Consider the following 124,700-nt stretch of genomic DNA (forward strand, 5'->3'; position numbering starts at 1 on the left):
CTAGCCGATCTAGAGAGAGGCGCTGGAGCAGTGGGAAGTCTCACCGCCGCCACCATCAACCCTGGTTCGTCGTCGTCGGCGCCGTCCACGACAACGCCACCACGACCGTGCAGCTGCTGCATCGCTCGCCGCTGCCCTAGAGCAGATCTTCATCAGCGAACCTGTGATGGCTGCCTCAAGCTCCTCCGGTGGTGATGGTCTCTCTCTCCCTCTCTCTGTACTCTAATATACTCTCTGTGTTCTAGATCTAGGAACTCTTTTGCACTTGTGAAAAGGAAAGATGGAAGATACCCCTCTTGATTCGTGTCTAGTCGATCCTAGAACACTAACTGATATTAACAATACCTTATGCAGACTTTGATATAATAAACCATAGATTTGCGTTTGATGTACCTGTAAGCTAGGCATGACTGCTTTGTGATGTGGAGGCAAAGGCTTCGTCTTCCATAACGGTGATGAACTTAGCATGCTGTGGTGCCTGGGAGGGTAAGTTAAGCAGATCCAAGATTAATAACGTGGCCTCCATTTTTTTTGAACCGGAACGTGGCCTCCATTTGGGGTGGAAATCACATTTTGAGTGGGGTATATTACGGGGCATGCTTATGTGAATGAAAGTATGCTACCAATCGGAAAGAACCGCACCTCTTTTGCTGCAGATCTAAGCAGGCTCGCCCCTTCTTCTGCTCTCTGATTGCTGCTGCTTTTTGGCAAGAAACGAAGAGGAGAGCTGTGATAAACCAGCAATATTTGGGGTCCATACTTTTAGTACTCAGAAACAGGAAGGCCTATGCAAAAACTGCAGAGCATAAATGGGGCTGGACAATGATTTGCTAAAAACAAATCTAAAAAACGTAGGCGGTCTAGAACTGCATAGGTCCCTAAGCAAGCAATGAAGCAAGTCTGAATAAATGTCATTGCGAGGGAATACCTTATTGTGTTCTTCCCTGTAAGGAATCAAACATTCGAACATCAAAGAATGGTGCCCTTCAATCTCCTGGTTCAGCAAGAGGGAGAACAAATGACAGATCTAAACAAACGGATAAGCGGCGCAAAGAAACAAAGGAAAATTGTATGTGTAGCAACTTAACAAAAGCAACCGTATCCAACAAAGAAGGAAAACTAATTCGGAAACGGAGAAAGGTCGTAGATCCGACGCCTCGTTCGTGGAAGAGGCAGGCTTCATTTCCACAAGGAAATGTTGCAAACAAGCGAATGCAACAATTGGAGTACGAAACTGGAAACCTTACATCGGCGATGACAGCATGGATGAGGGGCTAAGGATTTGGCAACAGCTTACCAGGAGGAGGACGACCACAGCTGCTCCATCGAGGACGACGACGGCCACATCTTCGCCGCGTCGGGCCTGGCGAGAGGCAGGGCAGCGAGGGAGGCAAGCGGGGGCAGGGCCGGCGCGCACGCAAGGAAGGCGGTGGGGCGGCGAGGCTCAACCACGGCTCGAACGGCTGTGTCACCAGTAGTTTGCAGGTTGACAAAACCCGGCCGCCTCCCACTCGTCGCGCGGCACAGGGGGGAGAGAGAGCGGGCAGGAGCCCGGCCGCCGCCCATTCGTCGCGCGGCACAGGGGGGAGATATATATATATATATATGGCGGCGCCCAGAGGAAGACGGCGGCACGCAGGGGCGGCGACAGTCCGTTGCGGGAAGCTGAGGCCGAGGGCTTGCGCATCCGGGCTGCTGCAGCAGCTCGTCGTGCCCGCCGCTCGATCCCCCGGCGAGGAAGGAGCGGGGACCCCGTGGATCTGGCCGTCGCCGCCATGGCCCCGCGCGGGCCTTCGCCTTCCGCTGCCGCCATGGCCCTATGCCCCGCCGTCGAGGGAGTGGGAGGGAGGACGATGGGGAGCAGGGGAGGAGAAGGAGAGGGAGAGGGAGGGAGGGGGCGGAGGGCCGGCGGCACCTGGATTCGCTCGCCTCCGCACCGCCGCGGTTGTTGTGCTCTGCCGCCGCCGCACTGCCGCACACGCGCCGAGATGGAGGGAGGAGGATGGGGAGTTCCGTCGCCGCCGCACTGCCTCCGCCTCCACCGCGGCCCGGACGCCGCGCGAGGCGCCTCCGCCCTGCCGCCGCCGCGCGGATCTCGCGAGGACGAATAGCCCGACGAGAACCATCTAGAAAAAAAAAACCGCGCGGATCTGGCGTTCACAGGTCATCGCGCGCGCAGAGGACGGTGTGAACACGAGAAAAAAAAAGCAGTTGAGTTGAGCAGCTCCTGCGCCGGTGTGAACGGCTCGACGAGGAAGACGGCGCTGTAATTGCCACGGTGAGAACCGATCTTCACCCTCGGTTAGAAATCAGAGGGACGGTAGAATTTTTGCTGACGTGGCCACGGCGCTCGCCACGGAGTCCCGCACGAATCATATATAGAAATGAGAAGGACAGGCGAAACGGGGAGCTCGGGACGTTTGGACCGGATCGATGTGAACCTCGTCGAGCTGCTGCCACAGGGAACACGGAGGCGCCGGCCTGCTCGCATCACAAACTGGCGGGACGTGCGACGGCCGGAAAGGCGACGACCTCGTCTTCCTCGGAACACGCGTACGGCGTACCGATGAAACCGTGTCCTCCCCCGCTTCATCGCGTGGAAAGAGATTGGAGAAAAAACGCGCAGATCACACGCACCGTCGCCGCTGTGTGCTGATGCGCTGTGCTGGTCGGCTGGACGACGGACGGAGGAGTGGTAGGAGCTCCGAAGCAGGCAGGCAGGCGCAGGCATGCCCACTCCGCCGTGTGATCGCTGCGAATCTTGGCACAAGTACAATGCGTTTGAAAACGTTTCTGCGAACCAAATCTTTGCATATATAGCAGATAAAACAAGTACTACCAGAGCAAATATAATCTAACTCACAATACGAAAAACAAAGAGCAGGGGGGGTTGATTCTTTAAAATCTGGTGATCCAAATTGAACTTTGCACAATTTACGTGAAAAAGTTGGTTTGCATGATATGTTCCCGCATATATTACCGCAAATATAAACAGATATATAGTCATATATGTACATCTCGTTGCCTGTTTTGGTCACAGAATGTGTGCCGAAACACAGAATAATTTATTTGGCTAGAGGAGCGCCTGTGCTTACTGAGACATGAAAGCAAGTAGAGGACGCCGCGTCGGTCTTTTTTTTAGTTAAAAGAAGTAAAGAACTCGTAACGGCGTCCGGTCTGAACCTACTTCCCGTCGGAGACCGGGGATTGACGACCCATCAATCATCCCACGCAGTTCAAACAAACGTACTAGGGATATTGATATTGATAGAAATCACAGGAGACCAAACGTTCACTCTAGTGGACGTCCAGAGGGGAGGATTTGAACGTTAGGGGGTGTTTAGTTTTAAAAAAATTTATACAGTACCCGTCACATCGAATCTTCGGACACATGCATGAAATATTAAATGTAGTTGAAAAAAATAATTAATTACACAGTCTAACTGATTAGCACGAGATGAATCTTTTAAGCCTAATTAGTTCATGATTGGACATTATTTGTCAAATAACAACGAAATGTGCTACAGTACTAAAACCCAAACTTTTTCACCAACTAAACACACAATTAGTTGAAATTTTGCCTGCATTTGATTTCCACGCAGCTGATTAGACCGAGAATATATATAGTGGCTGAATGGGAACACGAGGGGAGGCATGGAACTGACTGCTCTGCCATGGGGACTGTTTGTCTAATAAACTGGTTTTGTATATGCTGTCCCAAATGTTGGAAGGTAGTGGTCACCATCAGGGTTTGTGGTTGCAGTGTGTGCCTGTTTGATTTTCAAATTCTGTTTTGGCCCTCATGTGTATAGGACTTCTAGAATGAGGAGCACGTACTGTGAGTTGACCTTCAACTGCTACGCTTCTAGAGAAAGAATGCATGCGTGCATGAGGATGTATTTTCTTTGAGCAAGGTGCTGCGTGTGTGTGCTTGTTAGATCTCCAAGTTTTGGCGCCTGTATGACTTCTAGAATGAGGAGAAGGTACTGTTAGTCCCCAACTGACAGCTGACATGCTTCTAGAAAAAAAAAATGCTGCCATGAAGTTATACTTTCAAAAATACCATCCCAAAGAAAATTGTTATCGAGCTAGCAAATGCATTCGTGGGAAGCAGGAATTCGGAGTAATTTCATTGCAGAACTTTGAACTTATAGCTTTGAATATCATGGTTACTTTTACTACAATTTTTTAACTTATAGCCCTGGATAACATGCTTACAATTAGCAGATAATCACATAGTAGTTCAGTGCTGTAAAGCAAAAGCAATAGGGCCTCTTCGAGATTTTAATACAGCTGCTAACTTTGAATGAAGCAGTGCTGGAAGGATTTCAGTGGTGGCTTTTGTCTGAGTTGCTTTCAGGCACTCCACATGGACAGGAAAAGATCAAAAGAGAACTCTAGTTTGGAGGTATCTTTCTGCCAGTTTTAGGAGAACCTGTGATTTGACCTGTTACTACTTGCTAGTATGAGTTTCTAGACCAGCTCACTAGGTTTGAGCAATTCTTGGCTAGTGACTGGACATGTAGTGATGTGAGCTACGTCCTTTGAACAGCTCTTCCAGAGAAGTTCACCACAAGTTACTGGCTACAGTACAATTGATCGACGGTTACACGTAACTGAGATATAATAATCTCTGGTCGCAATTTCTCAGGGAGAACTTAATACGTCAGGAAGGCCTGAGATCATGACATGCTTTGCAGTTCAACCGTAAGCCAAGTTTTTTTCAAACTGAAAGAGTGTTACAATTGAAATGCCGCCAGTACCGGATCCGGTTTGGCAGACTTATTTGATGATCCGCAACGAAAATTGCCGTACCGTGCACAAGATTGCTGAAAGGGTGCCATTTGCTGAGAAGGTAAGTGGGACTTTGAATCATTCAAGTTCCTTCCAACTTTCAGCAAAGAATGGTCCGTCTTCTAGTATTTGGTAGAACGGTTTTGCTGTAATCAACCTGTCATTATTTACGAATTTGAAATACTTTGTGAAAAATTACGATCAGGTACTAACCGAGACCGACCGCTTACGTGGAGGAATGAAGCTACTGTTCTGGATTGACTGTGAACTAACTCTAAAGTCTGAACTAGGAAAGCAAGACCCATGGATGAGCTCCATCCACACAAGATCATACACATGTTTTTTCTTCCAACAATTAAATCCCACAAAGAATTCTAAAAAAAACTTAAATGAATGTTTTCAATTTTGTCCCGGTGTCCCAACCAAACAGGGCCTGAAATGTTAGACCTGCCGGACCTGCCAAAAAGGAAAAAAAGACCGTGACGGCTGGCACCTAACTAAAGCCAGCGCGCGTTAAGGCATTATTATTACCGACCGTTTCTTCCCTCCCCCGCGGTTTATACGCATTCAAACATGCGTTCAACGTCAACGTTCCAATTCAAACCCTTTACCCGTCCGTTGCCTTCCCTCCCTATTTGAACCCGCCTCCCTCCTCCACCCAGTCATCGCATTGAACGCTTCACACCTCACCCACCAGGAGAACAACCCAGCACGCCTCTCCGAGAACTCATCGTCCACCTCCTGACCTTCTAGCTGATTCCGCTGGTTCCGATGGCGCTGCTGGCGCGGAGGGCACGGAGGGCGGTCGCCAAGGCGGTGCCGCTCGGCGGCGACGGCGTGGAGCTGGCGATCCCGGCGCACTTCCGGTGCCCGATCTCGCTGGACCTGATGCGGGACCCCGTCACGGCGCCGACGGGGATCACGTACGACCGGGAGAGCATCGAGGCGTGGCTGGACACGGGCCGCGCCACCTGCCCCGTCACCCACGCGCCGCTCCGCCACGAGGACCTCGTCCCCAACCACGCCATCCGACGGGTCATCCAGGACTGGTGCGTCGCCAACCGCTCCCGCGGCGTCGAGCGGATCCCCACGCCCAAGATCCCCGTCACGCCAGTCCAGGCGTCCGAGCTCCTCTTCGACCTCGCCGGGGCCGCGCGACGCCGCGACGCCGCCGCGCGGTGCGTTGAGGTGGTCGCCAAGATAAAGGCCCTCGCGAGGGACAGCGAGCGGAACAGGCGCTGCTTCGCGTCCATCGGCACGGGCCGCGCGCTCGCCGCCGCGTTCCAGACGCTCGCTGCCGCTGACGCTGCGCCGGCGGGGCGCGTTCTCGAGGACATCCTGGCGGCATTGGTCTGCATGTTGCCGTTGGACGAGGAGGCCACTGGGACATTGGGCTCGCCGAGCTCGCTGGGGTGTTTGGTCGCCATTGCAGAGAACGGGAGCTTGGCGGGAAGGATGAACGCCGTGCTCGCGATCAAGGAGATCGTCTCGTGCGACGGAGCGTTTGTGGATTTGAGCGGGAAGGTGGACGCAATCGTAGACTCGCTGGTCAAGATCATCAAGGCTCCCATCTGCCCGCTGGCTACCAAGGCCGCCATGGTCGCCACCTACCACCTGGCGCGGTCCGATGAGCGCGTTGCGGCGCGCCTCGCCACCGCCGGGTTCGTCCCGTTGCTCATCGAGGCCCTCGTCGAAGCCGACAAGAGCATGTCCGAGAAGGGGCTGGCGGTTGTCGACGCGGTGCTCGCGTCGGAGGAAGGCCGCGCGAGCGCGCGCGCGCACGCGCTCACCATGCCCGTGCTGGTCAAGAAGATGTTCCGCGTGTCCGACCTGGCCACCGAGCTAGCCGTGTCGGCGATGTGGCGGCTTGGCAAGGCGCCCTGCGCCGGCGAAGAGGACGAGGCGGTGGTGCGGTGCCTGGTCGACGCGCTGCGGGTTGGCGCCTTCCAGAAGCTGCTCCTGCTCTTGCAGGTCGGCTGCAGGGACGCAACCAAGGAGAAAGCCACCGAGCTGCTCAAGATGCTCAACAAGCACAAGGGCGTAGGCGAATGCGTCGACGCTGGGGATTTCCGAGGACTCAATAAGCTGTCGGCTTAAATCAAAGGGAACTGTGATGTAAAAAGGGATACTGTACAATAGAGAGATGTAACCTGTAAGTAGATAGGGATAGTTGCAATTTTGTTGGACGTGTTTCAATGATATTTCGTTAGCTTAGGTTCAAACTGAAAACAGAGATCATTTGCCCCCTTTTGTGAAAATTTGTGTGTAAATTTCTTGCTTAACATAGTTCAAGGGAGCAATACCATGCTCTCTCTCTGAAGAACTTTTCGAATAACCAAATCTAAGGGTTTATCGACTGATCTACTGAACTGATTTCCATCTACTTTATAGACTTCTTATTAGTACATCGTGCTTGAAGTAACACCATACTAACAGTCAGTAATTGGCACTAAAATAGATTAATTATCATGACCAGATATGGCTAAATTTGAGAGAAGTCCGTTTGACCTCCATGAAATAGTCAACGAGTTTATAACATCCCCCTGAACTCAAATACCAAAAATGTTGCATCCTTCATATCTTCATACCGGGCAAAACACCCCCATGACACCGGTTTAGGACGGTTTTGACTTTGGTCGCCGTCCACGTCAGTCTGCCTCGGAACATCATCTCCTTCCCCTACCTCGACCGCGCCCGCCAGCCTCCCCAACCGGTCCCACCCGCTGTTGTTGCTGCTGCTGCGTCGCGGCCGCCATGGGTGCTAGGGCCCGCGCTGCTCCTCGAGGACCTCCTAGCTGACACCGTGGTGCTCGCGGCCAGTCGCTGTGGCCTCCAGCTCCGAAGCCATCTTCTCCGGCCTGTCCTCCCTCTCCAACTCCGCCGCATCCACCCGCGTTGAGGCGGCGAGTGCAGACACCGTTCCCAAGCCCCTCCCCCTGCCTCCCAGGGCGGCCACCGCCACCACCTCCGCCTCCAACCCATTCCCGTCCCCCTGCCGACCTCCTGCAGTGCGTGCAGGAGCTGTGCGCCCTTGCGCCGTCCGCGCACGCTGCACTTGCCCTACCTCGCCGCCACCATCGCCTTCACTACCTCTAGGGGCTACTGTCGCCCCGTCCTCCTCCTCGCGGCAGGCGGAGGCATGGGTGGCAGCAGAGGTGGGCATGGAGCAAGCCCCGGCGATGCCGATTTCCACCGCCTAGAACTGCTCCACCATCATGGTCGCCTTCCTCGCCCTCGAACTTGTGGGATTTTGGCCGTAGCTTCTCGTAGCCAGCGTCGTCGCGCCGCCCCTGTTCTGCAGCGCCATGGTGCCGTGGCGGCGACAGCCGCGTTCAACCAAAACGACATGGAACGCATGGCGATGGCGCGAACATGGGCACGAGGAGGTGGAGACGATGCTCACCGAGGTCCCATTTGGAGCCTAGAAGGAACTTCAGTGGTCGGCAATGGTGGTGACTGGATCTGAACAGGGGAGGTGAGAAGGGAGGAAGGGAGGGAGGGGAGAGGAGCTCAGCTTGGTAGTGTGGACGGGAGGAGAAGGGTGGCCAGCAGCGGGCACGACAGCAGGGGGGAGGAGAGAGAGGGAGAGGAGAAAGGATGAGGTTCACCGCCACATGTTCAATGAGGTGGCTCCGACATGTGGGCTCGATTGACACATCAGCAAAATCACCTGCGAAACAACTTTGACCTGGTCCAAGGGGGTAATTTGGCCGGTATCGAAAATTTCGGTACGTAAGATTTCTAGTATTTGAGTTCAGTGGGTGTTTTAAACTCGACGACTATTTCAGGGGGCCAAATGGACTTTTCTCGGCTAAATTTTTGTGTCACACCTTGTTATTGTTTGGTTGATCACAATGTCCTGTAACCTGGACCTAAGTGGGACATAGTGAACAATGCTATTTACTTTTTCACACTTCTCATCAATGAACCTGGTTGGAGATTCATTCTTCTCCATCTGTCACCGGCGAGATTTACGTTAACAGATCAAGATTTCAGGCATGATTTACTAGACCTAAACAAAACCTTGGTGAAGCTACAATTTGAAACGGAAAGAGTAGCTTAACGTTTTGATTTTTTTTACTAGCGCTGTGAATTTGCTAGGACAATTTTCTTTCCTTCGGACTTCGCACCACCACCTGTAGATTTGTCAAAACCCGGCTCGCTCAATGCATGTGTTCTGTTACCTCGACATTCGTTTTCTTGTAAAACCTCTAGTCGTGCCTTGGAAGTTGGAATGTTCCACGGCACGAACAGTCCTCGCCTTTGAAAACCCGAGTTCAAGCTTGGACGGAGCAGTAGAACATGACTACCAGGTCGACCCTACACCGACCGAGCTTGACCGTGAGCAGTCTATTTGCCTGCCGGCCCCGTCCAGATGTCTGACCTCCTGCTCTCTGCCCGGTCGCGTATCCGGCTGCTTATTGTGCTCGCGAAGTCGACAGTCGTAGCAGGAGGTACAGTGTGAGTGTGTTTAGTTGGTGAAAAAGTTTGGATTTTTGTACCGTAGCACATTTCATTGTTACTTTACAAATAATATCTAATTATAAACTAATTAGACTTAAAAGATTCAGCTCGTGCTAATCAATTAGACTGTGTAATTAGTTATTTTTCGACTACATTTAATGCTCTATGTATGTGTCCGAAGATTCGATGTGACGGATACTGCAAAATTTTTTGGGAACTAAATAGGGCCATAGTTTGATGGTTTCCTAGTTTGGGCACGCAGTCTTTGCAACTTATTAATTGGTTCGCCCGTCGCGTCTACCGCTACAGTCAAATCATCATACATAGTGGAACAATTTTTTATTACTAAATATTTTTTATTATTTCTGAAATAATTTAAAAAATTAAATAAAAATATCATTCCAGCAAAAAAATTGACTAAATTATATATATGAACTGATTTGTTGGACTGATTTTAGACAAAAACACGAAATTCTGGAAGCTGGCTGCGTCCACCTCGGCTCGCGCTGCCTCGCTTACCTGACCAGTCAACCCTTCAGTTTGCGCGCGCGGAAGGGCCTTTGGGCCGGTAGTTCGGGGTGTTCGATGGAGTGGGCCGTTGAGAAGTGGACCGACAAGGCCCAACTCCGGAAAACATCGCACCGAGGCCCGCCTCCCCACAGATTTAGAGTTCTATGGACCAAGCCCGCAGCAAGGCTATCGTTTACAGCACGGCATAGCCCACAGAGAATCAAAAAAGGAAAAAAAGGGAAAAGAAAAGGGGACCCTCTCCCGTCACGAACGGCCAAGCCAACCCCAAGCCCCAACTCCCCACGCGACGACCCATCAAAAAAAAAAAAAAAAAAAACTCCCCACGCGACGCCACCATCTCATCGACTCCTCCCCCCTCTCCTTATCCTTCCCTTCGCATAAACCCCCCCCCCGGCGCCGTCCTCGCCCTCGCCGCGACCCCGCCTCCGCCGCTAGGTTTCAACTGCCCGCCTCCCGGCATCCGCGTCTCCCGGTATGCGTCTCCGCCGCGCGCGCCCTCCGCTCCGTCCTGGCGGAATTAGTTTGCGTTTCTGATTTCGTTTAGGGCGCGTCCTTGTCGCAGGGGAAAGGAAGGGGGGAGGGAGAGGATGGCGGCGCCGATACCGCGCGAGTGGACCGGGCTGCAGCAGTTCCCTGCGGCCACCCAGACCAAGCTGCACGAGCTTCTCGGCAAGCTCAAGGAGGAGGTACTCCACCACACGTCTATGCAACGTTTCTGTGCGTGAATCAGTTACTATCTCCTGCCTCAAATAGATGTCATACGGGGATTTGTGCAGTGGGAGATCTAATCATCAGTGCACATGGAATTACTTTTGTTTATCGTCATCATAAATAGTGCAATGTCGTTATAATTTGTTTAATGGTTAAATTGATGAGGTTATCATTGTCCTAAATGACAAGTGAATTGGACCGGAGGTAGTAGTTTAGCCAATGATGGTTGTGTTTTCTTGTTGGTTATGTGCTGTTACGAATGGTGATGTTCTGCTTGTGATTGTGATGTGAAGAATGTGAGCACATTAACAATTCTGGTGATGGGGAAAGGTGGAGTGGGCAAGTCATCCACTGTTAACTCCATCGTTGGGGAGAGGGTCGCCACTGTCAGCGCTTTCCAGGTTTTCCTTCTCCCTGTTCTAGTTTCTGGTTGGGACTCTTGCTGGAGTAGCTTATATGTGGCTGTGTTGTTGGGTGCTGTGATGTGCAGTCTGAGGGTCTGAGGCCGACGATGTGCTCCCGCACAAGGGTGGGGTTCACCTTGAACATTATCGACACTCCTGGGCTCATTGAAGGTGGATACATCAATGAGCAGGCTGTCGAGATCATAAAGAGGTATGCATGTTATGCTATACGGCTATACCCTTGCTTGGCTGCAAGTGAAGTGATTAGATACAGATTGTATAGCATGTAACATAGGGTTTTATATCTCACCGTGGCCTGACAAAGGGTTGCCATTTTGAACTTAGTTTAAGGATTGTTTCTAAGAAGGGCGGGCCTGGTGCAGCGGTAGAGCCTACCGTCTGTAACCGGAAGGTCCCGGGTTCGAGCCTCAGCCTCTGCACATTTGTGTGGGTAAGGCTTGGGGCTTAAAGACAACCCTTCCCCAGACCCCGCACAGTGCGGGAAGCCTACGGCACTGGGTACGCCCTTTTTTTAAGGATTGTTTCTTAGTATCTGGTTGCTTTTGGTTGGATGCTTTTACATAGTGGAATGAGCAAGGTCTTTTGGTGAAACATTTTAAAATCATTGTTTCGACATGAAATGCTACATGGCTGATCGTTATTATTATTCTCTTGTGAAATATGTGCTGAAACATCCGCCTGGGAGATGCATATCCTTATTATTATTCTGTACAGCCATAACCACAATCTGGTTTACAATTGATGTGCCTGTCTCTAGTGAAGCACTCCATAACCTTGACTGAATTTTATAAGTTGAACAAACCTTCTTGCAACTTGAAGATCTTATCTTATGCAATGCAAAGACGCAGAGCAGAGAATTCAATAAAATGTGCAGATATTTGGGTTAGGGTGCAGCTCTAACAGTGTTCACTTCTCTTTCTCTTATAAATTTGCAATAAAATCAGAAAAAACAAAAAAAAATAAATGACCAAGCATCACAAGTGTGTAATTTAGCAAGTCATTACTTTCACAAGCAAACAAAAAAATGATGCCTATATATATTTTTTCTGACAGTAAATGTTCTGTTAGAGTTGTGTTCTGGCCTGAGGGTAGTTCATTGAATTGACTTTGTGAAATCTTCCTGGTTCGGTGGTCTCAGTAACATGTGACCCTTGGATCCACATGTGAGTGAGACATTGACTAGCAAGTGCTAATGAGTGAAGTAGCAACTTCTGAAGTCCCTTTTAAATTAAAATGCATGCATCTTAATGTTATTAATGCTATCACAGGTTTCTTCTGGGCAAGACTATTGATGTTCTCCTGTATGTGGATCGCTTGGATGCGTACCGAATGGATACACTGGATGAACAGGTTATAAAAGCCATCACCAATTCATTTGGAAAGGACATCTGGCGAAGGGCACTGGTTGTGTTGACCCATGCTCAGCTCTCACCGCCTGATGGAATCGACTATAATGAGTTCTTTACAAAAAGATCAGAGGCACTTCTGCGATACATCCGTTCAGGCGTAGGAATCAACAAACGAGAATATGGGGTAATGCATGTTTTCACTTGTAATATGATCAGTTCCATCATGCTCTGTGGAATGCATATGCATCTACTAGGAGGTGCAAATTGTGTTTAGTTTCCTCAGCCTACACTAGTCATTTCTGCCATTCTTTTAGTTGGATATACTCCCGTGGAATTTCCTTTGACTTCTGATCTTTCACTTCCCTAATATGAGTGCTAGAAACAACACTAGCTCCTTTGAAGGCTACATGCAGATATATCTATCAGTTTATGTCATTAGCTTTGCATGTTCATCATTTACATTCAGGTTAACTTGCTAGTTAGTCTCCATGTGTAACTGAACCTGGTGTATTCTCAGAGTTTTGGGCATTATACTGTGCTGACAGCAGTCTAGAGATGTTTAGTTTGCAAATATTATTTGTGGTTATGGCCTTAAGATTCTGCTGGCAGCTGTGTTTATAGCCATTTAGCATGTATACAGAATGAAGTTGAATTTTGCATTTCAATCATCAGCAGCTCAGCAGAATGTGCATGCTGTATAATTTGTGTTTTGCTGTTCGGCTCTTATCCATGTACATTCAAACAATATTTGGCGAGCCTTCAATAATTTCTCAGTTAGCCATGCTCCGCCATGGCTCCATGTGCTTAATCCCTAACTCCTTACTGTTGGCTTTGTCATAATTAGGGAGGACTGTAGCTAAGTTTCTGTATCAGTACTAGTTACCTTTGTCCTACCCTCTGATTTAATGTATATCACAGGTCTCTGTAAACTTATGAAATCATTAAAAATCTTTTTTGCATGTGAGAATTAGTTATAATGGAAGCTCTACATTTTCCTTATTTTAGGATTTCCGCTTGCCAATAGCATTGGTGGAGAACAGTGGAAGGTGCAAGACTAATGAGCATGGGGAGAAGGTTTGTCTGTTTCATGCTGTATTTGACCTAATATTTATTTGTGCTCGCATCTTGATGGTTGATAGATGATGCTCCTGAGGGTTGGCAGATTCTTCCGGATGGTACTCCATGGGTTCCAAACCTGATGAAAGAAATTACTGCTGTCATCTCAAATGGGAGCTTGCCCATTCATGTCGACCAGAAGTTAATCGATGGTCCAAACCCCAACAATCGCTGGAAGATGTTCATACCACTTATCCTGGTTGTGGAGGTTAGTACATAATGCTCCTTTCATTCACACCCTCAAACAGAATTCTTCACTCATACCTTTCATACTCTTTCAGTACTTCTTGGTGGTCAAAGGAATCCGGAGGGCAATACATGCTGATATTGCAAATGGGAATGTGGATGACTGGGAGCAGCGCTACCAGGACTTGGTTGGAAGCAGGGACCCTATAGAGCAGAAAGGTTCCCGAAACCGCAAGGCTTAGGTTGATTTACTGGAGCGGATCTCATTCCAATGGTGACCCTACCGTTCGTTTTCCTAATTCTGTGTTGGGGGCTTTATAGAGTTCGCTGGGACAACTTGAACAAATCTGCTCGTGTTGTAGTTGACAAGAGTGTGCACTTCATTTTATGATGCTTGCCCTCAGCGCAATTTTGAAACGAAATCCCAGCTTTTTTATTGTTTTTATATTTATAAAATGGCATGAAAGCATGCTCTAGATTCTGGAGTGACTTTGAACAGACCCCTTGATGATTTGATGCGAAGTAGAGAATTATGTTTCGGTTCAAAATTTGAAACAAAGCGACATTTTGCATTTAGTTTGTGTTGGTTGCCCGAGCTTTTACGAAACATTGAACTAGTACCCAGAAAGTTTCTTCGTATTATTTTGTTACGGATGCATAGGATGCAAGCATTCGAACTAGCAGTGACGTGTGTTCTCAGCGAGAGACTTCTCCTGTGGCATAGCTAGCTTTTATCGAAGCCAGAAGCCCAGGTGTGCCGGAAAAAAAAAACTGAAACCTTGCTCCTCTGGCAGAAAAGGGTTCATTCTGGACCAGAAAGCATGGTGTGCCGGAAGGATGTCCTCATTAAGGTAATTTTACAGGCCATTCCAGCATATGCAATGTCCTTATTTTGATTTGACGAAAACTCTGATGACATCGGTACATTGATCTGCCGGTTCTGGTGGTCCCACCAAGAAAATGAAAACAAGATGCACTATTGCACTGGCTTTCTTGGGAGCGTTTATGCAGTAGGAAGAAGAAAGGAGGACTGGGCTACAGATATTTGCACCTCTTCAATCTGGCCATGCTAGCATGGCAAGGTTGGCGCCTGATTGAGCCTGATTCCCTATGCGTCCAGGTGCTACGGGCTAAGTATTTCCCGGATGGAGATCCTTTGAGGGCCAATGAAAAACCTGGTATTTCATATTCACGGAGAAGTATCCTGCGTGGCTTCAAGGCTATGAAGGAAGGACTGATCTGGCGTGTTGGCGACGGGACTCGAATTAACATATGGAGTGATCCATGGTTTCCTAATGGAGTTTCAAGAAAACCGAACACACCAAGAGTGTGCGGGTGCTCCTGAACAAAGTGGCTGACCTGATTGATCCCGCTGGGCAATAGGATGTTGAGCTAGTGCGCAGTGTCTTTTGGGAGGAAGATGTGAAACACATTCTGTCGATTCCTCTGAAGCATGGCTTTGAGGATACTATTGCATGGCATTTTGACCCAGGGATCTGTTTTTCGTTAAATCAGCTTACCATAGACTGGAAGATAAGCGTGAGCAGGAGAAAATGCGACAATCTGGTGCATCGAGCTTGGGAGGAGATGGTGGGGAAAACAATCTATGGGGGCAGCTTTGGAAATTAGATTGCGTGCCGAAGGTGAAACAGTTTTTTAAGCGATTTGCACACACTAGTGGATATGTACGTGCCACAGCCATGTGTTTAAAGTCAAATGGTTTAAAAGTAATTGGATTGCATCGAACTACTACTAAAAAATATCATTTGTTGCGTGATGGAACAACACAACAAAGAGAAACAGAAGAGTTTTATGACTTACAGCTTACCAAAGTCCCATCAACCTCCTCCATCTTCTCTTTGCCATATAGACACTCCACCAAAGCGAGAGCTCAATTGTTGTTTCTGGACCCCGGCTGGTCACGGCATTCCGATTCACCACCACCCTTAAGTTCATAGGCATCACATCTGCAATGAACTTCTCCACGAATGATGGATAACAGCTTGGGCACATATAATTACACATCTAATTTCACCAAAAAAATTATACCCTAGGGATTGGTGCTAAAACTCTTGCCGATATGTGCTCTAAAAATTCATCGCCTGACGCATGCAAGAAAACTAAAAAACAAACATTCTTAAATAAAGCCCCTAGACGATCGATGTTGATTGATGTCCTACGCCATGGAGAAAATAAATACATTGATACAACATGCAACTTGGGGGTCAGGATCTGATGGGAAACACATGTGGATCCTGACAGTGCCCTGATTTAATGAAGTGCCCTGATTTAATGAAACGAAGAACAAAGATGGAGATTGGCGATCTCGACGGCAATTAGTAAAACAAAAAACAAACATCGCTAGACAAATCCCTGGACACAATGAAGAAAACATGCACCATGGCCAAGGTGCAACGGGGGAGGGGTGGCATCCTCACCGCTGATTTAATGAATCCAAGATCAAAGATGAAGGTCGGCACTTGCCTGGGGTAGTCGGCCATTGCGACGACAGCATGTTGTAGTAGGCACTCGCGAAGGTGGCCCGGCGATAGTGTGACGGCTGCCCGCGAGCCAATCTTGGTCGAGCGTGGGAGCGGCGCACCTAACAGAGCACAAAAGCCCTAGATCAACCAGCGCACAACACAAAAAGAAGATAACACAAAAGAGGGTTAATCAGCTCACAACAATAAAGAAATAAAAGAAGAGATTTTAGGATGTCTTACAAAAAATTATGGTTGCCTCATCTCTATACAATGGAAAGTAACAAGTGGGTACAAAGGTGGGTAGGTAAAAGTGTTTGGGGTAAAAATTATTAGGATTTTGGTGGAAACATTTTCCTTCTATCAATTTCGTGGGTCTACACCATCTTTCGTCAAACATTTGGGCTGACAAGTGGGACCTCCGTGAGGGGTACGGTGGGCCTAATCTTGGTGAGAAAGGGTTTCAATTGTTTCAACTTTTATAGTATAGAATAGCACGTTCCCACGCACTACTGCAGAGGAGCCTCATCCCGTTTAGAATGGAGCTGCAAACTGAGGGATAGCTAACGCTCAATGGTGTGGCGGTTGTTGGTTGTGCTCACCGGCCAGGGTTCGAACCATGGTATTTGCACCAAAAAAAGCCCCACCCTGTGCTCGCTGGCTTGGGCTGCTGCATCGCTGGCCTAGGTTACAGTGCGCTGCGCCGGCCTGTGTTATGGTGGTCGTCGGTCCAAGTTCAGTTTGGACCTTGTAGACATGGGCCAAGATTCGGGAGGCCGGCCTGTGGTCGTCGGTCCAAGTTCAGTTTGGCCCTTGTAGACATGGGCCAAGATTCGGGAGGTTTCTCGACCGGGGTTATACAGTCCCTTTTCAATGCAATGTTGTAGGGGGCGGTAGGTTTCTCGACCAATGTTGTAGGGGGCAGTTCTTCCCTTGTGTGTTATGGTGGTCGTCGGTCCAAGTTCAGTTTGGCCCTTGTGGATATGAGCCAGGCTGCGCCGGCCTGTGTGTTATGGTGGCCGCCGGTCCAAGTTTAGTTTGGCCCTCATAGACATGGGCTAAGGTTCGGGAGGTTTCTCGACCGGGGTTATACAGTCCCTTTTCAATGCAATGTTGTAGGGGGCGGTTCTTCCCCTGTGTGTTATAAGTTCAGTTTGGCCCTTGTAGACATGGGCCAAGGTTCGGGAGGTTTCTCGACCGGGGTTATACAGTCCCTTTTCAATGCAATGTTGTAAGGGGCGGTTCTTCCCCTGTGTGTTATAAGTTCAGTTTGGCCCTTGTAGACATGGGCCAAGGTTCGGGAGGTTTCTCGACCGGGGTTATACAGTCCCTTCTCAATGCAATGTTGTAGGGGGCAGTTCTTCCCCTGTGTGTTATGGTGGTCGTTGGTCCAAGTTCAGTTTGGCCCTTGTGGATATAAGCCAGGGTTCGGGAGGTTTCTCGACCAAAGTCATATAGTCCCTTTTTAATGCAATGTTGTAGGGGGCAGTTCTTCCCCCATGGTTTGGGAGGTTTCTCGACCAAAGTCATATAGTCCCTTTTTAATGCAATGTTGTAGGGGGCAGTTTTTCCCCATCGATTGAGTTCTTTTTGTTTAGAATGGAGCTGAGCCGCTGATTGTACCTCGGAAGCAGCTCCTCTACGATACTTCAGAGGGACTCTCCCCACCATTCGAGTCCACAAATTAGCAGGCGAGTCCCCTACAAAGGAGACTTATCCCCCTGGCACGGCTGCCACCTCTCAGTCCGGCTGATCTCCCTCTCGAGGTTATTTAACTATTTACCATCCTTACATATGGCACCTGCTCGTTTGCCATTCTTATTTTGGCTTCTACATTTTTTCCACCCCTCTACATGTGAATCTTTTTTTTTTTGTTATTTTTGCTTATGTGGCCCCCAATCCAGCGGAAGAAGCACCAGCAAAAGAGCACCAGAATGTTGTCTAGTGACAGTGTCACTCTGGTCAGAGGACGGTTCAAAAAGAGCACTAGCAGAAGTAGCAACAAGATGTCCAGTGGCACCAGCGTAAGGAGCATCATGATGCTATCCAGTGGCACCAGTAGAAGGAGCACCAGGATGTTGTCCGGTGACTCTATCACCCTGCTCATGTGACAGTTCATATTGCTTAGAGGGTAATGCAGGGAGAGACAGATGTGCAAAGATTCCACGGCTGGCGGCTGCACCTGGTCTGGTACGTAGAATGTATGGGAATACCCTACGAAGAGGAAATCTATGGCAGCAACTGTTGTACGACTGAGGGGAAATACACTTCTGATACGTCCATGCTTGATTCAAGGAGAATCAAATAACTAGATGTGTTATTTGATTCTCCTTGATGTGAGACAGCCATTGACACCTGTGTTGGCAAAACCTTCAAGCATAAGTTACTATCCGACTAGCAAGGTTTAATATACAAATGCACTTGTTGGTCCAGTACTGCCCATACATGTTCTACTTGCAATGGAAGAGATACACAAGGGTGTAGAAAGCTTTTCTGAAGGAGCAACTTTAGAAACTGACTCTGTAAGCGATCAATGTAGTGAAGTTCTTGGAGCCTTTGATCCTGTGATATCAATTGTTGACACGCACAACTGTGATGTTTCAGAAGGGTTGAATCACGAGAAACCCTATTTTGGTTATTAGCCTCATACTAAACATAGGTTCACCCTAGAAGGAAATGTTGGAAAGGAGAAAGAAGATCGTAAGCTAGACAATCCGTTGCAGACATCTGCAACACCATATTAGGATAAAATATTTACAACATTTGTCTACGGAAAAGCCAAAGTTCCTGATTCTGGATCTGAACAAGCCGCAACTTCTTTGTTTGATTTTGGCCTAGTGAGGATGGACTTTGATACCCGATGCATGGAAACTCAGCCTGATGAAGAAAAAGTGTACAAATGCTTGAGAAAACAATTTGTAACATGGCAAAATAGTTTCAAGCCATACCAATATTTTTTTAGCTCATAAAATACAAAGGCTAAGCCAATAGGCCCTTCCGTGCTTCATGCAGTTTTAGCAGGGCTTGTAGATTTACACATATAGTTGACCTTTTCTTTTGGAGGAAAAGAGCAAACTAAGAATTAAATGCTTAGGTGTGCTGCTAGATGTACCATGCATAAACTTCGTTTGAATAGGAGAAATGTTGTCTTCAATTTGTGTTGTGCTGTGGTGCTTCTGATATAAACTTATAATACTATATATACAAGCACGTATAGCAGTTGTCATTGATTTGCAATTGTCTTGTCATGTCCCCGTGCATATCAGCATATGCTTATACGTTGTTGTAACAGTGCCACAATTATCAGCACACGTGCAAGTTTCCTAGAAACTTTGGTAGGAAGTTTTGAACCATTTCACAGGCACACCATGCTTTCTTTTTGTTAGGAAAGTTCGCTCATTCTTTTATTCTCCAAACTCTGGATCAGCCAGGTCACGGTCCAACAAAGTACTTACAAAACTTGGGAGGGGATCAAACCAAATGATTGGTTGATTTAGGTCCCGAAGTAAACCAGGATGAGCTAAGCCATGAGCACACCTATTACAAGAACATGAAACATGAACAATACTTTCAGGGGTGAAATGCAGCGAAAAACAACTCTCGTATCTCCTTCAAATGATTCCACCTGGGCTAAGATCAAGTTTGTTGGACTTGATTGTCAAAACCAACAGCGACGAGTCAAGTAGGTCTCGACAATGATCCTAGAGATCCCCGCATCCATAGCAGCGTACAAAGGCGCCAAGCCTGCTTATAGAAGCGTGTCCAATTTCACTTGTGCACCGGGAAACAAAAGCCACACCGGCTGAATGCCATGCCACCATATGTCCAAACCTTCGTCAGGTCATGTCCTCTTCTCTTCTCACTTGGAACTTTTTGCACGCTGCTATGCAGGCAACCATCAGAGCCACTTAACTTTTTGGGTTCAAATTTGAGAGTGTTGCTAGACACTGTCAGCTCGTCAATCTAGCTAGCACCATTGTTCTTTGAGATTGTGCGTTCGTCGCAAGCATGCATCATGAAATAGCATCTAGGCTCCTAATTCGATTTTGGCCATTAATAACAACACAATCAATGAATATTAACAAAGTTGATCTTTCCTGCTTGTGAGTCCAGCCCATTTTCATTCATAAATAGAGTGACAACATTTCTTAGCCAGTCATCATTAATGCATCAACAACCAATCAGCATTCTAAAGCGCTAACAAAGAGATATTACAAAAGTCATCATTAATGCATCAGAATGACAACCAATCAGCATGACAACCAATCACATTTTATGGACATAGAGGCCTCAGACTGAGATGGTACATTATATGCATCCACTTCATGTTAAAGTCCTAGAGAATACAATAAGGAGTAGGACTATATATATGTTTACATTGTAAGAACATATTAGAGTTTGAGCCAAATCATTGACCGTCCTTGCCCATTATATAAGATGTAGGCAAGATTCTTGTCCCAACTAATTAAGTGATCAAAGTCAATGGTAAAGTCAAAGTTGTTCAGCGCCTGCAACATTATCAGATAGACCTTGCAAAATCGAGATTGATGGCTGCAACTATTGCACAATCGAGGGGGAGTACACTTCTTCCATGTTTGATTGGATCGACATGAGACAAGAAGGGGCACGGCCAAGTATGCTGGGCATTACTTCAACATCCTAATCCGAAAGGGGATGATCGATTGAAAGCTCGTATAAGTCTGATCCGAAATATTGGCACTTCTATAGTATTGCTTCCTCAATCGTTACTCTGTCTCAACTCCCTTCTCGATGAAGGGAAACTGTAGATAAATCTTTGCCCTTAACTTCTGAGAAGCGGTACCAAAGTAGTGTGTACCATTTTATCTACGGACCATATACCACACTATTCTAAGAAGATCTTCACCTAGACACCAAGACCGAAGACCATGGGACTCAACTCTTATTCAAGATAACTTAGTACAGCACAAGACTCATGTTCTTATTCAACATAACTTAGTACAACACAAGACTCATGTACTTTTTATGTGGCTACCCCAACATGACACTACTACACTACAAGGCAAGCTTGTCATCTTCCACTTGAGACCACTTATGCCATGATATATCAAGAGAGGAGGGGAGCACCCCTATTTGTAGGACTTCATAGCTCATATGGTTTTGCCATCTGTCCATTTTCTACATACTTTCTACAAAATATCTAACTATATTTTTCTCAAAAAATATTTAACTCTAGAATTTTTCTCGTACTTATCTAACAATATAAATATATAGTTCTAGAGTATTCCACATTTCACCATAAAGTATGCCAACCATGGTTCATACATACTCTCCAATCTTCTAGAATCTTCCCACAAGTATACATTGTTGTTTTCAATAGAAACTATCTCCAATTCCCATCCACATCGCATAGAAGCTATCCCCAACTCCCTCCCCGTCTTGCTTGGACTGCAAGAAAGGGTTGAATATCACTTCCTCCAGCTCATTAGGTCATCCACGGACAACTCCCTCTTCAACAGGGTCAGAGTTATCAGACAACTCTTCATGCAGTAGACCAAGTGTGGTGAAGGCCCCTCGCTTGGTTAAGGTCTTGCTCCGCCGTCCGATGGCGGGAGGTGTAGGCGCCGCCGTTGGTTTGGAGTAAGACCAGCTGCGGCCTCCAGAGATACAGTTGGCATTGGGTATACTACATTTAAATCAGACTACCCTCAATAGCAAATAAAAAACACTTAAAATACCATAAATCCTCGAATTACCATTAGAACCAAAGAACACGACTTTATATGAATTGACCATGAAGGTGGCAACATCTACCCTTTCTATGCATTACAGCTAGAAATAACCAAACAAATATGTTGCTCGTGCTATCAGTTATGTGCATGAGCTCAGAAACAAATATGCAGCCGTTGACAATGTGCCTCCAGAAAATTTTCTTTGGCCTTATAAAAAAAAGTAGATGAAAAAATTACAATCTATTATTCATTGGATGCTATCTGCATCCTAAGATCCTGGTTCAACAGCCATCATCTTCTGAGTATAAATATATTGCTCTCATACTTATTCAGTTAAAATGTTGGTTGTCGTCTGTGAAAGACACCATCACTATTCTTGATTCCTAGAAAATTGCGCAGGAACATATTCATGCTCATGGTCATGCATATTTACATATTTGGCCATTATTCTCATCATCTACTGAAATTAGGTTCAACCATATCCTAGTTTACAGTGGCTTAGGTTAGATATAGGTAGAGTTCATATTGTCCAGAATTCTACAGCAACTGCACACATAATGTCATGATCCAATATATTCCATGGCCTTATACAGGAGAATAGGTAAAAATCTTATAGGTACAACCAATTGTGTTTTATGGTGGCGAAAATCCTGAGTTACCTTCCCACTTAACTTAGATCTATCACTAACAAGCGGATTGCTCTTGCTCCAAGATAAGCAGTTGGCAGAAATGCAAACCATCTACAAGATATTCTAAAGAATAATATCCACGGAGTCGTGAAATGCTGCAGACGTTACAGACATGTTTGCGCAATCTTGAGCGGGAGCTGATTCCCTATTTGATTGCTTCCGCTTTTGTTTCTTCAATTCTCGTTCATCCTATGTTACCAAAAAAAAAGGAAAAGAAAAAAAAACTAAGAAAAATGCAAGGTAGGGTACTATAATAAAAGAAAGACAAAAAGAACAAAACCTTCACTGTGACAGACCTGTATAGCTGGATCACTGAGAAGTGAGAACAATATCACGTGAATTTGATGAAGGAGCTGATGTTGGTGCTGCAATAACTTTGCCATGTACAGGTACAGATGCAGGAGCACCCCAGTAATCCACTCCCATATTCATAGTTGCTGGACCACCCATCGGAGGGGGGACAGGCCAAAATGGCATCATGGGGTTAAGCACAACTGGACCATAAGATGGTTGTGTGGGTTCAACTGCAGAGCTTTGAGTACCTTTACTCCTAGAATCTGGCAAGAAAGAAGTATTTAGACTAATCATTTCCTAACAGAAGAAGTAACCTAACAAATGTATGTTTTGCGCTGATAAAAACACAAAGTTTGCTTCTCAGTACATATTCCCCCAATGGGGATAAAAGTAGTTGGTTACAAGTTATATAGAGCTTCAAGTCTTACCAATTACCATTACCATGCCCACGCTCAGAATTATCCTTTACCCTTGAATCCTGCAGGCAAAATATTATTTTTCTTTTGTGCCAGTAAGCATTGATAGTATTGAGAATGGTTATATCCAGCATATAAAGCAATAAAAATGCAGAGGGTAGGATGGCAGGCTAACCATGTGTTTTAAAAGTGTGGCAAACATATACATCTAATATATAAGTCCGTACAGTAACCAACGAGAAGATAGATTAAGCAGAAAACTAGGTTTGCAAATATTTTTAGTATCTCATGAAAGTTATGAATTGTAAAAGAATGGGTCCATGCTTTACATTAATTGAGATGAAATGCAACTCAAGGATGGTCAGTAAATTTGTTGAGCACTGGGCAATAAAGAAACTTATACAAGGCTACAGTTTAATTTTTTTAGAACTTATTTCCAAAAAAAGGAACTCAGTACTCATTTCGTGGCATCCGCTTATACCATGTACACAGATAGAACCCGTGCAAAACTGTACCAAATTGCGCCTCTCAGGCACTTGATCTGCATACGGCAGGTGCCATCCAGAGGATTTGAAATTAGAACACTCTAATTAATACAAACTAGGCCTTCGATAATGAGAAGAATGGAAGATACACTGTTTTGGAATTTGTAAAGCATTTTGAGATCAAATGTGAAGAAGTTATATAGTGCAATGGCATACACTTTTTGAATTTGTACTGCTTGCTTCAGAAGAACTCCCACTTCCACTCTCACTGCATATCAGATCGATAGTGGGTTCGGTAATTTAACTGTTGGTATCACACAAAGAAAAATAAGTAAAGAGATTACTTTTGTGAAGAACCTTCATTGGAGGAAGAAGCTGAAGGTTTTGCGGGTGATATATTATTTTTGGCTGCAACTACATACAGACTACCTAAACTTCCTCTGGATCTCTTCAAGGGATCCTTCCGCTTATTTTTGCTTGATTTATCCGTCTCTGTACCGCCAGCACCAGATGTCTAGCAACACGATCCAATCACAAATTCACAATCATAATACACGCAAACAGGACAATTTGAACAAGTGAATTCCTAAATTATAAATATAAGACAGAAAAGTTGAGACCGCAAGATTTGGAAAGGGATGGGTAAAATTCGTCCCACATTTTGCAATAACAAACAATTCAAATAAAAGGTGTCCGTTAACTTACTGGAGTTTGAACTGTCCCATTTGGTGACTGCATAGGATAAGGACTGTATGGGTGTGAACCCTGACACACAAACAAAAACATTGTAATTAGTATATATGAGCCATGCATAAGCACGATAAGATCATGCTCTCAAGTAAAAAGTGAAGGATTACCGGTGGCATGGATGCCTGCTGATATGGTGTGCCTTGTGCATACATAGCGGCATATGGTGGTGGTGTCCCATAAGGAGGCATCATCTATCACCAGTTGAGTAATCAATGTTAGTAGACTGATTGTCTCCTGCTTCAGTGGTTGTAATAGCTGATAGTATCATTCAAATAAATAAATGGCTAGCAAACTCCCTGATCACAACGCTAAAAATTGTTAATGTGCTCACATTCTTCACATCACAAACACAAGAAGAACATTACCAATTCGTAATAGCACATAACCAACCAGAAAACACAACCATGATTGGCTAAATTACTACCTCTGGTCCTATTCACTTGTAATTTAGGACAATGATAACCTAACTCATCTATTTTATTAGGCATAGCTACACATGCCTAATAAATTTAACCATTGACCAAATTATAACGACAATGCAGTATTTCTGATGATGATAAACTGAAGTAATTCCATGTGCACTAATGATTAGACCTCCCACTGCACATATTCCCGTATGACATCTATTTTAGACCGGATGTAGTAACTGATTGCAGAGGCGTGTGGTGGAGTACCTCCGCCTTGAGCTTGCCGAGGAGCTCGTGCAGCTTGGTCTGGGTGGCTGCCGGGAACTGCTGCAGCCCGGTTGGAAGCCCTGCTAAAACTACATGAACCACGGAAGGGCCTATTGGCTTAGCCTTTGTATTTTATGAGAGCTACAAAAATCTTGGTATGGCTTGAAACTGTTTTGCCATGTTACAAATTGTTTTGTCAAGCATTTGTACATTTTTTCTTCATCAGGCTGAATTTCCATGCCTGGGGTATCAAAGTCCATCCTCACTGGGCCAAAATCAAAGAAAGAAGTTGCAGCTTGTTCAGGTCCACAATCAGGAACTTTTGCTTTTCCGCAGACAAATGTTGTAAAGATTTTATCCTGATATGATGTTGCAGATGTATGCAACAGATTGTCTAGCTTACGATCTTCTTTCTCCTTTCCAGCATTTCCATCTAGGGTGAACCTATGTTCAATCTGAGGCTCATAACCAAAATAGGGCTTCTCGTGATTCAGCCCTTGTGAAACATCAAAGTTGTGCGTGTCAGCAATTGATATTACAGGATCAAAGGCTTCAAAAACTTCACTACATTGATCGCTTACAGAGTCAGTTTCTAAAGTTGCTCCTTCAGAAAAGCTTTCTATACCCTTGCTTATCTCTTCCATTGCAAGTAGAACATGTATGGGCAGTACTGGACCAACAAGTGCATTTGGAGACTGAACCTTGCTAGTCAGATAGTAACTTATGCTTGAAGGTTTTGCCAACAGGAAAGGTCGAAGTTTATCGTGTGCCAAACAGGTAGGAACATCTAAATGCTCACTTACGGTTTTCTCTGTGCTGCATGCTAGCATGTCCTTGTATTTCGAGAAGGTAACATGAAGGATATTTGATGGTAGGCTGTTCAATATTCTCTGGCATGCAATTTCAAAAATGTTCATGGGGATACTAGCATTGCATAGAAAATCTGAAACTGATCGAGAAGATGAACTAGAGTTATCTTCTGCATATTCTGACACAGCTTCACTAACAATAATTCGGCCCATCTGTTTATTGACACCAGAATAATGCTTCACCAATGCATTGCACAGATTCCCTTCCAGATATTTAGATAGAAAATGCAACTTCATTAAACTATATCTGAAGGGGAAATCTTCACAGAGAGTGTCAGGAAATGTAGCTAACTTGCTAGTCCTGGCAGTATGTTGTGATTCATCACATGGGACATCATCATGTGATGCTGATGCACGGTACCTTTGCATTTCTAACTTCCCCAATGCTTTCAGACAAATCAAAGCAAAGCCAGTAAATGATGGCTCCGACACCAAGAAGTCATGTGGAAGAATGCAGTAGCCAATAGTGGGGTTCTTACTTGGTTGGGAAACATAGCCATCTCTTGAAACAGGCCTTGAGAATACATCTTTCACTATTCCATTGCTGCAGCTGCAGTGCTGATTTGTCAGAGAGAACCGTGATGGAAGATCCCAAGCATACAGGTGAGAATTCTCAGGACAGCCTTGCTCCTTAGGTCCATAACAGAACACACTGAACTCGCCTGTCCAGAATGAACCAACCAAAATAGCAAAACCAGAACTTGATGCCCACTCATGTTCCTTGGAATGTCTCAATTCAGAAAGCCGAAACATAGCAACATTGTTAGGGCTCTCAAGCTCATGTTGCCATGCCAACACAGGTGTCAACGGCTGTCTCACATCAAGTAGAATCAAATAACGCTTTGTCACCACTGAGAAATGGAAATGATCAAACCCAGCCCTGCAGAATGCAAGATACTGATCCGCCCCAGCAAAAGGGTCAGTTTCAAACAGTCCTGGCATCCCAACTCTTGCTAAAACCTTGCACTCGCCACAGTCCCCAAATCTCAAGTCAATCAAAAGAATGGATTTTGAACTCGCAACAATTACTATCCACGGTTGAGCCCCATAATCACAGCTTAGCCAGTCCCCACAGTCATCCTTGCTACCAAAATCAATTTTCATTTTTCCACCTTGCCGTGTATCTAGATTGAACCAGCATAACTCCCCACTCTCCAGCAACACAATACATTCAGACAGCAAATGCCTACTCCAGCAAGCATGCACGATGACAGAGTCGAACCCCTGCTTGGCAGCCGGCACTAGGGCCGAAGTACCCAAACCCCGTGACTCAACCCTGAACCAATTCAGGGAGTACATTGTCACGGCAAGCAGGAACCCCTCAAGGCTGTCTTCCGGCTCCGACGCCCAGGACGGCTCATTAACAGTGGTAGCAAGCTGCTGGATGCGTTGACCCGGGTGCTTGAACCCATCCCTCTGAACGGCCGGCGAGACGGGCGCGGAACCAGTGGCCGTGGTGGCATCCAGAGTAACAAAGGCAACATGCTCAGTATTCTCGCCATAGGGGAAGAAGAGGATAAGAGAGCACGAGGAGAGGCGGGGGCGGCGGAGGACGGCGATCAGATTGGACGGAGGCGAGGAGGGCAGAGACGGCTGCGGGAGGAGTGTCTCAGAGAAGGAATCTAGGTCGGAGCGCGGGAGGAAGGAGGGGCCCCGGACAAACGAGCGGAGGTGGCGGTCCAGGCGGCGGGTGGAGGAGCGCAGGGGCAGGACGGGGAAGGGGAGGGAGAGCAGCGGGGTGCGAGGCGGGAGAGGGGAGAAGTGGAGTGGCCCACGGGAGGCGGCGGCGGCGGGCAGCGGGGCAGCGGATGGCGCCGCGAAGACGGCAGAGACCGGGAAGAGGAAGCGCCAGTCCTCCGAGAGGTTCATGGGGCAGGGGCACGGCGAGCGGGGCCGCCCGCGCAGGCGCGGGAGGGAATCGGTGGGCGGTGGCGCGGCTGCCGGCTGGAGCGAGAGGGGTCGGGTGGAGAGGGGCGGCCGCCGCCACGCGCTGGACCGGGAGGTGGAGCAGGGAGCCGGCCTGTTCGGCGGCAAGATTTTTTTTTTTTTTGAAACGGAAACTTGAGCCTCCATTAACTAATGGTTCCAAGCAAATCGCCGGAAACCAAGTTTTTGGGTGAGGAAGGAAATCGTGGGAGCCGGCGCCTAGCTGGAGAGGTTTTGGTGTTGGTTTCTTCTGGGTTGAGGGCTTCAGCTTTTAATCCCGTTATATTCTAATCACACAGTTTTTTCATGATATTAATCCCGTTTGAGTCCCGTAATATGATGATAATGCGTACCATGACAGTACAAATATTGTATGATTTTTTTAAATTTAAAAATAATAAATAAATAGTTAGTTAATGAGTGATAGTATATAAAGGGAATAGATATTGGGGAATGGTTGGTTCGAAGGAGTTATAGGGGGAGGAATCTTTTGGAGGGAGATAGTAAAATATAGTAAATAGTACGTTTGGGGGAGTTAGAGAGGGTGAATGTTTGGAAATAGCCTTAGACCGCCCCGTAGTCGTAGAGAGGACGGCCTGCTTGGTTTGCTTGAAGTAATAAAAACCGCAAAAGTTCGTTCAAAAAAAATAAAAACTGCAAGAGTTCCAACTCTGTCTGCTTCACGCCTTTACACACGTCTGTCATGCGTATAAACATTTTATACGAGCAATTATCAACAGGGGCTATTATTGATGTACTTCGTTGTCTAACCAAACACCAATGCATAATGATATATGCATATTTCCATCTGCTCTGTTACATAGGTTTCTATACCTTTTCTTCGTTATGAAGCATTCACTATGTATAAACTTTTATAAATTAGCTCGGGTCGAGTTGTAACAAGATGATATGATAGACGTTCTCTTTCAATATATAGTATTGTAATCGTATAATCTTAACTTGTAATACTTAAATACTGAAATATTATACTTCTAGCTAAAATGTTTGACCTTATGTTGTAATTAGCTTGTGTCATTTAAACAAACATAATTTGAAAATTTGTCGAAAAAATATTCTACCCATTTTATCTTTTGTGTATTTAATAAACAGTTGTATTTTTTGTCTATATAATTTTTGATATGTACAATATAAATTGTTGTGTCTTAAAAACCATCTAGAAAAGAGGCTCAATCGGCTGATGCTAGAGAAAATATAGACTTTGTTCGCATTACACTAGTGCGATAACAAGCAAAAGTCTTTCTATTGTAGGTCTGAATCTGCCACCACACTTGATGATATAATTGTTCTATGGTGGGTCAGATTAGCTTATGCAAATAATTTGATTAGCTTATGCAATATAATTTGTTTTCCCCTTTAGAATCAAAATTGAATAGGTGATAAATCATGAATATTATATTTTAGATATGATACTGATGTTTAATTTTGATATCTAAAACTAACGTGCAAAATAAATATAATTTAAAACTTTCAAGTTGGCCATTGCAAAAGCTTTCCCTTAGAAATAAGCTCACAACGCCCTTCAACCCCCTATCTCTCTAGTCTCTCTGACCCTGCATTGTGATTATGGGGTGGGAAGGACTGACACCATTTCCTCTCGCTTGTCCATTCACATCAGCCCTCCACGCCCCCGCCTCGAATATCCCAAATCATGTGCTGCCTCTACCCCAACCCCCGCTCATCAAATCCTCTCCGCCTAACACGTCGATGGAATCCTTTTGGGATTCGTCTTCCTGGTGCTGGTAAGTGATCAAAGCTTTACTTGGGCAGAATTCCATCTTATAAGAGGTCAATCAAATCCAAATCTTATCTCTCATTGAGTTAGTGGTGGATTTGTGTGTTGTGCGGTGCCCCGCTAATCCAAATAATCCACCCATGGACCATGGTCGGATTTGGTTGTTCTTCTGCAAGCCTAGATCAACATTAGTTGATGCAATAGGATGATTAGGTGCGTAGAGTATGTAGTGGGGACCTAGACTTTAAAAATTGAGTGTACATAACCTCTAAAAATATTTTTTTTGAACTTAATCATATTCTAAATAAAAGTCATTATGGCTTGTTTGAAACATATATTATTTTCTAATCTAAAATTCAATACTTAAACATACATTGTATCCCTCTTTAGATAGTAGCTTCTCAAGATTAGATAATAAAGATTTCACATGTGATATGTTTGGACGTCTACTGCTTTATTTATAGCCTACACATGGAACTGTGCACACTCGTCCATCTTATTCCTTGGCTTATCATATCTATATATTTTATATAAGTGCAACCCACTAAGAGTCATTAATAGCTATTTCTCTCACTTGTGGTGAAGCCACATCATCATTTTATTTCAACCATTGGATCTGAATGAAAGCTCATATCTTGGCCTTCCGCAACCCACTAAGATTTCTTACCTTTTTACTTGGTTTTATATTGCCATATGAACAATTTTTATGACAGAATTAGCAACAAAATGTTAAAAAAATAATGTAAGTGCTGACATCCCTCATGCATTTTTGTCACACCCATTCCTAACATCCTATTATATTACAGTAATACAGATCACGATGGTGGAGAATCCATAACCAATTCAAAATATCTACATTGGTCCAATGAAACATAGGTACTAATAAAACTATTAAACAAAATATATTATTTCTGATTATCAACATTTCACACAATTTACGTTGCTCACACTTAATTTTATAAAAAAAATTCCAGAAACTTCAGTTATCCAAGAGAGTCAATACAAAGTCCAATCTCTTGCTTCACAAAATGATGCGGATATTTCCATTTCCTCCAGGAATAAAATTTACGCATCCTTATCATAACTATTATGGTTCCTCTTTTATCGGTTTATGCAACTATAACTTTTTATATGTACATCGACTTCCATATTTAAGCATTTCTTATATACAAACATGCCATATATCTGCAATGCTAAAATTGGCTGCAACTTCATAACCCTATCTTTTCAACACACTCAACTTCAATATTTTTGCCCTGAAATCCCGCAGCAACACACGGTGTATTCAACTAGTCACTAATGTATACGACTCATTGATGAAACCATATTTTAGATTAGTTGCACAAATCTCATCAAACAAATGCCCCTCACCAATTTGAGGTTGGATGCGTAGCTAATCCAGGCTCGAATTGGTGAAAAGAATTTGTATGTTAACCGACGCGTCGGCAGGACGCATGCAGCCAGGGATTGAACTCAACTTCCATATTTTTGCCCTGAAATCCCGCAGCAACATGCGGGGTATTCAACTAGTCACTAATGTATACGACTCATTGATGAAGCCATATTTTAGATTAGTTGCACAAATCTCATCAAACAAATGCCCCTCACCAATTTGAGGTTGGATGCGTAGCTAATCCAGGCTCGAATTGGTGAAAAGAATTTGTATGTTAACCGACGCGTCGGCAGGACGCATGCAGCCAGGGATTGGAACTACCTCTATATATAAATAGCCTCGTGACATTCATTGATTATGTTGAATCTCCATCTCCAAGGAAATTAGGTCAAGGTTCCGCCGACCTCCCGTCAACAGGCAAGCCAACCAGAACTCCCGATGTTCCTAGCAACAAGCTAATACATCTTGTTTCATCTCATTCTTTTGTTAGTTGTGATATAGCTAGCACATAAAATATCTATCAATTTGATATTTTGCTCCACTATATGATTTGAAGTGTCGCAACATATGTTTTCTAACACTGAGGTAGAGTAAGACTTTTTTAGCTGGAATATACATGTGTGTTACTACGGGTGATACTGTGGAGCATTTATTAACATTATCGTTTTTCATCACAACATAATTAAATTTCACATGATAACATCTCGATCAAAATGCTTTTAAACAAGTTTTTGACCTCTAGCACTTCTTAACACTTTCATACATGTCACCCTATCATCCTTTTCTAAGCTAAAAGTTAATACTTAAACATACATTCTATTCCCTCTTTAGGCAGTAGCTTCTCAAGAGTAGATAATAAAGATTTCACATATATATCTTGTGTATGGCCGTCTACTGATTTATTTATAGCTTATGTTAGTTGTTATATAGCTAGCACTTAAAATATCGATCAGTGTGATATTTTGCTCCACTGTATAATTTGAAGTGTTGCAACATATGTTTTCTAACACTGAGACTTTTTTAGTTGGAACAATTTGTTATGATACTAGCAAATATACATGTGCGTTGATACGGATGATACTGTGAAGCATTAATTAATCTTATCAGTTTTCATCACAACATAATTATTTTTCATATGACAACATATCGATCAAAATTCTTTCAAACAAAATTTTGACATCTAGTACTTCTTAACACTTTTATACATGCCACCCTATCATCCTTCACGATGCTAGCTATCGCGACCTTGACTTTAGCAATGATGAGGGTGCCCACCATATTAGCATATGCGCTTGTCACAACAATATAGTTTGATGAGCGAGCCAACCGTTTTTTCTCATCAACTGTTCGCTCGCCGATGTTGTCATCAACTTTCATGTGTGGTTACCTTGTGAAGGCCATCTCCGTGTTGGTGATGTGCTCTACTTCATCGTCCTCACGTCCTTCCTTCCTCTCTTACTAATCACCTATATATAAAGAAGATAGTAAAATGTACTAGAGGTCCATCAACTTGTAGGAGGGTGTCACTTAGGTCCATCAACTTCAAAATTGCATTTATGGGTCCATAAACTTGTAATTTGTGTCACTTAGGTCCACGAACTCTGAAAATTCATTCCTAGGTCCATAAACTTGTAATTTGTGTCACCTAAGTCCATACTCCTCGACCTAGCCTTCATGCACTGATATCACACCCACATGAATCTACATAGTTCCCACATATTGATGGAGTTTGTCAGAATGATGAAATTTGAGCCCCAATTTCAAATCAAGTGCATAGGGAGAGGAGAGGGGGATGAAAGATTTATATTGGAGGTTATTGACAAGTATTGGAATTCAAAGGGGGTTTCCGGACTGCCTTTGATGAGTTCTGGAGCTTAGATCCATATATAATCCCGTAATATGGGTGGAGAGTAGGGGGTGATTGCTTTGAAAAAATTGAGGAGGTTATAGAGGGACTCAACAACATGTGTACCATGGTAGGGGATATTATATCCTCCGTGGCGAGGGTGGCCTGATATGGTGGTGCAAGGTGTTGTGGCAAAAAATCTCGTAATAACGTTAGACTTGGGTCAACCCAGAGTGGTTCTCGGTGAGGGGTTGAAAGATATTCATGGACAGCTATATCGGGGCGATCTTTAAGGGTCTATAGCCATACGATTGCTCATGAATGAAGTTCATGAACCTAAAAATGCATTTTCAAAGTTTATGGACCTAAGTGACACAAATTACAAGTTTATTGACCTAAAAATACCCTTTCATAGTTTATGGACCTAAGTGACATGAACTACAAGTTGATGGACCTAAAAATGTACTTTTGGAGTTCGTGGACCTAAATGGCACACCCGTACAAGTTGGTGGACCTCTGGTGCATTTTACTATAAAGAAGATAAGGTGACATCGATTCCAAATCGGAGGAGACTACAATCTAGACGTTAACTCCGTCCACTTTCATTTATGTATCTGATAAGAATTTTAATAATTAGAATTAATAATAAAATTATGAAAATAGTCTGCTATTTAGAAATAAGTTGAGAGATTATTTAACATGTTAGGAGTAGGTATTTAATATAATTATATGATAAAGTTAATGTAATATACCTTTCTATACTCTATTTTAAAAATATATTCATTTTATTACAAAGCATTATGTTAAAAAAATCAATGCTAATAAGATGCTCCAAATAGTAGATCATAAGATGCCAACTTTTTCAATAGTTTTGATACCGTCAATCGAAATATCATATGTTATAAGCGCTAAATCAGATGGTTCGTATCATTATTTTTCTTAGTCACATTTCTTAAGCCGACGTCTAAAGTCGAGTTGGAGAAGATACCCTAACTTGTTTGTTAGATATGTATTTTATAGATATGTGACGTTTTCCTCATCGGAATTTTACTGATTAATATTTAAATGTAATTCTATCTTCTCACTTTATTCGTTAAAGTTTCATATTGTGTGTACCTAAGTAAGATTAGGATCAATGACAAACACCGAAAAGATTGGTCCAGTACGATAATAATTAGATGAGAATCCAATTTAATTGGTATAATACGTTTATGTAGCTAAATAGGGTATTATCAAAAGGCGATCAATTATTTTTATTATTTCATATATTGAAAAGAAAAGATATTAGTATAAAATAAAAGAAAGATAGTTATTGAAATAAAAAGGATCACACCTGGCTGATCTATACCTGCCGAGCATTCACTGTTCACTCTTATTCTTAAGTAGCGTTATCAGAGAAACTCAAGATTCACGAGCTATTTATATTTGACTTATTCAATTCAAGCTAAGCTATACCTAGATTTAAACCAAGCCTGGATCTAACTTGGAGTTCGCGAGCTCCAAAGATCTGAGATTGAGGTATTCAATGAAACTCGAGTGTTTTGGTGTGCATGGGATATGTATAACCTTTCTACCTTTATTAATTAAATTTTCAACCAGCGAAGTTAAAATAATATAGCTTTAGGCTAGAGCCATGCATTAGCTAGCGAGCTATTGTGTTGCACAAATGATCAAGAAGAACAACTTTGCTTATTATTTCATTAATCATGATTTCTCATTTTTTATGTTATTTTATATTTACACTAGTATTTTTTCAAGAGCTTTACTCTCCACGGAATTCGAACGGTCATCCATACTATTTCCAAGATGTCAATTTAAGTGAGAATAATTCAGTTTTGAATATATAACTATCATAAGAGAATAGAGAGAGTAAAACTAAATATCTAGATATAGTTTTTTATTTATTTATCAAATTAAATCTGTCTTTTAAACTGATTTTATATAGTTTTATATTGTACTATTTCTAATAATCCTGTAAATTTGCTAACCGAGCCCATGTTCAGTTCCAAACTTCCAAATTCAAAATTTTTTTTCCGGCACCCGCATGGAGACTTAAATCTAGACGAAATAAAAAACGCATTGCGACTGCTGTCTGTAAATGGCGAGACGAATCTAATGAACCTAATTAGGCTGTAATTAGATGCTAAATTACTACAGTAATGCTACAGTAAATAATCTCTAATGACAGATTAATTAGGCTCATTAGATTCGTCTCGCGATTTACAGACGAGTTCTGTAATTATTTTTGTGATTAGTCTATGTTTAGTACATCAAATATAAAAATATGCCTTTTCAAAATTTTTACAGCCTGTAACTAAACGGGACCCGAATCGATGAATGCGATTGACTCATTGTCAGGCTCGAGCTCGGCTCATTGACAGCCGCCCTCGGCCCTCCCGCTCAAGGGTCAAGGCTCTGCCGCTCAGAGGGCCTCAGGTTCATCTCCTCCCTCTGTTTCTCTTCTCAAACCTTTCCCTTCTCTCGGAGAGAAACTCTCTCCTGATCTCCTCCCTTGCTCGAGATCTTCCTTCCCTGGCGGCGACGACTGGGCGAGCGGCGGCCCAGCCCTTTGCCGGCGACGAGCGCATCCTCCAGGTATGCCGCGCCCGCCCCTTCTCTTTCCTTGTGCTGTGCGAAACGGAGCACCCCAAACCCTAACAAAACTATCTGTATTCGGATCTGAATCCAGTTACAATATATTGAGCTACCTACTAACTTGGATTTCGTTTGCAAGAACAAGAATTATCGGGTGTACATGTGTACACCCATTTCCTATGCTGGGTCAGCCCCTGATAATACGTATCCGTAACTGTTTGGGGTTAACTGAACCCCCTGCCCCTGATCAGGGTCACCGAGGGTGTTAGATAGATCTATTTGGTTTTCAAAAGCACTCTGTGAATTCTAATGTAGAACTGCTGTGAGGATTCGTGATTTTCCGTTTTAATGTTGCTCTTTTGACTTTTTGTTTTGTTTTGTTTTGCCCTGTAGGGCCTTTTTTAGAGAGGCACATGTCACCCAATGTTGTTTAGTGCTATATCACTTGAGGAAAGGTCACTATTACATTACTCACAGATTAAATATGCAGCCTTGGGAGAATATTAACAACTTAACTGCCTGTATTTTTGAATTTTCTCCAGTTAGTCATTTTCTTAATGAGTCAAGGTGTCTATTATGTCTGAGAAGTGAGACCTTTAGTAAATTTATAATTGTCTTTTTTCTAAATAGATGGTAGCATAGAGCGTGCGTAATCAAACCTTTTAAACTGGTAGTCATTCAGTTTAGCTGACATGTTACTTAGGAGGCTAATGGTTTTCAATTCATGATCATGCTAATAACATAAAGTTGTATTTATTTGCAAACATATGAGCAATAGTTTTCAAATATAAACAAATACCGCAGCCCTCCTGTCAGGTTACGAGCTATGTTGACATGAATATCTGAAATCATGTTTATTTTCACACATGAATATCTGAAATCAGCATTTATACTGAAAGGGCAAAGGTGTAAGAAGATACATTATATACTGTTGTCTAGAATAGATATAATATAGTTGGAGTCTTGGATAGAGTTAGATTTCACTACTAGGATAGCAATCCCACTTTGATCAGAATTTGACAGGGCTCTGTAGAGTCAAAGTCAATAGAGACTTAGAGTTCTAAGAGATGATTTGGGATTTAAATACCTTGTATGTGAGCACCATAAGTATTCCCCTTGTCCTGGTTGGATCATGTGCACTGTATCACCCCCCCCCCCCCCCCCCTCCTTCCCTCCTTTTTGGACTTTAGAATAATCAACAACAAAAGCATCATCAGGATACTCGGGTTGACAACTCCTACCGTTAACATTTTAATGATTAACATCTTATTGTAGATGTAAATTGCTGGGTGTGCTGGATATGGATAATGGTGGCATTGTAAGTTATTACATGGATTAATCTTTGCTAGTAACTGTACCTGTATTTCCCTGCCATGCGTTGGAAACTTGAAATTAAGTATGACTTTGGTTATTCTAATTATGAAAGTGTCTAATTTTTTAAAGGAACATCAAGCTTGGGCTTTCATGTAGGTTACCTATCAAACACCCTGTCAGTGTAAAACATTTGACAGTGGTGACAGACTAACAATCATGCAACACTAGAAGTGGTAGGCTCATTATGCTGCTATCTGATTGGATCCTTGTAGTCCCTATATAAATACCTTTCATGGACCTCCAATTTCCCCTGCTGTATACTTGTTGCACAGAATTTTACGGTTGATGTTTATTTCCTTCTGTTTTTGAGAAAACCCCATTAATACATTCTTCTATCTTTCTTTCCTTTTTTGTTTGTTTCACAGAGCTAGTAAATAAGTGAATTCCGTGCATCATTCGATTATGAAACTCTGCTCTGGCGGCAGGTGACCACACTTTTTCTTGGTATGTTCTCCGTTTCAATGTTTTTCTTGATGGACTTCGCCTTAGTTTTTGGTTATGGGGAGTTCCGGTGCACTTCTGATTTGCCCTATGTTTCTGTAATGAAGAAAAGTAGTTCATCCTTCTAGAATAGTTTTTTTTCATCATGTTCCGACATGTTTGCCTGCCAAAATATGTTTCTTACCTTTATTAAAGTTATAGTTGATCTAGTATAAGTACTTTGAAAAATACAACTGGAGATGAATTATCATGGAAAGGAATGGATTCGTTTTGTGAGAGGTAATTTGCTTCCACAGCAAAATGGATTTTGATTTCTTGACCCGAAACCTTACCTGGTCACATCCCTGTCACACAAAGTGTCGATAGACAAATAGTAAATGAGATATGTTCCTACCAGCTTTTTATATAATTATATGGCGCCGACACTCATGTGACCTTGATTGTTATGTAAAGTTTAGGATTTTTCATTTTGTAATGGCGGTTCACCTTTTTCCCACAGGTCTGACCCTTCATATTCTCAGTGTCACATGCGTTCTCTGGTTAGTGTGATTCTTCACTGTTCCTAAATCCTTACTCAAAGAAAGGACATTATGCTGGGCATGTTTCAAGGCCCTCAGGATTCTAATTACCTGAAAATATCTCATGTAATTTGTTTTTGTTTCTTTTGTACGTCAACCCAAAGATGCTGCCTCTTGCTTTAGAGTGAAAGCTCTGTCCTTTTTGGGAGCTACAGAGGCAAAAAGAACATAGGGCTAGAGGAGAGGAATAAACAATGGGAAAGGGAGATGTGGCCACTAGGTCCAAGTCTCAAAAATCGTCAGCAATACAGGTTTGTATGATAAACATGAAATTGCAAGAGTAACTAGTGGGCAGTGGCATCCTCTTACCTTATCTTGTTTCAGAATGAGCAGAGTACGCCTACTAATCCCCCCACAGCATATCCTGACTGGTCTCAGTTCCAGGTATGTAGAATGAAAATGTGCTGCATTGTTTTTTTTATTGATCTAGTAGATTGATTTGTGTAACTGTTAGTAACTTAGTATACATATGTAGGCATACTATAATGCTGCTGGGTCAGCTCCAGTGACCCCACCGGCTTTTTTTCATTCATCTGTAGCTCCAAGTCCACAGGGACACCCATACATGTGGGGTCCACAGGTATATTGTCTCTCCTCTACCCCCCCCCCCCAAAAAAAATCTTTCTTGGAACAGTAAGTCCAGTCGCTGGTGTAAGTCTGTAAGCATGAGTGTTAGTAAGCAGATGTTAGGATGAACCTGTTTGTCAAAGACGAGTTTGGCAGATTTTTTAGCATTGCGATCAGGGGGTTTGCTAGCCATTCATTTATTTGAATGAATGATACTATCAGCTATTACAACCACTGAAGCGGGAGATAATCAGTCTACTAACATTGATTACTCAACTGGTGATAGATGATGCCTCCTTATGGGACACCACCACCATATGCAGCTATGTATGCACAAGGCACACCATATCAGCAGGCATCCATGCCACCGGTAATCCTTCACTTTTTACTTGAGAGCATGATCTTATCGTGCTTATGCATGGCTCATATATACTAATTACAATGTTTTTGTTTGTGTGTCAGGGTTCACACCCATACAGTCCTTATCCTATGCAGTCACCAAATGGGACAGTTCAAACTCCAGTAAGTTAACAGACACCTTTTATTTGAATTGTTTGTTTTTGCAGAACGTGGGACGAATTTCACCCATCCCTTTCTAAATCTTGCTGTCTCAACTGTTGTGTCTTATATTTATAATTTAGGAATCAACTTGTTCAAATTGTCCTGTTTGCGCCATTTGTCTTATGATTGTGAATTTGTGATTGGATTGTGTCGCTAGACATCTGGTGCTGGCGGTTCAGAGACAGATAAATCAAGCAAAAATAAGTGGAAGACTCTCCTGAAGAGATCCAGAGGAAGTTTAGGTAGTCTGGATGTAGTTGCAGCCAAAAATAATAAATCACCTGCAAAACCTTCAGCTTCTTCCTCCAATGAAGGTTCTTCACAAAGGTAATCTCCTTACTTATTTTTCTTTGTGTGATACCAACAGTTAAATTACTGAACCCACTATCGATCTGATATGCAGTGAGAGTGGAAGTGGGAGTTCTTCTGAAGGAAGCAGTACAAATTCAAAAAGTGTATGCCATTGCACTATATAACTTCTTCACCTTTGCCAAAATAGTGTCTATTTTCCATTCTTCTCATTATCAAAGACCTAGTATGTATGAGTAATTTCAGAGTGTTCTAATTTCAAATCCTCTGGATGGCACCTGCCGAATGCAGCACAAGTGCATGAGAGGTGCAATTTGGTACAGTTTTGCACTGGTTCTATCTGTGTACATGGTATAAGCGGATGCCAAGAAATGAGTACTGAGTTCATTTTTTTTGGAAATAAGTTCTAAAAAAACCTGTAGCCTTGTATAAGTTTCTTTATTGCCCAGTGCTTAACAAATTTACCGACCATCCTTAAGTCGCATTTCATCTCAATTAATGTTAAGCATGGACCCATTCTTTTACAATGCATAGCTTTCATGAGATACTAAAAATATTTGCAAACCTAGTTTTCTGTTTAATCTATCTTCTCGTTGATTGCTGTACTGACTTATATGTTTAGCTGTATATATGTTTGCCACACTTTCAAAATACATGGTTAGCCTGCTATCCCATTGACAAACTAGAAGGATACTCGCTACCCTCTCCCTCTCAATTTTTCTTGATTTATATGCTCGATATGACCATTCTCATGCTATTAATGCTAATTGGCACAAAAAAATAATAATTTGCCTGCAGGATTCAAGGGTAAAGGATAGTTCTGAGCGCGGGCAGGGTAATGGTAAGACTTGAAGCTTTATATAACTTGTAACCAACTACTTTTATACCCATTGGGGGAATATGTACTGAGAAGCAAACTTTGTGTTTTTATTAGCGCAAAAAATACATTAGTTAGGTTACTTCTTCTGTCAGGAAATGACTAGTCTAAAACTCTAAGTACTTCTTTCTTTCCAGATTCTAGGCGTAAAGGTACTCAAAGCTCTGCAGTTGAACCCACACAACCATCTTCTGGTCCAGTTGTGCTTAACCCCATGATGCCATTTTGGTCTGTCCCCCCTCCGATGGGTGGTCCAGCAACTACTTTGAATATGGGAGTGGATTACTGGGGTGCTCCTGCATCTGTACCTGTGCATGGTAAAGTTATTGCAGCGCCAGCATCAGCACCTTCATCAAATTCGCGTGATATTGTTCTCAGTGATCCAGCTATACAGGTCTGTCACAGTGAAGGTTTTATTCTTCTTGTCTTTCTTTTATTATGGTACCCTACCTTGCATTTTTCTTACTTAGTTTTTTTCCTTTTCCTTTTTTTTGTTAACATAGGATGAGCGAGAATTGAAGAAACAAAAGCGGAAGCAATCAAATAGGGAATCAGCTCGCCGCTCAAGATTGCGCAAACAGGTCTGTAATGTCTGCAGCATTTCACATGACTCTGTGGATATTATTCTTTAGAATATCTTGTAGATGGTTTGCATTTCTGCCAACTGCTTATCTTGGAGCAAGAGCAATCAGCTTGTTAGTGATAGATCTAAGTTAAGGGGGAAGGTAACTCAGGATTTTTCGCCACCATAAAACACAATTGGTTGTACCTATAAGATTTTTACCTATTCTCCTGTATAAGGCCATGAAATATATTGGATCATGACATTATGTGTGCAGTTGCTGTAGAATTCTGGACAATATGAACTCTACCTATATCTAACCTAAGCCACTGTAAATTAGGATATGGTTAAACCTAATTTCAGTAGATGATGAGAATAATGGCCAAATATGTAAATATGCATGACCATGAGCATGAATATGTTCCTGCGCAATTTTCTAGGAATCAAGAATAGTGATGGTGTCTTTCACAGACGACAACCAACATTTTAACTGAATAAGTATGAGAGCAATATATTTATACTCAGAAGATGATGGCTGTTGAACCAGGATCTTAGGATGCAGATAGCATCCAATGAATAATAGATTGTAATTTTTTCATCTACTTTTTTTTATAAGGCCAAAGAAAATTTTCTGGAGGCACATTGTCAACGGCTGCATATTTGTTTCTGAGCTCATGCACATAACTGATAGCACGAGCAACATATTTGTTTGGTTATTTCTAGCTGTAATGCATAGAAAGGGTAGATGTTGCCACCTTCATGGTCAATTCATATAAAGTCGTGTTCTTTGGTTCTAATGGTAATTCAGGGTTTATGGTATTTTAAGTGTTTTTTATTTGCTATTGAGGGTAGTCTGATTTAAATGTAGTATACCCAATGCCAACTGTATCTCTGTTACTACTATGAATATGTGAAACTGCTGGGGTTATACTTAGTTATGCCAGGGATGGACGTGCAATAAAAAAAATCAAATTGGAACTATGGCATTAGCTTAGTATAGCTTTAAGTTGTTTTCCCTTTGTCCTTTGATGTATTATATATTTGGATGGCTTACTACAGGCTGAATGGGAGGAAGTAGCCAACCGTGCAGATTTGCTAAAGCAGGAAAACAGTTCACTCAAAGAAGAATTGAAGCAACTTCAGGAGAAATGTGATAGCTTGACCTCAGAAAATACATCTCTACATGTAAGCTTTGTCTTTTGTTTTTGCCCTGTAGTTTCCAGAAATTCTGAGTATTCTTGTACATCAGATTCTTAGTGTTTGTTTTGCTGCAAATAACAACCCAAATTAGGGTCTGCTAACTATTGAACCATCTGGCCATGCGGACAGAAGCAGATTAGTCGCATTCACCCCTAAAGTGACTCAGCATCATTGTTGAGTTCCAAAATGGATATATCTCCAGAAGCACACTGTTATATGTGCGCAATAACATGTTGAAGTAGGTTCCTTTTTTTATGCTGGTGGTTGGGATCTGTATGCGCACCATTTTAGAATTTTTCGAGTTAATTTTGCGTTCCTGACTGCGAGACATTACTATTGCTTGCAGGAGAAGCTTAAAGCGCTTGAAGATGAGAAATCAAATGGAAATTGGTACAAAGATTAAGGGCTGCGACTTCTCTCTTTCTGACTGTTGATGTAAGGAACAATTTATTTGTCAGCTGCCATTGCCTTTCACAGAATACCGACTCTGATTATCTAATGTGATGCTCTCAACTTTTCAGATAATTTGGTGGTGACATGATAGGTCGGGCAATTAGGAGGTATTCATGTAAGGTATTAGTTTTTTGGCTGAGGGATAACATTGTTTGTATCATAGGATTTGACATGGCAATTTTCAAAAAAAAAAAAGATTTGACATGGCGGATGGCTACAGATTCTTCTTTTTCCAGTTGCATCAGCTGTTGTGCTATGGCTTTCTTCTTCCTTGTGCTAGATGCCACAGAAGTAACACTGTAGAAACCCCCCGGGGATGTTTCAAACCTGGGGATTAGCGTATGTTGTAGCTGTTGTAGAGCTGCTCATTGGGCTTCTTAACATAAACTGAAGCGTGTTGAAGTTATTATTTGTGATTTATCGATTCAAATGAACTAATTTGTATACTTACTATATACTATAGTACTGCACTAATTATAGTATTTACAGATCACACTTTTACTTGCCCTCTTGATTTCGTCGTTTTATGGGTAATGGGTTTGAGAAGTTGTGGGAGTATGATGTTGCTGCTCTTCATATGTTTTGGATCATCTTTAAGTAGCGACTCCTGCAAATTTTAGTTAAAATCCAGCTGAAAAACTTTTTGTGAATCTCCAAGCAATAAAATTCAAGGGTTCGCATTATTACTTGTGGTCGAGCTTCTGTTCCGATCACGTGCTCCACCGATTATACCAGAGTATTTTCAGCTGTCATTCATGATGCACATATCTATATCGCTATTCAATCACTTTACCCGATCCCTTTTTTGCCCTCCCCTTTTCAGTCTTTTTACCCTTTTTGTTCTCCATGTCCAACGCCACTCTTTTCCCCCGTTTATAGCCTTCGAACAAAAAGGCCATGGTGCTGTTCAAAGGAAATCAAACTTCCCTCCCTCTCTTTTCTCTTTGCACTCGCATCACCAATCTCGTGCTTTCGTCAAGCACATGGGCGGCTCTCCTCGTAGCTGGTAGAGCATTTGGATGTCGTGACTGACTGGATGTCGTGACTGACTGGATGACGCAACAACCGCAGGACACGTCATAACACGCGGTGGAACTCGCTCGGCATCTGCACGAGGAGCACTTGCAATTTTTTGCACGCGTCTGATCACGCAAGATTTGAGAAAAAAAACTCGGCATGTTTTCCAGCTGGATATTCTAAGGTCTTGTTTAGATGCAAAAAGTTTTGAGAGTAAAGTATTGTACCATTTTCATTTGTATTTGGTAATTATTGTCCCGTCATAGGTTAATTAGGCTTAAAATATTCGTCTCGCAAATTATAGTCAAACTGTGTAATTAGTTATTTTATTTAGTTACATTTAATACTTCATGCATGTGTTCAAAAATTTAATGTGATGAGAAATATTATAAAATTTTGAAATTTTAGATGCATCTAAACAAGACCTAACATCTGTCCCGGATCCGCTCAGCAGCTCGAGAATCCGTCGCATCATCAACACCTGGTGTCCTCTTGCTTCAGCAAAGCAGAGTGCTACCCTCGATCTCTCTCTACAGTCCACACGATTGAGGAATAACTTGCAGATCTGGCCGCTTTAAGGGTGTGTTTAGTTGGTGAAAAAGTTTAGGTTTTGACACTGTAGCATATTTTGTTGTTATTTGATAAATAATGTTCAATTATGAACTAATTAGGCATAAAAGATTCATCTCGTGCTAATCAGTTAGATTGTATAATTAATTTATTTAGTGCTTCATGTATGTGTCCGAAGATTCTATATATTGGGAACTATGTGAATATTTTTGGAAACTAAACGAGACCTCATCTCGGCTTTGCCCAAAGCCCGAAAGCCATTGCCGTACGAACTCCCTTCTTTTCTTTACTTGCCCGACCCTGCCTTGTCCCCCTTCCAACCATCCAAAGGGGATGGCAGCCTGCAGCAGAGCAGAGGCAGAGCAACCAACCATCGCGATGCGTGCGTGGGTCATCGGATCCATCCCTCCGTCGTCCATCAGATCAGCAGCCGAGCACACGACAGCCGTCAGCAGAGCAAGAGGCGAGGCGGCGGCCCAGGCCAGCGGAGGTAACTCGCAGGCAGGCATGTTGTGCAGAGCAGCAGGAGGCAGCAGCCAGCAGCAGCAGCTGCTGCTCCAAAGAAAACTGCAAAAAGCTACCGCCAGCACCCCGAACTGCTTTCTGACAGCGGAAATAAACCACGCACTGGTCATGGCCATGCCATGCGGCCACTGCACTGCTGGTGCTGGGTGCTGGCCACCACCACCGCAAGTACGCGGTGGAATCGCCAGAAGGCATGTTACGCAAGAACAGCTGCCATGGAAAAGGCACAATTCTGACAAAAATCTCATGGCGGATGGCGCTACCTCCACCTCCGATTGTCCCCTGCCCGCTCGAACTCGCGCACCCTGACACACGTCGCTTGAGTTGAATCCCTTGCATCTCTTTTCCGTGGTCATGCTCCTATCCCTTCCCTAAAAATACTATACTGAATGGCCATCTGAACTTGAGTGTTTAGATGGGTGGAAGCACACTTAATCCAAAGCTAGGGAGTAAACTAAACAAGTGCCAGTACCAGGAATGAGCAGCCCAGCCATCCCGGTTGTTTGTTTACTCCAAGCTGTGGGGCACTTTCTGTTGTGGCCCTTTTCTTGGATGGATGGTGGTGGTGATGGTACAAAGACAGCAAAAGGGGTGGAATGGAAAGGAAAGCTGAACTGAAGTGTATGCATACTTGTAGCCTTGTACACACACCAATAATATCCTGGCGCGCCTTTAGTGCAGCGCAGCGTAGGCGCATACGACATCCCTTTGGCTTGCAGTACCACCACTTGTGAGATGTGGAAGCAGCGAAGGGAAGGGCATCACTGTCCTGCATCCATCCATCCCCTACAAGTAATTTACCAAACCTCTGCTGCTTTCCATAATCAAACACCACAGTGGGGGTGCCACTTTAACTGAAACACCACCCCACACCACTTCACCCCCTCCTCTTCCTCCTCACTTGGCCCCTCTCTAGTCTCTCTGTCTGTCCCCCCCCCCCCCCACCCCACTTCGGTGAGGACAAGGGGCAATTGCTCAGGGGGTGCCGTGGCCTGAGCTTGCTGGTTCCTTCCTCGGCTGCATCGTCTTCAGGCTTTCGGCGTCCACTGGAGTGAAGCGGTGTGAAGAATTCTGCTCCTGGGTGGTTGAGGTAGTTTCTGCTTCCGTTGAAGTGCGTTTTCCTTGAGAAACCTGTGATTCGCTTGTTGCTTGGCTGCTGTTCTTGTGTTCCTGGCTCATGCAGTTCATCGTAGTGTTCTCGGTTCTCTGAATATAGTTCTGTCTATGAGCATGCTCGCTTGGCTTGGGCTAGAAGATACTAGAGAAGAATCTGGGTTCTCATGAGCTTTGATCCTTCTGATCTTGGACTAGTTAGACTCTTCCAAGAACTTCTGCTTTGATAAAAATCGTTCAGGCCTGAGTTTGTTTATTCAAGTTAGTAGGGATGGTAGTGGAATTCTGGTATGAAATCACTTAGTTCGCTGGTGCCTATGCTTAAAAAAATGCTTGCATGTTAGTCTCGTCCAAGTTCCATCATGTTTTTGTCGCGATAGTAGTTTGGGTATAGTGGTACCAGATGCCGCAGATGAGTTAGGTAATATCCTGTCTAGATATTTCTGTGTCCATGCTGTACTTCGCGACATCAGCTTAATCTCTGATCCAGATGCTTTGCTAATGTATCAAACCAGAACAATATAATTTCACTGAGATTATCTTGCAGCACTCTAAGAGAGTAAGTTGTGTTTCAACATGCTCGAATTTTTAACTAGTAATTTCGTCAGTACGTCAAATAAAATCTATAAGATGTGGAAAACACCATTGAAGCTCCCTGACAGTGAATCTGGCTTAGTTATTCACCGTTTACAGTTTAACAATGAGCCGGCGAATTTATCTGTAGAACACCAAAATATAACTGGAAGGGCTAGGTGGTGCATTCTGAGCCGGTGGATTTATCTAAATAACAGAGCTCCCATCTTTTCTGACAACTACTGAATATGCTATTCTTGGCCTTTACCATAGATAAGGTTCCATTTTAGATATTCTGAGACCAGAAAAGATGGCATGCTTTTCATATGTTTGTCTTCAGACTCGGAATTTGAAACTAGCATATCCAGGCCTAACAACGAATCTGATGCTTCTCATGATTGCTGAGCAGAAAACTGAGCAATCTGCAAATTCCCCTTCTGGTCTTTTGCTCTTTTTTCGCTGTTATTGGCAACTAATTTGCGATGCCTACTTTTTAGCAGTAATTCCTTTAAACTGAAAATGTGGTTTTGCTTAGTAATTCAGCAACCAGAAATTTTGCTTCCCTACTAACACATGATAAATTAGTAGTAAATGGGCAGCCTCTAGTCTATATGGATAAACAAGGGTTATCTTGAGTATCACTTAACCTGCAAAGCGATTTCAGCCAAAAGAAATCATTTGAGACTCCATCCTTTTATCCACAAGGCTGTCTGATCAGACACATCCATCTTTAAATAATCAGTTTGTCATTGGTTTAACAGAAGTTTGTCATGAACTCATCATCACCAATTTTCGCCATACTGACAAGAACAGCGCATGCCATTCATTATCTGCACACTGGTAAGCAAGCCGATGAGTGCAACTGGGGCTGAGAACACTGGGATTTTTCCCAATTTATGCATCTCGACAAAGTTGCTTTCGCTACCCTTCCGGACAAAGCATGTTTTATGCCTTCATCATGGATCCATGCATCTGTGTTCCTCCACTTACCTAACCTTCCATGTTCACAAAAGTATCGTGATTCGATCAGAGCATCTTATTAGAGCCACACACAGACACACACACCTTCTTGCTGATATGAACTGATGTGCTGTCTGAGTGCTGAGTGCAGGTGAGACAAGAAACCAAGTGACGAGTGAAAAGATTGTTGCGATCAGCCAGAGATGAATAGCAAGGAGATGTGCCAAGAACCGTGCGACGAGCTGTCTGAGATCAGCAGCCAGGCGGCGTCCAACACCGCGGCGTCCAACTCCTCCGGCCGGGTCAGCCTCGACCTCTCGCTCACCGTCGCCGCCGCTGCAGCCGCCGAGTCGAGCACCACCGACAACAGCAACGGCAACAGCGGCGGCGGAGGCGCCGAGGCGGACGCAGCTGCGGCCGTGGCTGCCCACGAGCCCTCGCGCGTGTTCACGTGCAACTACTGCCAGCGCAAGTTCTTCAGCTCGCAGGCGCTGGGCGGGCACCAGAACGCGCACCGGCGGGAGCGCACGCTGGCCCGGCGCGCGCTGCGGCTCGACGCGGCCGCCCCCTACGGCTACTACGCCGATGTGGCGTCCCTGCCGCTGTACGGCTCCGCCCTGTACCCCATCGGCATCCAGGCGCACGCGTCGCCGGCGGCGCGCCCGCGCCCGGAGCAGCAGCAGCAGCGGGGGCTGCTGAGCCCGATGCCGTTCTTCGTGGGCGACGACGAGGTGAGCTTCGGCTGGCCCGGCAGCTTCAGGCCGACCGCGGCCGCCGCGCCGGCGGGTGGCGCGGCCCTCAACTCGGCCGGCGCCGGCGTCGTGCTTGCTGGCGAGGAGCCCGACCTCACGCTCAGGCTCTGAACTGATCCGTCGACAAGACCCCCGGTGTAATTCGTCAGGCCGTTTCCCTTTCTTCTTTCGGGATTGATCGGTTCCTGTTTGATGTTGATCAGATCGTCACGGTCTCTCTTGCTTGACCAAGATCCCTCCTATTGTTTCATGCGTGCAAGATTTTTTTTTTTTTTGTACAGCAGTTGGATGTGCAAGAGCCAGGGATATGTTCAGTGATCTTTTGCTATGCTACACCATGCTCGTACGCGTCCAGACTGTGAAGTTTACCGTGGCTGCAGAGCACGGACACTGCCCCGCAGCCGTGGCGTCGCCGGCGGCGAGCGAATCGTTACATTTTCTTCCCCCATCTGCTCGGGCATGATTCCTCAACGGGCAGCAACAGGAGTTGCGGCGGCAAGCTGCCAAGCGGAGTTGCAACTTGTACCGGCTGTCGACTGTTAGGCTATCTCAAAAAATTCCCCCATCTAACTCTCCCAAACGTACTATTTACTATATTTTACTATCTCACTCCAAAAGATTCATCTCCCTATAACTCCTTCTCTCCAACCATTCCCCCCATATCTATTTCCTCTATATACTATCACTCATTAACTAACTATTTATTTATCGTTTTTGAATTTAAAAAAAATCATACAGTATTTGTACTGTCATAATACGCATTATCATCATGTTACGGGACTCAAACGAGATTAATATCATGAAGAAATGATGTGATTAAAATATATTAATCTCGTTATGATTAAAAAATACGTTTAGGGAATTTTGTAATGTTTGAATCAATGAAATTCTAATTTGTTTTGCATTACTGTACTATATGTTGCTCCTTCCCGCGTGCGCCAACTGCTATCGACGCCTCGCCAGCGGGTGGGGGAGTCCGTACCCCCCCTGGGGGGAGGAGCGAGCTCCCTGGGCGTGGGGGAAGCGAATACGGGGCGCCGTTGGAGGGGGGGAGGGAATACGGGGCGCCGTTGGAGGGGGGAGGGGGAACACTGTGCACCGTATGTGGGGGGAGGGGCTTCTTTAGCGTGATTAGCGTGAACGGTTGGAGGAAGCCGGTGGTCACCCGGCGATGCGCTCAAGGTCCGAGGCGAACGGCAACTTGTGCCGGTGGCCCCCCATGGATGGAATGAGGATATCTACGCAGGCAAATCTACGCAGATTCCATTCCACTAGTGGCAGCTGATAAGGTTTCCTTGTGCTGCTACGGTTTTTGTACGCGCTGCACAGGCTGCCTGTAGTCTAGTGGAATAGTCCATCACGGGACCATTGTCTATTTGTCTTTGCTTCAAGTCTGATCCTGCACTTGAATAGTTTATCACACTGTTCCTCAGTGGGGTACTTCTTTTTCATACTCCCTTATTGCAAGGATCAGGTGATGTGAATACGGATCAATCCATTCGTCAAACCAAATGACTATAATGGACAAGTAATGAATCGACTAATTCTATTTCTGGGGCTAGACAGAGAAAGCACGGAAACTGCCCTGAAAATAACATAAGGAAAATGACGCGGAGCAGGACGCCGATGGCATTCTGATGGAGGAGATGCCGACAACAGGCATGTGAGCGAAACGTCCAAGGTGTGAACGAACAACTCCAATCTGAACATGGAAAAATGGGGAAAGAAATATCTGCAACGATGCAACACAAATTGGCAAACCATTGATTGAATATGCTGGCAAGTTATATCTGCCAGCGCAAGGTTAGGCATCCACTTACAGGTTACAACAAGAACAGGCAGTTTATGACACAAGATGGTGAAGGAATACAACAGTTGACAAACTCTCCTAATGAAAAACAACACATCTCAGGTATTCAGCAGCAGCAGGAAACAGTTGTTAACTGGAGTCTATACCCACAGGTATTCAGCAGCAGCAGCAGCAGACGACTGTTAACAGAGCCTATACCCACATCTTCTTTGTAGTTTCCATCCGCTCGAGCAGGCCCTGGATTTCGGTCTGCATCCGTAGCTTCATCTTGTGGTAGTCGTAGTGCGAGTTCTCAAGCGTCTTGAGCTCTTCGAGCTTCTTCCGCCGCTTCTCCTCTATCTCTTGGAAGCCCAGCTTCGCCAGCTTCGTGGCATACTCCTCCTCCAGCTTCTGGGTCTTGGTGCGCACGATGTGGCGGTAGCTGTCCACTTCCTTCCTGGCATCATCAGCAAGTTTCTGAAAGAGTTTTGCCTCAGCCTCCTTGCACTTCACGATGGTCTCCAGGCTGGAGGAATCATCGTCCTTTGAGGCAGAACTGAAATGGGTCTCAATAGGGAGTGCCTTTGGGCTGGCCTTAAGTGCTTCGATCTGTGTATCGAGAATGGAGGTGCTGGGCTTGAAGTTGAAGGATGATTTTGGTGGGGTGATGGTTGGGCTTTGGAGATGAAGCATATCTGTGGATTTACTTGTCTGAGCCGCCAGTATTCCTTTCGATTTGCTACCAGTAACAGAGTAGTCCGTAACTCCATCTGTCGAAATGAAAAGTTAGCTCAAGATACTGCATTTGATAAATTTTATGAACCCAATAACTCATCTATTGCGTTGGTAATATAGTATGCCATCAGATTTCTGATGCGTCACAAAAACCAACTACAGGATGACCATATCTAGAGATAGCGAGTTGAATACTAGCTTGTAGTTTCAATACTAGAGACATTTTGCTTCTCAAAAATTTCTGACACAGTTGGTGTAACTAGAAAAAGTAGAAATCCAGTCAAACACTCAAGCAAAAGTGCCAGTTGTGCCAGGGATGACCCTATGATGAGCTTAGAATAAACCATTGACAAAATAAAATGCATCAGAGGGTCTCAATCCCTTAGCCCATGGCTTAGTTTGGCCACATTTTCTCAATTGATTTAAATGAAGGCATTTTGACCAAAGAAAAATCAAGATCACTAGTAAAAAATAGAGTTACCAGCTTAGTGGTATGACCTATGATCTTTTCATCAGCATTCAAACTCCAACTTCATGCCACTTATGAAAAACACTGTCCAGTTTTTGCAATTAAGATAAATGTTATACATGAAGGAATTCAGAACTTTACGTAAATATGTCGCAGCAATGTTGCCATACAAAAAAAAAGATAAACATCCCATCATAAGATCAGAATTTTATCAGCAATAGTGCCACACAGAAAGATAATTAACTGGACAAACAAATGATAAATCATAAATGATTACATGAATGTGGCTGACAGAGCAGTGTGTAGAACAAAATATATAAGATGATCAGTAGTTGCATAACAAGTGCTCATGAAATCACTTTCAGCATTCAATAAATTAATATAATTAATCAAGAACGTATGCCTGACAAGTTAACAAAAATATCTGAGTTCCTACATGATTGTGGTAGTAGAATACCAAAGCAAGCAGCAATGCATTCAGAAAACTTGAGCTTATACATGCTAGAATGCAAGGGAGTGAAAAGTATCTCACATTTAAAGAATTGTAGCATGCTGCTTGTGGCTTCAGAAGGGGTAATAAGTTTCTTTGCGAGCATGCTGAGGACCTCTTCTGCCTTGGCATGGAGCCCCTTCCCCTCAAAATCCTCACTAGCTGCAAATATCTTCCTAACAAAGTCCAGCTCTTTCATCTGAGTCTCAGGACTCCAGTTCTCAGCGCAGCAATTGAACACCTCCTTAACAAACCCAAACATCTCAGAAGCATGGTTGCACCCGAGGCACTGGAACTGCATCTCAGTTATACCCATAGCTCCCTTCAATGTCGGCCCAGGCCTGATCAAGTTCCTCTCCAGGGCACATGCAGCATGGCACCAATGGGAGCAGACATCGCACCCAACCCAGCTGCAAGTATTTGCAGCACAATCAAACTTCTGGCACACCGGGCACATACAGGCATTGCAGAACCCTTTCTTGGTGGAGCAAATCTTGCACTCACAGTCATCCACAGGGAGCGCACTCTTGCAGTTCAGGTTGCGGCATCGTGTCAATAGGAACATTTCCACAAGCTCGCTGCTAGATACACGTCCCTTACCGGTTACAAACATGGCCATGCCAGTCTTAATGGCCACCAGGATCTCCAGCTGTGTCTTGTTAGCCCGTCCCAAAGTCTCGGCTGTCAGGTCTGATCGACGCTCCAGCTTCCGCTGGAGGCTTGACAGTTCATCCCTCCTCTCTGGAGCATCAATCATGTTCCGCACTGTCTCCCGCAGCACCTCTAGCGTTTCGCTCGGGAAATCCTGCAGCACCTGCGCCATGGTAGCCACAGAGTCGGACACGATCTCCCGCAGGATCCTATCAGGCCGCGAGGAGTGCATCCCGCCACGGCTGCCGTCGAAGCTGCCGCCCGCGCTGAGCGCGGCTGCTGACGCTACCAGCCTCGCGGGGAGCTCGGTGGGGAAGGAGGACGTGCCCTCCTTGAGCGGCGCCGTGGCGAAGGCGACGCTCCCGTCCCCCATGGGGCGGAAGTTGAAGCGGCTGTGGACGGAGCCGTTGGTGCCCTCCCCGGCGGCGTAGATGTCGGTGGAGTTGTGCGTGAGGGAGCAGCTCGGGTTGTGCGAGAACACCGAGTAGGAGTAGGACATGTCGTCGGAGTTGATGCTCCGGGTGCGCCCCGTGTTAGCGCTGTAGGTCCGCCTGGGGGGCGGCGCGGCAGGCACCGCGGCGGCGGCGGCGGCTGTCGCGGCACTTCCGCCCCGCAGATCGCCATCGGACGGGAGCAGGGACGCGAGCTGCGAGGGCGGGGGCTGGGAGGACGGCGGCGGCGCGGGCGCGTCGTTGGAGAGGGAGAGCGAGAGCTGGAGCGAGTCGAGGCGGGGCTTCTTACCCCCGACCACGGAGGAGTCGTCGCCGGGCGGATCCCCGCGCTTGGGCGCGGAGAGGTGGAGGAAGTCCCTCTCGACGCAGAGCTTGGCGCTGGCGGCGGCATCCTCGGCCGCCAGGGCCGCGGCGGCCGCGGGGTTCGGCGGCGAGGACGGCCCCGCCGCGGCCGCCGACGCGAGCGGCGGCTTGTCGCAGAGGTAGCTGCTGAGCGTGAGCTCGCGGTTGGGGAAGGGCGGCTCGGGCGCGCTGGAGCCGGGCGCCGCGGCGCTGGCGTCCTTGGATCCGTCGGCGTCGCCGAACATCGCCGCTGGATCCGGGCCGGGTTCTGGGCGGGACTCCGCGGTGGTTGTTCCGGCCGGCGGGGGAGGGAGGAAGGAGGGGGGGGGGGGGGGGGCGCTGGGCTCGGTTGACTTCCGCAGGCCGCAGCGCCCACGCGGAAATGGAGTGGCGTGGTGGGGACTGACGGGCGTGAGCCGCGTGACGACGAAATGAAATGGGATTTGATTTGATTTCCCCCCTCCGCTTTTCTGTTGGTTTTTTTAATGCTTTTTTTTTGCGCCGTTTAGTTCCCAAAAAATTTTAAAGCTGTTTGACCACTAATTAGGAGTATTAAATATAGATTAATTATAAAACTAATTACCCGGATGGACGGGAAATCGTGAGGCGAGTCTATTAAAGCTAATTAATCTGTCATTAGAGGTTGGTTACTGTAGCACAGTATTATCTAATCATTACATAATTAGGTTCATTTGATTCGTCTCGCGATTTCACCCGGGTATTATGAAATGAGTTTTGTCAGTTATTTATATTTAATACTTCAAATTAGTGATTAAACGTTGGAAGTTACTATAGCGTGTAAAAATTTTTGGGTACTAAACGGGCTCTTTATATCCCCCGGGTGGGCTGGTAGGGATGTCCCTATGCCTGGCTCGTCCGCCGGGTTCCAAGCGGCGCGGCCGCCGGCTTCTCTCGGGCCCTGTGGCCCTGTGGGCTTCGGCCGTTTTGCCGGCTGGTTGCGTGCCTTCTCGTTGCCGGAACCGGCTAGTTCGCCGTTGGAGTCGTGACGACGCGCACGGCGCTGGCGTTTTGACCAAAACAACGCGGGAACAATCCCTCCCGTCTCACTGTCTGTGGGGGTGTGGACTACTGGACTGGACCGTGTGCCACGCTCCGTGCAAACCTTCCATCCGTCCGTGCCGACCGGTGCGCCGTGCACGGAAGATAATAAAACAAAAAAAAAGGTCGGATCGCATGTGATCTCGGACAGGCACCAACGCCGCTTCGCGCGGGTGTCTCTGTCTCGGCCTGGAACCTCACGCGACGCGAGTCGGCAGACACAGAAAGGGCACGGCGAGGGGGCGCCGGTGTGAGTGGAGTGTCGACGCGGAAACAATCCCGGCAGAAAAGCCTCCGACTTCTCTAATCCATCTCGTGCCCGTGGGAGAGATGGAGAGGTCAAGTGCAGCGCTGACGCCATGCCACTTTGTCAGTGAGATTAAGTACGATATTAGTTCAAAAAAAGATTAGGTACGATAAACCAGGCCGTCGTGGTCTTCCCAGCCCCCAGGTCTCGCGCCGGCGCCCCCGTCCAAAGGTCCAACCACTTGGTGGAACGCCGCGCGTCCGTCCGGGACTCCGAGTCCGACAACGGCTCGCGCCGGAGGAAGCAGAGGGACGCCGGACGCGGTCGCGCAGCGAGGGCGCCGGCTCCTCGGCGAGGAAATTCCAACCCGGATAAGGCCGGGCCGCGGGCGGGTGGGGCCGACCTGTACAGAATCGCAAAGTTAAAATGGCTAATTAAATGTAATGACCATCATTTGAATATATCGGACGCATTAGCTTAATTAAATGTAATGTGACAGTCTGTTTTCAACCCACAGGCCGACCGAAACACATCAGAAATCTCGCACGACGGTGAGCGCAGATGGTACTAGAATGATACAATTTTACAAAAGAGATAACAATATAAAAATTTTAAAAAAATAACTTTAAATTTACAATTTACATAGAATAAATGACAGCAGCGGAAGAAAACATAACTTGAGGAATATTTTTAATAGAGAATAAGTAAAACAAAGACAATAAATTGAGAACTACGGAGACGTGAGAACAGGACGTCATATCGAGCCCACCGATAAAAATCCTAGTTAGTTTCTACACCTGAAACAGGGTAAACAACAAATCCTGAGCAACTAGTATTCAGCAAGACTTACCCGCTTAGCCCACATATCTACACATGCACGACTTTCTGGCTGGTAGTTTGTTTGCAGAAAAAGCATCTAAAAGTGAGTACTTACTTTCAATATTTTAGCTCAAAATTTTTCCTTAGTCTAACCATCAACTAATATTTGCATAACAACTAAAGCAAATATGGTGGAGCATTAAATAACAATTCAAAGTAATCATCATCATATATCATTCATATTCCATCTCATTACTACGATGTGATAAAGAGATTAAGGCTCTCATATCCGCGAGTCACGGCGAATCGATTCGATTTAACATTGCAAGGTGGATCTAACCCACACGGCACGCATTTGCCCCGTCGGACTATACGAGCCAACCATTTCTCTCCCCGCCTCGAACTACAGAACTGCCCCACCTACATATAGTCAGTCGAGCTCAACGAGAGACCACCAAAAGTAAATACATGCATCCCTATTCTCCGCGACTACTCGAATGCCCTAAGGGGTGGTGATGAAGTTATGTACTTTCGAAACAAGGCAGTACTAGGCTTACCGGTTTCGACTACCTCCTATTCCCGGCATGTGGTTAGTACTGTACAATCCCCGATCAGCACTGCCAACAACGGTACGGTCCTCAATCGACACAGACGGGACTAGGACAACCAGGAACCCTGTCCTATTGCCATACCTACATCTCATCATCATTTTCCTGTCCGGTCTTCAATTTCCTTCATTCCATATTGCATTCCATATCTCATATACTGAAATATAAAGACGTCGACATCTCGCGAGTAACAAGAAATTACTCGACTTCTACCATATAGCTCGCGAGTGATAGGAAATCACTCGACTTCTACCGATACCTATTAAACATAGCACTGCTATCGACCTACACACACTAGTATAATACCAAGGGAATCTATGGATCATGCAAATAAGATTCCAGACAATTCTTAAAAACGTAATGCACAAGTAATAAATATATAATGATTCATAATTTAAAATGGTAGGTTATGCACCGGGGCTTGCCTGGGTAACACTAAGTTAGTAGGCCTTGGGCCCTTCCGACCTTGGGCCGGGTTCTCAATCCTTTCCTCTTGCCTGGCCTGCTCTGGCGGCTCTTGTGGCTCCGCCACCAACTCGTAGACCACCTCCTCCGCTGCGGTTGCTATATGTATGCACATGATATGGCAATCAATGCAATGCAATTGTTATTATATGCCAAAACACAATTAATCCCACTGGTCTTGCATTTATAGCATGGTTCTAACTCCAACTACGCATTTATCAAGCCATAGAAGCATTTTATCTAACATAGAAACATTTTATCTAACATGAGTAAAACTGTATAGAAAAAGTTGTCAAACAATACATTTCATGGTTGTATCATATAGAGCACGAAGATACGAAGCTAATAAAATTAATTTTATATTTTTCTGTAATTTTCTATGCATTTTACAAGCTCTGCTGCTCAGTGTTGATCGGAAGTTCCGACCTAGTGTCGGAAGTTCCGACCCCCATCGGAAGTTTTGAGTTTCTTCCGACAAAAGTCGCTCGGCCAAACCAAAATAAATATGTAGAAAGTTCCGATGATTGTCGGAGGTTTTGGTTTTCTTCCGTCAAGGGGTGCTCAGCCTACCCAAAATAAACGTGTAAGAAATTCCGACAACGTGTCGGAAGTTCCGATAAACTCGTTTTCAGCCAAAAACAGAAATCCTTATTGGGGGAAAACTAACAAAAAAAATCAAATCCCCTTTAGATCCTAGTGAAGGGATTCATATAGAGACGATTGACCAAAGGAAATCACTTAGAACCTCCTCAAAAAATAGATCGGGCCGACATAAGTTGGAGTACCTTAAACGAAATTTTTCGGCGCGAAGAACTTGAAATCAAGAGCACCCCTGGTAGGTGCGTGCGGAGAAGAAGGTGTTCCACGCCATCTTGAAGTCTCCTTGGCCTTGAGCTCAAGTTGGGGTGGAGGATTTGGAATTTAGGGCTCTAGGGAGAGGGAGGGCATTTGAGGGAGAGAGTGAGGGAGGGAGTGAATGTGAGAGATGGAGAGAGTGCTGGTGAGGGAGAGATGTTGCTTTTTATTTTAATGATTGTGGGACTAATTAAGTTATACAGGTTTAACCGGTCGGACCGGTTACTCATACCGGTCGGACCGGTCCGGTCCGAGCTGATAATTTTTTTGTCTAATCATTTATCGTGTAAGTTTAAAACTAATAGTCGTAATTAAATTTAATTATAAATGATTACCACCTGGGGCGTTACACGACCGCGTCGTCACGGGCTCGCGGCGTGTGCCTGCGCTGCACCAAGTCAACGCCACGAGCCACGGGCCGCCCAACCGCCGCCGGTTGTGCCGCGGACAAGCTGCTCGTGTTCTTTTTTTTTTAAAAAAAAAGAAAGCTCGTGTTCTTCTCGCGGCGCGCGTTGACACCGCCGGAACATCTGATGCTGATGCAGCCTTTCTTCTTGCTCTGGACTGTGGAGGAATCGCCACTTGGTCTGCAGCAACCGAACCGTTCCCCCAACTTGGAAGGGGGGTATTTTCGTAATTTCATTTCCCCGCGATGCCGATGACGCTTTCGAGCTCTCAGAGTTGGCTGCCGTCCCGCCAGTCGTAAAAGCTCAGGCTCCACCACTCCACTTCCACTTCCACTTCCAGAGCTCAGTCGTTGTGTGCGTGTCTCTCGGTGCGCCAAGACCTGCTGCTGCTGCCAACGTTGCACCTTTTTTGCGGAGTGGCCGTTCGCTCCCAACTCGTACGCACTTTCCAAACGCTGCTGGGCCGCCGCTATGGTCGAAGTACTGCTGCGTAGAAAGAAGAACACGGGGGCGAACAGATGGACCAGCCAACCCAGGATGTCTTTTTTCCGCCCGTGCCTGCCCCCAACATGGGCCCAACCAAAATCGAGCCTGGCCCGGGCTTTCGTCGAGCACAGCCCAAGTCCAAGTTTTTTCTGCCCGGTTTAGAGGAAAGAGTTGGAGCGAGATGAAATTATTAAAGACATGACGAACCAGGCAAAAAAAAAAATTAGAGAGAGCAGACGAACCAGGCAATTGATCAATTTGGTGGGCATAGAATTTATCGATGGTAATGTGGTGACTTTGTCATAGGCTATGCAAATTGGTGGTGCTTATTTTTTATATTTTTTATAAAATTCTCTTTCCGCTCCATTGTCACATGGTATGATATGTGCCGGTGTAACAATAAGGGCAATTTCCTTTATATGCCTCGGAGAAAAATTGTAATCCCCCATATGCCATCGTTGTGCCCAACATGTGTATCCCTCCACGGTCACTGACAATAGCATATACTCCCTCCATTCTCAAATATAAGACATTCTGTGATTCAAAATTTATTCTTAAATATAAGAGATTCTAGTTTGAGAGTAGACCTAACTATTTTAATTGTGCATCGTTTTCAAGTCTTTCCCAATAGAAAGATATGCATGCAAATATATAGAGGAAGGTGCATGGGAAAGGACATGCTAGTTTAATTATCATATTCCCAAATGCTTAATAATTAGGGGTAAGAGAGTCTTTTCTACGCAGACTTAATCTGTCCTGAAAAATCCAGAATGCCTTACGTCGACGAAGGGATTTTGGATTCAACCAATGGCATGTGAGGAATTATTCCTAATAATAACTTTATTTGACCTTGTTAATTGGTTGCTACGAAAAGGCTAGACCACTTTGTTTTGTATTTAAAAAACTGTAGAAATTTGACTGTTACTCGCAAAAAAAAGAAATTGGACTGTTGTCGTATGAAAGGAAATGGTGATTAGCATTTTGGAGTATGTACTAGTATCTTGGATAGCGGCAGGTGCTACCAAACAAAACCTGACCAGAGCACTACTCGAAAGGAGAAACGGCCACGGGCAACGCTCCACGCGCGGACAGGGCCCTTCCAACTCAGCACGCCAGCAAAAGTCCCCCATCGATGCTAGAGCGACGACGAACGCGAGAGGAGCGCGGCACAAAAGCGGGGAGCGAGCAACAATCCAACGGCACCCCAGTCCCCAGACCCGCCGAGAAAGCGGCCATGGATCGGCCTGCAGCTAGCGGCCAGTTCGCCGTCGCCGCGACAGCCCCGGGATCAGCGCGCCGGGGGCGCGGCTGGTCCAGAAGCGGGGAAGGGAGCGAACGGTTGGGCGCCGCTGGGGTCCGGCGGGCCGCCCTGTCTCCTCCCTGTCCGCCACCCTTTTCCCGCGCGCGGCCGGCCGTTCCCGCTGTGGCTGTGCCTGTGCGCGGGGGGTTCGTCGCTGTCCCGGCCTCGCATGGCAGGCCCGGATGCCGCATTCACTCCTCGCCGCTGATGACCGGCTGGCCCCGGTCGGCCAGCCGTCATGAACGTCTGGTTAATCGCACAAGGCGTGCTTTTACTGCCGCTCTGTCACCGTGATCCTCCGTGGACCAGGAATGGCGATAGCCGAGGGAAGCTAGGCGGCCGTTGAGCCGTTGGAGGGGGCAGAGAGAGAGAGAGACGCTCGCTGCTGCCTCGACGGCTCGATCGGCAATCAATCCCGCATTGAAGCGGGGACGTTACATGTCTCGCTTCGGTTCCCCGGCTGAGCTGCCTAGGCCCTAAACAGATTTACACCTAAAATTTAAAATTTTTGTAAACCGTCTGCATAGTGTACTAAATGTAGTCGAAAAATAAAACGTATTACACAAATGTACTGTAAATCGCGAGATGAATTTAATAAGCCTAATTAGGTCGTGATTAGATATTAAATTGATACAGTAAAATTATAGTAAATATGTGCTAATGATGAATCAATTAGGCTCGTTAGATTCGTCTCGTAGTTTACCGACGAGATCTATAATTAATTTTATAATTAGTATACATTTAATACTTTAAATATTGAAAAATTCCCTCCCAAAATCCCTAAATTCAAAGTAATCTAAACAGACCCTAGCTCATCGGCCGGCGCATTCCTATTCCTAGCCCGCCCTCCTTCCCATGGCGCGAGGCCGGCATGGTCCCTCCCCTCCGTCCCCGCTCTCTCCAGTTCGTTGCGGCGATCCCCCAAAATTGCCGGCGCGGCGCTCTCGTGTGCCGCTTCGTCGCGCAATCAATGGCGGCCAACTGAATACATGGCGATCCCTGCCGTTTGATACACTAGGGCACGTACTCGTCAGATCTGAATGCATGTCGCCGGCCTGATGGTCAGCTGGCCCTTGCGGCGTCCACGTTTTGGTGTTCTTCAAGGGATCATGTGCAAAGCAGATGGTCTGGACCAGATTTGCACAGTTCTTAGGCGAGACACTGCAGTGATAAGATCTCGCTACGCTCGGTGCCAAATGCCAAAGGCTACTGCTATCATTGTCTGCAACCGAACGAACTGCCGACCGGATTCGGGTAACCTGCAGGGTAATCTCCACACAGGCGCGCTGGATGCGCTTGCAAGTTGCAACCGTAGTGGTCTGCTCTGGACGAGTTTGGCGTCAAGAAACGGGAGGCTTCTGCCGAGAGGAAATTTTACCTGGGCTCAACGGTAAAAAAAAAAACTGTGAGTTTTACACTTGTCCAGCGGAGACTGGTGAAGGCGTGGGAGCTGTGCTGTCAATGATTGCCGGATAGGCAAGGGTAGATTTCATAGACGAATCAGCGAGACGTGTAGCGGCGCAGTTGGGTACAGTTCTCGGATGTGGGCGGTACGAGAAAATACCCGGCATTTCTGGCGCGTAGGGCTGGGACTAGGAGGAGACCTCTGCTGCCACGGCACAGTGCTCCCTCGTACGCCGGCTCGCCACTGCCAGTGCAACTCCCCGATAAAGAGGAGCTAGCTGCTCGTCCATGTCCTCCTCATCCAGCTCGGTTCACACTCGGCGCATGAAAAAGCCACCCTCCTTTCCAGCCCGTTTAGCTCGCTATAGGTAGCAGTAGAGACAGACAGCGCGAGGAACAGGGAGCGCGCGGCTCAGTGCGGCAGCAGAGCTTGCGGAGAGCAGTAGTTGTGCAGCTCAATGGCTTGTTCCACCATGGCTTTCTTGGCCGTCTTCGTTGCGGCGGCGGCGGGGTCGTGCCTGCCAGCAGCCGCCGCGGGCGGGCCTCTCCCCCCGGCGGGAACGCCCCTCTCCTTCCGGGAGGGCTACACGCAGCTGTTCGGCGACTCCAACCTCGCGCTCCACGGCGACGGGAGGAGGGTGCACATCTCCCTCGACGAGCGAACAGGTCTCGCCGCCTGCTGCTCTTTCCCGATCGATCGACCCCCCCTGTTTTATTTCTGCTCGTCAACCTCATCGCCGTTGCTCTGTTTTCCGCCGCGCAGGCGCCGGGTTCGCGTCGCAGGGCGCGTACCTCCACGGGCTCTTCAGCGCCCGCATCAAGCTCCCCGCCGACCACACCGCCGGCGTCGTCGTCGCCTTCTACGTGAGCATCCATCCGCAACAACACAAGCCGCGCCGCAAGGCCTCTGGCGCCGTGGCGGCGTGCTACCGTGACCCGTCTCACTCTCACGCTCTGTGCCGCGCGATGCAGATGTCGAACGGGGACGTGTACGAGCGGACGCACGACGAGCTGGACTTCGAGTTCCTGGGGAACGTGCGGGGGCGGGAGTGGCGGGTGCAGACCAACGTGTACGGCAACGGCAGCACGGCGGCCGGCCGGGAGGAGCGCTACGGCCTCTGGTTCGACCCCACGGAGGACTTCCACCGCTACGCCATCCTCTGGAGCCGCGACAGGATCATGTAAGAAGAACCATCTCTCCTCACCCTCACTCATCAACCATGATACTGTTGCTAACATGTGGTACCTATGGATGCAAATCTCAAGCACATTTTTGACGTGATCTAGCTGTGCTTAGTAGACAAGTAGACTTGCTAGGAAGATTAGTTTCGAGGAACACATGGTGTCTATTTGGGCATTGAAAGGAGTATACTCCTTGATGGTATGGTGTCAGTTCAGTACCTACCTGCTATGTTTTTCATGGAAGTGAGGAGACTCATCCGTTCTTCACGGTGCAAGACTCCTTCAAGTACTGTACAGCGCTGCATATGGCTGGTCTGATCATTGCGCTCTATCTATCTCTACTACGGTTTACTGGAGCAACTTACAATCTTCATTATTAGGTTGAAGTACTTTCTGTTTGTTTCTTCCTTATCGCCTTTTCCCCCCTTTTCTTTTCATTTCTGGCTCTCATGAATCATGATTGAGAGATACTGGCCTCTTCATCTTTACAGCTTGTAGATTCCTTTGCCTGTTGTCACTTTAATCATGTAAGTTTTGAGGCCCCAACTGAAATTGAGCAGAGGTGGCGTTGCTACAAAGGGTTTCAGAACAAGTATACAGTGGGAAAATGTAACGAAATAATTACCTCCAGGCCAAATCTCAAACTGCTCAATACATAGAGCAAGCTTCTGCTTAGGCAATACCTATTGATAGCTTTCAGCCTCTCACCTGAAGTTACATTGTTTTGTCTCTGCACTGAAATTTATCATTCACGGTGACCTTAAAATCCTCTGTTTTGATTCAGATTCTGCATTCTTGAAACAAACTCCCAAAATGTGGCAATTGTTTGCCTTTCAGCAACCAAAATGCCGCAAAACACAAATGCGTCCTGCTCGTACATATATCTTCACGTGAATAAAGTTAACATCTAAAGTGGTCCATTTACTGCTACAGTACCCACTAGGCCTGAACATCAATCCATCACAGCATGTGCATGGGCTTCTTATCTCTGATCTATCCACCGAGACCCGCATGCCGCCTTCCCCTGCATAATTGCATTCCGCACCTGCTTTTCTCCTGTATCCTCAAGAACTCACAAGGAACCCTTTTGATTTCTTGGTGGCATGGAGAAGCAAAAAAGGCCTCCACGATCAGACAATCCATCACCTGCTTTTCAGTTTCAGCATGCGTTTTCACATGAGCACTCCCTCTTTTCAGGCTCATGCATCCTTTTTTCCAATAAGCATGGCTCATACTGTTGCCATTATAGGTCGTGCAATCCCAAAGTTTGAAGCTTTGACAACTTCTGCCAATCTATTGACTTCAAATTCAGACAGTCAGTAGATGACTGATGTCTGATGAGACTTAAAACATGGCACGACTTGAGCCCACGTAGGAATGCAAAGTTCAAAACTCTCAGATGAACTTCCTATTTTTACAATAAAACTTGCACTTTTACGTAATAAACAAAGAGTTACTGTACTACACTCCAAAGCATCCCTGATGTATTTGCATCTTACTTGCGTAATCTGGCGGTTCTGCAGATTCTACGTCGATGAGACGCCGATCAGGGAGGTGGTGCGGACGGAGTCCATGGGCGCGCAGTTCCCGTCCAAGCCCATGTCGCTGTACGCCACCATCTGGGACGGCTCCAGCTGGGCCACCTCGGGCGGCCGCTACAAGGTGGACTACAAGTACGCGCCCTACGTCGCCGAGTTCGCCGACCTCGCGCTCCGCGGCTGCGCGGTGGGCGGTCGGGCGTGCGAGGAGCCAGGCGGCGGCACCGCCGCACCGGCGATGTCGCCGGCGCAGCGGTCGGCGATGGAGGCGTTCCGGGCGCAGCACATGACGTACGGCTACTGCTACGACCGCCTCCGGTACCCCGCGCCGTTGCCGGAGTGCAGCGTCGGTCCGGAGGCCGCGGCGTTCCTCCCGTCGGGGGATGCGAGGGCGGCACTGCGTAGGCGTGGCAGGCGCCACCAGACGCGCGGCGGCGCGGACTCGGCTGTCTGATCGGCGGCGCTGATGGTGCCAGTGTTCCCAAGTGTGCCTGTATCGACTGTGGTGTGGTCTGATCTATGATTAGGGTCCCTTGATTCCTCCTGACGGGCACCACCATTGGTAACAGTAACCGGAGTTCCACTGATTATAAGCCTCTTCACTTGTACTACTCCCATTTCCTTCTCGAGGCACTGAGATTCCTACGAACAAAAATACAGCATAACAAAGATGAATCACCGAGGGCAACTAAGCTGGGACTAGCTCATAACAAACTTTCGCAAAAAATTTCGTCTGCCTCACCAACTGTAACAAAACCATCGCTTCTTCGCATTTCATATTTAAGTATACCTTGCACGGATACACATACATCTGTAGCAGACCCAAACATTGGCAGGGAACTATGGCCATGAGTAGTCAGCTACAGATGCATCCAAGATCAGTAGATCACGATGCAAAGAGTTAATAAGGACCATACTCATGCAATAAGTCTCTCCCCCATTTTTTCCATTTCCGATGTGTTGGCTTAAGATTACGGCAACAAAATACATCAGAAATGGTTTTCACTGCCCAAGGAACAGTCCCACATTCGGGTAATGATAGCTGACGATAACTTAAGGCAGCTTGATAAATCCAGTTTGCTACAGAGCAGCTACAAAATTTAAGACAGAGTTTTCAGTCTTAGGAACTTGACACCAAGGTTTCTTGTCAAGGTTACGAGAGTTGCCGTGAAAGACCTCTGCAAATCTCTGCATGCTTCCGTGATATCACCGCCTGAAAAATCCAAGTCTCCTGATCTCTTCAGTTTCTGTTGTCTATGTACTGTAACTCCCCCTCTATTTAGAGGCTTGTCCATGCGGCTGGACCTTGCTACTCCCAACATCCTTCAGACTACCATTCTGCTGTCCCTTGCCTACAGCTGACTTTTCTTCTGCAAAGCTGCTGCCACCATTTGAGCTCCCATTACATTCTGCTTTCTCCTCGGTTGTGTAAGATTTGTTTGTTGGCGAGCTCTTTGGGGAAAGATGACCATTAGACACCTCCTTGCCGGCGATCTTGTTCTGCAGGTAAGCAGATGATGAACCTTGTGGAGAGTTAGGTTCACCGTGGCCTTGAGATGCTGGCATCATCTGGTGAGGCAGTGGGTGGCCTGATCCAGGAGGAAGGAAGACCCCTGTACCAGGACCAGGGAATCGTGGTGGGGCAGGCCTTGGAGTAGCTTCTGGTACCCATGTCGTTGTTGTGTTTGGCGTGAATGGAATGGCCGCAGCAGAAACAGGAGCAGGGGCTACAAATAGTGGCTGCATTCCATCAGATGGAGAGACGTGATGAGGTCCAACAGCTGGAGCTGGAAGAACACCACTAGCAGGAGCATATCCAAAGTGTTTCGGACTTTGGGGATGGCGTACCAAGTTAGCCGGCCTTGATGATGGACCCCACAGCGTAGGAGTTGTCAATGGGGGAGTTAACCAAGCACTTTCAGATGGAATGCACTTTCTTGCTACAGATTTTCCAAAACTCAGTAGGATTCGCTGCTTACGTGTGCAAGGAATAGCTTGTTTTGCAACGTCAGCACTTTTCCCTTCCAGGAGTAGAAGCGACCTGCAGTTGAGAGACGATACTATTTAGGAAGCTTACACAACAAGCATGCATAATGTCTTGTGTTGCATTAAACTACCTTTGAAAACCAAAGATGGATAACAGCTAAGAAATATAGCACGAGTTGTTTTGTTACAAATCAGATGCCTTACCTATATTTTTGTATTTAATTCCCACTCGATCAACAAAAAATGACACTTGGCATAGCTCAACAACAACATAGCCTTTTGTCCCAAGCAAGTTGGGGTAGGCACTTTTGGCATAGCTCAGATTCGCCAAATATACCTACTAATAAAATGCACCACATAGTTTCCAACTCCATTTGAAGTACTAACCAGCTAAACCGTTGCTTCCATTACCAGAAACTTAAGTTCATAGTGTATTAAAGAGAATGATGGATTAACAATCAAGCCAGAGTTTGTCAACAGTTTGAACTATTTATGAGTCAAATGTAACAGAAAACACAGATTACAGGGAGAGGTTTACCCAGTTGAGAGCGTGAGCTTCAGGGGACCTCTATAATCACCTCGTTCTCCTGATATAGCTCGGCCAAACACCATATCACAGTCTGTTAAGCAGAGCGTACAAACAGGTCTACCATACCAAGGAGGGGAGTGGTGAGGATGAGTATAGTCTCCCTGGAAGAAAAAGCATTCAATCATACCTAGGGCCGATTTTAAGCTACGACAGTTATGAAAGAAAATTACCTCATTGAAGAAGTCGATAACACAATAATCTGGTTTGAAAGGTATAATTTCCTGCTGAGACAAGCGATCAAACAGATCATGCAGCAGCCCAGGAATCGCCACCACCCTTGTCTCTGGACTCACATTTAAAGGTACAAAGGTTGTCATGGAAAATATGACATACTAGTATGAGGTACTGCAGTACAAGCTTGACCTACCTCTTTGATTCTCGTCATCAGGAGGGCCTTCGATGATAGGAACACCCATCTGAACAATTTCCCTTCCATGACCCTTCAATGGTCTCTTACCAATTATAACGGTCTGCCCAGCTGTTTCATCAAATAAAATAACATGATTTGACAAAAACCCAGATAGATAACTAACTCTCTGGTGCATAATGATATAGACATATTCAGTTAACAGAAATGTAAAATGCCGACAAGAGACAATATTATCCATAACCTATTTTTTTTCTGCATTTTCAACTTAACACTGGTAATTGATAAATCTCTTGGTTTGTGCTATACATATAGATATAGATTCAAATTGGATATAGTGAAAGTGAAACAATAGACAGACACACTCCAAATAGGATACTGCACGCACATAAAGTAATAAGCACACAACCAAATAACTTCTAATGCAAGATGATCACCAAAAGGAAAGAACAAACATTTAAAAGATTACCTTCAAGACCCCCTCGCCGGAAAGAAGCTTTTGTTTCATTAACTAAAGAAAGAATCTTGTTTGTCTCGGTAACATTTACCAACCCTTCATAAACCTTGAGCCCTTCAACAAAATTAACCTAAAGGAACACAATATTATACTCCATTATAAGTAATGCAGTTCAAAAACTCTTTAAGATGTCTGTATAACATGAAAGGGAAAGCAGAATATTCCCATCAAAATTCTGATTTGTTTGACTAACATACCGTCTTGCCATCAATGATTTCATTGGTTGAATACTCTACAGGAGTTGGAACCCCTTTGCTGCTTCCATCGGAAACAGCTGGCAGCTTTGAATTTTTCTCACCTTCTACAAAATACATAATACAAGGCCATGTTTAGAAACCATAGGAACCTATTGAACCCTTTAATTTTTAATCACAATCTTCCAGACTTCATAAGGCACCACTGATTCAGAAAAAGAGCATAACCAGGAATATAGCAACACTAGGTTATGCCAATCAAGAGAAAGTTAAGGAGGTCAAGTTCAGGCATATTTTTTTACATTAATCTCCTCACCCAAAATCTGAGGTTGCAAATATGGAATAGTTACATTTAGCAATTTCCACACAAATGAGCATGATCCAGATGTGCCCATGGGTCATTTGAACGATAATCATAAAATGGACCATAATTCTTGTACACCAACTGATGCAAAACTGAACGATAGACAAGGTCACAAGAACTACACATCAACTAGTTACTGTGTAGGTACTAGTAGAAGTTTCAGCTGTTTCCAGCGGCACTGCAGCAGAGCTTGGGTACGAAAATTGCTCAAAATTCAGTCGATACACGGTGAAGTTCAATACTGACTAAAGAAATTTTCTAGTAGCAAGGGCAGCCATGACCACCTTGGCCACGAACTCATGACTAAGCTTCGCCGCCGGCTGTTTCGTCACAGTACTGCCTAGCTGCTTTGTTTATTTACAAACAGGTTAGAGCTTGAACATTGTTAGCCAGTATTTAGTTATCTGTAATTTATCCAAAGGCACGAAACTTTTTGAGCTGAGTAGGCAACTTATGCCATCTCAATAAATTTTATGGAAATACTTAAACAAAATAAAATAATGAAACAAGGAATGTGGTAACAGAAAAAAAAAATGCCATGTGTTTATATCAATAAGTGGTACACGAGAATTTCGTTTTTCAGTGCCCAAGCCCCAAAGCATTTCCAATGGATCAGTGACGACAATATGATGCAACATGCTGCTTTAAACAAATGAAAACGCAAAAGAAAACACGTGTATGCATAAGTCTGCATGCGTACCATCAATTTTAGGAGAATCCAACCACAAGCTTTTAGTGTCAACCATGTTCTCCATTTCTTTCAGCACCTTCCCTTCCTTGTGATTATGAGCTTCACGTCCTAGAAGGTGCCATGGGCACATGAGAGAGTATTTTAAGAAACTAATTGCTCAGGAATTTGTCACTTGCAAACAGGGAACATAATAATGCATTAAATGAGTTACAGTTTAAGCAGAATTTGACCTTCGGATGCAAATCCTTTATTATAAGATTCAAATATGCCACCACTACATAAATTGCAACTCAAAGCCAACAAAAGAATATACAAGCTCACCCCATTGAGGAACGATCAGAACTATGAGATGCTCAGAAAGAACAGTTTCCACATGAAGTATCTATAAATAATTTTGCACGTGCTCATACATATGTAACACTGAAAGCTATTTCTGGATAACATTATCAGTATCTTTAGGGCCTCCCCACTTGGCAATGGTACAGAACCACACAATACATGACGCTTAAAGGTTGCCCTTTTAAGATCTCCGGATTTTTTTAATCAAAACAGAAACAAGTCAGAAGCAACTAGGCTCCAGCAACTTGAGATGACCACACCAACATGTACTAATTGGGAACAGCATTTTGGCAACAAGCACATCATTGGCTCGATATCTTGAAGACGTGAGAGCCAATTAGCAAACAAGTAAATCAAATGAACACCACAAATGCGTCTGATGGACCGTACCGTTTTGTGGCCCAACCGAGAGGGGAAAAAAAGCAACCTCTTTGTGTAACAACAGAACAGACACTACACTACCACCAAACAAAGAAAAGAAGAGCACGATATCACACCAAGACATCTCGTCTCACCATCTTTATCGGATCCAGCCGACGCAACCGCGCCGCCGCCGCGCGCTGGATCGGGGCGATAGTGGCCGCCGCCGTGGCGATGGTGATGGTGGGAGTGGTGGGACTGCGAGAACGCTGGGCGGCGAGAGGGCGGCGGCGGCGGCGCGTTCTGCGACGCGGCAGCCCCGTGCGCCTGCGCAGGCTGCGCGCGGCGGCGCCAGCCGGCCTGCTGGAGCGCGAAGGCGACGTCGGCGACGGGGAAGAACTGCTGCATGTGGATCACGGGCGCCCAGTGGTGGCGGCGCTGCAGCACGGCTGCGGCGACGTGGTCGTACTCGCCCGGGTCGCCGACGCCGCGGAGGTGGACGACGAGGAGGTCGATGATGGCGTTGGCGGCCGCGAACTCGCCGCGCAGCCAGGAGATGAAGCCGTCGCGCTCGTCCATGAGCCAGCCGGCGGGCTCTGCCGCGGCGGCGCCGGGCGCCGGGGAGGCGATGACGGCGGCGGCGTTGGCCATCGCCGTGCGTCCCTCACCACCGGGGGCCCGCGCTCATAGAAAGGCGCACCCAACCAGCAATGCCGAGGGGGCAGAGAGATCTAGGGTTTTGCTGTATATTTTTCCTCCCAAAGTTGTTTTTGTCTCTGGTGCTGCTGGTGGTGTAGGAATGGAGGCGAGAGAGAGGGGATGGCAGAGGCTCGGCTAGTGGCAGCAGTACAAGTAACAGTGTGAGGAGCGAGGAGAGAGGAGGAGGAGGAGGCGGCCGGGCAGAGATGTGAAGCGGAGAGGAGAGCCGGATCTGGGGCACCGAAGATTCGCGAAACTGGAGGCGGGGCGGAGTAGGACGCGGTGTCCCGGTGGAAACCGAACGACTATCCGGAGCCGAGCCGCCGACAGATGGGTCCGGGGACCGCCTGTCGGCGTCGGCGATCGGGAAGCGGCGGGTAGGCGGCGGCCGGAGCCGCTGGTGCTGGTGGTAACGGGAGCCGGCTGGTTGTTGGCTCGCCGTTATCTCCCTGGTGCTCGGCTGGTGGACCGAGGACCCGCCTGTCAGAGTCGCTGCTGCGTTCTGGCTGGCTGGTAGCGCGTGCCTCTGCTTGTCGAGACAATTTGGCATTGACCCCTGCCGTTACAATGCGGCGGGCGGGGGGGCAGCCGTGGCGGGGAGCGGGGAGTGGTAGCTGCTCAAATCTCATGGCCTGGCCGACACGTGGGCCATAGCCATGCTGGTGTCTTCACGCCTGTCCGCCGGACCGAGGCCCCACCGGGCAGTGGCGGCCGCATCCGGCCGGCCGGGGCGGACGCGCCGAGATCCGCGCGACCCAGGACGGACGGACGGCCCGATGCCGGCCGGGCGGCCGTGGTGGGGTGTCGGTTGCAGCGGCCCCCACATTTAACGCGGGTTGTTGCGCGGTGGGGGATGGGCCACAGGGTTCACCTTTTCGTTTTTTCCACCTAATCCCGCCAACTCCCGGAAACGAAATTTCGGCCGAAATTTCGCCGAATTTTGCTAATTCCGAACGGAAAGAGAATTCAAATTCAAAAAACAAAATTTCGGTGAATTCCGACCGAAATTTCGGTGACTTCGACCGAAATTTCGGTGATTTCGACCGGAAAATGATGTCTGTTATGATTTTCGTACTGTTTCGGAGGTCAAATAAAAAACTTTTGAATACCAACTTTGTTCAGTTTTTCGAGATCTACAACTTTTGTTTCAGGAACTTTTTCATTTGAGCAATGGTTTGAAAGTTATTTAATTATTTCAAAAACTACCAATTAAAAGTCTTGTCATTTCATGTGACAACTTCCATTTTCTCTCTTAGGTCTCAACTAGATTTTTATTATTCTTGTTATTGCGGATATGCCTATTAAATTTCAGGGACATTGGTTGATCCAATTGAAAATTGTTTTAAATCCAGGACAAACATGATTTGAATTGGTTATCAATTCATGTGACAGTGTTTGAATTTTTTTTATTCAATTTATATAGAGAATTCCTAAAATGTAATTTGTATAGAGCGAGGAGGGGTCTGGAGAAATGTCAAGCTGCGTCGGATACTAAAAAGCTATAAATTCTACCTCATTAAACTACAAATAACCTTGTTTTTCAACTAAAATGCAATTTTAGCCTAGCAAATGATCTTAGATTTGAGTGTGTTCTAGTCCTATTTGCTCAGAAGAACACATAGTTTTTTATCTTATTTTTTTCGAATTTTTTATAAATATTTTTGAATTTTTAAATTTGAAAACAAAAAATACCGGAATTTCACTTCCCAGTAACTAATGAAAACGAAAGAAACACCGAAATTTCTGCGAAATTCGACCGAAAAGTTGAAGCATGGGGCACCGGGGCACGGGACAGGAGACGGCAGGGAGGCAGGCCCAACCTTTACGCCACCCCCATCTGTCCGTCTCACTTGGCGGGCGCCCCCACCCGTCAGCCGCGACGGTGCGGCGCCCGCGCGTCAGCATCGGCTGGGAGGGTAGAAGCGGAGTTCGTTTCCGAGATGAGATCCCGTGCTGACTCGGGCAACCCCGCACCTGGTTTTTTTTTTTTGAAGAAAACGCACCTGGGTTTCGGCTTGGCGCGTTCCCGGTTGGGCGCTCCGCGACGGCACGGCGCCCCCGCGGAAGGGCATCAAGGCGGGGAGCCCGCCCGGTCCGGTCTCGTCCGTTCCGGCCCAATAGGGGAGAGCGATCCGAGCGGGCGACTGCTTCTGTCACCGGCTCACCGCGCGGCAGCCGCCACGGCACAAACAGACGGCAGAGGTGTGTTTCCCGCGCCCGTGCTCATTTTTAATGGCAAAAAGCCGGTGCCGTGGCGGGGAACTTCGCGTCCGATCCGATTCGGCTCGAGAAAAAAGGCGGCTCCTTTTTTTTTTACCACGGATAAAAGGGCGGGAGCGGGGCAATCCGCGGCATGGCGGATTCGGCAGGTCGGTGTGAGGTGGCCAGGTGGGGCGGCGGCCGCTGGCTGCCGTGCCGCCTGCCGGTGTCGCGGGTGCCGGCGGATGGCCGATGTGATGGGTTGGCACTTGGCACGTTGCGGCGGGGACGGGAAAGCGCGCGGGCGGGGGTTGGTTGCTTGCGGAGCAATCTTGTTTAGTTTACCTTGTTTGTTGAAGGTGCACGGAACGGGGCGGGAACTTTTCTGTGTTCGGCAACAGGCGCGGAACGGGACGGGGTTCGATCCAAGTCAAACTTTTTTATGGCGTGGACATCAAAGTCAGTGATTAAGCGGCTGCCATTGCCATTTGCGCCGTGCACCAGGTGCGGGGGATTGACCAGGTGCCGTGGACGGGTTCAAAGGTTTTACTAACCCAGTAGTAACGTCACCGGCGTGTTACTGGTACGGATTGAATTAAAAATAAACTGTGCTTTTGCAGCCTTGCACACGGTCGATGGGAACGTTTTTCTCAAGAGAATTGCTGAAGCACGCGGATGGAACGCGACGTGGAGTCACATATTCAAACGACTTGTTTTCCACCTTTCCTTTTACATACAAAGTTTTAACCGCAATTTTTTACTATATGTGTGCAACACATTTTGGTTTTAAATAGCGGGCTATAGCTCCGCTATAGCTTTTTAAGAGAGTCTCCGCTACACTATTTGTATTTGTGCCGCTATGGACGCTAAATTGAGTCATAGCTGTGCTAAATGCCGTAGCTTTAGCGCCGCTATAGCCTTATCATTAGCTCAATGCTACTGTTTAGGTCTTTTGGGCAAATGAATATTTGATTGTATATTTTTATTGTATTGTCAACTTAAGTAATATTTTCGTAGCCCTACAAACATATTTATATTTATGAAATTCGCTAATTACTATGTTTTTGTGCATCTATTACTTGTATTTTTCATGAATTAGTAGTAAACCGCTATTTGCTATAGCCCGTTATAGCTTCCGCTATAGCCTCTTAGCATCGGAAAAAAATATGCCGCTATTTACCATAGCCCGCTATTTAAAATCATGGCATGATGACAGGCAGAGAAATAACCGCTGCTTTTGGCTGTAAAGAAGGTTTCACTCGGTCGTTGTTTATATTACTTCCTTTGCTGCACAAGCTCACACACACAAAAAATGAGCCTTTTGGGCTTTTGGGCGCGTTTGAAATGATGAAGCATTGAACCCCTCTGGTTTTAGAAGTGTAAGTACTGCAGACTGCAGGGAGAACGAGACCAGGTAGACCACGACCAAAAGTTTGGTAAGCCCGTGTTTAGTTACAAAATTCAAAATTCCAAAAAAAATTTCCGGCACCTGCATGGAGATTTAAATCTAGATGAAATAAAAAACGCATTGCGACTGCTGTCTGTAAATGGCGAGACGAATCTAATGAACCTAATTAGACTGTAATCAGGCGCTAAATTGCTACAGCAATGCTACAGTAACAGCCTCTAATGACAGATTAATTAGGCTCATTAGATTCGTCTCTCGATTTACAGACGAATTCTGTAATTATTTTTGTGATTAGTCTATATTTAGTACTTCAAATGTAGAAATATGCCTTTTCAAAAATTTTACGGAGCGCAACTAAACACCCCTAACTATGTCGCATGCAGCGCTAGTCTTTGTACCAACATTCATCGACCTGAAGGTTTGATCGATTTTTTCTGGTCTATAATGGGTCATGAGAACAGCACAGAAAGAGGAGAAGACGTTACCTCTCATGCTCTCAAAACAATGAAAAATCATGACCGTGTGCACAACTGCCGTCCTCGTTTGACACGGACACGCAGTTAAGCGAAGAGGGCTGGACTCTGTAGGGAGCAGCGATGTCGTTGCTGGGCGTCCGAATCGGGGAGCATGGGCTCTAGTACATTCCCTAGCCTTGGGCCAGCAAGGCCAGGAGGCAGCTGCAACGGATATGCTCTCTCTTCTCCTGGAAGATTCAGGTCCGGTCCATTTGTTTTTTCAGATGAGTGCGGCGGGTCCGTTCAATGCAGCACACCCTATCTGGGCCCAATAAGAGTCCAACTGTCCAAGATATTGTCCCCTTGGGCCTTTCCTTTTCTCTTCTCTCTTTTGACTCCCAGTATCAGCGAGCTCAAAGCATCAAACCGACAGCAATGGCCAGCACCACCGCCTCGCCGCCGCGGGCCGCCGGGGACCACCCCCGCGTTCTCCTCCGTGGCTTCCTCTCCCGCGAGACCTGCAAGGTGCTCTCGCCCTCCTCATCCAACCCCCTCTTCCTCTAAAGCTTCTCAGAACCCTAAACCTTAGCTGCTCGGCTCGGTCTCCGTCGTTTTGACTGACGCTGTGCGCGCGCGCGCGGCAGGAGCTGGAGTTCGTGCACCGGAGCCGGCGCCGCCGGGTACCGCCCGTCGGTGGTGTCGACGTCGCTGCCGCACCTGGCGGCCACCGGCTGCGGCCACCTCCTGCTCCCGTTCGTGCCCGTTCGCGAGCGCCTCCGCGACGCCGTGGAGTCCTTCTTCGACTGCCTCTTCGATGTCTTCGTCGAGTTCACCGGGCTCATCAGGTGCTCTGCTCTCGCTAACGTGCATGTCTCTTACTATCGACTTGGTTCAATCAGTTTAGCATCAGCATTTGAGTTAATAGGGATGCAAAATCTCGTGCGATGTAAATACGGGTGCTTATTTACAGCGAGCTTAGGTATGTTGGTCAAAACTGACGTTCTTGTTTACTGAAAATGTGTGGAGTGTGATCTATTCTGTGGAGGTACAGCAAAAGGCTGGTGTAGATTAAATTTCCAGCTGGTATCAAGTACTTACTATCATGAAGTGGAAATACTACTGTGGGCTTATAGTCTTATATGTTCTGAATTGAATACGGTATTGGGCAGTGCTGACAATGATTTGATGCCATGCTGATTCGTTTGAGCCTTATTGTGATAGATTTGTTCGAAGCATGATGGTTAATTTATAATGAGATTGCATAGTTTGCACGTACAGGGCATAAGATGTATGCTATTGTTTCACCATATTAAGGGTAAATGTGCATCCTTAAATGTTGGATTATCATATCTGAATGCCCTTTCAGTAGCTGGCACTATATGTTCCTGATATTGAAACCCTGTCTGTTTGCTATGCAGTTGGTGTAAGGGAGCTTCTATTGGATGGCATAGTGATGATAATAAGCCTTATCTTAGGCAAAGGGCATTCACAGTCAGGACCAATCTTTTTTCTCCTCGGATTTCCATCAGTTCAGCGTGAGCTTTTTCCTATATATGTTGAATCTGCTGTTCCTATTGATAATTATGGCACACTCTGTTGAAGCCATTAATCGTTGTGTTCGCTGGTGCTGATTTGTTATGAGAGAACAGTACTGCTGACTGGCTGGTAGCTGGTGGCTGGTTTTGTAATTAGACTTTATTTAATACTCTTAATTAATGGTCAAAGGACCAAAAAGTTTTCATGCAAATTTTTACCAAACACACTCTTTGATCCATGTGCAGAATACTTTTCTTATGAAGGACACGTATTTGTTTACTGGTAAATTGTTATTGGGTAATTATGTAAAGTTTGATGATAAGTTTTTTTTCCAGGATGTTATCATCTACACTGCTGATAACCGTAATGTCCATTGTGTAACCGAGGTACATTTCTGTTGTCTGCATTATTTAAATGTTTCCTTTCTTTTGTTTTTAGTGTATACATGGATGCATATCGACTCTTTCATGAGCTACTGGCAATTGTGAACTTACAGCATTTCATTATCTATAATTATTGAAGCTTTTTCCTTGTCTTTTTTTTTTGGGAAAACTCAATTCTTGGCAACCATGTTGTTATCAACTATTTTTTTCGCCCTTTTTGTAGTGTCTTGTATGCCCTTTCGTGTTTACCAACAAATTACAGCAAGTTTTGCCTTACAGATGACTGAAGGGGAAAGGCTCACCCTGACTCTTTGGTTCACTAGAGACCGTGCTTATAATGAGGATCCAAAACTCCTTACTTTTCTCTCTCAGACATCATTGAGCTGTGAACCAACTGAGCAAAAATCTTATATTCCTATGCCAGCCTCTGATAACATGTATTGGTTTTCCTATGATCAATGTGGCTTTGACATACGATGTGCTAGAGTGCATGTCCTTGGGTTTAGTTTTCACTCAAGCAGTGATGAATACAGTACATCGGTGTTGCCAGCTGAAGATGACCCAATAGAGTTGCTTGGGAAGCAATTGCGGCTCGGGAGGGGAGATGATGTCTTTGAGAAAATATTTTCTAACAGCCTGCATGCTCTTCAGGTATCGAGAGATTGACAACGAGGTCAGGTCCCCCACACGCCCGCAAACCTTTCCGCTCCGGGTATTCCTGCTTTCTGACGATGGCTTGTGGCGCTTGGAGGCGCGTCCAAATCGGGGAAAAAAAATTGAGTGGACCCCGGGTTATAGTTGTCCAACAGGCCGAGCCCGGCCCGACCCGGCCCGGCACGATTAGGCCCGGCACGATTAGCCCGTATAACTAATCGTGCCGGGCCGGGCCGGGCCGGCCCACGTGCCGAGCGCTGTGCACGAGCACGACACGGGGGCCTCTTTGGCGTGCCGGGCCGGCCCGATATGCCAGGCGAGCTTCGTGGGCCGTGCCAGCCCGAGCCCGGCTAGGCATCTGCACCAGACCGTCACTCCCTCAACTCAGAATGATTTCAAAATTTCAAATCTAAGATTCAAATTCACAAATAGATCACAAAACAGAAGCACATTTCATGATAACAAATTTATTAAATTGAGCTGTTTTGGGTGCTACCTCGTTAAAAACTTTTGTAGGTAAAACCCCACATCTCGTGAGGACAAAACCCTACAAAGAAAAAGAGTACAGCCAGCTCTAAGTGTTCAAATGTTCATCACAAGTTCAAGTCCACAGTCCACAGTACACACTACATAGTTATACAGATTCAACATCTAGATATAAGTTTTCAAATGATTCTTCAAGTTCTTCATCCTCTATGAGATGCTGAAGTCCTGCATCGGCTTGCTCCCAGTCCTTAATCAGAGCCAACATCTCCATGACCTCAGGGCCCAGACGCCGTCGTCGCTCATCGATAATCCTGCCAGTCATACTAAATGCAGATTTTGATGATATTGTTGAAACAGGAACAGTCATTACATCTCTAGCTAGAATTGAAAGAACAGGATATGATAGCTTATGCTCATGCCACCAGTTCAAGATATTGAAATCATCATCATACTGGTTAACAGTATCACTGTCCAGGTAGGCAGACAATTCAGAACCAGATGATAGAGAAGCATCAGAAGTTGCAGCTTGCAACAGAGCACTAGCAGAGGTTCTTCTATGCAAGGAGGAAGTAGAACCAGAACCAAGACTAGTAACAGAACCAAGAGTAATACTAGACAAACTAGAACCAGAAGAAGAAATTTCACAACCAAAGATTCTTCCCCAAGCAGTTTTTCTATTACCTGTAGGGCCTGATTGGGCTGCCCTTTGCAACCTTACACCACCAAACTTCTCACCATACTTAGCAAAAATAACAGACAACTCAGCCTTTACCTCAGTCAAGTAGCATGAGTAATCATTACCATTAAGCTGAGATAGAAGTCTAAGAACATTGGTGAAACCTTTCAGCTTAGCCCTAGGGTCTAGTATAAATGCAAAGGAGTAAAGCATGGGTATGTCACACCAGTATTGCAAGAACTTATCTTTCATAGGAACCACAACTGATCTTAAGTCTCTATCATTTTCATAATTATTTAGATGGCTAGCTATCTCAAGAACATGATGCAATATTAATGGAGATGTGGGGTAATAAACACCAGACATAACAACAGTGGAATCATAGAACTGTTCAAGGAATTCAAAAAAAAATCAGCAACATACCAGTGCTGGTCTGTCAGGAGTGGTTGACCATCAACTAAAGGATGCTGAGTAGTGATGAAAACAGAGAATGTGGCCTTATGGGGCAGGAGATGTTTTAACATAAAATAAGTAGAATTCCAACTCACATCCATATCCAAACCAAACTTGCAAGGTCTTTCACCAACAGCAATGCAATATGACTTGTATGCAGCAATGCGCTGGTTAGATGAGTTTAGAAATGATATAGCAGATCTAAATGCACCAAGCATTGGCTTAAACACTTCAAGACCAGCCTTAACAATAAGATTTATGATATGAAAAGCACATCTTTGATGCAGGAACAAGCTACCAACATAACCAGACAAAACATGATTAAGTTGATTAATAGCCCTAGTGTTAGCAGCAGCATTGTCCAGTGTAACAGCAAAGATTTTATCAGTTAACCCATAATCAACAATAACAGAAGTAATACGCTCAGCAATATTCTCGACATTGTGAGACACATCAATCAACCTGAGACCTAAGATCCTTTTCTCTAGTTGCCAATCAGCATTCACAAAATGAGCAACCACACTAAGGTAATCCTCCTTAGCATTGCCAGACCATATTTCAGAAGTAAGAGCAATAGAGGATACAGACTTCAAGCACTCAACAAGCTGAGCTCGACGTTTAGTGAAGTACTTGGCAAAATCTCTAGTGGTTGTTTGCCTAGATATCTTAGCAAATTTAGGATTATGAGCAGTAGTAATGTACTCTTCAAAAGCACCAGACTCACCAATGCAAATAGGCAAGTCAAGACGAGCAATTAACCTACACAACTCAGTACAAGCTACTTTTGGTTTGTACTCCCAAAGGTGCACAGAGCCATCAGGATTAAACTTAAGTTGAGATTGAGTCATGGCATTACGAGATTTCAAAACAGGGCATATAGGAATGTGCCGCTTCAAGTGACCAGTACCATGGATTGATTTACCAGTGAGGTTTTTCTTGCAATACTTGCATCTAGCACCAGTTCGACGTTCCTTACCATCAATTACCTCATAGATCTCATCAAAGTCTTTCCATACTTTGGAGGTGGACACCCTCCTCTTCCTGGTCGAGCCAGACTCAGTGCAGCGGCGGTGCTCGCACTGCCAGTGCCAGATCCAGCGGCGGTCCCCTGAGGAAGGCCTTCTGGATCCAAGTCAATGGCAGCATTGCTGCCAAACAGCACAGCGGCATCCGCAGACAGGTCATCCTCATCATCTCCGCGAAAGCCCATCGACCGCAACTCATTGTTGTAGGAGTCGGCGGCGGCCATCGCCGGTCTTCGGTCCCTCACGGCCTGCACAAGGAGGAACATCTGTGAGGGGGATTCGTGAGGAAGAAGGAGAAGAAAGGCGAGTTCTAACTTACCTTTGGCCGGAGCACCGAAGACCGAAGTTGCCGTCGACGCCCTCACCGGAGTTGCAGGCCACACAGACTCGCAAAGAGGGGAGAGGAGGATTCGTGAGGAAGAAGTCGAAGAAAGTAGAGGGGAGGAGGTAAGGGCCTGAGGGGAGCGGCGGATCTGGCCGAGTAGAGTCGGAGGAGGTCCACTGGAGCGGCGGATCTGGCCTAGGAGAGGCGGAGGAGGTCGGAGAGCGGCGGATCTACGCCGGAGAGGTGGGGTGCAGGTCGGGGTGGAGCGGATCTGGCGAGGAGCGGGGGAGGCGGAGAGGCGGAGGAGACGAGGCGGCGGCCAGGCGGGCGGGGAATGGAGGGGGCTAGGGTTACCGGCGATCCGCGCGACAGGAGGAGGTCGGAGAGCGGCGGATCTACGCCGGAGAGGTGTGGTGGAGGTCGGGGTGGAGCGGATCTGGCGAGGAGCGGGGGAGGCGGAGAGGCGGAGGAGACGAGGCGGCGGCCAGGCGGGCGGGAATGGAGGGGGCTAGGGTCACCGGCGATCCGCGCGACAGGAGGAGGTCGGAGAGCGGCGGATCTACGCCGGAGAGGTGGGGTGGAGGACGGGGACTCGGGGTGGAGCGGATCGGGCGAGGAGCGGGGGAGGCGGAGAGGCGTAGCACGGAGCCGCGGAGGAGACGAGGCGGAGCCGCAGAAGAGCCAAGTGGGCGGGGAATGGAGGGGGGGCTAGGGTTACCGGCGCCCGCCCCCTCCCCCTTATATGTGGCCGGCCGGCTCGGGCTGGCGGGCTACGTGGGCTTCGTGCTCACGGGCCAGCCCACGTGCCGAGTCGAGCCGGCCGCTAACCGTGCCGGGCCGGGCCGGCCGCTAACCGCGCCGGGCCGGGCCGGCCCACGTGCCTGCGGCGCGGCCTGGGCACGGCACGACGCCCGTGCCGGGCCGGGCCGTGTACCGGGCCCAATTCTCGTGCTTCGGGCCGGCCCATGGGCCTCGGGCCTGATGGAAAACTATACCCCTAGCCTCAAAATTGTTGTGCTTTCGTGTCATCCACACCGAGCGAGTGACAATGCTATTAGAAAAGAGAAACCGCGGCGGTAGGAGCAAATATTATGAAGAGGTGGGAAGCCGATGAAATTCTATGTGGCAGAGAGAGAAAGCAGAAAAGAGAGTGGAGCGAATGGCTCGTGAAACGACTGATCTGGCGGATGAAGAGGTGTTGCGGCGGTTGCTATTGGCTACACTCTCGATTGTGCATTAAACTCCTATAGAGCCCGCCACCGCTTGCAGCCAGCAGCCGGCGGAGCTAATGCGATCTGCGGGCTGTGCGCGCATTATTGGAGCGATCAAAGGAGTTGGTGAGCTACGCAGCGAACTGGAGTGATGGGCGGCGATAGCCGATGACTTGGATTGGATTCCTTCCGAGTTCTGACTCCCGGTCCCGGCGGGTGGCATTTTTCAATCCGCTTGTAGATGCTTGGCATTTTTGGCAGTGGCTGCTACTACAATCCAAGCTTTCCGCTCGAAAGCCCAATCGTTCGGGCTCTTCGATTTGATTTGCTGCCGCGTTTTGCTCCATTGAAAAATCTGGACAAACCATGTGCTGAATGCTGATTGTAGTGGGCAGGATAGGGCAGGGTGCATCTCCAGCCGGTCGATGCCCAGCGATGGGACCCTGGCGGCGCTCCATCGGGCGACGAGATGACGACGAGACGAGACGGGGCCTCGTGGTTGGATCCCGGCGGCGTTTTCTATTCCTGGCCGAATCAGAGCTCACAGCTCGGACAGGCCAGAACTGGCGACGGCTTCTCATATCGCCTCGATTCGGCCTCGTCAGCATGTGCACATTATCTCGTTTTTTAGTCTTTTGGGCCGAGATGTGCATGCAAGTTGGTGCTAAAATTATCTTTCCCCTAGACAAAAAGAGACAGACAGAAAGTAGTTTCGCCGTCGACGAACAATCTGCAGTTTTGGATAGTGTCAGCGTCGTATTTGACGTGAAATTTCTCTTCCTTTTGGAGGAAGAAACTTTTTTTTTTGCTTGCGATGCTAACCGTGATTTATTACTAATTGGAGGCTCCTTTGAAGCCTTTACATAAAGCCACCTAGGATCAGTGGCGGGCCCAGCAACTGAACAATGGGTATTCAAAATTGGCAATATCTACCATTATACATCTATTTTTAACATTTATAGCTAATTATAACTTTTGAATACCAGTGATTAGCAAAAACAATGGGTATTCAATGCATACCCATGAATACCCTTTGGGCCCGCCCCTGCCTAGGATCCTAGGTGGACACTTTGAAAAAATTGAGAAATCCTATAAATTCTCACAGAAATCAAAAACATCCAGCCATCAATTCAACAACTCTAATTATTATAATCATCGGATCTGTTATATTTTCTAATAAATTACCCACCTCTGTCATTATGAAAATAGATTAAAGTAACCCCTAAACATGTATCTAAATTACCCACATATGCCATTATAAAAATAATACAAATACCCCTCTAAATTTGCATATAAATTATTCAATTACGTCATTATTATTACAAGTTAAATTACTCATAAATCTGAATCTAAATTATATAATTACAATAATATATTAAAGTGCACCAATATAAAATTCTAAAATTACTATTTCAATCATTATTAATATATTATTTATATTATTATTTATATAAAAATACTACCCACTATATATGTCACTATATATTCATGTATGATGGAAAAGATAAAAACATCAATTCACAAACAAATAGTTCCACTAAACATATATTGAATACGTATGGAGGTGCACAAAATAAAATCTATCGTAACTAAATAATGAAAATATATATTTTAGAGTATGTGTTAGAATATTTAATAGATGAAAGTGCGTGAGATGGATAATTATAATTATCAATCTTATTTTTATATTAATTCTACGGGATAGACTAGTAAAGCAAATAGCTTTGCCAACTCATGAGGAGCAAGAAAGTCTTGCAAGGCCAGCACAAGCTTACACGGGTGTTGGAGTTGGACAGTACAGAGGGGTAACATCGACAACACCTACTACCATCACATCGAGCTAGAATGACTGAAACCGGACGCCTTTCCCTCCTGCTCACCTTGACTAGCTTAATCCTCCGATTGATCTGGTCTGCAACAGTTTCATTCTTCGTCATCTAGATAGGTGGAGGGCTGGGAGCTGCCCGTTTTGCTCGAGCTCCACTGGTACAGGCTGTTCCCGGAGACATCGTAAAAGGTGAACTGAGCCTGCTCTTGGTTCAGCTGGAGCGACATGAACCCTTGCCCGTCGTAGAAGAACCGGAGCTTGTCCTTGTTTGGCTGGAAGACTCCTCTCCATGCTTTCGAACCGCCGCCGCTCGTGAAGTACTGGATCGGACTGCAACGGCAGGAGCAAGGTTCGCACGGGTTAAACTCTGATCATATTGCCGTTCAGATCCCTGAAAAATACTTATGGGGAACTTCAGCTCAAATGAAGTTGAACCTGTCTCTGCTGCTAATGTGCTCGAGACAGTGATCATGCCCATTGATGTAGAAGTCGACGCCGTTTTCCTGAATGAATGGAAGTTTCCGTCAAAAGATTGCTTCCATGAACCTTTTGAGGCTAGCTGGGGCTACTTCTGAATTACCTTGAGGACAGGAAGCAGCAGTTTTAGAAGCTCCTTGGTGTCCCCATGGTCACTGACACTCCTCATGGTGTGATGCCCAACAACAATCTTCCACATCGCAGTTGATTTCTCCATAGCCTCATCCAAGTCCTGCATTGCAGAATAAAAAAGATCAAAACAATTTTGCTTGCAAAATTTATCCTATCAAGCGTTGATGACGATTTCGTTCCGAATTCGCACACCTTCAGCAAGTTGGCTATGTATTTTCCTCGAGGTACCACTCCTCTCCAGTCATACTGATGTTTGCCAGGGTGAGTCCAGTACTTCTTTTGGAATGGAGTGGTGTCGACGAAGAAGAAATCCACAATTTCTGACAGAGATCAGGAACGACGCCAAACATTCAGTCTCGTTTACCTTTCTAAAGTTTTGGCCAAATTTGTGACCCTATAGGTTCAAACGAACTACTTTTTTTTTAGGGAAAATTTGATTCATGCCACCACAACTCCGCGAAATTGGGTTTCATGTTCAAAATCATGCCACTCAATGGCATGGATTTCAACATGAAATCCAATTTCAAGAAGTTGTAGTGGCATGGATCCAACTGACCCTTTTTTTTTCGTACCTGCGTTAACAATGAAGGATCTCATGCAAATGAATCTGCTATCGATCTTTCGTAAGACAGGGCTAAGCTGTGCTAGCGCGTTGCCCCTGTAATCGTGATTCCCCAGAACTGAAAAAATGTGAGGCAGTCTCAGTTGACATAAATTTCATCACCATTGATGCCAAAATGGTAGTAACAAACGCAAATAGTGGAGGAACAAGGAAGATTACTGACCTAGGTACCATGGCTTCTGTAAGCTTTGTGCTGTGTAGATGTCAGTGAATGATTCTTCAAATGCTTGGTCATGTACGCCCTTCAGGCCGTTCTCGTAGAAGTTGTCCCCGGTGGATATAACAAAGTCGATACCGAGCTTTTCCCCAACCCTTCCCATCTGCATGAAAAGATTTATTAGTATTTTCTCCACTCTCAGAGCCAAAACTTTGGCGAGCGTTATCCTGCAGCTAGCGAGCGGCTACCCGGCTGCCGTGAGTTTGGCGTTTCGGCGAGTGCTTATTGGATGGATAAGCATCTGGTGGGCAACCGGGCATATGCCCACGTGGGCACAAAATCCACTCTCATATTTGTAGTCTAATGTTCAAAGTTGTTTTTGTAACTTTTCAAAAAAAAAGTTATTTGTTAAATTACGCAAATCATTCTGTTCAGCTGTTTGTCAGTCAGTCAGCTAGCAGTGATTTTCCCTCACACCAAATCAACATTAATCACCAGCCATCTAACAGTATTTTTCTCTAACAACTAATCAACACCAGCCATAGCTAGCCGAACCGAGCGAATATATGAAATTTCAGCTTTCCCGTTGATTGCATGGACTATTATTGTTTACGATCAGCAAAGTACTAATGATGAACATCTACTGGGGATGTTAGTTGATGCCAACGATGACAAGAAAATGGTTCTACTGGGGATCACTAGGTCAGTTCTTAGGCAAATGTTGGTTGAATGTGGGCGCTAACTAACATTTTTTTTTGGATTTATTCCTGGTCTGATGATCCATCATCCGTTACGACGCACGCAGAAGACCAAGAGCAGTCTCGGGATGCGCAGCTGTAAACATCGACGACTTTTCCAAATCTTACAAGTATATATACTTATACGATTAAACAAAGCAGAATCCGAATCTGGCGATCGGAACTACGAGACGCGAAGCGGATCCTCCGTTCGCAAGTCCAAGCAACCATCATCCACGCGCCCAACAGCAAACTAAAGTTCTACACTACTTCACCTCAAAAAAAAGCTCTATACTGGAGTACTTTGATGAGCAGCAACGACCTTGAAGGTTTTAACACTAACTTTCTTAGGATGAGTTTTAACACTAACTTTCGGCAGCTGGTATGAACAATCTTTTTTCTTTCTTTCATTGGATGAACCAAAAATAACTGGTATCTACACCCAACAATGGGATCAAGCTATGAACGAATAAGCAGATGAAAATGCCTCTTACCTGCTCGGCGACCCGTGACTGGTTGTGCGTGCCCCCGCGCCCCCAGTCCCCGACGACGAGCAGGCTGAGCGTGCCGTCGTTCCTGGCGGGGTGCTCCACCCGGGGCAGCGCGGCCGCCGCCATGCCGCAGCAGAGCGCGGCCGCCGCCAGGAGCGCCAGCGTCGTCGCGGCCATGTCAGCGCGGCCGTTCGCCATGTACCCCGGGGCTCGACACAGCTCGAAGCACGACGACCCTGGAACCTGAGACGAGAGGGGGCGCCCGGCGCGCCGGCTGATGATATATAGCGCCAGGCCGCCGGCGCACACACATACACACAGAGGCAGCAGGCAGACGGCGGCTAGCTGGTCACATGTACGCGCGCGGATTGGAGGAGGGGGCTCTGCGTCCAGCGGGCCCCGCGCGCGGCGCCGTTGACGTGTTTAGTTTGGGACTCGATCGAATTGGCGTTGCATTATCGGCGCCGTTGGCGTGCTAGCGTTGCCTTGCATCATCGGCGCCGTGGAGAGAGGGTGTGGTGCACTCGGCTGGATGAAACTTTGTTACTTTTTTTTTAAAAAAAAAGAATCTTTGATGTGGCAACGAACATGCATGGCTCGCACTCGGCTGGATCAAACTTTGAGATGAGATTTGACTTTTGAGACTTGAGAGAGAGAGAGAGAGAGAGAGAGTGTGCGCGGGGCTAGCTACAGTCGTCCAAGCATCGGGGCGGCAGGGCTCGCTCGATCGGATCCGGAGCACCAACCAACCGTTGATCTCGGGGGCGGATCGCCATGTGCCAACTGCGCCCAACCATGCGAGAGCGTGATCGTAATCGTAGGGTTTGGGCGTATCCCGATCCGCAACCCCTGCCGGCCCGATCGCGCGCACAACGGCATATTCTCCGGACAGGTAAGTCAGGCATCGGCGGCGGCGAAGGAGGTGGGTAGAGGAACCGTGAACGCGCGTGCACGTAGCTCACGGTGTCGCCGAGAAAATCAATCGAGCTCCAGCCGGTGCTGGAGGGAAACACCGTGCCGTGTCCGTGTGCGTGCGTGCGGGTGCGGCGTCAGTGGTGCACCCTGGGAGTCAGGGTCGCGCTCCCTGTTTTTGGACGTAGCTGCCCTGAGTCACGCTCCTTTTCTTGCGTTCTTTTGCAGGCAACGTTGTGCCGTGCCAGGTTTCGTGCTTGTCGCGTACACCCTCCGTCCGCATTTCTTTGACTTCTAGATATTATGTTTGATCATTCGTCTTATTTGATTTTTTTTATAAATTATAAAATGAATAATTTATTATTAAAATATCTTTAATGATATAATAAGTCATAACAAAATAAATAATATTTATTTAAAATTTTTGAATAAAATTAATGATCAAATACGATGTCTCAAATCAAAGAAATGCATTTATTATAGGACGGAGGGAGTACTCGTAGGCAGGAATGAATGATGATGCGGACATGCGCTTCAGTGCGAATATTCGAGGTACATTTCCCGAGGGGGTCGCCTGATGCGTCGGATATTCCTTGGTGCCGTGCGGAGCGCGCGGCTCCTAGGTGCCGGACGGACTGTGCCGTGCGTGCTCTTCTTCCTCCAGGGGATAACTTGTTCAGCTGCAACTTTCAGCGCTACGGGGACGCGACTCCACAGCACAAGTTAAAATCATTGAGGCTACATGGTAACACGCTCGAATGTGAAAAAAAAGAACATTAAACGTTTTGAATGCCAGTGGGCCTCAAACGGGCCGTGACTTACGGCCCGTAAGCGCGCAAGGGCATGCTGGGCTCTACGAACTCGGCCTGCCCAACGAAGCCGGCAGCGGCGGGAAAGAAGAAGACGCATGCGCACATGCGACAACCGGCCCAAGTCCAGCGCGGCAGCAGAGCGAGCGAGCGAGAGGGCGGCGGCGGAGGCGCGCGGCCGTGGGACGGTGATGAGAAACCGCGTAGAGCGGGGAGGGGTAGCGCTCCGGCTCCCGGCTTCTCCCCGTGGCGCCGCACGCTCCATGGGCGCCGCCGGGCGCCGGTGCCACACGGCCCGAACCTCGCGCCCCGCCATGCGACTCCGCTGATCATCCCGCCGTCCTCCCACGACGGAATCAAGGTCTGATCGCGTGCTCTGATGCCGAGACCGAACCATCTCTCCCCCGTCCGGTGAAAATTTGCCATTGCTACTATCAAATCCAATGCATTTTTCCTTTCTCGGGCTTTCCCCAGATTTTCATCTCGTACTATCCCTATGATACATCGAACTCTGCATAGCTCCCCCCGTGTTTGCGTTTGAAGAACAATTAGGAGTTGGGACTATATGCTCCCAATGTCTCTGTCGTCGGTAACTTGGTACGCAATCTTCATTGGCACCACGAGACATCAGACTGATTACTGGTCAGACTGCCAATCTCATTGGCTGACACGATCCGTCAGTTGTGTTAGTCTATCTAATCTATGCACATCACAGCCAATCCGACAGGACCAGGGGAAAATGATTAAGAGATATACGTCGTTAGCATATCCATAAAACCGACAAGGTTTCGGGCTTAAATTAACCCGCATGATTAGGTTGGGGGAACTCACTAACTCTGCTCTGTTCCTCCTGCCAGCCCACCAACAAATGACCCCACCGGTGCGAAAACATAACCCCTCACATGAAGTTAGCTTAAGCGTGTAGTTTATGATGTAATCTTCCTAGCATTTTATACTCCACATCGCTGTTCCTGTCGCATGGTCCATGGTCGGCAAAATGCCAAGTCCGTTAATGGCGAAACCTTTGGCAGGTGCAACCAAACAAGCACAATGATCCATCTGATGCCCAACCAAGCCGGCAATAATTCCGGTTGTTAACTAACTTGAACTTGGTTGGTCTTCGCCACCCTATGGGAGATGACCGGCGGCACCGATCCACGAAAGGGGAAGCTGCCGATTTGGTAAAGTGGTGTGGTCACTTACAATGTTAGATCATGTGGGGGCTAACAGGGGTAAAATTTAGCGTTGATCGCAAAAGGAAGTATAAATTTAGTATCTGTAGGCTTTGTATCTAACTTCTGTCAGGCAGACACGACACAAGCAAGTGGCTCCGGCCAAAACTGTTGCCCAAGATGCTAAGCTAGTGATGCAACTTGACTAGTGACATTGACCGCTTGAGCTGCAACACCTCATCCCAGGCCCACAGTGAGGCGTAGGGAAGCTGGGATGTCCACAAGAAGATACAGAAAAAGTCATGATAGATCTGTATGACATAATCAGGCATGTTGAGCAAGTAGAAGGTTCAAGAAACACAGGCCATCAGAAACTGTGAGCTAAGCCATAGCCTATGTGGCTTTGTGCTCTCCAGATTCCAGAACATACTGAGAGGGTCTAAATGGTGCCCACTGCAAGAACAATTATGCGCATATGTGACCATCAGATTGAAAATAGTATACCTTGAAATCATCCAAGATGTGAAAAATTGAAACATGGCCAAGAAAAAATAGCTGATCAGCCAAGGTACTTGAACATTATGTTATACCGGCTAGACTATGACCAATTTTCAAGATTAGAAATACTGCTGTGGTAACAACTAACAAGTCATGCCAGCGAGTGTGATCGAATTTGTTTTCTTGGAACAGCCGACCTTGTTGACTTGTTGTTGGGGCATGATTTAGAGTGCATTTTGACCCAGTAGCAATTTGAGCTTCATCAAGAATTGATTCTCGAATTAATGTGAACCCTAGGTCAATAGCTTTGGCCTAGTTTGTGCCGTGCTGGCTAAAATTTGGATAAGTTAGGGGACAAGGCGGTTAGTTAATCCATAGTATTCTTGGGCATTAGTATACGTCCAAGTAGAAGTTGTTGGTACTTAATCTGCGATAATTTTCTCTCTGGGAAGATCAAAACAGATATGGTAAGCATCATCACTGGCAACTTGCTGGGTTCTAAATCGGTGTTGCTTACTCTCTCTTCTGACTAAATACATATTCCAAACCTGGTTAGTTAAGATAACAGGCAGTGGGTTCTTTTATTGACCGCTGAAGTGCACAGTATAATAGTTTTGTGTCTCTTGATATCGCACATGACAAGTTTATTTGCAACTTGCAGTGAGAATATTTGGTAATAAAGAGGACATCTGGCTTGCACAACTCCATGAGTCACTATCATAAATATCTTCGAGCTTCTCCGACATGGATTTTTGGCTTTCTCTGATCCGATCAAAATGGATTAGTGAAAGCGTAGTCTTTGAGACAGTTTTTATGTGATTTGATTGGATCAGGAAGTTTAATACAGTACATCAGTGTGACCACATTGTGAATGAATTCTCGTTCTCTTGAAAGAAACAAATGTAGCAGCATTTTTTTAATAGAGGTGCATCAGCATTCCGGTAACAGCTTAAGGAAATTTTCTTTCAGAAAACTAAAAGAAATAGCCCCGTTTCTATGAGTCCAGTTACTGTTTGTGACGGAAGCAATATGTTTTCCAAATCTTGAGTTGTCTCTGTCTTTGCTGATCAATGTACTACGCAAACACAATTGTTGCCTGACTCGACTTTCATGTGCTATTTCTTGCATGCAGGTGGGTCAAATTATCAATAATTTACAGGAATTTTGAGACAAGGCAGGGGCATCTTGCAAGCCTTACATGAATGTTTTCTTGTAAGTATTAGAGTATATTTGATAGTTGTAGATATATGTATCGTAGACTGCAATATGTATCCCGGGGAGTCTTGCCCCCCAAGTCATGTACTCTTATATATACCGGCCGAAGCCTCAATGCAATACAACCATCCATCCATTATACTAATTCTATTCCCTTCTACATGGTATCACGAGATTAGGGTTTGAGATCCTAGGCTGTCTTCCGCTGCCCTAACCCTAGCGGCCGGCGCCCCTACTGCCTCCAGCGCGCCGCCGGCCGTCCCCCACGGCTCCCATTCAGGGCGCCCCCTCGACGGCCTCCTAGCGCGCCCCCGGGGAGGTCCCCCATGACCTCCGCCAGGGGCAGCGCCCTCCATCGCGGCGGATCGAGTTAATCCGTTGTCGTCCTCCCGTCTAGCAGCAGCAGATCGTGACGTACCTCGCCACCGCCGCCATGAAAGCTGTCGTCGACGACCACGATCTGCGCTGCCGTGGTGGCAGCCGCAGTCTCCTCCGGCGTCTGTGCCCTACCCCGTGCTGCCGTGGTGGCAGCAGGGGCCCCGACACAGCGCGTCGACCTTGTCGCCGGCGGCATGCATGACGGCGCCGCCCCTTCACCGCGTGGGCTCCAGCCACCTCTCCCCGCGCGGGCTCCAGCCGCCGCAAGGGAGGGAGCCGCCCGGCTTCAACCGCCCCTCCGCGGCCCCTCCCGGCGGGGAGCCGCTCGGCGCAGGACCTCCAGCGCCGCCGCAGGGAGCCGGCCGCCCGCCTCCCTCATCGCTGTCCGCCGTCCCTCTCTCTCACTCTGTTTCTTCCGCTTCAGATGCGGTCATTGACCGTGACGGGAGAGAAAGAAAAAGAGGAGATTGAGAGGATTGCGTGACGCACACCCAGAGGTGCTACACGAGCTGCTGCTAGTTTATTTTTGGTTAGTTTCTCTGATTTTTACTCGATCACTGATCGAGATTGAGTCGCCCACCGTCCGTCGACCTCGCGCCTCTACTTCGACGTCGGCGTCGACTTCACCGGCCTCTTCTTCGTCTTGGACATGCGACATGGTGACATGGACGGTGCCTAGGGGACGCCCATCTGCACTGCCCTCCTCGCCGCTTCGTTCGCACGTCGACCTTCGCCGGCTCGTTGTCGCCTTCACCGATCGGGGACGCCTTCACCGACTTTGCCCACCGTCATCTCGCCTCACGCTACTCGGTCTGATCAGCCGATGTGCGTGATCCACCCGGCTCCCGTGATGTCCGTCCTCGTACTGCGCGCCTCTTCCCCGAGTATGGAGGGCTGCCGCTGCTTCGCCTCTTCGGGCAGCCGCGGCGCCACCCGTGGTCTCCTTCGCCGTTGCATCCTCACCGCCGCCAACTACGTCCACGACCTCATCGTCGACTTATCGCTGCGCGTCCTGCGCATGGTCTTCGTCAAGCGGTACGGGTTCTTCGCCATTTCCTTCGAGCACCGCCACCGCGCAATCCGGATCATTCGGCCTTGTGCTGGAAAATCTGGGTTCCCTTCCTTACTTCGTCTAGCACAACCACGTTGCCAGCATCGCCATCTCGTCCCCGACTACTTCGTCTACTCCAGCAACAGCAGGCGTTGGCACCTTCTACCTCGCCTTCTTCTGCGCCTACGACCGCCATGGAGGCCTTCTCTGCTGGTCCCCGTCGGCGACGGCGTCTGGTTGTGCACCCTCCCTTGCACGTTCGGTATTGGTAACACCGGTGCGCACCCATCGTCCCCGATGCGTTCCCGAGCCTGGCAAACTCGGGCATGTGTCGCCTGATGGTCTAACTGCATCGACTTCGGCATCGCTCCCTCTACGACTGCCTCGACGCGTCACCATCTTCGTCTCCGGCGTCTTCTCCATTACGCCACCACCATGGCGCCTCCTCGTGCGCCCGCGGCTTCATGTGCGGCTACCTTGTCTTCGGCAACTTCGACAGCTCTACGTCGACCACGGCTACTCTACGCACGACATCTTCGACCATGGCTCCTTCAGCTCGGCTATCTCGACATCGGCACAAAGGGCTACCATCCGCATGAGTTACTCGCCGGTTTTCTCTCCAGTCGCAGCATCCGCACCACACCGACCTTATGACTGCGGGGGGATGTTAGTCCGTTGGCTACTACTTTCGGCTTCTTCTCCAGTCTCACCGTTTGCGGTGCTCCCGCCGTGACTGCGGGGGAGTATTAGAGTATATTTGGTAGTTGTAGATATATGTATCGTAGACTGCCATATGTATCCCGGGGAGTCTTGCCCCTCAAGTCATGTACTCTTATATATACCGGCCGAAGCCTCAATACAATACAACCATCCATCCATTACACCAATTCTATTCTCTTCTACAGTAAGGTTTCTATACCTTATGATGATATGGCGCCTGGCACAATGTGGAGCAACCTAATTCTAACCTTTGCACACCTAACCATGCAAATATGTAAAATATTGAAAGGTTTTGTGACAGTTTCACTGTAAAACCATGGTCCTCCTGTCGGGGAAAAAAATCTGAATGGTCAGGTACCTATCCTAGTAACTAAAATACTCAAGAGTCATGAAGCTAACAAGTTTCTAACTTACCCACCTATGTTTCAGCTTTCAGAGATAGTATGTCCCTAGTAGTTTTTTTCTCTCTCTTGAAATGGCTCTCTGTTTAATGGTTAGAGGTGCTTCTATAAGTAATTACCAGAAATGCACAACCTTATCCTCCTAATTCTTGATTCGGTTAAATGGGCTTTCTGATTCATTTGTGCGTAAGAGATACACTTACCTGCTTAAACTGCAACATGACTTAATCATCTACTACCAAATCAAGAATTTTATTGGCAATACAAGAATATATTAATTGTTTATATGACAACAACACTTTATGCTACATAATACTGAACTGTATTTCTTTTGATTAATTATTTGTTTAAAGTTGCAAAAGGGCTATCACAAAAGACACACGGTAGTATCTTGCAGTTTTGGGTACAATGATAATTCAGAAACTGACATAGGCATGAAGCAATTGCAGAAAAGGAAGATTGATGTACTAGGCACTTTACTCTAGAAAAATGGAATAAGCTTTCGCCGAATATATAAAAAAGGTACCAATGAGGAATCGCCGTACCTATGGGGATCATTATGGCCACTAATGACTCAGCTTTTATGTATTAGTTTACAAAGTTAGTTATATAATCCTTCGTGATCATTGTATAGCTTTGGCTGCATGTCAAGAGTACATTCTCCTTTTCCCACCTGCGCTTGCACTTTTTTCTGTTTCAGACAATGATTGGCCTGCTGAACGACACTCAACAGGACCAATGGAACTGATGGACAAGAAGGGCTAAATGAAGATAGCTCATGATCGGATGGACGATGCATCGTGTCTGAACTGTGGCTGCTCGTTACTCTTATGGAGACTCAACCACCACCCTTCAATTTGTTTCTGCAGTATGTCAGGTCAGAATCATCTGGACCTTTTCTTTTTTTTAAAAAAAAAGTGAAGTCTGAACTTCCATTGGTAGGACATCAGCCTTTCCCATTTTTTTCCTGGGCTGATGTGCTATTATGCAACACATTAGCATTGGAGAATCCAAATTGACGAACATTCCGCAAGCTTTAGATGAGTGAGGAAGGATGGAAGGTATATTCCCTGTTCTGGTTACTACTGGGAATGAGCGATGAGTTCGTTACGCAAGGAGTATATTTTGATCCACAATTCCACATGAAGGTTCCTTACAATCTATTGAGAAGTTCTTTTTTTCTCATGCCTGGACCTTCTCTATATGTTTAAATAAGTTGCAGCCTTAAGCCTTTTTGATTGTCATTGTCGAGGAAATACTTTGTCTAATTTCACTTTGCTTTCTTTGTTCCCAAATGTGACAGGAACTTGCTATGGCAACAATTGAATCTAAATGGATGATTTTTTTTTTCAAACAAAAGGGACAGCAATTCTATAGTGAGCTACAGTTCTATAATGTATATCCTTGGTGCTATACGATTGTCTTTGAAGAGGCGCATGGATTTTTGAATAAAACCTTGACTATAACCGGTTCAAGTTCTTTTTTTTCCTGTGCCATTGTGCAGTGTTAGTGCGCGCAGGATAGCAATGCAGGAGCTTCGACCAAGACATAATAAACAATATATTGGAGGACGAGACAAAAGCATAAGCAAATTCGAAACACGACAAGCGAGGTAGGCTGTGCATGGGTATTTTTGAAAGGGAGAACAACGCTAAAAAAAGGGTCTTATTAGCAAGCATCATTAGGCATTTTGGCAATATGCACGCAAAATCCTGCAGGAGTTAGCTGGAATGCAACATCAGAACAGTATCTCAGAATCATATCTATATCGATATTTTGCAGGCCCTGTACATTGAATCAGTATTGCATTCTATCTGCAAATACATTTTGTTTTGACCTGCAAAGTCTAGTTCATCATCTGGGAATCGTATATCCTATATATCGTTTTCATCAGTACACTGTATCTGAAGCTAATCTCGGCAGGTATACATCCCCAAGTAAAAGGAATCTTTTTTGCATGCTAAATTACGGTATATGTATGTACGTAACTGACGTAGTTGATTAAAAAAAACTAACACGGTCAAGTTAAAATTGAGCATTATACGAAAGAAAGAAGATTGGCCGACTACTCTCTGACGGGATGCATGATGTGATATATTCTTTCTATCAGACATGGAAGATGTGGCGCCAAGTAGAGACGATGCAAGTTGGTCAAGTTGAACCTGAGCGACATGCAGACCTCAACCTCCCTATCCCGAGTCTATGTATACCTAGGCTCCAATACTTAAACCACGTGCAAGAAAAATACTTCTGCGTTTTCTCAGAAAGTACAATAATACAGCCAGTTGCGCGTACAAAAGACAGATTATTCGCAGCCTTCCACGCAACGCAAGACGCAATCTAATTGCTAGCTAAACCGGCCCATACTCACCTGATCGTTCACTCCTCGATGCACGCATGGCTCCATCACAGTCGGCGGATTCACATTTCACGGCCGGGAGGGGAAAGAAAAAGTTGCCCTGAAACTTGCGAAATCAACGCATGGCTTTCAGATGTGGATGCGTCGCACATTACCACTTCCGGTTGGCCTACATGGCTACGCGATTTATCCTCTTCTCTTCTTCTCTTTTACCCTTTTTTTTGTTTTTGTTTTGGGGTGAGATGACAGTGCATCTATTGGCGAACAGCTAGTAGCCAACCATAAAAAAGTGGCCAAGGAGTGGATCATTGGAATCAACCCCCCCCCCCCCCCCCCCCCCCCCCACACACACACACACACAAGTCACCCCATCAACGCCGTAATCCCCCACCCTTTTGACCGCCTGCAGCTAGCATCGGAAAGCCGACTTGGCTTGGGGGGTTCTGGGTACCCTTTTCCCCCACTGTCACTGCCAGGGTCGCCCCTTTTCCCCATTTCCCTGGCTCGCCACGACGACGGGCGCGGCACCATGCCCACCCGCACAGTTTCAGAGTTCACCGGATGTGGCCGTGCAAGAACACGGCGCGGGCCGCGGGGAGGGCGCTCGCTCTCCGCAGGCTTTTGTCTCGTCGCGCCTTGGCGCGTAGCTGCGCGGCGCCTATTTAAGCCGCCTTTGCCTTCCCCGTCCAACGTTTCCGTTCCCCGGCATCGCTTTGACACCGCTCCGTCGCTCTCGCGCCTTCTTCTTCGCCCGCTCACCTCTCTCGCCTGTCAGCTCAGCTCCCGGCAGTCGTCGCCGGTCAGCTCTCTCGGCCACCCTAGACGATCGAGGGCCTACCAGGGCTGCGGCTCCATCCATCGTGCTGCTACTACCTCATCATCATCATCATCATCATCATCATCATCATCATGCTAGACAACCAAAAGCAAGCGGAGGTAGGCCACCCGGACGCACGCACGCACGCACTAACGCTCTGTGTCTGTCTCCTATCCGATCCCGATTCCCTTCTCCGGCTGCTCTTTCTAGCTAGCTCCAGCTCCGACGTGGTTGTACATGTAACTGACGCCGCGGTGGGTGCACATGCTTGCTACTAGGTTCTCTGGCCCAGGCTGGTGGCCAACAAGCTCTTCCGGAAGACCTCCGGCAGCCACGCCTTCGTCGCCGACTTCCCGCTCGCCGATGACGCCGCCGCCTTCGACGACGGCGGGTGCAGCCCCGACGCGGACGCCAGCCGCTGCGTCAAGCGGGCGCGGCCGCAGGAGCGGGGCAAGACCCTCAAGTACAAGTACGTGTTGCATTATTCATGTTCGCCGGCCATTCTCGCCTCTTTTATTCGCTTATAGCTAGGTAGCTGATGATCGCCGTTGATCCAACTGCTGCAGGCTGTTCGCGAGCACGTGGAACGTGGGCGGCGTGGCGCCGCCGGACGACCTGGACCTGTCGGACTGGCTGGACGCCCGCGACGGGCCCTACGACGTGTACGTGCTCGGGTTCCAGGAGGTGGTGCCGCTGCGCGCGCGCAACGTGCTGGGCGCGGACAAGAGCCGCGTCGGGATGCGGTGGATCGAGCTCATCCGCGCCGCGCTGAACCGGTCCGCGGCGGCGTCGTCCTCGCCGAGAGGGGCCGGCGGCGGAGGAGATAGCGGCAGGCAGAAGGTGCACCCGGTGCGCGACGGCGCCGGCGGCGAGCTGGCGCGCGAGTACCAGTGCGTGGTGAGCAAGCAGATGGTGGGCATCCTCCTGACGGTGTGGGTGCGCGCCGACCTCCGGCGCTTCGTCCGGCGCGCCAGCGTCTCGTGCGTGGGGTGCGGCGTCATGGGCTGCCTCGGCAACAAGGGCGCCGTGTCCGTCCGGTTCTGGCTGCACGACACGAGCCTCTGCTTCGTGTGCTGCCACCTCGCGTCGGGCGGCCGCGACGGCGACGAGGCGCTCCGCAACGCCGACGCCACGGAGATCCTCGCCCGGACGTCCTTCCCGCGGGGGCACGCCCTCAACCTGCCCAACAAGATTCTCGACCACGAGTAAGTCACCCACTATACTACTAAAGTATTAATACTACTACTGTAGCTGCTGCCTCATACTCTATCAGATTATCAGTATCCATCCACTTGTGCCGTGCCTGCCCGGCGTGCCATGCCGGGCAGGAAACAGATCGAGAGGTCGGCCGGCCCAGCTGCAGCCGGAGACAACTGTGTGCTTGCTTTGCTTTCCCTGGCCATGACCGCAGCAAGTAGGCGCTGACGCTGACGCTGACGCTGACACTGACACGCACCGCTTCCGTATGAACGGCCGTTTCTTTTTTACCCCTTGACTTGATGAATCGTATTCAATCAGTCCGGTAGCTGAACCGACCACGGAACCGGTAAATCAAAGGGTAGGCGTACTTAAAGATCTCAGTAAGATACGAATACCATACGGCGTTCAAAAAGCTTGTTGGCGTAGTGGTAGTTCAGTGCATCTAGAGAAGCTTCACAGTAACTTAATTAGCCGATCGACCGCCCAACTCCATGTTTATATATAAAAAATTACAGTTAACTACTACATCAGTTTTTGCTACTGTAATACTAGTATTGTAACTTAGCCGGTCGGTTGATCTTTGATTTAACTAGTAGTAAAACACGTAGTCAAAGACAGTGACAGCCAAGATCAACCAATCATGAGTCAGGCTTTGACCGGGGTTTGTTTACGCTCTCTTTGCGTTGTGTGTGCGTGCGTGCAGCCGGGTGATCCTGCTGGGGGACCTCAACTACAGGATCTCGCTGCCGGAGGCCAAGACGCGGCTGCTGGTGGAGCGGCGGGACTGGAAGACGCTGCTGGAGAACGACCAGCTGCGCGCCGAGGTGACGCGCGGCGGCGGCGCGTTCCGGGGCTGGAGCGAGGGCGACATCGCCTTCTCCCCCACCTACAAGTACTACCCCAACTCCGACACCTACTACGGCGGCCGCGCGGCCGCCGGCGGCGGCAGGAAGGGCGAGAAGCGGCGCGCGCCGGCGTGGTGCGACCGCATCCTGTGGCGCGGGGCCGGGCTCAGCCAGACGCGCTACGACCGCTGCGAGTCGCGGCTCTCGGACCACCGCCCCGTCCGCGCCGTCTTCACCGTGGAGGTGGACGCGCCCAGGAACCTCAACTCGCTCAGGAGCTTCTTCATGTCCGAGAGGTTCGACAGGGCCAGGAGCCCCGCCGCCGACCGGCTGCTCCGGAAGGACGACGTCAACAGCGCCAGGTTCGCCGAGACTCACTAACACGGGCCACGGCCTTACTTCTAGGAGAGGGTGGAATCGTCACTCCGATTCTCCAATTGTGCACAGGCAAAAGCAGACAGAGTATTTATGTATGATTGTTCAGTTATGAGTGAGTATTTATGTATCTACAGGTAGCTAGGATACAGAGATGTTTTTTTTTCCACCCTGTTCCTGACTTTTCTGTAACTGCATCTGTACTCTTCTTCTTGATCCATTGAGTATGAAGTTGTCTACAATTTGTACCATGGACAAGCATGCCAAGAGAAGTTTGTGGCCTTAAACTAGTGCAATTCATATACAACACACACACATATCCTGTTTGATTTTCCTAGAAGTGGAACTGTTCACAACTTTGACCGCTAATTTGGTGTACTAGTCTGTCAACCCGTGCTTCCGCACGGGTTAATTAGAATTAATATAAAAATAAGATCAATAATTATAGTTATACATCTCACGCTCTTTTTATCTATTAAATATTCTAACACATACTCTAAAATATATATTTTCATTAGTTAGTTACAATAGATTTCATTTTGTGCACCTCCATATGTATTCAATATATGTTTAGTTGAACTATTTGTTTGTGAATTGGTGTTCTTATTTCTTCCATCATACATGAATATATGGTGACATATATTGTTGGTAGTATTTTTATATAAAAAATATATTAACAATGATAGAAATAGTAATTTTAAAATTTGGGAAAAGTCCAATTTTCACCCTGGAACTATCGCAAAAGTCCGATTTTCAACCTTCAACTACGAAACCGGACAACATAGGTCATCCAACTGCCAAAACCGGGCAAATTTGGCCCTTGGGATGGTTTTAAAGATGGTTTTGCATTTTCTAAAAAAAATAAATAAATATAATTTGATTTAAAAAATCAAAACTAATTCACTTTAAATCAAAAAAATATGAAACTAGTACCAAAATTTTTCTAAAAATGTAGCCTATCTATTATTGCTCAATTTGAATCTTAGTTATTAAAAATACTAGGCATAACTGCAAGTAGCCAAATATTATGAACATAAAAAAAATTAGATCTGAATAGCTCACAAGTCATGTGACAATAGATATGTTACATTTTTAGAAAACTTTTGATACCCATTTTATACTTTTGTGACTTAAATGGATTACTTGTAAATTTTTTAGTGTAAAATTGAATATTTTTAATTCTCACAAAATAGAAAACCACCTTCAAAACCACCCTAGGGGCAAATTTGCCCGGTTTTGACAGTTGGATGGCCTATGTTGTCCGGTTTCATAGTTGAAGGTTGAAAATCAGACTTTTGCGATAGTTGGAGGGTGTAAACCAGACTTTTCCCTTAAAATTTTATATTGGTGCACTTTAATATATTATTGTAATTATATAATTTAGATTCAGATTTATGAGTAATTGAACTTGTAATAATATGACATAATTGGATAATTTATACGCAAATTTAGAGGGTATTTGTATTATTTTTATAATGGCATAGGTGGGTAATTTACACAAAGATTAGGGGGTTACTTTAGATTTTTTTTATAATGGCAGAGGTGGGTAATTTAGATACATTTTTAGGGGGTTACTTTAGTCTATTTTCATAATGGCAGATGTGGGTAATTTATTAGAAAAGATAACAAATCCGATGTTTTTTATAATTAGAGTTATTGGATTGATGGCTGGATGTTTCTGATTTTTGTGAGAATTTATAGGATTTCTCTATTTTTTCAGAGTGTCCACCTAGGATCCTAGGTGGCTTCACGTGAAGGCTCCAAAGGAGCCTCCAATTAGTAATAGTAAGATTATATAAAGATAGTTTACAAAACCAACTCCAGAACCTCTGCGCTAGGAACCCTGACGAATCTAATGAGGTCTTTGACTACATGATTAGAGGATGGTTACTGTAGCATCACTATCGATTAATTACCGTTATTAGATTCTTCGCGAAAAATTACACACATCCATAAAGAGGTTTTGCAAATAGATTTCATTTAGTACTCCATGCATGCGAGATTTCCTTCTAGAAATCCTTAGAAACCAAACAGGATACATCAGCTACAACAAAGTTCCTCTACTCTACTGTAGAGGGACTTGATGCCACTGACTGGCGGGTCCCACTGCACTAGGAGCCACAGGGTCCCACTAAAGTACTGCTCAAGAGTCTCGTCTGCAAAAATAGAAAAAAGGCTACGGATCAGACGGCAATTTTGTATTAGGGCATTGCTATTCCCTGCTACAGCGGGTAGCTTAAACAGAAAGTGTGGTTGAGACACACACACACACACACAGAATTGAGGTGTATTCAGAACCATATATTACAGTTTTCAGCTATTTCAGTGTGTTACCTTTCTTCTCGTGTGTCTACGGTGACCCTTCAAAAAGAAAACTAACGTGGGCACTGTCGCAAGTGTTCTCCAGGGGATTTTAAAACTATTGTGGCGGTGTTATGGGCCATAGCAATTGGGCGTCTTGGGCGATACGCAGCACAACTGGTGGTCTGAAACTCGCAATCCATGCCCTAAATTCAAGGGCTCTGTTAAGATTGTCCCCCTCTTGTTTCCTGCTGCTTGTTCCTTCTATTTGCCAGGATTCTCCAGAACAAATCGCTTGATCCAAGACATGGATGCTGCCTTGCTGCATGTGGTGCGAGACAGCCGTTTTGTCTATAGCCTCTGCTTATCATTTAAGCACGCCAGTATACATGATTGTAGCTCTGTGCGAATGGCCAGTAGTTCAAATTTATTCCCTCCACCTCAAATATTGTATTTTGTATCTATGCACTTAACTCATAGTGTCCCATATTGAAATCAAAATCACCCTTGTTTATTCAGAGATAGTTCATTATGCACATTATTTATACTGATTCTGAATTTGATCTTGCCCACAAAATCTGAATTTGATCTAGAAGGTAGACATTGTGTGAACCCTGAACCATCTCAGGACTCCTGTTGTCGTATACACTTTTCAGACGTTTCACAGTCTGAATAATGTATGACAATGGTCCTAAACAAGGGGCCCCTAAAGATTCTCCCCCACCACAAGAGTAAACATATATACACAAAGGGTGTTTCTTTAAGGAACAGCTAAACTAATTGCGTTGGACCATTGTGGCGTTTCCACTCGATAACCACACGAAGTTAGTTCTTAGGGAGCGGCAAAAACTAAAGAAATGACCAATCATATTACATCATGGATCACCTAACACTTGCTAAATCATACTCAAATGGGTCCAACCTTCCTCGAGAGAAATAGCGAAATCATTGGATCCGTAACAACAGTGCGCCGGATCGCTGGCGGCATCTAGAAGAACTAGTAAACAGATAACATTTCCAAGTTGCACTGATCATTAGATATACTTAAAGTTCATTCAGTTCAGAAAGGCCTACCCAGTGATGAAAATTGCGTCTCTAACCCCCTCAACAATCACATCAGCACAACAGCTCATGAGCAAGTTGCCTCCTTTTTTATCCGTCTGAAAGCTCCATTAATCCATGTTTCAGCTGGTATCGCGTGGCAGAGCGTTGCAGAAGACAAGTACCATCTTTCATCCATGACATAGGGCAAAGATTTCGCAGGAGACAACAACACTTCTTTCAGATGATGCAAGTTGCTTACTGGTCTCAAGAAACAAGAATGGCAAGTTGTTGGTAGGCCCTGCCAAGCTATCCTCGAATGGGCTCGCAGGTCAACTCCTCCACAGCCACTTATTACCATGCTGAGGTAGCAAGGGGAGGAAGAACTAACACTTCTGGTGAGACAGGAAATGGTCTAGAGTGATCTGTGTTCTTCGTTGCCTGCTTGCTGGAGAAATATCTTTGCCGCAACTGGACCACTTGCTGCATGCTCCAAACAGAAAGTGCTAAATGCTCACGCTAAGTGGCAGAGTTTCCGAATTTGGGTTCAGGACTTTGAGCGCCACTGTAACTTGGTAGGGCAGCTATGGGGACTACTGGCCTGATTGGGAGACATGCAACCACAAATGGCATGACCATGTGGCGGCTGCAGGTTGTTTCCCTACTGCCATCCGCATGCATGTCATGGTCCTACTCCTGCAATCATGCACTGCGTAGGTTAGGTTACTTTGGCCATCACGCTGCTGCTGCTGAGGTTTTCTATGTGGCATCGAAGATGCATGTTCTGGTAGCCAGTAGATGGATACTCACTGTGTTCGGCAGCCAGCTCCAACTCCAGCCCAATAGTATTTTTCTCTCACACTACTCCAGCCACCAGCTCCAGCTCCAGCCAGTCCAACAGTATTTTTCTCTCACACCATTCCAATTCCAGCCTCCAGCCTGCCGAACGCAGTGACTGTACCTTGAAGCTACTCCCTCCGTCCCATAATATTTGCATTTCTAGGAAGAGGCACGGAAACCAATGATGAGTAGCAATTTACGAAAATACCCCTATGACTGCCATCCAATACAGTTTGTTTCTTTAGAGCGATCATCCAGTACAGTTGAGGCAGTGACTGGAATCATCTGGAAATGGAGGAAAGAGAGCGTCCGTTTTCACTTTTAATAAAAAAACAATGAATGGGTAGAGAGAACGAGTGGCCAGGAAGCGTGGAAGTGCTCTGCTATTGTGCCTTTGTCAGATATTGTGTCAGGCTATGCGCCTGTACATCCAGCTATAGCGACCATCATTTTGCGAAAAAATTTGAATCCTAAACGTGCAGATATTACGGGACGGAGGGAGTAGCCCTCAACAATCGGTTCTGCGGCGCGTCTCTCTGGGTGACTGGGTCAGCTACTGACCTAGTGTGGCACTAATATCTTCCAATCGGATGAGTTCCAGAATGTGCTGATCAGGACACTTGTAACAAGGCTGCAGCAACAGTGGCCTTTATCTATCAACATCCTCTGAAAAGAGGGGTTGGTTTTCAGCGAATCAGCATCAGAGTCCTTTTGTGTACTGTATGATTGGTGAGCAACGTAACCCAAAACTGCCGGAGAACAGCACGATCACAATTCGCAAAGTCAGCTAGTGAGAAGCACAAGAAATCGCCTTCCAAACTCCAATGGATCCGGGACAAGTGTCGAGGACGGGGAGCGAGCGAAGGAAGAACACAAACGCTGTGGCGACGTGCCGGCCGGAGATTTTGCTGCCCCTGCCCGTCGCGCCAGATCTCGTCATGCCGCATCAGCCTGGGCCGCTGTCGTCGCCCGACGACGGGGCACGGAAGAAGGATGGCCTCGCGCCTTCTCGGCCTCTGTGCTTGGTGTGCCGGCCCGCCCGCCCGCGGCGAGAAACGCGGCCCTGTCCAGCAGCACCCGCGCGGCCTTCCGGGCTCCCGGCCACGGCCCACTCAGGTTGAGTCACACGCAGTTTTTTCTTTTTTATATTTAAAAAAATTAAAATTTCAAAAAATATATGTCCGTTTTGAAAAATTTCAAAAATATACCCCGGTCGCCCTATGAGGAGGCGACAGGCCCTAAATGTAATTTTTTTTCTTCAAATTTGCAACGAGGTCCCTGGCCGTGGGCGCGGGCGTGCAAGGGGGGCCTGTGCGACCGGATCTTGCCCCTCTATATAAGCATTCTGCCCTCATTTCCTCCTCATTTGAGCCCAAAAATTCCACCAAAAATCTAGAAAAAAGAGAGGGGTGAGGAGAAGGGAAGCGGCGAAGCCCTGCCGGATTCCGCAATTGTGATCTGCAGGTTAGTACATTTAGTTTATGTATTTTTCCATTGGTATTGTAGAGTAATTTAATTTAATTAGTGCTATAGTAGAACTATTTAAGTAGGAGTTTAATGATACTTTAGTTACGTAGTAGTAAATTAGTTTAGAAAATTAGTACTACGCGTTTATTATTACCATTGCAGTACTATTAGAGACGTGTTTATAAATTAATTACGATTTAGAATAGAATTTCGCATATGCAGTATAGAATTTAAGTGTCATAATTCTATTCTAATTCATAATTAATTTAAAAACAAGTCTGTAATAGTACTGAAATTGTAATACTAAACGAGTGTTCTAAAGCACCAAATCTAATTTAGCTAATCCGCTAATTAAATTAAATTGTTATACAATATCAACGGATTCATACGGAAGTTACCGGTAGATCACAAGTGCGGAATTCAGCAGAGCTTCGCCGCTTTTCTTCTCCTCACCCCTCTCTTTTTTTCTGAATTTTTAGGCTCAAATGAGAAGGGAATGACGTTCAGAGCTTATATAGGGTGGGAGACCCCTGTCGCCCGTTGCTTGGGCGACAGGACCCCTGTCGCCCCCCATGGGGCAACCGGGGGTATTTTTGAAAATTTTCAAAACAAACATATATTTTTTAAAATTTGATTTTTTTTAAATATAAAAAAGAAAAAAGTCCGAGTCACACACCCTGACGGCCCAAGCAAGCACTGCCCATCTGTACTAGACTCAAGAGTGAGAGGACCTGCCAAGGCGCTCGTGGCGCGGTGGTGTGCGCTCCCGTTGTGGAGGCCACCCGCCCGGGTTCCATCCTGGACGAATTAACGGGTGTGGCATAGAGGTTATTTCTCACTTTTCAGTTAAGTCTGTAGTCTTTCACGCGTAGAATCACAAAGGAACTGCGACGCGTCCATCGTCTACGGAGTCGGTGGATTTCGGTGATCTAAAAAAGGACGCGATTTAGATTTGTGTGTAGTTGTAAGTCTGTTTGTACACGAGTGGTGTGTGTGACGTGCGTGTGTGGAGTGGTGTGCGTGTGTATGAGTGAGAGGCACTAAAAAAAGAAAAGAAAAAAAGAGTGAGAGGACCTCCGGAAGGACCGCGCACGGGCAGGTTAGCCGGATCCGGCGTGTCCGTTCGCGCCGTGCCCATTCCCCGAGCCGTTTGCATCCTCTCCTCGCGCCCAGCTGCCGCGTCTCTCTTGCTTGGGAAGTTGAAAGCGTACGAAAACTCTAAACAACGCCGTGATCGATGCGCGCGCCTGTAACAGCGGAACGTGCTGATGCAGCTGTCAAGGGCAATGACCAGTAACCACCCCGGCAAGCAACAGGCAGCAACGCCCGCTGGCACCACGCGCGCTTCCAGAGTCTCGGCTTCCTCGATCTGCCGCCTATCCTGATCGCAGAAGATGAACAGGACGGCGGCGAGGAGGAAGCGGAGGCTCTCCCCTGCCAGCACGCAGCCGCGCCTCCTCGCCGTGGGCATCGCTTCAGCGTCCACGCTCCTCTTCCTCGCCCTCGTGCTTCTCTCCACCTCCCCTCCCCCGGCGCCCTCGTCCCGCCTCGCCAGGGGCGGCGGAAGATCCTCCTCCTCCTCCTCCACGGCGCCGCCTCGCTGCGTCGGCGCGGGCCTCGGGTAGCTCGGTGACGCGATGGTGTCCATGCTCCCCAAGGACCTCCCCTTCACCGTCTTCGTGCCGTCGCCCGACTCCTTCCGCCGCGTCCTCAAGCTGCGGGGGTTCAATGCCAGCGCCGCCGCCGCAGAGGGCGACGATAGCACCTCCGCCGTCCTCTCCCGCGTGCTGGGCTTCTCCGCGGTGCCCCTGCGCCTGCTCGCCGCGGACGTGCCGCCGCGCGGGCCGGCGCGCCTCCTGGATTCCGTGTCCGGGCTGAGGATCCGCGCCTCCCGGGACGACGCGCGCGGGGCGCTCGTCGTCAACGGCGTACGGTCCGAGTGCGCCGACATCGTCAGGGGCGAGACCGTGGTGCACGTCGTGGCGGGCGTCCTCATGGACGCCGACTTCGAGCGCTCGTTCTCGGTGGGATATGATCGAGTCATCAGACATGACTCTGCTACTGTCTTTCTTTTTTTCCAAAGCGGAATTTGCGCGACAATGCACGGTACATTCGCGAAATTCTCCAAAGGACAATATATTGATGACTCTGGTACGTCGAGATTGACTCTCAATGGCGAGACCGTGGTGCAATTCATGGCAGATTCCTATCTATATACGCAAAACTTTATCTCTATGAGTATTTTTAAATCTTTGAGATTGATGAAATCACCACAGACGTCTCGCTGTCGATGGAATGTCGGTTACTACTATTCGCTCCCATGAAGAGTCGAACCCAGAACCTCAGGTGTTACTGAGCTCTTGTAACCACCAGTTTACAGGCCCTTTCCCTTTCGCAATCCATATCTATGTTTCCTTGATGTAGCAACTTGATAGATGGATTTTGAACTCCGTTTGAAATTTTGAATGAATCACTGTCGTATAGAAAATCATTTAACAGAAAGGATTTAAAAATCCGAACGGATCTGGAAATTCAATTATTTCACCACTTAGCATGGGAAACTCCCAAGTCCCCACCCAAAAGAAAATCATTTTAGATATATGTCTACAAACATGAAAGAAAAATTTCACCTCGTCTCTTCAGGAAACGTTCACTGGTTCTAGTGCGGCATGAAAAATCCGCCCCGATTAACGAGACCTTTTTTATTTTTATATTTAAAAAAATTAAAATTTCAAAAATATATGGCCGTTCCAAAAAATTTCAAAAATGGGCCCCTGTCGACCATGGGGAGAGCGACAGGCCTTTTTTGTAAAAAAATTTACAAACTGGTCATCGGTCAGCGCGGCGCGGGGGCTCGGCGGGGGGGGGGGGGGGGGGCGGTCGCCCCCCGAACGGGCGACAGGGGGCTTGTCGCCCCCCTCGGGCGACAAGGTCCCCTCCTCTATATAAGCCCCCCACCCTCATTCCCTCCTCATTTGAGCCCAAAAATTCCACCAAAAATCTAAAAAAAAGAGAGGGGCGATGACAAGGGAAGCGGCGAAGCCCTGCCGGATTCCGCACTTGTGATCTGCAGGTATTTATATTTAACTTATGCATTTTTTTTCATTGATATTGTAGAGTAATTAAATTTAATTAGTGCTATAGTAGAACCAATTTAAGTAGGAGTTTAAGGATACATGTTTATTATTAGTTTAGGAAATTAAGACTACGCATTTATTATTACAATTGCAGTAATATTAGAGACGTGTTTATAAATTAATTACGATTTAGAATAGAATTTCGCATATGCAGTATAGAATTTGAGTGTCATCACGTAGTTATGAATACTTAAATGTTGTAGTTGAAATCCATACTTAGTTTTTACGGATTATTGAATAAGGTAGTGAAGTTTTTACGGATTATTGAATAAGGTAGTGAAGTAAATAGTATAACTCGATAAGTATTCTGTGATATACAGATATGTCGAGCAAGATGCAGTTTCAAGTATTTTTTGGTGACTACAATGTTTTGTATGGGCCAAATGAAGTAGACCTTTTTGCCTTTAATTGCACATCTGGCGTCATAGATAAACCTCTGGAGAGGAGTTTTGGTTCCATATATAAGTGGCTGCAGCGTGGGTTCCGTGTTGATCCGGAGACACATGTGATGACCGTCCATTGTCTTTTTAATTGGGAAGTAGAAAGTGATTTATGAGAATTGATGATGATACACAAAACAGATGACTGAAAGTTCTTCTCTTTTTTTCTGGATTTTTTATTGAATTTTTGGGCTCAAATGAGGAGGGAATGGGGGTTGGGGACTTATATAGAGGAGGGGACCCTGTCGCCCGAGGGGGGGCGACCCCCCGCGCCGCGCTGAGCGAGGATCGGTTTGTAAATATTTTTTTTACAAAAAAGCCTGTCGCCCCCTGCCTGGGCGACAGGGACCCATTTTTGAAATTTCTTAAAACGGTCATATATTTTTAAAATTTTAATTTTTTTAAATATAAAAATGAAAAAAAGGCGATTAACGAGTGGGCCGCACCCTCTTCCAACTGGGCCCCTTCACAACACGGCCTGATCGGCCTCGTCGCCGCTTTCTCTCTCTCTGCCGACGACGTATCAACTCTAAGCCGTCGCTCTTCTGGGAGTTAATCACCTTGCCTGCCTCGCGCGTCAGAATGGAAGTCGAGGAGGACGACGCAGTGGCGGCGGCGGTGGCGGCGGGCGCGTGGCCGCGTTCAAGCAGGCGCCTCCACTTCCTTCAGTTCCTCCTCCACTCCTCCAAGGTGCGCACTGTTCCACGCCCTCCGCTCCGCAACCCCATTACCCCAACAACCGGACTCCCCAACTAGACCTTAGCTGCCACCTCTCGTGATTTCCACGCAGCGGCTCGACCTCCGGCCCATCGTCAAGTACTCCGCGCTCGCGTTCTTCGCCGGCCGCTTCCTCCCCGCGCTCCCGAGGTGACCCACCATTCTTCGATAATGTTTTGTCCCAGGCAGGCTTATTACAGATAATGTTTTAGTTGCTTATGAATGCATGCATACCATTCGTAAACAAAAGGCCAACACCCCTTTCTTTGCTTTGAAAATAGATATGATGAAGGCTTATGACCGGGTCGAATGGAAATATCTTCAGGGAGTTTTAAGTAAGATGGGTTTTGCTGATGGATGGATCCAAACTGTAATGAAATGTGTGACAAAGGTGCGATATGCCATACAAGTTAATGGTGAACTCTCAGAGCATTTTATTCCAACAAGGGGATTGAGGCAAGGAGATCCCATCAGTCCATACCTTTTTCTCTTATGTGCGGAAGGCCTATCTTGCTTAATGAAGAAAAAAGAAGCTGAAGGTAAAATAAACGGTGTAAAAAATGGGAGAACTGGACCAGCAATATCTCACCTCCTTTTTGCAGACGATAGTATTTTTTTCATTAGAGGTGATATGAAGAACCTTCAAGCTCTTAATGAGGTGTTGCACTTGTACAGTGAAGGAACAGGCCAACGGATTAATTTTCAGAAATCATCACTTTTATTTGGTGACAAATGTCCGGAACAAGTTAAGGACAGAGTTAAATCATATATCAATGTCCGTAATGTAGTTGTGCAAGCAAATTATTTGGGCATGCCGTCTTGGGTGGGGAGATCTCCTACAAGCACTTTCAATTTCTTACCTGAACGTATGTGGAGGAAAATAAGAGGCTGGAATGATCGCCCCCTTTCAAGGGCTGGTAAGGAGGTTATGTTTAAATCAGTCATTCAAGCAATCCCAATATATGTTATGAGCTGTTTCCGCCTGCCAGCTGCAATTTGTGATAAGATGAGGACAACAATCTCGAATCATTGGTGGGGCATTGAAGAGGGTAAGAAAAAGATGCACTGGCGTTCATGGGAATGGCTGACCGCCCCTAAAGCCATGGGTGGCATGGGGTTTCGAGATATGCAAATTTTTTATCAAGCTATGTTGGGCAAACAAGCTTGGAGAATTCTAACTGTTCCTAATTCGCTTTGTGCGAGAGTGCTCAAAGGGCGCTACTTTCCTTGTTGTTCTTTTTGGGATGCGTCTCAGCCCCGAAGTTCATCTTTCACATGGCGCAGCATCATGTATGGTAAGGAACTTTTAATGAAGGGTATCATATGGAGAGTTGGAGATGGGAGAACAATTCGAATAACTAGAGACTACTGGGTTAATGATTCCAGCATGCTTAAACCAATTGTCTCCATATCTGATAATTCAAATGTGTATTCTCTTATAGATGGAGCAGCTGGCAGCTGGAATGAAGAGATGGTTCGAGCTTGTTTCAATGAAGATGATGCTGAAAAGATTTTGCAGATACCTCTGTGCCATACTCCTTGTGAGGATTTCCCAGCTTGGCTACACACTAAGTCAGGTATCTACACGGTTAAATCAGCTTTCTTTTTAGCAAGGCTAGAAAGCTTCCATGTCTTTTTGGGTGAAAATGGTAGAGGTGAAACATCTGATCAAAGTAAAATCTCTAAGTCCTGGAAACGTCTATGGGCAATTCAAGCACCACCTAAAATGAAAATAGTATTATGGAGAATGGCTCATGACTGTCTGCCAACCGGGTCGCAACTTAAAAAAAGACATATCCTTGATTTTGATGCGTGCTGCTTTTGTGGGCGAGAAGAAACCGTGGAACATGTGTTTTTTATGTGTCATTTTGCTTCTGAGATATGGCGCCAAGTACGAAAGTGTTTCAATATAAATTATAAGATGCATGCTTCTGCTAATATTAGACATTGGCTTTTTGATTTTTTAGAGGCCGCAGAGGATCATGAAGCAACAGTTTTTGCAATCACAGTATGGCACATTTGGGAGTCAAGAAATGCAGTTAGAAATGGTGAGAATATGATGGATCCCCAATCCATTGCACAACGAGCAGTAGCTTACATAGACATGTTTCTATTACACGTGACACAACCAAAAAATCAAAGGTGTGAGTCTAATTTCTCTGTATCTAGATGGACTCCACCGCCGATTGGTTGGTTGATGCTCAATGTGGATGCTGCTCTTTTTAAAAATCCATCTCGTATTGGCGTGGGTGTAGTAATCCGCGATCACGATGGGGATTTCAAAATGGCCTTTTGCAAGGTGATGGATAGGATTAAAGATCCTGAGATGGCTGAAGCTATGGCAGTCCGATGTGCTGTTATTTTTGCGAAGGAAAAAAATCTTCAACATATTGTTGTTGCATCAGACTGTCATAATATCATCAAGAAGTTACAATCACAAAATCTAGACAGATCTGAAGTTGGTGCTATCATATGTGATATAAAAAACTTAGTAAGAGAGGTTACATTCTCTTTTATGTATATTCGTCGAAGTTGCAATGAGGCAGCTCATGTAATGGCTAGGCTAGCAGATTAATTCTCTGAATCTGTTTGGTGTAATGAAGCTCCGGATGCAATCCGGGCTATCCTTTGTAATGACCTTTATAGTAATTAGTATGAAGCTGCCTTTTCAAAAAAAAAAAAAAACAACCGGACTCCCCAACTAGACCTTAGCTGCCACCTCTCGTGATTTCCACGCAGCGGCTCGACCTCCGGCCCATCGTCAAGTACTCCGCGCTCGCGTTCTTCGCCGGCCGCTTCCTCCCCGCGCTCCCGAGGTGACCCACCATTCTCCGATTTTTTTTTCCCCTCTGGGTCTGGGGGACGGTTTTGTTCTTATTTCTAGGCCTGGTTGCGTCAGGAAGATGGGGTTCTGCGGCGCGCGAAGCGGGCGAGTCGTGAGGTCCTGGCTTCTCGAGCCTCTGAGGGACAGCAACCTGGCTCTTCGCGCTCGTCGCAGTTTGGATCGCCAGCAAGGTGAGACATTGCTAGTCTTTCCTTGATCGAACGCTTGCTTGTCGTGGGCGGTAGTATCACCTTGCTTTTCTCCGATCCGTGCAATTCTTCGTTAAGATCCACGATCTGAGGCCGCTGTCAGTGAAGAGCCTCAAAGCGTTGGGCGATCGCATCATCGCCGACCAGCATTTCACGTGCCGAGACTTCGCAAATGCTGTGAGTTCATGATAAACTATTTCTTCCTTCTTTTGACTGCTTACGTGTTGTGACCGAAGGTGTTTGCTGTAATGCCACAGGAATTGGTGTTCATGGAGGTAAAGCCTGGCTAAGGTTATTACCCGGCAGTAGTTAAGTAAATTGATTCGACCAACAATAATGCTATATTCTTTTTATTTGTTATGGGATTTTTAGGTAGTGGAGCATAATATTGGATCTTCAAGAATTGCTTTCATATACCTGGAGGAGCTTCTCATCCATTTCAGGTTATTTGGATTGTTTCTCATCCATAACCAATTGTTGACTTTGTTAAAGGCAAAGCCATGAAACCTCAAAATGGGAATAATTGCAGTGTATGCAAAGCCTTTTTTTGGTTGTGCATCACCATTACAGTGATGAAATGTCTCATCTCTAAATCCACCTTTTTGTAATTTCAATATTCAAGCAAATGACATTGCACATCACTACATCAGACAGGTGAAAACATGTCAGATTTAGTCTTCTCACCCCCAGTGATGAAATGTCTCATCTCTAAAGCCTGTGTAGCTCTTAGTGCAGCCTGTGTAGTGCTGAAATGGGACACATTAGTGGAAATAATTTCATGTCATATATCTTATCTGGAAAATATCTTTTGACTTGTTTTCACAAGTTCTGACAATATGAAAAACTAAAGAAGGGTTTTGTTGGATAATCAGAAAATTCCCCTAAACCACTGTATTGGATGAATTATCTCTGCCGTATCTTTGCAGTTTTACTAATCCTCCAAACTAGCAGTGACCATGGAACATGTATTACTACTACTATAACTACTAGTAGTAGTCACTACACCTGCTACTAATTGCTACTTGCTAGTTGTTGACTTGGTTTAACAACAACAACATAGCTTTTTTTCCCAAGCAAGTTGGGGTAGGATAGAGATGAAACCCGAAAAAAATAAGTTCAAAGGTTCAGACACATTGATAGATAGTCTCCAAGCACTCCTATCCAAAGCTATATTTCTAGAGATATTCCAATCCTTAAGGTCTCTCTTAATCGACTCATCCCACGTCAGTTTAGGTCTACCTCAACCCTCTTTACATTATCGACCCGCTCAAGAACCCCATTACGCACCGGCGCCTCAGGAGGCCTTCGTTGGACATGTCCAAACCATCTCAGCCGATGCTGGGTAAGTTTCTCCTCAATTGGTGCCACCCCGACCCTATCCCGAATAACTTCGTTCCGGACTCTATCCCTCCTTGTGTGCCCGCAGAACCACCGCAACATCCGCATCTCTGCTACACTCAGTTGCTGGACATGTCGCCTTTTTGTAGGCCAACATTCAGCACCGTATAACATCGCCGGATGAATTGCTGTCCTATAGAATTTGCCTTTTAGCTTTTGTGACACCCTCTTGTCACAAAGAATGCCAGAAGCTTGCCGCCATTTCAACCAGCCTGTTGAAATTCTATACCTAACATCTTCATCAATGTTGCCATCCTTTTGTAGCACCGATCCTAAATACCGAAAAGTATCATTCTGGACCACCACTTGCCCATCTAGACTAACGTCTCCCCCCTCATGCCTAGTCGCGCTGAAATCGCACATCATGTACTTGGTCTTGGTCCTACTAAGTCTGAACCCTTTCGACTCTAACGTGCGTCTCCACAGCCCTAACTTCCTATTAACCCCTGCCCTACTCTCGTCAACTAGCACCACATCATCAGCAAAGAGCATACACCAAGGGATCTCACCTTGTATATCCCTTGTGACCTCATCCATCACTAAAACAAATAAATAAGGGCTCAATGCTGACCCCTAGTGTAAGCCTATGTTAATAGGAAAGTCAGTGGTGTTGCCATCACATGTCCGGACAAACGTCGTCGCATCCTTGTACATATCCTTAATGAGGGTAATGTACTTAGTTGGGACTTTGTGCTTCTCCAAGGCCCACCACATGACATTTCTCGGTACTTTGTCATATGCCTTCTCAAGGTCAATGAAGACCATGTGCAAGTCTTTTTTCTGCTCCCTATATCTCTCCATCAATTGTCGTATTAAGAAAATCGCCTCCATGGTTGACCTTCCAGGCATGAACCCAAATTGGTTTTGGATCACACTTGTCACTCTTCTTAGGCGATGCTCGATAACTCTCTCCCAAAGCTTCATCGTATGGCTCATCAGCTTAATCCCACGGTAGTTAGTACAACTTTGAACATCGCCCTTGTTTTTGAAGATAGGTACTAATATACTTCTCCTCCATTCTTCCGGCATCTTGTTTGACCGAAAAATGAGATTAAAAAGCTTAGTTAACCATGGTTTAAATAAACATTGCATTTTGCAGTCAGGTTTGCTACATCGTATGAGGAGGAAATCATGAAGATTGTTCTGACAATTCTCCTGCATGTGCTCAAACCGGATGGGGTCAGAGAGAAGGACAAGGGAGATTTCGACATCAGACGTTTATTGTGAATATGTGATGTGTAGAGCACAAGAATGTGCCCCAGTTTTGCCTTTGAGTTGTCAAGTAGTAACTCCATGAAACTGAGTACAGAAGATGCATTCCTGTAGAAGACACTTCAGCTCATTTTGTCCAGCGGTTCAAGATTAAGATGTCTCGCCACCTAAAAAAAGATTAAGATGTCATGAATAGCTATATGATGATTCTGTTGGATACAGCAAACAACAACAGATTATTGATAGGACCATAACTGAACTATATGATGATTAAAGGAATACACACACAAGCATTTGGAACTCTGTATTGGATACAGTGCTGACACGTCAAAGTAATGGAATATGCTGATGGAATGTATGCATGCAAGTTTCTAAAGTAGATTGCATATCAATATATAGATGGCCCATCAGCTCTCACTGAGATAGGCTGTGATACTTAAAATATCTGTTTGTTTTCCTAATCGAAAGGAAATTAAAGACTGATGCACAAGAGTCAAGGCCTACTGAATCATCCAACAAAGATCATACATGTGGGGTCCAAGGAGTGCTTGATGAGTGTGGTTCAGAGTATCCACAGTGTACAACGGGGCACTGAATGAAGCGTCAGATACTCTCGAGCAAATGAGCACCACAAGCAAACATGTCTTCGAGTTCATTGACCAGTCACCAGCGCAAGCCGATCGAAGTCCCCTAACTAACCAATAGGTCGTGACGGGCGACAGGCCGACGGCTATCCTTGAGCCGATGAACTTCTGGTGCCAAGTCCCTGTCCACGCATGCAACTTGCAATTTGTTTAGGCTGATTCCATGCTTGGAGCTTTTGATCCAGAATTCCAAGTGCCGTCTGAACCCAAAAAAGAACTGAAAAATAGCAACCCCTCCCCCTGATTCTCTTGTTGTTTGCTGTATACAAATATTGCATCAAACTGAAGTGATTTAAAAGGCTTGAACAAGCTAATATCCCCTGGGTTTTCTTCAGAATTTCGGATCATTCATCGTCGCCTCCCGCAGTCCGATCTCTGCGGAGGACCTCCAGTGATGGCGTCCGCTTTGTTAAGGATATAAGAGTAAATGAGTCAAGGATAGTTTAGTCTTTTCTTATTCTAGGGTTTGGGGTGTCCTATGTACTCTATATATTGCCCAAAGGGCCTCTCTCTCAATATACCGACAGTTTCACTCATCTTCTTCCTCTTCTGTATCGTAACATGGAATCAGAGCTTTAGGTTTCGATCCGGTTCGCCACCCTCATTCATCTCCGCTGCACCTTCCCCGAGAGGATCGATCTTCCCTCCCGGGGACGGGATCTCCTTCAGCCCCAAACCCGAGTTCAGTTTGTAGATCGAGTCACAGCAGCAGCACATAGCAGCGTACCCATTTTTTTTTTCTTCCCCGTCGGGCGCCGTCGTCCACCCAGTTCAGCTCCGCCCCGCCTCGATTGTCGCCCCGCCCGCCAGCCGCCGTCACGGCAGCCTCAGATCCGCCCGTCGCGGATCCGTCGCCGCCGCACCGTCGTTCCGTCACCGTCCTCGCCTGCTCCTCTCCGTCCGCGGACAGCGCGGCCCGTCGCTGCCGTCGTCCGCCGTCCGCTCGTCGTCAGGGCGTCCGCCCGTTGCGGCACATGTCCTCGCGCTGCCCGTCGCCGTCCTGGCGGCCGGGCCGCCCCTCCTCCAGTCGCCGGCCGCTTCCTCATCTCCGCTCGTCACCGTCTCCAGCTGCTCGTCGCGGCTCACCCTCATCTCTGCCCGTCGCAGATCCACCCGTTGCGGAGCCGCCGGCCGCCTGTCTAGCTGCCGTCATTGCGGATTCGGCCGTCCCCGCCCGTCGCGGCGTCTGTCCCCGCCATCCTCTCCGTCCGCGCCGTCCCTGCCCCTCCGCCCGTCGCGGAGGCCGTCCAGCGCCGCTGTCCGCCTCCCGTCCGCTCGCGCGTCCGCCGTCTGCGCCGCGGGAAGGGGGGGTGCTGCAGCTGCTTCCCGTCGTCGCCACCTTCACAGACTCCCCGTCGTCCGTCTGCCTGTCCTCGTCGTGTCGTCGTTGCTCTCCTGCCCGCTGGGATTGAGGCAGCAGAGGCCGTCGCCCTGCTGCGTGCTCTGTTCTGCACTTCTGCAGCTCGTTGTGCTGCATTTGGGGCTCCCATATTTGGGCCAAGGTGATGCTGTTTTGGGCCTGCACTTGCATGACATCTGCCATTGCTTTCATTTGCTTCTAGTCTCTGCTATCTGCTGCTAGGCCGCTCCTATCCATTATCTGCTTTTGTGTATTGCTTGCTGCTGCTTCGTATAAGTCCATCCATAGTCCCATTTTGCTTGTTGCTTGTCTGTCTGCTTGCATCCATCATCAGATTTTGTCCTGCTGCTGCCATATTGCTACAATTGCTGCTGTATTCATCCAAGTCCACATACATTCATTCAGTTCGTCAAAGCCGTGCATGTCCACAATTTCATTGTCAGTCAGCCAATATCTTCTTTTTATTTTATGGTTAGCTGAGTCCCGTCGATTTAGCTAATCACATCATCATCGTTGGTGTGACAATGCCCTCTTGGTCCCTTTCGGAGCCGTCTTGCTCCATGTCATGATCAATGGCCGTCTATTTGTCGTCATCACCTTCCTGTCTCACCACTTGCCGTCTTGCAGTGGTGCTTTCTATCTTTGGCTGGTTTGGCACATCTCATTGTTCTTGTCGTGTTCAATTCTCCAAAGCAAGGCTCGTGTTTGAGGAGTCGACGTACTGGTTTGTGAAGACTCGAGGTATTTGCTCAAGTACTGGTTTGTGAATGCAATACCCTCTTGTGGAGGAGCTCATCTACATGACATGTTCAAGAGTTGCACGCTTCGACGATATCAAGATTTTAGACTTGGATGTATCTTTTTCTTGTTTCTTTTGAGTCTAGTGCTTAGTGTTAACTCTCCAAATGCAACGTCATTGCATTCACGTTGCATTTGAGAGGGGGTGTTAAGGATATTTGAGTAAATGAGTCAAGGGTAGTTTAGTCTTTTCCTATTCTAGGATTTGGGGTGTCCTATGTACTCTATATATTGCCCAAAGGGCCTCTCTCTCAATATACCGACAGTTTCACTCATCTTCTTCCTCTTCTATATCGTAACACGCTTCACCATCCTTAAACCGGAGCCACCAACCAGAGCACTTGGTTCGCTGAGGAGAAAGGGAAAGCGCAAAAGCAGCTTCCAAAGCGATCATTCTCGTTGCGCGATCGGGACGGAGCACCTGAAGCTGAAGCCGGCAGACCGGCAGCAAGGGCCACACGTGTACACCTCTGCAGCTCGTGCGTCGATCTCAGCTTTCTGCTTTTCTTTTTTCCTTTTTATTTTACATGGTGAAGAGCTTGAGCCGAGCAGCTTCGGGCATGAGATTTTCATGCCACACGAGCTCGGTTTTAGTCAAATAAACCATCATAACTTATTTGCCTAGGCCTAATCTTAGGTTTTCAGTCAAATAAAACGCTTTAGTCTTGTGTAATCTTTGCCTGGCCCAGTCTATGGCCTAGATTCTCTAATCTGTAGCCAGTGGCGGAGGTAGGATTGGGGATTAGGGGGGGCTGAATCAATGGAGTTAGGGATTGAGATGGATTTTTAATGGTAAATTAATGTTTTGCTACAGTATTTCGAGTGTAATTATTTGCTTTAGGGGGGCTGGAGCCCCCCAGCCCCCCTGTGCATCCGCCCCTGTCTGTAGCGTATGCTTTGTGTTTACAGGAGGAATAAACCATCATGGCCTAGTGCCTAATGCCCTAAACCTTAGGATTTGATCTTTTGTAGGCTCAATGACATCCGAAATGTGTTCATGTTAGCTTTGGAAAGTAGCAGTGAAGTAAAGTAAAACCCAGGATAATCCCATCCTTATGTTGATGGCTTGTTTAACCTCAGAAGCATTGACAAGTGTGCCTTTTTTTTTAAAAAAAGAAGGAAAAAGCCTATTTTATCTCCTCCAACTATCACGAAAGTTTGGTTTTCCTCCCGCAACTACGAAACCGGATACTTCACCTCCCTCAACTTTCAAACCGTGCATTTTACCTCCCTCGAGTGGTTTTGAAGACTGTTCTACTACAGTAACCGCGGTTTGCTACAGTAACTGTAGTTTTGTCTTTTTCTTTTTAAAAAAAATCAGTTGAATCTTTGAAAAATCAATGTAAATTATAGAAAAATCATAAAATGAAAAATTCAATTTTGTTGGACTCCACATGAGAAGATCTACACATTGAATATATAATATGATATGATTTAGTATAAAGTTTTTGCTACGAAGATTTTGTCTTTGTTTTTTTATTTATTTGGCTGAATCTATGAAAAATAATTGTAAATAATAGAAAAATCATAAAATAGAAAATCTAATTTTATTAGACTCCACATGAAATTGAATTAATTTTGTTAGATTCAATTTCATGTGGAATCTAATTTTGTAAATCATTGTAAATTCAATTTCATGTGGAGTCTAACAAAATTAGATTTTCTATTTTATGATTTTTCTATAAACTTTATACTAAAGCATATCATATTATATGTTCAATGTGTAGATCTTCTCATGTGGAGTCCAACAAAATTGAATTTTTCATTTTATGATTTTTCTATGATTTACAATGATTTTTCAAAGATTCAACTGAAATTTTTTTAAAAAAGAAAAAGACAAAACTACGGTTATTGTAGCAAACCGCGGTTACTGTAGCGAAACAGTCTTCAAAACCACTCGAGAGAGGTAAAATGCACGGTTTGAAAAGTTGAGGGAGGTGAAGTACCCGGTTTCGTAGTTGTGGGAGGAAAACCAAACTTTCGTGATAGTTGAAGGAGGTAAAACAGACTTTTTCCTAAAAAAATAGTAACCGATATCGTTAGGTTAGCAGTGTGTTAAGGCCATGACTTTGGTGGATTCTGTAGAGTACTACAGTGTCTGTACGGTTTGCCTTTGAGCAAAGACATATGAATATGATTGCCCATTTGCCCTACTTGCTTGCTAGCTCCTTTTCATGTTTATATCTTTCCCATTCTCTGAATGTCAATAGAACTGATTTGGTATGGTACTGTAGATATTCCATGGCTGCGAGCGCTGATTTCTTATTGGTGGTATTTCACTCTTCTGATATCTTCAATTAGGAGATCTAATAAGTGTATATAATTTAGAATTTATGAGTTTTTTTTAAATAAAAGAGTTTCTTACAAGGAAACGCAACTTTAATTGTTAAGCAACGTGATTGCAACTTAAAGCCTGCAAGTATATTGTGGTGGAAGTAAGGTGATATGCTTCACTTTCTGCATGTATTACAATGCAAGAAACTTAGCTGACAGGTGTAGCCTGTAACTAACCTCACATTGCATGCTTGTGTTGTGTGTGATAAAAGAAAAGGCCTCTACTGGTTTATCTGAACTGCCTCTGCATGTGTTAGCTGGTTGCAGGCTCATACTTTAAACCTACTGCAAAAAAAAAAACTCACCTCCCATCCACGAATGGATGATCGTCTAATGATTGACCGCTGAAGAAGAAATGTAACTACAATATCCAACGAATTGATCTCAAGCTCTGAACTGTCTGAATTATGTACTAATCATTGCAAAAGGGAGCAGATAGATACATATGCATATTTTATTTTTTTCAGAGCTTTCTCGTTGTCATGCCGATTAATTGATAATTCTACTAACCACCTACAGCTGGCGACATGGAGGTTTATCTGATTTTTTTAAAGGTTTATCAAAGCAGTTAGGCAGTCAGGTTTCTTTCATTTTCTCTTTTGACCTGTACTTTGATTGTCCCTATCCCAAATGTAAATTCCATGCATATACAACTACAGACCTAGCTACCAGTGTGATAGTAGCAGTGTGGCAACTGGCTGACAGTGACACAAGATCTGCTTCTGCTAGTGAGGCACCAGTAGCCCAAAAATGACAGCTACAGTCTAAAGATATCCGATTTGAAATCTGCAAGAAAGTTTTCCCCAATCGAGTGGAGGAGTCTTTTGAGCAAATTAGGTTTGAATTACGGACAAGACACAGGGCCCTTTGAAAAGATAACGAAAGGATCATCTGTTAAGCAAACAAATCAAATGATTGGGGCCTCTGAATTGCGGTTGATTGCTTTGGAGGGGTCCCAATTACACCAATAATGATGGCTTTCCTTGAGCTTATCATGGATGGAACAGGGAGAAAATTTGGGCAGAATACAAAGGCGAGTAGTTGAGCCCAAATTTTTAGCCAGGCCAACCTCCCAATGATGGGGATTTGGTGCAGGATCCTTTCGAGGTCGACGTTGCCTTGCCCTGCACTTCATCTGCAGCACAGAGCTATACTTCCGATAGGGAACATACACGCCATTTGTTTCTTCTTCCTTTTGCAGCAACCGATTTAGGCGTTGGCAATCTTGGCCCGACATGGAAGAAAAGGTAGGAAGACTGGCAGTGGATGTGTATGTGTAAACCCACAGTGATTTGGTAGAAGGGAAAAACATGTTTATTCGACAAGATCCGGTCAAAATCTTGAAACTTTAATCGATTTTACAATGCTTAATTTGTTTGGAAATGGGAAAATCGCTGTGTAGATTTGTCTTCAAAACTACTTGCACAACCTTATGAGTTTATCAGATTTTATGAATTATCTTATGCAAGTGGTGGGCATGAACACAATGATCAATTTGGCAATATCAACAACAACAACAAAGTCTTTTGTCCCAAGCGAGTTAGGGTAGGCTAGAGATGAAACCCAAAAGACACAAAGATCATGGTTCAGGCACGTTGATAGCTAGTCTCCAAGCGCTCCTATCCAAAACTAGCTCCTCAGAGATATCCCAATCTTTAAGGTCTCTCTTAACCGACTCGTCCCAAGTCAGCTTAGGTCTACCTCTATCCCTCTTTACCTTATCAACACGCTTTAGCACCCCACTACGCACCGTCGCCTCCATTGGACATGTCCAAACCATCTCAACCGATGTTGGATAAGTTTCTCCTCAATTGGTGCCACCCCTACCCTTTCTCGAATAACTTCGTTCCGGACTCTATCGCTCCTTGTGTGCCCGCAAAACCACCGTAACATCCGCATCTCTGCTACACTCAGTTGCTGGACATGTCGCCTTTTTTAGGCCAACATTCAGCATCGTATAACATCGCCGGACGAATTGTTGTCCTATAGAACTTACCTTTTAGGTTTTGTGGCACCCTTCTGTCACAGAGAACACCATAAGCTTAACGCCATTTCAACCAACCAGTTGAGATTCTATGCCTAACATCTTCATCAATATCGCCATCCTTTTGTAGCATCGAACCTAAATACCGAAAAGTGTACTTATGGGCCACCACTTGCCCATCGAGACTAACGTCACCACCCTCATGCCTAGATGCGCTGAAATCGCATATTATGTACTCTGTTTTGGTCCTACTAAGTCTGAACCTTTTTTACTCTAACGTGCGTCTCCACAGCTCTAACTTCCTATTTACTCATGGTCTACTCTCATCAATTTGGCAATATGCAATCTCAAAAAAAGAATGACAATATGCACGCAAATTAAGTTGCTGAAACCTAAACTGCTAACCTCACAAAATTGAGATTAGGTGGAGCTGAGATGTAGAAGATATTATTTGAATCATGACATACATTTGAAATCGTTATATATACATGCACTGACATGATATATATAGTACCTGAAAGTCGCTTCTTTTGTAGACCATTTCTAACAATGTAGAACAGAAAGAGGTACGTACACAACATAATTCAATGAAATATATAAAAAAGATATGTTATGTTGGAGTATATTGAGCACATGTGTATAGAGGCCCATCTAGAGGCCCATGTATAGGTATTATATATACCCACTCTTCTAGGGTTGGAGGAATACAAGCGTTATTCTCTCCAATATGGTATCAGTCTAGTCTCTCTCTCTCCTCTCCTCTGCAGCCGCCGCCGCCGCCACCATGGCCGGCCGGCCGCCGGCGCTGCCCCTCCCTCCCCTCTCCTCCTTCCCTCCCCTTCCCTCTGCTCCTGGCGGCTCCCCTACTCCCGGCGGCGCCCCCTCTGCGCTGGCCGCCGGCGCCATGGCCCGCCGCGCCTTGGGCGCCCGCCGCTGCAGCCGCCGCCCTCGCCCCCTCGATGCTGGGCTGCCGTAGGCCACCACCGCGACGGATCCGGCCGCCCTCGGCGCGGATCCGCCCCCGGGGGGGCCACGGCGTGCGCCGCCGCCGCTAACCACCTCGCGGCCCTGGCCACCGGGCCCCCTCCTCCCCTGGGCGCGGCCGCCGCCGGCCTGCCTCCTGCAGGCGTAAGCACGGGCGCCGTCCCTGTCGCCGCTGCCGCCACTTCGGGTGCCGTGAGCGCGGGAAGCGCGGGGGGCGCGTGGGCCACGGGCACGACGCCGCCTGGGCAGCCTGGGCCACAGCAGCCCATGCTCGGGCGCGACGCGGCCTCCCCTGCTCTCGGAGCGGCGTGTGTGTGGCCCCCGGACGCCGCTCCTCTGCTTGCCACCGCTCTGCCTGTGCAGACCGCGGGCGCCGCGGGCACCGCCGCCGACGCCGCCGTCTCGGCCTGGCGCGCGCTTGCCCTGGCGGCCGCCCCCGCCTTGCCCTGGCGCGCCTCTAGCGCCGCCGGGCCAGCCCCTGGCGCAGCGCCATGGCGCGCGCCAACCCCGCGGGCATCCGCCCCTACTCTGGACGCGGACGGCGCCGCTGCAGCCGCCACCCAGGGTGCCTGGCGTGCGCCTGCCCTAGCGGCCGCCTCCTCTCTGCCCTGGCGCGCCTCTGGCGCTGCTGGGGTGCCCTCTGGTGCTCCTCCGGCCATCCTGGGTGGACCCACGGGGGCGTGGCACGACGCAGACCTGGCAACCCCTGCAGCTGCTGTGCTGCGAGCTGGGCCTGCCCCTGCCGCTGGATCCACGGCCCGCGCCGCCGTCGCTGCCGCCTCCCTCGCCGCCGCGCAAGTCGCGCAGGCCGTCGCGCCCGCAGACCTGGCCGCCGCCGCCGCCTTTGTGGCCGCAGTCGCGCCCGCCGCGCAGGCCACGCGGACCGCCGCCTCCCTCGCCGCCGCGCGCGTCGCGCAGGCCGTTGCGCCCAGGGACTCCTAGCGGGCCACTGCCTCCCTCGCCGCCGCGTGGCCTGCGTTCGGGATGCCCCCCGCGGCCGTGCCGTTCGCCGCCAACGCCTTCAGCGGGCAGCCAATCGCCGCTGATGCTACTTTTGCCGGAGCTGCTCCCCTGTTCGCGCAGTCCTTCAGCGCCATGGGGCAGACGCCGCCGGTCAGCACCGAGTGGATCGCCGACTCGGGTGCCTCCTTCCACACCACCCCACATGCCGGTGTACTCTCTTCTGTCCGACCCCCACACCCCTCTTGTCCTTCTTCCATCATGGTTGGTGACGGATCTTGCCTTCCTGTCACCGCCGTGGATTCTGCTCCTGGCTCTTTTCGTCTTCCCAATGTCCTTGTTGCTCCTCAGATGGTTCATAACCTTCTTTCCATTCGTCAGTTTACAATTGACAATTCTTGTTCCATCGAGTTTGATGCTTCCGGCCTCACTGTAAAGGATTCGGCCTCCCGGCGTCCGCTACTCCGGTGTGACAGCACGGGGGCCCTTTACACCCTTCGCCTTCCTTGTTCCGCTGCACCACTCTCGCATTCTTCTTCGCCCTGGCCGTCTTAGTCTGCCCTTTTGCCGCGACGCCGTCTTCCACCACCTGGCACCGCTGTCTTGGTCACCCTGGCCGCGACGTTCTAGCTCAGCTCAGTCGTAGTACCGCTGTCCCTGGTGCTAGGGCTCCTGCTGAGCCCCTCTGCCATGCGTGCCAGCTCGGTCGTCATGTTCGGCTCCCTTTTTCTTCTTCTTCGTCGCATGCGACGAATGCATTTGACCTTGTTCACTGTGACCTGTGGACCTCTCCTGTAGTTAGCTTTTCTGGTTATAAGTACTATCTGGTGGTGGTCGACGACTTCTCGCACTACTCTTGGACGTTTCCTTTGCGCACCAAGTCTGAGACCTTCCCCACCCTCTTCCACTTCTTTGCCTGGGTGTCCACTCAGTTCGGCCTCACCGTTAAGGCCGTCTAGTGTGACAACGGGCGGGAGTTCAACAACTCCACCTCCCATTCTTTCTTCCTCTCTCGGGGTGTTCAGCTGCGTATGTCTTGTCCGTATACCTCTCCTCAGAACGGCATGGCTGAGCAGATGATTCACACGATGAATGACGTCGTGCACACCCTTCTGATCCAGGCTTCTCTGCCCCCGCGCTTCTGGGGTGAGAGCCTCCACACCGCCACCTACTTGCTCAATCGTCTTCCGTCCACTGCTTCTCCCGCTCCAACTCCACACCACGCTCTTTTCGGTACCCCTCCTCGCTACGACCACCTTCGGGTTTTCGGAGACTGTCTACTGCTCTCAGCCAGCGGGATTTGTGGACTCGAGTCGTCCGGATATGGTCTGCCGGCTCAACAAGTCTCTCTATGGTCTGAAGCAGGCTCCTCGGGCTTGGTACTCTCGGTTCGCCACATTCTTGCAGACATTGGGATTCACCGAGGCCAAGTCTAACACGTCTCTCTTCGTCTACCGCCGTGGGGATGAGACTTTCTATCTACTGCTCTACGTTGATGACATTGTGCTCACAGCCTCTAGCCAGCGGTTGCTTCAGAGTGTCATCTCCTCTCTACAGCAGGAGTTTGCTATGAAGAATCTCGGTCAGCTCCATCACTTCTTGGGCGTCACTGTTGAGCCTCGCCCGTCTGGTCTTCTCCTGCACCAGCGGCAGTACGCACTCGATATCCTAGAGCGGGCTGGGATGACTGATTGCAAGCCCTGCTCCACTCCTGTCGACACTCAGGCGAAGCTGTCCGCTGATCTGGGTGATCCGGTGGCGGATCCTACTGCCTACCGGAGTCTGGCTGGTGCTTTGCAGTACCTCACCTTCACCAAGCCGGACCTCACCTACGCTGTCCAGCAGGTCTGTCTCCATATGCATGATCCCCGGGCGACACACCTTGCTGCGCTGAAGCGTCTCCTCCGCTACGTCCGTGGCACTGTGGACCTCGGCATGGTGCTTCACCGCTCGTCCTCTGCTGAGCTGGTGGTCTACACCGACGCTGACTGGGTTGGCTGCCCGGACACTCGTCGCTCCACGTCCGGCTACGCCGTCTTCCTGGGCGGCAACCTAGTCTCCTGGTCGTCCAAGCGGCAGCCGGTTGTCTCCCGCTCCAGTGCCGAGGCGGAGTACCGGGCTATCGCTAACGGCGTAGCGGAGGCGTCCTGGCTACGACAGCTCTTGGCGGAGCTCCACAGCCCGCTCGCCAAGAGCACGCTCGTCTACTGCGACAATGTCAGCGCGTGTATCTCTCCACCAATCCCGTCCAGCATCAGCGGACGAAGCACGTGGAGATCGACCTACACTTCGTGCGCGACAGAGTCACAATCGGCGATGTTCGGGTACTCCATGTCCCGACTACCTCCCAGTTTGCTGACATCTTCACCAAGGGGCTGCCCTCCTCGACCTTCTCGGAGTTTCGATCCAGCCTCAACGTAGCTGGTGGCTAGTTGTGGCTGCGGGGGGTATTTGCCCTTTGTACTCTATTTGTACTCTCTTCTTGTCCAGTCTTGAACACCGCTGCGTCGGTAGTTCAGACTACGGGGGGTGTTAGCTTTCTTGTTGTCCAGTCTTGAACACCGCTGCGCCGGTAGTTCAGACTGCGGGGGGTGTTGGAGTATATTGAGCTCATGTGTATAGAGGCCCATGTATAGTTATTATATATACCCACTGTAGCGAAAATGGCCTCTCATGCCATATTTCAATATAATGTTTTGGCGATTGATGACACACGCAACACTTGAACTAATGTGTTTGCTTAGATGATA

The 124,700-nt window shown here is 46.8% G+C and overlaps 11 protein-coding genes, 3 long non-coding RNA genes and 3 pseudogenes across 37 annotated transcripts in view; 12 read left to right on the plus strand and 5 right to left on the minus strand.

Annotated features, from left to right (window-relative positions):
• The window catches only part of LOC120690483, a 10,561-nt gene extending 9,016 nt beyond the window's left edge, over positions 1 to 1,545 (minus strand). For 3 of the 7 annotated variants that reach the window (XR_005681788.1, XR_005681787.1, XR_005681783.1), the window contains exons 1-3: positions 929 to 1,545; positions 643 to 697; positions 394 to 478 (exon numbers count right to left, since the gene is read on the minus strand). This is a non-coding gene — a long non-coding RNA (uncharacterized LOC120690483). Of the gene's footprint in view, positions 1 to 393; positions 479 to 642; positions 701 to 928 lie in introns of all 7 variants that reach the window. The other 4 variants (XR_005681784.1, XR_005681786.1, XR_005681785.1 and 1 more) reach the window with 4 other exon arrangements.
• Positions 1,546 to 5,479: 3,934 nt separating this feature from the next.
• LOC120690485 (U-box domain-containing protein 21-like) lies at positions 5,480 to 7,023 on the plus strand. Its single transcript, XM_039973140.1, has one exon. The coding sequence runs from the start codon at positions 5,566 to 5,568 to the stop codon at positions 6,889 to 6,891; it is 1,326 nt and encodes a 441-aa protein (XP_039829074.1). The 5' UTR covers positions 5,480 to 5,565; the 3' UTR covers positions 6,892 to 7,023.
• Positions 7,024 to 10,075: 3,052 nt separating this feature from the next.
• LOC120690486 (translocase of chloroplast 34, chloroplastic-like) lies at positions 10,076 to 14,057 on the plus strand. Of its 2 annotated transcripts, none has more exons than XM_039973141.1 (8): positions 10,076 to 10,261; positions 10,352 to 10,475; positions 10,794 to 10,901; positions 10,991 to 11,115; positions 12,194 to 12,458; positions 13,280 to 13,348; positions 13,437 to 13,598; positions 13,672 to 14,057. In XM_039973141.1, exons 2-8 carry the CDS (start codon positions 10,377 to 10,379, stop codon positions 13,816 to 13,818), a joined length of 975 nt encoding a protein of 324 aa, XP_039829075.1. In that variant the 5' UTR covers positions 10,076 to 10,261; positions 10,352 to 10,376; the 3' UTR covers positions 13,819 to 14,057. The 2 variants fall into 2 exon arrangements, with proteins under 2 accessions (XP_039829075.1, XP_039829077.1); XM_039973143.1 differs by having other exon boundaries at positions 10,113 to 10,261; positions 10,334 to 10,475.
• Positions 14,058 to 22,158: 8,101 nt separating this feature from the next.
• LOC120690487 lies at positions 22,159 to 28,035 on the minus strand. Of its 4 annotated transcripts, none has more exons than XM_039973144.1 (7): positions 25,076 to 28,002; positions 24,509 to 24,592; positions 24,357 to 24,416; positions 24,081 to 24,165; positions 23,179 to 23,955; positions 22,753 to 23,013; positions 22,159 to 22,645 (listed from the first exon to the last, which is right to left on the minus strand). In XM_039973144.1, the coding sequence occupies exon 1, from the start codon at positions 27,811 to 27,813 to the stop codon at positions 25,186 to 25,188; it is 2,628 nt and encodes an 875-aa protein (XP_039829078.1). In that variant the 5' UTR covers positions 27,814 to 28,002; the 3' UTR covers positions 22,159 to 22,645; positions 22,753 to 23,013; positions 23,179 to 23,955; positions 24,081 to 24,165; positions 24,357 to 24,416; positions 24,509 to 24,592; positions 25,076 to 25,185. The 4 variants fall into 4 exon arrangements, with proteins under 4 accessions (XP_039829078.1, XP_039829079.1, XP_039829081.1 ...); XM_039973145.1 differs by having other exon boundaries at positions 23,179 to 23,919; positions 24,009 to 24,165; XM_039973147.1 differs by having other exon boundaries at positions 23,179 to 24,165; positions 25,076 to 28,035.
• A 2,093-nt stretch (positions 28,036 to 30,128) lies between these two features.
• Positions 30,129 to 30,707, plus strand: LOC120690488. The gene is made up of 2 exons (XR_005681790.1): positions 30,129 to 30,499; positions 30,598 to 30,707. It is a non-coding gene; the product is annotated as an uncharacterized LOC120690488 (long non-coding RNA).
• Positions 30,708 to 35,250: 4,543 nt separating this feature from the next.
• On the plus strand, positions 35,251 to 42,872 carry LOC120690489 (bZIP transcription factor 1-A-like). 6 transcript variants are annotated; one of them, XM_039973152.1, is made up of 17 exons: positions 35,251 to 35,457; positions 37,197 to 37,275; positions 37,772 to 37,811; positions 37,955 to 38,101; positions 38,175 to 38,234; positions 38,326 to 38,430; positions 38,704 to 38,787; positions 38,880 to 38,939; positions 39,136 to 39,305; positions 39,382 to 39,433; positions 40,086 to 40,128; positions 40,302 to 40,316; positions 40,422 to 40,558; positions 40,668 to 40,745; positions 41,786 to 41,911; positions 42,273 to 42,361; positions 42,448 to 42,872. In XM_039973152.1, the coding sequence occupies exons 4-16, from the start codon at positions 38,045 to 38,047 to the stop codon at positions 42,327 to 42,329; spliced, it is 1,044 nt and encodes a 347-aa protein (XP_039829086.1). In that variant the 5' UTR covers positions 35,251 to 35,457; positions 37,197 to 37,275; positions 37,772 to 37,811; positions 37,955 to 38,044; the 3' UTR covers positions 42,330 to 42,361; positions 42,448 to 42,872. The 6 variants fall into 6 exon arrangements, with proteins under 6 accessions (XP_039829086.1, XP_039829087.1, XP_039829083.1 ...); XM_039973149.1 differs by adding an exon at positions 36,733 to 36,775 and having other exon boundaries at positions 35,253 to 35,457; positions 40,302 to 40,558; XM_039973148.1 differs by having other exon boundaries at positions 35,253 to 35,457; positions 40,302 to 40,558.
• Positions 42,873 to 45,121: 2,249 nt separating this feature from the next.
• On the plus strand, positions 45,122 to 48,227 carry LOC120690491 (zinc finger protein 4-like). Its single transcript, XM_039973154.1, has 2 exons — positions 45,122 to 45,581; positions 47,289 to 48,227. Exon 2 carries the CDS (start codon positions 47,341 to 47,343, stop codon positions 47,998 to 48,000), a length of 660 nt encoding a protein of 219 aa, XP_039829088.1. The 5' UTR covers positions 45,122 to 45,581; positions 47,289 to 47,340; the 3' UTR covers positions 48,001 to 48,227.
• Positions 48,228 to 49,622: 1,395 nt separating this feature from the next.
• LOC120690492 (protein TITANIA-like) lies at positions 49,623 to 53,210 on the minus strand. The gene is made up of 2 exons (XM_039973156.1): positions 51,415 to 53,210; positions 49,623 to 50,448 (listed from the first exon to the last, which is right to left on the minus strand). The coding sequence occupies exons 1-2, from the start codon at positions 53,060 to 53,062 to the stop codon at positions 49,892 to 49,894; spliced, it is 2,205 nt and encodes a 734-aa protein (XP_039829090.1). The 5' UTR covers positions 53,063 to 53,210; the 3' UTR covers positions 49,623 to 49,891.
• Positions 53,211 to 60,663: 7,453 nt separating this feature from the next.
• LOC120690494 (probable xyloglucan endotransglucosylase/hydrolase protein 28) lies at positions 60,664 to 63,798 on the plus strand. Its single transcript, XM_039973160.1, has 4 exons — positions 60,664 to 61,133; positions 61,231 to 61,331; positions 61,440 to 61,648; positions 63,173 to 63,798. Exons 1-4 carry the CDS (start codon positions 60,926 to 60,928, stop codon positions 63,639 to 63,641), a joined length of 987 nt encoding a protein of 328 aa, XP_039829094.1. The 5' UTR covers positions 60,664 to 60,925; the 3' UTR covers positions 63,642 to 63,798.
• Positions 63,799 to 64,086: 288 nt separating this feature from the next.
• LOC120690493 lies at positions 64,087 to 69,551 on the minus strand. Of its 3 annotated transcripts, none has more exons than XM_039973159.1 (8): positions 68,750 to 69,551; positions 67,905 to 68,003; positions 66,844 to 66,947; positions 66,599 to 66,716; positions 66,130 to 66,240; positions 65,712 to 66,045; positions 65,036 to 65,228; positions 64,087 to 64,927 (listed from the first exon to the last, which is right to left on the minus strand). In XM_039973159.1, exons 1-8 carry the CDS (start codon positions 69,243 to 69,245, stop codon positions 64,463 to 64,465), a joined length of 1,920 nt encoding a protein of 639 aa, XP_039829093.1. In that variant the 5' UTR covers positions 69,246 to 69,551; the 3' UTR covers positions 64,087 to 64,462. The 3 variants fall into 3 exon arrangements, with proteins under 3 accessions (XP_039829093.1, XP_039829092.1, XP_039829091.1); XM_039973158.1 differs by having other exon boundaries at positions 64,087 to 65,228; positions 65,712 to 65,863; positions 65,933 to 66,045; positions 68,750 to 69,546; XM_039973157.1 differs by having other exon boundaries at positions 64,087 to 65,228; positions 68,750 to 69,549.
• A 4,192-nt stretch (positions 69,552 to 73,743) lies between these two features.
• LOC120690495 lies at positions 73,744 to 75,426 on the plus strand (annotated as a pseudogene).
• Positions 75,427 to 81,759: 6,333 nt separating this feature from the next.
• LOC120690496 (purple acid phosphatase 3-like) lies at positions 81,760 to 84,835 on the minus strand. Of its 2 annotated transcripts, none has more exons than XM_039973161.1 (7): positions 84,552 to 84,835; positions 83,327 to 83,483; positions 83,114 to 83,221; positions 82,734 to 82,861; positions 82,513 to 82,641; positions 82,368 to 82,435; positions 81,760 to 82,262 (listed from the first exon to the last, which is right to left on the minus strand). In XM_039973161.1, the coding sequence occupies exons 1-7, from the start codon at positions 84,744 to 84,746 to the stop codon at positions 82,028 to 82,030; spliced, it is 1,020 nt and encodes a 339-aa protein (XP_039829095.1). In that variant the 5' UTR covers positions 84,747 to 84,835; the 3' UTR covers positions 81,760 to 82,027. The 2 variants fall into 2 exon arrangements, with proteins under 2 accessions (XP_039829095.1, XP_039829096.1); XM_039973162.1 differs by lacking the exon at positions 84,552 to 84,835 and adding an exon at positions 83,569 to 83,637.
• A 1,510-nt stretch (positions 84,836 to 86,345) lies between these two features.
• LOC120690497 lies at positions 86,346 to 93,557 on the plus strand. Of its 3 annotated transcripts, XR_005681793.1 has the most exons (5): positions 86,352 to 86,630; positions 87,457 to 87,458; positions 88,601 to 89,151; positions 92,405 to 93,100; positions 93,209 to 93,557. It is a non-coding gene; the product is annotated as an uncharacterized LOC120690497 (long non-coding RNA). The 3 variants fall into 3 exon arrangements; XR_005681791.1 differs by having other exon boundaries at positions 86,346 to 86,630; positions 92,405 to 93,557; XR_005681792.1 differs by lacking the exon at positions 87,457 to 87,458 and having other exon boundaries at positions 86,357 to 86,630; positions 89,072 to 89,151; positions 92,405 to 93,555.
• Positions 93,558 to 94,745: 1,188 nt separating this feature from the next.
• On the plus strand, positions 94,746 to 97,615 carry LOC120690498 (type IV inositol polyphosphate 5-phosphatase 9-like). The gene is made up of 4 exons (XM_039973164.1): positions 94,746 to 94,999; positions 95,159 to 95,349; positions 95,447 to 96,085; positions 96,784 to 97,615. Exons 1-4 carry the CDS (start codon positions 94,973 to 94,975, stop codon positions 97,304 to 97,306), a joined length of 1,380 nt encoding a protein of 459 aa, XP_039829098.1. The 5' UTR covers positions 94,746 to 94,972; the 3' UTR covers positions 97,307 to 97,615.
• Positions 97,616 to 104,295: 6,680 nt separating this feature from the next.
• On the plus strand, positions 104,296 to 105,211 carry LOC120689332 (annotated as a pseudogene).
• Positions 105,212 to 107,108: 1,897 nt separating this feature from the next.
• LOC120689334 lies at positions 107,109 to 111,537 on the plus strand (annotated as a pseudogene).
• LOC120690499 lies at positions 107,426 to 109,898 on the plus strand. Of its 4 annotated transcripts, none has more exons than XM_039973165.1 (4): positions 107,426 to 108,538; positions 108,686 to 108,815; positions 109,211 to 109,291; positions 109,499 to 109,898. In XM_039973165.1, exons 1-4 carry the CDS (start codon positions 108,488 to 108,490, stop codon positions 109,816 to 109,818), a joined length of 582 nt encoding a protein of 193 aa, XP_039829099.1. In that variant the 5' UTR covers positions 107,426 to 108,487; the 3' UTR covers positions 109,819 to 109,898. The 4 variants fall into 4 exon arrangements, with proteins under 4 accessions (XP_039829099.1, XP_039829101.1, XP_039829100.1 ...); XM_039973167.1 differs by having other exon boundaries at positions 107,427 to 108,538; positions 109,413 to 109,898; XM_039973166.1 differs by having other exon boundaries at positions 107,434 to 108,538; positions 108,686 to 108,820; positions 109,413 to 109,876.
• Positions 111,538 to 124,700: the final 13,163 nt, after the last annotated feature.

Source organism: Panicum virgatum, chromosome 9N (genome assembly GCF_016808335.1).
Source record: "Panicum virgatum strain AP13 chromosome 9N, P.virgatum_v5, whole genome shotgun sequence".
In the NCBI taxonomy this organism is placed as follows: Eukaryota; Viridiplantae; Streptophyta; class Magnoliopsida; order Poales; family Poaceae; genus Panicum; species Panicum virgatum.

Coding starts and splice junctions, on each gene's coding strand:
- LOC120690485 (XM_039973140.1), top strand. CDS start 5,566: ATGGCGCTGCTGGCGCGGAGGGCACGGAGGGCGGTCGCCAAGGCGGTG.
- LOC120690486 (XM_039973141.1), top strand. CDS start 10,377: ATGGCGGCGCCGATACCGCGCGAGTGGACCGGGCTGCAGCAGTTCCCT. Junction 11,116..12,193: donor GCTGTCGAGATCATAAAGAG/GTATGCATGTTA, acceptor ATGCTATCACAG/GTTTCTTCTGGGCAAGACTA. Junction 13,349..13,436: donor CTAATGAGCATGGGGAGAAG/GTTTGTCTGTTT, acceptor GAGGGTTGGCAG/ATTCTTCCGGATGGTACTCC.
- LOC120690487 (XM_039973147.1), bottom strand. CDS start 28,017: ATGGAGGCTCAAGTTTCCGTTTCAAAAAAAAAAAAAATCTTGCCGCCG.
- LOC120690489 (XM_039973149.1), top strand. CDS start 38,045: ATGGGAAAGGGAGATGTGGCCACTAGGTCCAAGTCTCAAAAATCGTCA. Junction 40,746..41,785: donor GCTCAAGATTGCGCAAACAG/GTCTGTAATGTC, acceptor GGCTTACTACAG/GCTGAATGGGAGGAAGTAGC. Junction 41,912..42,272: donor CAGAAAATACATCTCTACAT/GTAAGCTTTGTC, acceptor TATTGCTTGCAG/GAGAAGCTTAAAGCGCTTGA.
- LOC120690491 (XM_039973154.1), top strand. CDS start 47,341: ATGAATAGCAAGGAGATGTGCCAAGAACCGTGCGACGAGCTGTCTGAG.
- LOC120690492 (XM_039973156.1), bottom strand. CDS start 53,062: ATGTTCGGCGACGCCGACGGATCCAAGGACGCCAGCGCCGCGGCGCCC. Junction 50,449..51,414: donor CATGCTACAATTCTTTAAAT/GTGAGATACTTT, acceptor TCATTTCGACAG/ATGGAGTTACGGACTACTCT.
- LOC120690494 (XM_039973160.1), top strand. CDS start 60,926: ATGGCTTGTTCCACCATGGCTTTCTTGGCCGTCTTCGTTGCGGCGGCG. Junction 61,134..61,230: donor CTCCCTCGACGAGCGAACAG/GTCTCGCCGCCT, acceptor TCCGCCGCGCAG/GCGCCGGGTTCGCGTCGCAG. Junction 61,649..63,172: donor TGGAGCCGCGACAGGATCAT/GTAAGAAGAACC, acceptor GCGGTTCTGCAG/ATTCTACGTCGATGAGACGC.
- LOC120690493 (XM_039973157.1), bottom strand. CDS start 69,245: ATGGCCAACGCCGCCGCCGTCATCGCCTCCCCGGCGCCCGGCGCCGCC. Junction 66,717..66,843: donor AAATCATTGATGGCAAGACG/GTATGTTAGTCA, acceptor GTGTTCCTTTAG/GTTAATTTTGTTGAAGGGCT. Junction 66,046..66,129: donor TGATGACGAGAATCAAAGAG/GTAGGTCAAGCT, acceptor ATGTGAGTCCAG/AGACAAGGGTGGTGGCGATT.
- LOC120690496 (XM_039973161.1), bottom strand. CDS start 84,746: ATGGCGAACGGCCGCGCTGACATGGCCGCGACGACGCTGGCGCTCCTG. Junction 82,862..83,113: donor ATCCTTCATTGTTAACGCAG/GTACGAAAAAAA, acceptor GATCTCTGTCAG/AAATTGTGGATTTCTTCTTC. Junction 82,263..82,367: donor CACATTAGCAGCAGAGACAG/GTTCAACTTCAT, acceptor CTGCCGTTGCAG/TCCGATCCAGTACTTCACGA.
- LOC120690498 (XM_039973164.1), top strand. CDS start 94,973: ATGCTAGACAACCAAAAGCAAGCGGAG. Junction 95,350..95,446: donor GGCAAGACCCTCAAGTACAA/GTACGTGTTGCA, acceptor CAACTGCTGCAG/GCTGTTCGCGAGCACGTGGA. Junction 96,086..96,783: donor AACAAGATTCTCGACCACGA/GTAAGTCACCCA, acceptor GCGTGCGTGCAG/CCGGGTGATCCTGCTGGGGG.
- LOC120690499 (XM_039973165.1), top strand. CDS start 108,488: ATGCGTCTCAGCCCCGAAGTTCATCTTTCACATGGCGCAGCATCATGT. Junction 108,539..108,685: donor ATGGCGCAGCATCATGTATG/GTAAGGAACTTT, acceptor ATTCTCTTATAG/ATGGAGCAGCTGGCAGCTGG. Junction 109,292..109,498: donor AAGAAATGCAGTTAGAAATG/GTGAGAATATGA, acceptor GCGTGGGTGTAG/TAATCCGCGATCACGATGGG.